Source organism: Scardinius erythrophthalmus (genome assembly GCF_964197995.2).
Source record: "Scardinius erythrophthalmus genome assembly, chromosome: 12".
Taxonomy (NCBI): domain Eukaryota; kingdom Metazoa; phylum Chordata; class Actinopteri; order Cypriniformes; family Leuciscidae; genus Scardinius; species Scardinius erythrophthalmus.
Window position 1 is genome coordinate 36,599,775 of NC_138232.1, and position 143,173 is coordinate 36,742,947.

Here is a 143,173-nt window from a genome sequence, read left to right on the forward strand (position 1 = left end):
AATTGAATAACAACATAAAAAAGCAAAAAAACACCTGATGCACATTCTTTATTCATCATTTTGCAGAAGTAAAGTAAGGTTTTATTTGACTATACTTCGAAAAAATGTAATTATCACTCAGAATTACGATGTTGTGATGGCATTCATGTGCATTCATCTCATAAATATGTTATTTCCGACATGACTTGAATGTACCATTAGCCAATACGCAGCAGAAACATAAAGTCAAAACGTTAAATAGTTGCATTTTCTCATTAGTTTTTTCATCAAGTCCAGACTGCTTAAAAAATATTCCCCACCTCTCCTCAACAAGCTGCATGATTCGAGGAATCCTGTCCGTGGCTGTTACAACCCAGTGTAGTTTTCCCAGACGTTTTTGTTTTGGATGATTTGTTTTTCTCTCACTCTCGGCCTCTCCCTCTTCTGGTACTTTTTGGGATGTACAACCCATTAATGGCTAAACGATGTGGGTTTGACTAATTAGTGAGTCAGGTATTAGGTTACAGTCAACTGCTAGAGTTCTTTAGCACACATTCTACCCTACACACGACTACATTCATCTTTTAGCAGTAGCATAGATGCTATAGGATAAGGTGTAGCCTTGCCTGCTTGGCTAAATATCGGTAAATATGAGCATATATGGCAAAGCTTGCCTTAGCAATCTATAACAAAGCACAACAGACCACTCAAGACAAAACATACATGATCATTCACTAGAATAGCAGGTTTGCTAATAGTTTTTGAGCTAATCAAAACAACATCTGAGGCTAAAGACCAGCATGCAGTTCACCTGACCCCACTTCACCTTTGTCGCTTAAAGTCTTTTTCACATCAAAGCCAGCAGAAGAGAAGGAACATTAGAGATGTTAAAAGGGGAGGAACACAGCAATTGAAATTCTTTTGGAAGTAGAACAACGGCCTTTGACAAACAGTTCATGTGTAATATGTAGTGGATATTAAAGAGCTGTGCTACTAGTTCATGAACTCTTGACAGAATCCTGCTTTCCTAACCTGTATATTTCTAGGAGATAATGAAATTTTAATCCCATTAGAGGAAAGCGGTCAATAACAGACTTCCAAGACAGCCCTTTATCATAAAATGGTGCTTTGGGTTTCCATGCTTCAACTTGTGTTGCTTCATAGTTTTGATGACTTTAATATTTAAAAAGTGTAAAAAAGGGCTTTAACCATTGCAAGTCCACCCCCACCCCAAATATCGGTTTTATAGTTTTAAAAGTTATATTTTTAACTTTACATTATTAATGGCCAAATTGTCCCACCCAATAATTGATATTTGACCATATTTGACAAAAGTTTTTAACTATACATTTTTTGATGGCTTGTCGGACCCAATATTTGACAAGAAGTTAAATTTTGAACTTTATGTTTTGACATTTTTAAAATATTGAGATGGCCAATTAAAAAAAGACATTTTACCATTCTCAAAAACCATGCACAAAAACTTCAGAGCGGCGCTTCAATTTTTAATGGTGAAAGGGTGCGAAATATGATGGAAGTATAGTCAAATGATTTTTTGACTTTTGAATACTTGTTTTTTGGTCAAATTTCACCATTTTGAATTTAAAATATTATAGGCTCTTATTTGTGTGATTCATGTAATTCATAACTGAATGTGAAGAAACAAGAAGTATTTTTCCGGTTTGCATTTTCAACATATCAGGCATTCGAATAACGGGCCGTTTACATGACACCGTTTCAACAAAAAATAAGCATTTTGAACGTTTCATGTACACGACAACAGTGTTTTGGTGGCCTGAAAATGCAAGTTTCTGAAAACGGGTTTTAAAGTGCAAGTTTTTGAAAACAATACCTTTTTCATCTCTGTGTAAACTACAAAAACATGAATTTGTGAAAACTGTGACATCATGCGCATTATGTGTTCAGTATATAGGTGCATGCTAGTTTTTCTTTACAAAGTGACATTGCCAACTGCTGGCCTAACTTGCATAATACAGTGTTTTTAACAGTTTTTGCAGATCCATGTGAACGGAATCATTTTGATAATGTTGTCGTCCAGTACATCGTATTGAATAGGTGCATATTTTAAAATACAAATATTTGCAAAGAGTTCAAAATGATTACTTTACAAAAATGATTCTTGTGCTACTGTTTTTCTTTCTCTTCCCTAAATCCATTCAAATCTTTTATTTATTTAATTCCTTTAAATAAAAAGACGATTACCATTGGGGGATTTTTAAACCAAACAACCATCCAACCCATTGTTTAAGATATAGTTACAGCCTTGGAAAGAAGTATTAATAAAGAATAAGTAGGTGCGTTCTTTTGAAGTGTACATAAAACGTCACAAAAACCAAAATACGTAATCAAATGTAAACAAGTCATTACAAATTAACCAAAGCTCTGTTGGTTGATGCAGGTCAACCTTGACGTCAGTCTCACGGTTGGGTGAACAACAAACTGGACTTTAGTGAACCTGTTTCAGATCAAATTGTTCAGGAGTGGTGTAACATGTAATGATGGAGAGAGAAGGGAGTGATAGAGAGAGGTGTGTGTCATGTTAGTTCTTCTTTGAATGATGTTGTGGTCTTCCGTTTGACCCTGGGGCTGAGCCGTGCTTTGAATCAGCACTGTGTGTGAAGTATCAGACATGTTTAGACAGGGAAACTCATCCCCTAACTGCAGGGTTTCTGCTCCCGTTGATGAGATTCCAGAAGAGATGGACGCAGTCTTTCTCTTATTAATTTGAAGATGTTAATAATAAATATAAGTGTGCACAGATACTATAATGCTTGTTATGCTTACCCAGGCTGCATTTATTTGATAAAAGATAGAAATGCAAGGAACATTTCTTATTATCAATGTTGAATACACTTGTTGAATACACCCCCACTCAAAAGTTTGGGATAATTAAGATATAATAGAACTTTTTACATATTTTTATTGATCAAGGACACATTAAATTGATCAAAAGTGACAGTATATACATGTATAATGTTACAAAAGGTTTCTATTTAACTTTACTCATCCAAACTATTAATATTCAAATAAAAACACGATATTTTAAATTGTAATAACATTTCACAATATTGTTTTTACTTTATTTTTGATCTTTTGAACTTCTTTCAAAACATTAAAAACCTTAATTTCCAACATTTGACATTATATATATTTTTTGCCATTATGTTTGGTATTATTGTTCTTTTAGAGAGAAAGACTGTGAATCCACCAGCGGGAGGTGATCAGAGGCATAGCTGTTTTGTCATCATATTTGACATTCAATTACAGTAATGTGTGGGAGGCAATAGAACAGCAGCTTCTGGCCTGTCAGTAAAAGGCAACCTGCGGTCTAGTATGCAGATGGTGAAGCAGATACACACGGAAGAAACTGTCCAATAATGAGCCACATCAGCTGATATGCCATTAAAAATAACAAGAGTTAATCCAGCCTCTGATGTGGTCAGATTCTGCAAATCCTGATTGAGCTATGCCAAACCAAACAGGTTTGATATCCACCTCTAGTTCAATAGAACGTTGTTACATGACCACATGCACAGTGTGGGGTCAGTAAGTTCTTTTTTTTCTTTCATGAAGAAATTATTACTTCTATTCAGTAACAATCCATTAAATTGATTAAAATGTTACATATTTCAACAATCTCTTTTAAACTTTCTATTAATTAAAGAATCCTGAAAATATCATGTTTTCCACAAAACTATGGAGAACAGATGTTTTTAACATTAATAATATTAAGAAATGTTCCTCGAGGAGCAAGTCAGCATATTAGAATGATTTCTAAAGGATCATGTGACGCTGAAAATTCAGCTTTTCCATCACAGTAATAAGCATTAAAAACATTAAACGCTTTTGAATGGTAGTGTATTTTAAAGGAGTCTTTTGTATACAGCTGCCTATGATTTAGAGAGAAGACAACACAGGAAAAAGTGCATGTAGGAAATTCTCTGCATGGCAGGTAATGAGTTTTCTTAAACTGAACTTAAACTGTAACTAAATTACTACAGCATTTTCATCAGATTGGAAGTAAATTGGAAGCTTACCCCACTTTATCCTGCTGTTACATGACATGACTTAAGCTGCAAATGTTTCCCTACATATTTGACATATTGCCCTTTTTTCCCCATCTGTGCTGGAGCAACATCAGAAGTGTGCAGAAACCATTTTGGATTTTACACACGTAATAAAATAACAGAAGACGTTCACAAATCACAAACACTTATTGATTTTATTTGGCTATACAATCCTTGAGAACAGATGAAAGGCAAAATACCAAATAAAGAAATAAAACATTTCTTAATTGAAGTGATGATGGTGTAAATCAATCATTTTGGTCTGTCTTTCTGCTGAAGGCTGGACAATTCCAGCTTGCTGCTGCAGAATCTTAAAACCATCAATAAATGCAAAAAGTGAAATTTGACAAAAACACTGACTTATCTTTGCATTACCAAATTTCAACATTACATGTAATCAAATGTTTGTAATTAAAATATTTAGTAAATCTCCATCAATAGACATGATCTTTTCCCACATTCCTAAAAGATCAGTAATACAATCTGTTCATAAACAAATAAGTGGATGTGATAGTCACTGCGTCGTATGATTTCCTCACAATGCATTTTATTAGGAGGCATTAAAGCATGCATCAGCACACTGTCCTCAAACCAATGGTGATTCCACTGGTTATCTCATGGGTAAAGACATGTAACAGGCATGACAGACAAACCGGCAGCCCAAAATGGCTGTGAAAAACGTTTCAGAGACTGATGCTCGACTCTCTATTAAACACTGTCCGGTGAACGCATGACATTTTGCCTTATTCAACAAAAGCCATTTGTCTACACATCCACCCAATCACAGGAGAGGGGAAGACTGGGACGAGAGTATGAAAGCCTGGATGGGAATAAAGTGCTCACACTGGTGGAGGTAGGGGGCACACTACAACACTCACTCTTCTGCTGGGAGTTCGTATCCTCACAAACGTCAATCCTCACTGTCCGGGAGTGTGAGAGTGTGTCTGTGCACAGGAGAGTCAGAGACCCAGAGATTTGCGCACAATCTGCTTAGCTAGTCGATTGAACTGCTCTCTGTCCTCACGCCACATCTTAGAGGCGTCCACGTTTGCGCCGCTCTCATCATTGGGCTCTGTAGGAGCAAATAGATCATTATTTACAATTAATTAAGGATAGGCACTGATGAGATGTAAATTATAAAAGGTATTAAAACATTAAAAATCCATTATTTACATTGATGCATAAAAAAGTATATATATGCACAATACATATAATACAACACAACCTTTAAAACTTGCAGCGTTTATATATATATCTGATCTCACCATCATTGAGATATATCGTTGATCTCTCAGGAACCACTTTTAGTCCAGTTATTTTAAGCCAAAATGGGGGTCAACCTTGAACAAATTGCAACAGAAGCAAACTCAACTGATTTTGTATCCTCAATATGTCCTGAGTAAGTTAAAAAAAGCCCAGAAGAACCCATTTAGGCTACCCATGAGCATTAATACATAGAGGCAGGAAGAAATACTTTAGAAACCAGCCTTTATTAATTTTTAAGAGATGGGGTTTGGGGTTGGGTCCGTGGGACTGTTTCTGGGGGACAAGTCTGAGGGAAGAACAGGAGACAATGGTAAAGAGAATGCAGAAAACAAAAGGTAGGCAAAATAAAAAGTGAATCCCCAGAAACAGTCCCACGGACCCAGCCCCAAACCCCATCTCTACAATAATAATTAATAAAGGCTGGTTTCTAAAGTACTTCTTCCTGCCTCTATGTATTAATTCTCATGGGTAGCCTAAATGGGTTCCATTCAGACCTTAACATTAAGTATTTTACTCTTATGTGTCAACAAGATTCAACAAGACATTTTCACCTGCTATACCCAATGTTTAGATCTGTTGTGATATTTATGCAAATTAACACATAAGTAATTAGATTATGCACCGTTTGTCCATGTTAACAAAAAATTTAAAAAACTTGTAATACATTTTTTGTTTGTCTTGATGCAAGTAATCAACACAGTCATTTTCATGGTGATATCTAAAGGTTAAAATTTTCACCCTATTCACGTAAGAAAAAGAATGAATAGGCGTATGAATAGGCTATATTTGTAGCCTGACGTCGTCATACTCAGATTCTAGTCAGAATGTGAGTCTGAAACTGCTCCACTGGGCTGTGATTATGGGGCGTGTTTCTACCCAACCGGAAAGAAAATGCCTCTACACTCAATTGGATAGACCTACAACCAACAGAGCAAGTGACGTATGTTTTTCATTCATGTTTCCGATCGACAAATGCCTTGATCGCGGTCGATATCTTCTATAACAGACGCGATGGCGGAATCTACACATGATGTTTTATAAACAAAGTTCGGGAGGAGCACGTTCAAATAATCAATCCAATCAACTTGTTATCAAACAATTACCATGTCTACCCTATCAGCATGAGAGGAAGCATATATTAATTCGCTCTGTCAACTCACCTAACATTCCTTGACAGATTTCAGCATCCCTCCACTCACTCTTGGCCTGTTCTTTCACAGCCAGGAATAGGGGGGAGTACTTTGGGTTCGGGCCGAATACCGAGCCCGGAGCCTCTCCTCGGACAGCACGCCAAATATGCATTTATTCTATCTGACTTATTTGTAAGTGTGAACTCGTGAAATCTCAATTCTCCAGCGGCAGTCATCTTTGTTGTAAACGAATTCAACCCAAGCGCTCTTTGGTGACATGGATGATTACGTTACTGTTGATCATCTGTCCATCATCGTATAAAGCCCGCCCTGACAATTTGATTGGTCCGCACAACTTTTGTTCGGGCATAATAGCTCCTCAATGGATCAAGTCCAGACCGAACTTCCCGACCTAAAAAATTTGTGGGCGGGGCTAAGTTCGGCTGGCATCCAGGCTACTATATTTGGGTCTTTTTCGAAACTTTCCCCTAATGGGATTCTTCTGGGCTTTTTTTTTCTTACTCAGGACATATTGAGGATACAAAATCAGTTGAGTTTGCTTCTGTTGCAATTTGTTCAACCTTTTTTCATAAAATGACTAGACTATTTAAGGCAAGAAGGATCAAGACAACTCAATTGTGAAAAAGTTTCTTCATCATTAAGTGAATGGTGACTGACCAGCAAGCATGCTGACCACAGACAGCAGGATCTTCTCCACGCTCTGCACGGGACTCCACCTCTCAGCACTGCTCTCATAGCCCATGGGGTCATCACCGGGTGCATGCAGGATTGAGATACACACACGTCCATCTGGATAGACTACAAAAAACACACCACAACCAAGTTATGAAGTTCTGTTATGAGTTTTCTGTTGCCCTTTGTCCTCTAGACATCTTTGCTGTCTTCATTGCCGGTTGAATGAATACATTTGAATAAACTTTCGACTTGATTATATCAGCATTTTTGTCTGTGACTCTCTTTTGTGCAGCAGCTGAAACAAACTGACTCTAAATGGTGGATCAATTCACAGCATTTCATCCCACATAATGAACTACTCTCACAATTCATTATAAAAAGGTCATGAAAAGAGTTGAAATGGCAATTACGAACAGATGTCAGGGCCCTCAAAGGATCAAAAGAACATCGATTTCTGCTAAAATTGTCAAGCACACAAATAAAGTTGAGATTTTTAACCCCTGGATCAGGCCTGAATGAAGCCACCCCCGCACTGCACGGTATCAGCCACTCAACAGCACAGCTGATGTTATCTCCTCTTTCTCTCCACAGATGAGGACAGTGATCAGAATCTGAGCCGTCCAGCTCTGATAACCGCCTCCAGAGCCCCGGCTCCATCAGAGGACAGCAGGCTGGTCTGCTGCTATCTGTGGCCTGCAGGAAGACCTTTATCTGGGCCCACTTCCCTGTCCACACATCCACCAGCAGGACCAGAGGAAATGGCCTAATCTTATCAATCGGTCGTCTTCTTCGATTAATCTATCGATCATTTTCTGAATAATTAATTCCTCCTTTGGTTAATTTACCAATAAATAATAACCAATAATTTAGCAATAAATAATAACAGTAATTAATCTATGTATGAACTTTTACCTAATGATATTAATCATCACAAAAGATAGTGGAGGCCTAATTAGGAAAGGTGTTTACTATGGCTGTGTTCACAGACACTTTTTGGGATTTACATCAGCAATTGCCTGCAAGTGCAAAATCTGAAATGTTTAGTTCATTCAGGAGATTAAATTAGCTACTTGAATATGTTCATTCAGCTGATTAATCAAACGGCTGAAGTCACAACCACATTCTAACTAACTAACTAACTGAAGCTGTAATAGTGATAGTATCAAACATGGCAGTGTCAATTAAACCATGAACTTTTAAATAAATGAGCGCGTAATTAAATAAATGAGTCCAATCAAGGTGTGAGTTCATCCATTAGACATTTTAAATAACCAACAACAGCGTTTAATGCTTTGTAAGCGGTTGCAGAGCGGTTGTTTGAGCCGCGCGTCTCTCAGCCTCGCACCTACGGCAGCTCGTAAAAAAAACAGAGTGCTGTATGAACGCAGTCGTATTAAGCGCAAAATACGGGACTGACAACCATATTCTAGAGCTATGTTTAAATAGTCCAAATTATAGTCCAAATACTTGCGCTGCAGTCTCATAATTTTGAGGTAGAAAAGCCCCAGGATGTTTTCTTTTCAGATGCTCCTGGATAGAAGTTGTGTTGCTGTGGGTGAACTATCACGGCAGGCCATTTCAGTTTCACAGAGCGTGCAGAGCACCATTTTATTCAGTCTCTGTTTAAAAAATGTCCATACTTTAGATCAGGCTCGATATTTTTGTAATAACAGCTGATTTCCAGTATGCCCGGGAACCACCATCATTGGTGAACATAAACAGCGAGACGAATCGACGCATTGCACGCAAATCAACTCATTTACACGCAACGTTTCAGCCCTAGCCCTAACCATAAAGAAACTTTAGGACAGTCTACACTCTTCTATGTCTATGGACTGTAACTGCATTAAGTGTTTCTCAAACCTGCTCCTGGAGGCTCCCCAACACTGTAAATCCTAAAATGGATAGTTTTGACTGTTGAAGGGATAGTTCACCCAAAAATGTAATTACTTAGTCACCCTCAAGTTGTTGCAAACCTGATTGAGTTTCTTTCTTCTACTGAACAAAAAAGAAGATATTTTGAAGAATGTTGGTAACCAGACAGTTGACGGCCACCATTGACATTGAACTATCACGGCAGGCCATTTCTCAAACCTGCTCCTGGAGGCTCCCCAACACTGTAAATCCTAAAATGGATAGTTTTGACTGTTGAAGGGATAGTTCACCCAAAAATGTAATTACTTAGTCACCCTCAAGTTGTTGCAAACCTGATTGAGTTTCTTTCTTCTACTGAACAAAAAAGAAGATATTTTGAAGAATGTTGGTAACCAGACAGTTGACGGCCACCATTGACTTCCATTCAAGGAACACAAATACTATGGAAGTCAATGGATGTCGTCAACTGTCTGGTTACCAACATTCTTCAAAATACTTTGTTGTTCAATAGAAGAAAGAAACTCAAAAAGGTTTGGATTGGAACACCATAAGGACGAGTAAATGATTTTCATTTTTGGGTGAACTTAGACATCCCTAGCCTAAAAATTCAGTTTCAGCATCATTACTCCAGTCTTCAGTGTCACATGATCCTTCAGAAATCATTCTGATATTCTGATTTGAAATGAAAGTATTATTTTCTTAAAATAAAATCATACTGACCCCAAACTTTTAAACTTTTGAATGGTAGTATATATAATGTATAATATATTTTTTTTATAATTTCCATAATTTAAGTTTAAAGATTCAAGACTTTATTTTAGAATTTAGACACAGAACTTTAAAATTCTGTAATTTCCTTTTCTGTGTCACGTTATTTAATTTATATAATAACTTAAAGCGGTTAGAAATTATTTTAATTCAATGTGAAAATATAGTGAACCTGTGTGTTTTTAATACGTTAGATGTGAAACACGCTCCAGATTTAAATCAAGGCTAATGAAAACATTATGTTGTGAACATTGTATATCCACCAATTATTTTAATAATTAATTATATAACAATATTAAAAAAAAAATTCTAATGTGAATATTTTGTTATAAATAACTGTAACGTGAAACTTAATAGAATAGAAGCAATCTGACATTCATGAATATTTGAGTCACCAAACCCCACGTACACTGTCCAACACTGTCTGAGTGCTGAATGTGTAGTCCAGAATAAAGACCACTCACTGTTTGGATGGAACATGTCACAGGTGAACCTCATCTTGGGGGGGCTGAGGGGGTAGTCTGAGGGGAAACTAAGGATGGCCGGGAACACACCGCCCTCAAAACATGTGTCCTCTGGTCCCCTAAAATAAGAAAACAAGAAAAGATTTTAGAAAGTGCTGCAATATATCCAGACAAGCAGGACCGCCATTTATTCATTTTTATCATTTAATGCTTTGTTATAAAAGCTCAGCGTTGCAACAGAGCTAATAAAGAAACAATGAACTGAAGCATTCCAGTAGTGACCCCTCGACCCCCCTAAGCAGCAGCTATAATGTCTGGATAAGCTATTACTGTATTGCCTGCAAATCCCTAGCATTCAGTAGTTTAATTAGACATTTTAAAGCACATTTACACAGATTTACACAGGCAACTTTTCAGAATGATTCACTCTGAAATTCATTTTTCAGAATATAATAAAAATCATTAACATCAGGAGTTAGATCGTCTCTCAAAAACAAAAAAAAAGACAACGCAAATGAATAATCCAGTCTAACGGCATCTTACGGTTGAGGACAAACAACATTCCAAATGTATTCCAAATATTTATTTGCGAGAATCACTTAAAATATGAGGCAAGTGAAACCATTTACAATCTTCCGCATAAAATACATATACTTAAAGGGGGGGTGCATGCATACTGAGTTTTTTACACTGGTAAAGAGTTGGATTCCCATGCTAAACATGGACAAAGTTTCAAAAACTAAGTTGTACGTTTGAAGGAGTATTTTTGTTCCAAAAATACTCCTTCCGGTTTGTCACAAGTTTCGGAAAGTTTTTTTCGAGTATGGCTCTGTCTTACATAAGATAGAGCGGAATTTCCTTATATGGGTCCTAAGGGCACTTCTCCGGTAAGATCGCGGGCGCGCGCGCACTCGTAGACCAGAGCAAGAGAGTGAAAGCAGTTCGCCATCAAAGCGCCCTGCCCGGCTTTTGGGAAGTCAATGTCACCAAAGAAGTGTGTTTTTGGTTGCCAGGGCAAGACAACCCTGCACAGATTCCCAAAGAACCCAGCGTTAAGGAACCCGTGGATGGAGTTTGTTTTCCTGAGCATAAACGGAGTTGTGTAAGACTGTTGTTCCCTGCATTTCGACGATGATTGTTTTATAAACAAAGCCCAGATCGACGGATTTGCAGATAAGCATTTGTCTAATGCTTAAGGATCGAGCAGTCACAATGATAAAGGTTCGCGGTCGTGCGTTGGAACGGTGAGTAAAACTGTTGAACAAATGTCTCTGTGTGTTGTCACTAGCTCGGCGCGTTAGCACAGCTAAGCTTCACCCACACGGCCCGCCCCCAGCCGCTCGTTTTTTTTTTTCGGAAAGACTCGGTACAGCCTATCTTTCTTTTATAAATATAATAAAACAAAAGTCTTTTTGGAGATATGAAGGATGCAATATTACTCTATAGGTACTCAAGATTAACAGGAGATTGAGTGAAAATTAGCATTTCACCCCCCCTTTAAACATGAAAAATAAACCTATAAAAAAAACTTCACAATCATAAAATCACACAACTTCATAAATCTGAATGATCTACTGACAGCATTGGCAGAACTTCATAGAATCATTCTCAAAGGCCCATTTAACATGCAAATCTCTTTCTGTTTACTTATCCAGCTGTCTATCAAATACTGTTTCTATGGGCAGATATTGATCGGTAATCATGATGAGGAGCGCATCAAACGAACACAGTTCCGTATCTGTGGAACAGCTGTCGGGGAGTTGCTAGGGACAGTGTTCCTTATTATGCTTGGCAATTAGTTTCACTTAAAAACTTATCAGTCAAAACCACTGATCTAACCACCAGTTTGGTTTACCGGAGGACACATTGTTTGGCCTTATCCAAAATCTAAATCAGTTATCATCACTTTTTCCATGTGTTATGATTCTGCGAATAACTTGTCTCGTGCTTAATCTACAAACGGACATAAACGACACCTTCAGCTGCTGAGGACAGGTGTGCTATTACTTTTCTTAATAATAGGACATTTTTATCAGTTCATTATAAGCAGGTATGTCGTCTGCTGCTTTAAATGCTTGAGCTCAGGATGGATTCTGATTGGATTGGCTCTGTGGCAATATCGTTATAGCTGTGGTCTATTGTTTTGGGAGCATTCATAATAATTAAGAAAAATTTAACAATTTATTTTTATCATATATTTTTATTTTCTTTAACATTTTATTGTCTGTGTTTTGTCAGTACACTGCAAACTAAATGGATTAATAAGAATAAAAAAAAGATTTACTATACTGAACGAGCGAAATCAAGCTATGGTGGGTCACACTAGACATGGCAGAGAAAATCTGTTTGAATAGAGAGCCTAAGTCCCTCTCCTCCGCTTCCGGCTCATGGGACCTTATTTCGAAAAAAATATGTATGGTAGTCAATGGCGAGAGACAACTTATCTTTTTATTCTGTCTGAACTGTGCCCTCAATTACACATATGATGTTTGTCAATTTAAAAGATAATTATGAAAGTCAAGAAAGTCGCAGTTTGTCATAAAACAGAAGAGTAACATTTAGTTTTATGTGAAAATCGCTCAATGAACAACATCTCTCGTCTCGCACTATTTACGTCACCAACATGCATCGTATGTGTACAGTCTGGTACAAAACACTCAGGCATGACGGCGTAACGTTACGATTATAACGTAAGACTGTAGAAAAAATGACAGATGTTAGCTTCAGTAAAGTTAGCTTCATCATTGAGAGAAAAGGTATGACGTCACATGTGCGCCTTTTGGGTTTGTAGTCTTTGTAATTATGTATTTTCACAGTCTTATATTACATCAGTTTTACATCAAACTGTGACTTTCTTGACTTTAAAATGTATCTTTTAAATTGACAAACATCATATGTGTAATTCAGGGCACAATTCAAACGAGATCAAAATATTTGTTGTCTCTCGCCATTGACTACCATACAATATTTTTCCAAAATAAGGTCCCATGGTGGTCCACCGGAAGGGGAGGGCTCTCTATTGAAACATCAAGAAACATTTTCTCACCCACACTGAGCAAATCAACCAAAAATAAATCAATAATAATAGTGAAAACAAAACAAAATAATACTTACATAATCAGAGCCTCCCACTCAAAGAAATTCTCCTCATTTACAGGCCCTGTAGGGATGAAATGAGTCTCAATCAATATTCTTATAATATAGATAAATCATTAGATAAGTTACTCTACAGTAAAACCAGGTTAATGGAGCAGTTTATGTAACTGCCCTATTTCATACCTGCCACAATCCCCTCTGGAGGGTTGAGAGTTAGTTCTGAAGAAAAAAAAGATCAATTAGCTGTATTCATGTAAATATGCTGAACAGTAAATAGCCTACATGTAATAAAAATCATCATCATCACAGTTTATTTCAGTGACAACACTAGACTAAAGAAAATAGTTTCGGTTTGTTCAGTGCGACTTCTGTTGCCTTATATCCTATTAATAATTCATACTGTCATCATATGTCAGCGAAGTTCTGGAAGTAACGTTATCTGTGTCTGCTTGAGGGGACAACCGCAGCCAAACTGTTGCTACCAAAACAGTGTAAAATCCACAAGTCACAAGAACTAGCATTGCGCTGCCTTTTAAATGTAATTGCCAATAAGTGACTTACGTTTGTATTCGGCCATGAGTCTTTTTAAAGCTGTTCCAGCCATTTTACAGCCTGGTCTAGAAATAAGTTGTTTTGGCACGAAGGGTGACGACAACTGACACGATGAAAAGGCTTGTCCTTCCGGGACAAAAGCGAGCAAAGAGTTTCGCATGCGAAAGATTTGCCACTCCACCTTCACTTCCGCATGACGTCAGGTGGCTGTCCACGTCATCTTTCCACTGACATAACAGATCAAATTTGACTTTAGGTTGGAAAAAAGGACAAAATGAACACCCTGAAACTCTCTTAATTACTTGCAATATATGTTGATTAACCTCATAGAGTTTATTTATGTATCTCCTTCGACGATGTGATGCTTGGATTAATGGTGTTTGTGTTAAACAATGATAATGCTTTTTTTGTTGCTTAAAGAGGCATACTAAAGGTTAAAAATCGACTTTATTTTTAGAAATGTGTTATTTGATTTTATTTAATGTCCCTGGCCAGAGTGGAATGGCTAAGTATTGGTCCAACTGTGTACGTAGTGAGCGCAAACTGACCTCTAGCGGAAGCGTCTGAGAAGTGCAGAAGGGTTTCAATGGCAACCATCACAGAGTTGAAAAGCGGTGAGCTGATACTCAAAAATTGCAATAATGCCTCATATAATGGTGGTTATGATTATTTTGACAGTTTTTTATGTCAAGTCTACCGTCGTCACGTTTCATATTAATGTTGTTATATGTTTTCCAAAGCACCACATTTCTCCACAGTTGTTGTGTAACGTTAGGTTAAGTTAGCCCAGCTGAGTGCAGTTTCTCTCTCTCTCTGTTTCTCACATTAATAATCTACTGCTGTCTCTCTCTGTTCTCACATGAATCGTCTCTATAGCCTTAAAGGAGACGCTGGAGGCCCGTGGGGTGCTCGGGCAGCTGAAGGCGAGGATCCGGGCGGAGGTGTTCAGCGCGCTGGATGACCAGAACACGCCGCGCCCGCCGCTGTCGCACGAGAACCTGCTGATCAATGAACTGATCCGAGAATACCTGGAGTTCAACAAGTATAGACACACTGCATCAGTGCTGACCGCAGGTGAGCAGATGAGCCCTGCAGGAAGACCATGTGCACGGTCACTCATTATACACATATCAAAGGGTTAACTTTGTTCACCCAAAAATAAAAAATATCCCATAATTTACTCACCCTCAAGCCATCCTAGGTGTATATGACTTTGTTCTTTCAGCCAAACAGGATCGGAGTTATATCAAAAATATCCTGGCTCTTCCAAGCTTTGTAATGGGAGTGACTAGTAGGCTACATGAGTTTTTGAACCCTGAAAAAAGTGTATACATCCATCATAAAAGTAATCCATACGGCTCCAGGGGGTTAATTAAGCCATTCTGAAGCAAATCGAAGCGATGCGTTTTTCTAAGAAAAATATCCATATTTATAACTTTATCAATTATAATCACTGGCTTCCCGTAATGGCCATACGCGAGTCTAGTTCTGGCAGAAGAGTGACCTCTGACCTGACGCATGATATTCGAAGTCTCCTAAGCTTATGCTACTCCAACATCCAACATCATGCGTCAGGTCAGAGGTCACTCTTCCGCCATAACTCGACTCCTGTACAGCCATTACCTGGAAACTAGTGATTATAGTTCATAAAGTGATAAATATGGATGTTTTTCTTACAAAAACTCATCGCTTAACCACCTGGAGCCAAATGGATTACTTTTATGATGGATGGATGCGCTTTTTTGGGATTCAAAATCTCATGTACTATTCATTCCCATTATAAAGCTGGGAAGAGCCAGGATATTTTTTTTATATTTCTCTGATTGTGTTTGGCAAGAAGAAAGTCATATACACCTGGGATGGCTTGAGGGTGAGTAAATTATGGGATCATTTTAATTTTTTGTGTGAACTAACCCTTTAAAGGTGGTATCAGTGATTTCAGGCCCAAAAATAAATTATCACATTCATCTAATCTTTCCTAACGATCCGCTAGCTGCCCGCCCCATAGGCATGCCGTCAAAAAAACGCGTCTCTGTAGGCAGCCTAGGCTCTGAGATCTGCACACAAAAACAAATGGTTTAGCCAAACACTCAAAACCAAAACAAATAGTGTTCCAACCAATCACCGACAGGGGTGGGTGTTGTAAGGTTTTGAGCCAGCTTTTTTTCAGCTCTGACTTCGCGTGCAGCCGTGCACGAGCACAAAACCTCACAACACCCTCCCCCTGTCGGTGATTGGTTGGAACACTATTTGTTTTGGTTTTGAGTGTTTGGCTAAACCATTTGTTTTTGTGTGCAGATCTCAGAGCCTAGGCTGCCTACAGAGACGCGTTTTTTTGACGGCATGCTTATGGGGCGGGCAGCTAGCGGATCGTTAGGAAAGATTAGATGAATGTGATAAAAATATTTTTGGGCCTGAAATCACTGATACCAGGGGGCTGTTCCATAAACCAAGATTAGAGTATAAGCCAGGCTTATTTCGGTTAGTCAGGCTTATTTTTGGTAGATTCGGTTTCATAAATCAAACTTAAAAAAGTTCAAACTCAGTTACCCCGGCAACTTATGCTGGGAAACTAGCCTGGTCCAGGGCAGGCTAACTGTCAGGCTAAGCCTCAGTTGTTACACAGATCCTCTAACACTGACCAATAGGAACACAATGATATTACCACTGACACTCTCTCATACCATTATTGGACTTTATTAACCACTATTAGTCCAAAAATAAATACACAGTATACAGAAAATCAACTTAAATAAGGCTACAATGATAAATTAGTCAATATAGACCTATATATATATATATAGATAGATAGATAGGCCTAAATACTATATATATATATATATATATATATATATATATATATATATATATATATATATATATATATATATATATATATACAGTGCTATGCATAAGTTTAGGCACCCATGCTAAAGTTGACTAAAAAGAGGAATAAAAAATCATCTTTTGGAAATTGAACTTAATGCCTTAATTTAAAAAATTAGGAAAAATCCAACCTTTAAGGACACCAATTTTCTTTGTGAATGAATAATGTATCGTAAATAAATAAATGTTCTTCCTTAAAATACAGGGTGCATAAGTTTGGACACCCCTATGTTAAATTCCCATAGAGGCAGGCAGATTTTTATTTTTAAGTATTTAAAAAAAATTTTTTTTAGGATATTATGCATCCTGATAAAGCAATGCAAATCAAACTAGCTATTAGGCTAACTGAAATAAAACCATGCCAATCTCAAGGTATGGTGAAGGCTATGTGATGATGTGGGGCTATTTTAATTCCAGAGGCCAAGGGAACTTTATCAGGATGCATAGTATCCTAAAAAAAATTTTTTTTTAAATACTTAAAAATAAAAATCTGCCTGCCTCTATGGGAATTTAACATAGGGGTGTCCAAACTTATGCACCCTGTATTTTAAGGAAGAACATTTATTTATTTACGATACATTATTCATTCACAAAGAAAATTGGTGTTCTTAAAGGTTGGATTTTTCCTAATTTTTTAAATTAAGGCATTAAGTTCAATTTCCAAAAGATGGTTTTTTATTCCTCTTTTTAGTCAACTTTAGCATGGGTGCCTAAACTTATGCATAGCACTGTATATATATATACTACAGGTTTTCTTTTTTTACTGGCTGAATGTTTTGTGCCCAAGATTTAATTAGATTGTTTTAAAGATTTATGAATACATTTCTCTCTGGTTTTGTTTGGCAGCTGTAGTACATGTTTATGATTAGAAGAACATTAGAACACAATCTAAAAAAAGCTTTGTAAAGCATAAGTTAAAATCACAAAATTAAAAATAAATAATTACAAAAGCAAATTTTAAATTTTAAATTTTAACTGGTAAGATGAATCTGAGCTTAGTAATTGACAGTATATTAGCCTACATTTGATTTACCCCATTACAATAGTCCCTTTACAGTTATTGCTATCATAAAAATATACACACAGGTTTAAAATTCTAAATAAGGCACATCTAATGTCCAAATAACAAATATTTTAGTGTATATATATATATATATATATATATATATATATATATATATATATATATATATATATATATATATATATGTACTTTATTATGTCTTTCAATTCAAACACATTTAACACAATTATACAAATTTACAGTTCCTTTAAAGACATCATATTTTCCCCCAATAAATATTCCTTATTTTTCCTTCTACTTTTTTTCTTTTGTGATAATACCCACCAACACATAGCCTAAAAACACACATGAATAGAAAAATAACCAAAAAGTTCATAGACACTTTTACATATGATTTAAGGGGGATAAGACAAAAAACAATAAATAAATAGTAATAAAAATTTAACATTAACATATTTATATCAAACTCTTATAATGACACATAATTCCTAATAGTTATTCAAGTAATATTATTTGAATATAAAATATGCAATATTAAATAAGTAAAATAAATAAAAGAACAAATTACTAGAAATAAAAGGGAGGGAGTGTTATATAAAAATGTAGTTAATAATATATATTCCTTTATTTTATGGAATATTCTTTGATTTTAGAGTTGCACATATCTTTTCAAAATGTATACATTTGCTCTTAATTTAATGTTATCCTCTCCATAATGTACTTTAGAAACTAAATCTACTCATTTAAAACTGGGGATTCTTGCTTTCCAAAAAAATATTGCATTAAAAGCTGTAATTCTCAGCATTCTAAATAAGTATACATCATCTTTATTAAGTAGCATAGGTCCTATACCCAAAACTATATTTTGTATATTTATATAGGCATTTAGTTTCTTAAAATAAACTTCCCTGAATTATAGGCTACTTCACTGAAGTACTTCTGTTTGCTTGAAGTTCAGTGCAACTTATCCAACATCCTAAAGATAAATTATTATAATTAGAAGATATTTCTAGTGTTATAAAATATCGCATATTAATTTTCCGAATTTTCCGATTTTAAGAATTATTGCGCTCCTATTTGGCGCGCATGCGCGCAGCAGCGCTCGTTCAATATGAAAATTAGCAGCAAAATGGATACATTTGCATGGCTTTCGAACATTTACAGATGGAGAATATAACTGTAAAATGTAAGTTTTGAACTGAGGGGGGGAAAAAACATGTCACAAACGCATAAAACAGCACAAAATATGTACGCTGTTTGATGGTGGATCGATTTGATCCACGATCGACCTCTAGGGCTGCTTAAGAAACGCGTGCACACGCAATTATCTAGACTAGATAAACCTGGATCAAATTAGTGAGATTGCGTGAGCTTCAATTACCTTTTATGGAACCACTTTAGCCCCAACTCATTTGTTAGGCTCATTCAAGTCCGGTTTTGGAGTTTAATCCCCGCTTTTCTAAGCGTCTTTTATGGAACAACCCTCAGCTTTAATATAAAATGCATTATAAAAACAAACCTTTGAAGTTTGATTTGTTTAAAATGATGTGTCAGAATCAGGTCAGCCTGAAGTTCCCTTGGACCGTCAGTTCATGGCCAATGAGCTCAATGTCGCAGAAGATTCAAGTGCCAAAGCAGTGTAAGTATGATTGTGAAAAATAAGTAAAACTTTATTCATAGAGCACTTTTTAAATTAGCATTTACAAAGTGAATTACAGTGTACTGTACAGGCCTCCACAATAAGGAGGCCCAGGGTCAGTGTGATGGACTGTTACTTTACCTATTGTAGTGCATTCAGATACAAAATACAAAATAAAAACATGCTATCAAAACAATTCAAGAAGTAAGTAAACCGAATAGAATAAAACAATTACATGGGAAGTGATTAAAATGTGACTTGACACTTTCAGCCATGTTTTAAATACGACCAGCAGGGAATGTTGGCGCAACACCATGAAGACATTTAAAAATGTAATAAGAGGGTTGTTGTAATCAGTTCTGCGAGACACAAGCAGAGTGTGATGTGATTTAAGCGCTGGATGTGATTCTTGTCTAGTACGAGGAAGCTTTCTTGTTGCTGCATTCGGAACTCATTATAAGTGTTTGATAGAGATTTTTGGTAAGTCAGCCAAAACACTACTCCAGTAGTCAAGTCTAGATGTAACTAACACATGAATGAGTTTCTTGCTCAGACCAACATATATGGTGTTACTCGAATACTCACTCTTACCACCAGAAACACTTTATCTAAACTTGTATTCATTGCATATTTAATAAATAGACCACCCCAAAATAAGACTTTGAACTTTTTTCTTCTGTGAAACCTGAAAGTAGACATTTTGGAAGAATGTCCATGCTGCTCTTTTCCGCACAATTAAAAGTGAAAGATTTCACCCAAAAATTACTCGCCCTCACTTCGTTCCAAACCCATAAGTCTTTAAATGAATAAAAGCATAAATTCAATCTGTTCATCATATAAAACGATCGAGTCTCTTCAGAAAATTTGGAACAAACCTCTTAATTCATATGAATTAGTTTTACAATCTCTTTATGAACTTTTTGAAGCATCAAAGTGGTAGTTACGTGGACTGTCAATGTAGGGACAGAAATTCCTCATATTTAATTTAAAATATCTTTATTAGTGTTTTAAAGATGAACGAAATTAGGCTTACGTGTTTGGAACGACGTGAGGGTGAGTAATTGATGACAAGTTTTTAATGTTTGGGTGAACTTTCCCTTGAATGGTCACCAGGGGCTTCAAGCTCTAAAAACTACATTTTCATTTTTGGGTGAACCATTCCTTTATGCTTTTTGTATCGCTCTTTCTTGCTGTTTTTAGGCCATTGATGTATGGATTGCTCCATCATTTCCTCAGCAGTAAAGAAGAGCACAAAGGAAAACTCTTCCTAAAAGGCTCGGCAACAGTGCGTTCACAAGACCCACATGGCCATCTCAATGCAGAGTCATAACCCTGGGTTATGAGATAAGAGGGTAAGAGAGGGCTTGAGTTTGACTTTGCTTGTACATATTGTTTTGTGTAAATGTAATTTTTAGTTTCATAAGTCTGAAAAGCTTTCATCCCATTCAGCTGCTTTTTTTATTGTTTTTCCAGCTCTGCAGTCATCAAGAACCAACATACAAGAGGACGTCATGTGATCACAGATATAGTGAGGGCACAGTTTCCATTAAAGAGGCCAAAATATTCTGTCACTTTGGTTTTAGATACTGAATATATCGACATTTAATTTTTAATGTTGTTTTTTTATATTCATACCGTAGTATTAGTTTTTCAGTTTAGGTTCTTAAGAAAAATACAGTCCGTTACAAAAAAGTCATATTCCTCATGAATTAAATGTAAATAGTCTTGAGATCTCTGATTTTGAATTTGATGTGTATGTTTGTATCCTTTTCTTTTAAATTCTGCACATGCAATATTAAATTTACATTTGCAGTAAAATAACAGCCTTATTTTTAGTACACATATTTGTTACTAATTTTAGCTACATTTGCTATGACAATTATGCACATTTTGGTCATTTCTTCTGCAGCCTGGGTTGAAAATGTTAGCTTATCTTAAGATAAGTGCTTTGAGTGCTCATCTTAAATGGCAGTACATTAAAGAACTGTCAAAACAAGCCCAGATTGTGAGATAGCCTCATGAGTCTTTCTGGTAAAGCCCCAGGTCCTTGAACTTTGAACATTCTTTCTTTTGATTGGTTTTCATCCTTCACTCTCTTTTTTGCCAAAGCCAACATATCTAGAAATGACATTTGAACTACAGCTTCTTGTTTAAGCTACTCTCTTTTCGAACCTTTGACTGTCTAATGAATTGTCACCAGAAAGTACTTGTACTTCAAAAGAAACAAAATAATCTCATTCTTTAATTTGAGTGCTTCTATTGAGAAACTTTTAAGACTCTCAGTTGTGTTGTGCTATGTTTGGTTTTCTTTCACCTCAAAACAGCACAGCTCACAAACATTGTAAACATCATCTGTTGCCAAGTTCTTCAAGTTTACACTTATTCCTTAAAAGGTAAGTCACTTTATACTCACTCAATACTTCACTTGATAGCTTTTTGCACTGATTGTTAGATTTGCGCAGATAAGGGGTAATAAAGCAGTTTGTTGGAAGCTTGATGAAATTTTCCCAGTGCATTGTCCCAGTACATTTTCTTTCTGTAAAAGGTTATCATCAACAGATAGATCATGTGAAATATTTAGAATAAATACGAGCAGCCAAATCAGCCAAATATTTGCTTGCTCTCCCGCTGTTAACTGCATTCCAACATGGACAAATATATCCAAACATGCATGACTATCTAAAATGGTGTTTACATCAACATACTCAGGATTTCTTTGGGAAATGACCATGTATATATAGAGGTTGTAGATAACACATATTTGTTCTTTATTTAAAAGAAGTTGGGTTTACTGGTAAGTAGTCGGGTTTAACTTTTTAATTCACTATATGTAATTTCCTGAATTAGTGTCTTTGGGTTCACACCTTGTAAGATTTTGTCTAGGGTGTTGACATTCTATTTTACTAATGTAGGCAAATCTAAATGCTCCAGTTACTGGGAACGGCTTCACTCCAAGTGAGTTTTTGGATGAGTCTCAGGAGACGAACAACATGTGCCTCACTTAGCTTTAATCTAGCACATATTTCCCGTTCCCTCCTCTCCTTTAGACACACTGTCAGGACAAATTCCTGATATAGTGTTCTTCCACTAAGGGTACAGCTAAATAGGAAATCAGCATAGGCTTTGAAGCCGAAGCAGGTATAAGTCTGCATATTGTAATTTCTTTCCTACATTTTATTGGTTTTCACTTATTAAAAATAAGGAATTGTTTAGCAAAACTATAAATTCGGTAAGCATTTACTATACCCCCATGAGTCATGACTTTCTTTTTGAAAGGGAAGTTTAGCAAAATATTGTTGCTGCACTCCCAATTGTACAATACAGTACAATGAAAAAATAGACCTTACAAGTTCTCCATAAGACTTGTGCACTGTATTTCATGTCTTTCAAAGATCTTTGTGAGCATTGTTATTCACTAATAATCTTCCCTTCTGCCTCTAGTTTTCCAATCTCTTTTGTGTTCAAGAATATTCAAATACAGCGCACTCAAGACCAATCATTGTTTCTTCATAATCACCAAATCTAAAAAATGAGCATATTTGAAAGCTTTGATGAAAATATTTTCAGTATGGCTTCATAACGCTTGGAATATAGTGCACAGTTAGTCACACAGACTATTTTGTCATTTTTTGCCTTTTACTTTCACTCTATGGAAAAGAGCAGCTTGGACATATCTCAAAATATCTCATTTTAATATCTGAGGTTAAATGATACTATAATTTGCTTTGGTTTTTTTAATAAATAAAAAGTTCATAATGCACACTGTAAAAACATCCTTATTTACATAAAATATATGCATATGTGATGTCAGACAAGGACTTTGATGTCACAAGGGACTGGGAAAATCTTTTTACCTTTTTCACTGTGAATATTATAAGTCCGTTTTTATTTGCAAAAAAACAGAAATGTTATTGTATTTTTCAGCAAAAAAACATTTACAGATTTCACTGTATATATAAAATAACTTACCAATTAACAGATTTTTACAGTAGTTTTAGTGACTATGTCATATCATGTGTTTTGTGAACACATGCTCAAACAAGTTATTTGGGTTGCACTTTATTTTACAGTACACAGAAAGTACTGGTTAATATAAGGTAACTACATTAGTTAAGTTATAGGTTTAGGGGTAGGTTCAGGGTTAGTACCTAATTATTACCCAGCTATAATAAGTGCAACGGAACAGCAATGTGAAATAAAATTGCAACTGGTATTTTATATGTACTGTGTTCATTATTTAGTGTCTCTGACTACACAAACTAACTGCATGATTCTCCACAGAACAAATAACAAACTATTTAAATAACATCTATATGTTCCTGTTTCTGCATGCGCAGGTGCAATACCTCACATTCCTTAATTGGTATTAGTCTTTGCCGGAATGAGAGTCTGCAGCTACCCCTGAAGTTTATTGTTGGTGAGTAAACAGTCAAAAGACATCCCAGTGAAAGCCTATTTGTCTTAACAATGACACTGCTGTTGCACCATATTTAGTCACTCAATTCAAGTCTTTCGGTGTTCCCTTCTAAACACAGAATACAGTCGAGATTCTAGGCAGACCCCATTGTCCTTATATGGCACAACACAGACCTAGTAGAGTTGTGCATCTCCCTCTCTCACTTTCATTATACCCCCCCTTCTCCATCTGTCTCCATGACACTCTCTCTACCTCCCTTCCTTCCCTTCGCTCATCCAGGAGAGCTTGATGCTGACCAGTGACAGAGGCGCTTCTTTCTCTGCAGGCTTTGTTTCTCCTCCATCTCTCTTTTGGACCGCAGCAAGGCCTCGGAGCATACCAGCCATGGTCCTGTTCCCTGAAACATCACAGATGTGATTTACTGGACGCAATAGGAGGTTGTCCTTATATAGGAACTTCCATTAGATAGCAAGAAGCCTGTTGTGGGAATGGAGGGGACGGAATGTGATGTGCGTAGCGATAAGGGTCCCAAAAAGGATCTCAGGGGATTCGCCTCGTCCAGATGTGGCGTATAGCATGTAGTCTAGCCTGGGGAATCTCTGCTTTCTTGTTTCACTCCTTCTGTTACTTTCCTCTATTCTATTTTAGTTATTCCTTGACAGCTCCTCACTTTCATTGAATGGAAGAAGAGAGCAGTTTGAAGATACTGCAAAACATCTTCTGTGTTTCATACAAGAAAGTCATATGGTTTTGGAATAAGATTGGCATACAAAAAATAATGACAGAATAAAAAAAATAAAAAAAATCTTTTAAATCTTTAATTTTTCAATACTACTGATTCTGCCACAAATGTTTGTGTACTGCAACTAAATTAACATTAAAATCCATCATATAATATGACTAGGCTATAGTATAAAATCCATCATATTTTTAAAATATAAACAAAGAATTGGATAATTCTAATCAATTTAAACATTATGTGAAAATCAGTTAAATAATTATTTCAAAAATGTCAACTGTCCTTCCATTGCCTCATTTCAACCACAAGCAACTTTGTCAACTTTGGCGTGTCAAATGTGCGCAATTTTATTCCAAAAATAACATTCATTACCATCATAGAATGATATTAATATATTAAGTAATTTAAGATGTGTGTGAAAGTGATTTAGCCTACAGCAAATTAATTCAAGGCGTTTCTGCCTAAGCAAAAATGTGAGTGGATCATCAGACCGTGCACTAGGCTAATACATTCCTGTTAACTTTCATTTCTCTCTTTTCATCATTACTGCCTTCTGAAAAAGTAGCACTTACTCTAATGGGACTTCTGTTACATTCAAGTGTTTCACATTGTGTTGAAAAAGGACATTTAAATGGATGCGACCGAAAAGACTATCGTTCACCTGAAATGTCAAAACGCACTGACCAATAACAGCGCGGATCGATTGTGAGGCCCCGCCCACTCCATCCGCATCTCCGTTTAAATGATGTTCTCATGGTTTTCTGTCTAATTTGGACTGTTCGTCTTTGGAGTACCTCACTGTCGCAGGACTCTCCAAACCCTAACTTTCCAAATCGCGGCATTTCTTCATCAGCCTTGTGAGTATGCAGCGATATTACTCATACTTTATTATATATTTCATTGTACTCTTTTAGTTGTGAATGCATTGCTAACAGAGGGTTTCAAAAAGGCTATGTAAATCATCTGACTGAATGCCAGTAGGCTAAGTTGATACAGTGTCAAGTGTGCGAAAAAATTGCTGTGTGAGAAAAACAGTATTATTTCACTGAATCTCGAAACTGTCAACATTTAATTACTTTGAAAGATGTGTTTGACAGTTGTTCATTCAGATATTTTATGCCACCATTAAACTGATATTTTACTCAAAATTAAAATTGTCAACATTTACTCACCCTCATATTATTCTAAACTTGACTGTATGACTAATTTGTTTTCATTGAAACATATAAATACATGAATGTCAGGATGTTAGTTCCTGACAGCCTCAGTCACCATTCACTTTCATTGCATCTGTTTTCCATACAATGAAAGTGAATGGTGACTGTCATTCTGCCAAACATCATCTGTGCTCTACTTAAGACAGAACTTCTAGTGGGTCTGAAACAGTATGAAGATGAGTAAATGATGACAGAATCGTATTTTATTGCACAAAAAGTGTTTCAACAACTCGTGCATCTCTGACTTTCTATTCAAAACATCATCATAAAGTATCTTGTGAGCTTTTAAGTGAGAAAGCATGTCTATCCATCCATTCTTTAATGCATAAGTTTGACTTCAGCTGAGTCTGTCATAGGAAATGGTTGAAAAAAGTGGGTAGAATGAGAGAAGCAGTGAGCTTGACAAACCAAAGAGTTTCCTGTTCTCCAAATATGGTTGTCAAATGTAGCTTTCTGCTGAAGGTTGTGGTGAACAGCAGACAGAGTCAACTGACTGTCCTCTCGTTTCCCATTGACGTTATGACATGCATAGACAGCAGCTAACCATAGACAATAGTGTGATGAAGTCTACGAAGAAGAATTGTGATCTTGTAACAAAGTGCAGGGGAAGTAGTCATTGACGGTGTCATCATTTATCCATTAATGTCTTGATCAGTAACATAAACATTCTTAAGAGGCATTCTTAAAGAGTAATTTAAAGAGATAATCACCTAAACATTATTACCATATAGAATAAAAGATAATTACTCCGGCATGTCTTTCAAAAAAAATGCTCGGTTATTTTCATGTTTGGGTCAAATATAGACAAACCCAACCGTTGGTTTAAATGAACCTAGGTTTAAACTGTTTTGTCCATTATGGACCCAAACATTGAAACAACCCAGCATTTTTTATTTTTTATTTTTTTTAGAGTGGATAGTTTTCTTTCTTTTATGGAAATTTTAAAGAATAATTTGTTCACTTTTCTCAATAACATTAAAGTAACTGAGCTGTAAATGGATACAAAAGCATATGTATCATACATGATGTGACCCATACAACTCATGCAGTGAAATTCACTTTTTGTGTTCCACAGAAAAAGCAAGTCGTAAAGGTTTAGAACTGCAGTTTTCATTTCCTTTATGTGTGCCTTTTATAAATCTATATAAATCAAACCATTGTATTACATTAGATGCATTTCTGACAGATTTTTTTGGAATATCTTTTATAATAATGATAAAAGGTGTGTGCATGTAGCAGAAGTGAGTTTTAATCTGGCTTATCAGAAAAAGGAAGTTTTACAGATATATTGGTTAGATCGTTAGACCTAGCGAGTTTTTACCAGTTTACTTGCAGCTACCCTTCAATAGTGAATCAGTTTAGCTGTGTTTTTGACTTTAGCACATTTGTGGTCTATCTTTAGGCTGCTTACCTGATTGTCATTTTAAAGATTTAACACATTTCTGCATCACCTGACAGACTCCTTTAACTCTTGTTTATTTCTTAAAACCAGTAGCTGGACTATTGTCTTAACAGTTTAATCCACTCTTATCAAACAGTCAATGTGGGTTTTGAAGAAAAAAGGCCTTTATGGTCATTAATGGTAACATGTTGTTTAAATGTGCCTGAACTAGGAAGCATTATATTCAGTATATATTGTCATTGCAACAGCTTTAAAGCTGGTGCCGTTGACCTGGTCTGCACATCCATCTCAATATAAATGTTAAAAAAAGAGACTGAAATGACACAGCTGCTCATGAGAAAAAGAAAACCATATGGGTGGAATGAAAAAAAAAAGATGAGGAGGAGTAGAGAAAAAAGGAGGAAACTTTTCACAGGACCGGGGGATCACAAAAATCCATCTGCACAACATGGTCACATGATTTTCTGGGCTTTAGGCCCACTTGGACACAGGCCAAGGACCCTGATTTGTGCTACCTTTTATTTCTGTCATGTAAAAAAAAAAAAAATGTCAGAATTTCTTTGAATTAAAACACAGATTTAATTTATTTAGGCAGGTTTTGCAGTATGTTTGCAGTGGAGCTCCTGATCCATAAAAACCTCATTGAAAACTTGATGAATCTCAAGTGCAGAAATGAAGGAGCTTCCCCCCTAAAAAAAGGGTCTGTGAATCTATTCACAGGACACAGGAAATTCCAACTTTTAATTAAATCAGCTTATCATAGAGAAACTTTGTTTGTTTGTCTCGCTCCCAAACGATTACAGGGCCTTTAAATGACCCTTTTCCCTCCGTAGTTTTTTCCAAGGGACGATTTTGTCATCATTCGGACAAAAGAATATGGATTGAAAAACTGGTGGTAAAAAAAAGGGAGCAGTTAAGAGAGTCACATTTCAGAAACTCTCAATATTGTATCTTTTAAGCATGTCAATGTCGTATAGTCTTTTTTCTACAGCACAGACTCCGAAGAAACTTCAGTCATTCTCCATGTTTTAATTGAGCAAGTGCAACACTGGTTTTAGATATTATGCAAATTTCTTACAATTTAGAATTGAACTAAAATTTAATTCTGCAGTTTTTTTTTTTTTTAAGTTAACTTTTGTTAGAAAGTCAGTAAGTGGGAACAATATTTTCCTGTTTTTGCTGAGCTATTAGACCATACAATGTAAATGTACAAACAATTGGTTATAAATGGAGGAGGAAATCGGTTCATATCTAAGGCGTAGCTCGGATATTGTTTCCCAAAATTGCTTTTAAAGCTCTGTGCTTGCATGAACTCCAAAGCTGCACCTGCTGTTTGCCAACTGTACTGTACTCGAAAATACTTGTGTAAACTTCCCTATATCAGCCACCCAGAGGAAAAGAAGGGTGGGGGAAAGTGGCAGGAAAATTAGACCCCCACCAGCCTCTGACTGTCCCTGCCTAATGTTATCATTTTGGAGTAAACTGTGAGTCCGACTGGAGGCATACTATTCCCTATAAGGGCTTTGTTTGGGAGTTCACTTGCTTCTGCTGTTTAGGTGGACAGAGCGTCCACTGACTCAAAGGCAGCCTTATATGGTCATCGCAGCACGGGACCACAGCTGAGCACCAAAAGAAACAAGAAAAACAGCATTTGCTGTAGAGATTATCACATAATCATATATATTTATTTTCCCAGTAGGATATGTTTTGTACAGTTTTTGGTCAGACTGGGGGATTGTTTGATCGATACTGACAACATTTTTTATATTTCCCAGGCATTTTTCTCATCCTTTCATCTAAATAGTGGTTTCCCCTGTGACCTATGCAATGTTTGTTTAGGAAGAGGGTTTGTTTGATTGGTGAACTTGGCAACTTGGTACACTGTGGCAATAGTGAATTGCAACCACATCCAAAAATCATCCATAAAGTGTTGGATATTATATATTCCATTACACTGTCTAATGACATTAGATGACTCTCTAATCAGATTCTGTTTTGAGTTACATTGATCACTTGAATGACAACCTATATTTTCAATTTAAAATGGTGACTTACTGTATGATTTAACAAAAAGTTTGTTGTTTAGTTGCTCATATCTTACCTCACACTCTTACACCAAAGCGTCATGCTGGAATTTGTGTATGGTTACTGTGAACAGTAAAGCCTGATTTCTTTTATTTGATTTGCCATTTCAACCAATTTGATTTTGACAAGCGCTAAAAGATCAAATATTGGAGGTGACAATTTGCCCATCAAAAATATAAAAATGTCTAATATTTTCAAATATCAGATATTGGGGATAGGCAATGGGTGGGGGTGGGGGGGGGGTCTGTGGTGGTTACAGCCTTGCCTTTTGCAACTTGTATTTAATTAAAGTCTATTGCACAGATCCAATATTGTTGCCAATATTGTTAACATTTAGAAAGAAAACATTGTGTTTAAAAATCTGTTTTCCTCTCAAATTTGTAGTTGTCTTAACCCAGAACCAAAATGACGAAAAAGGGCTTGAGTGAGGACGAGAAATTCCTTTTCACGGACAAAGACTTCATTAACAGCCCCGTCGCACAGGCAGATTGGACAGCCAAAAAGCTGGTGTGGGTCCCCTCTGAGAAGCATGGTTTTGAGTCGGCCTGCATCAAAGAGGAACATGGTGATGAGGTCCTGGTGGAGCTGGCGGACAACGGAAAGAAAATCACAGTCAACAAGGATGACATCCAGAAGATGAACCCACCCAAGTTCAGCAAGGTGGAGGATATGGCGGAGCTCACCTGCCTGAATGAAGCGTCTGTTCTGCACAACCTGAGGGAGAGATACTACTCTGGGCTCATCTATGTAAGTATGCCACAGTGCTTTTAAATAATATTAAAAATAATAATAATTGCTTAGTAAATTATAATAAACATGCTCTCTAATTTATAAAGTTGACTTAGGGTCAGTGACTGACGTGACTTTTTTTGGTATCTGTTAATTAATTAAAAAATACATTGAAATGTAATTCATACATACAGTGATTTCAATACACCTCTTATATGATAAGCTTATTTTTAATTTCTAAACTAAAAATATCAGAGTGATACAACTGACAAGATATCATAAAAGCCTGATTGAAAGGATGAAATGCTTGAAAAGAAACCCTGAAGTACCTCAGCACAATTTTATTTTTGATACAAGCAGTGAAGCAGTATTGTTAAAATATTAGTAATATATATATCACACTTTACACTCTCGTGTATTCAAGGTGCAAGAAAAAAATTATTTTTGGTTACACCACATTAAATTTTTAGAGTCATTAAAATGTTGAAAATGTTATAAATGTTTCAAGCTCAAATGAAACCAACATATATTGGAGTATATTTTATATTAATATTCTTATTCATTGTCACGAACTGCTCGGAGACACGAAAGTTGAGGATCCAAATGCAGTATTTATTTAAAGGGTTATCCACAATCGTAATCCAGATCCAGGCAAGGGTCGTACACAAACAAACAATCAAAACAATAACAGATAAGGGCTGAGGCAAAGAGAGAATCACGAAAACCAGGAGACGAGAGAAACAGGATACAGGGTAGACTTTGCAGGGAATTAATGAGTGTACATGGTTTAAATAGGCTGAGACTGACAAGGTAATGAGACGCAGGTGGGTGCAATCAGGGATGATGAGTCCGGGCAGTGAGTTATGGGAAATGTAGTTTGTGAGGGAATGACAATAGTCTGATGTGGAGTGTCCTCTGGTGGCTCTCAAGGGCACTCTGGCTGTTAACCGTTACAATTATCTTCGACACTTATATTTGTCATTGACCCCCTGCTGACATTACTATTCCATTACATTGCATAACATTTTATTATCAGCCAATGCATAACATTTAAAAATAAATGTATTGTGGCCGAACCAATCCAAAATAATTTTTGCACTGACAACCATGTAGCTTAAAATGGCAGCGATGATTTGCAGTATCTAATGCACTAAAGTGTAAGAAAGAGGAAGTATACATTCCCCAAGAGTGAGAGGTTATATAACTTCCACAGGCCTCCAAACTATGTTTGCACTCTGTTTTAGTAACAAACCATTAGTTAACGACATTTTGCTCTGAGGAAATCTTGGGAAAAGGAGTCTTCCATATGTATTATGCATCGCCTACGCTTTCAAATGTTATGAGTAAAATATACAGACTTAATCCTAACTTCCTTATATTTATATTTTAAGACACATTGTATGACTCGGTACTCTGCTGCCATGTTTCCTTGTTGTCCTTTACCTGATGGATTCATAACCCCTTCATATACAGTGGAAAATTGAGACGTTATCTTTCTTCAGACATACTCTGGGCTGTTTTGTGTGGTGGTGAACCCCTATAAAATGCTGCCAATCTACTCTGAGAAGATCATTGATATGTACAAAGGCAAAAAGCGCCACGAGGTCCCTCCCCATATCTACTCCATCACGGACAACGCCTATAGGAACATGATGCAAGGTAAGGCCCGCACTGCTGGACGTTCGCATATTAAATCATAGCTTGCTTCTCTTTAGATCTGAATGTTTGGATTTCACAACAGCCGTTGTCTTGGAAACTTCCAACGCAAGTGAATCCGAAAGGCATTTTTATTTCACTAATTGGCAACAGAACAGTGTAGAATCTTTTTATAACAACGAATGTCATTTGTGTTTGTTGAAATGGAGTGTGACAGCTGGTGTTAACAGGTCCTTCAGTGGTGTGAGGGGTGGATGCACACATGTGCCAGCAGGTCACACATCTAATGCCATTTTAAACACCTTCCTAATAATTAAAACAGCTGTTGTTAGCCACAGAAATTTGAAGCTATATTATTGAGTGAAATTAGGTGCTAAAAGAAAAGAAGAAGAACCACAAGATATTTTACACCCCAGTCTTACAGCTTTTAGCATGGTCAAAAGTGTTGCTAATGAAGTTGTTGATGCATCAATTCTTCGAGTAAAGATAAGTGGTTAAGATAAAACAAAAACTTTGTGCAAAGTTTGCAATGGAAAATTTCAGAAACTGTTATCTCATGAGAAACAGTTAAACTTGCAAAACAAATTGCTTTCAAAAAGCAGAAGTAGGAAGGTGTGCTGTCACGCTGTTCCTCAAGAGTAATTTGCTCAGTCCACTCATGCTTACATTAGACATGGGTTGAGAAATCATGCTTAAACCCTGTAAATGTCCTTATTCATGCAGATCATACCTATATGTTGTTCACAGTGAGACTCATTTCCTGCTATATGAAGAGAGATGATCGTTTATAGTTATAGCACCTAAAAATAATGACAACACATTTTTTGATGAAAAATTTGAATTCTGTCATTAATTACTCACCCTAATGACGTTCCAAACCCATAAGACTTTCGTTCATCTTTAGAACACAAATGAAGATCTTTTTGATGAAATCTGAGATATTTCTGTCCCTCCACTGACAGATACTTAAATTTGGACTAAACCGCTAAATTCATATGGATTAAATTTACAATCTCTTTTTGAAGCTTCAAAGTGGTAGTTGTGTTGCTGTCAATGGAGGGACTGAAAGCTCTCAGATTTCATCAAAAAGATCTTCATTTGTGTTCTGTAGATGAACGAAAGTCTTACGGGTTTAACATGTTTTGAAGGCTTCCTGTAGTAGCAATATCTTGAACTGTTACACTTGATGACATGAGTAAAAATCCAGCATGATCAAGCATGAGTGCCAGTGTTCACATTCTTGCACAGGGGCTTAAACTGATCTTTCTTTGAAGTCCAGCAGGGTTTCAATGCTCAACCAAGTGTGAAATGGTGTAGCCTTGTCGTAAATCAAAACTTTAGGAGCCCATATTGGATGGAATGGAAAAGAATAGAAATGATTTGAAGAATGGTATATTTATGACATTAAATCTATTGGATTTGAATGCATAACTTTCTACTAGCTTGGATAAAACAATACCTGTGCATCTTGCTTTTTGTCAAACAGTCTGGCTGAGGTGCAGATTCCGCATCGGTGTGTTTAGATTTGGTTTTCTGCGTCCCGAATGCCTCGATTTGTGCCTTAATTAGGAAGAAACAAGGGAACAGGCTTCATGTTGTATGTGGAAACCTGCCCAGCTTAGGTCATATCCAAAATGAGCAATAGTCATTCATTGTGTTTACAACAGAAGAAGGTTCTATAGTACATGAGCAGAACAGGCGAGCTCACATTCAGCTGATTATCTGGTTGGGCGTCAGTCCAGTCTCCAGGATCATAGATAAGAACCAAACTCTGTTTGAATTTAATCGACAAATTCATTGGCTTAGAATTGGTTAAAGAAGTTCGTATTTTGTTTGACTTGATCAAAATACTTATTTGATAAATGATCTAATAACAGATGGCGTTTTATTTCATTCGGTGGTGTACGGTTAGGATTAGAAAACCTTAAATGGAGCCAAGATCATCTGAGAAGGTTTTCAGGTTCTAATTTTAGCAGCATGAATCAATGATTGTCCCATTGCTGAACTCAGTAAGAATAGTGTTGCAGCTCCCAAAAGGATGGTGGAGTCAGTTTTTGTTCCTCAGCAAATCAAATTGCTGCGCTAAAACATCAAAGATTATTAGATTATGTGCATTATTCGATGTTGTAATGACAATGGTATTTGATCATACACCATTTCACATGGAAGGAGCTGGACTTAAAGTGACCGTGAAATCAAAATCGACAAGTCTGTTTTTTTTATGGAATATTGTATTATTTATTATAAATAATATAAATAAATTATTTATCCATGCACATAATTATGTGCTCTCATAACCTTTAATCAAAATAACTTCCCCTCCCTCTTGCAGTGACATCTCTGCTCTTCTCTGATGATGTGTTTACTGGCGTGAGGGCGGGGCAACCTGTCACTCACATGAGATCGACCAATAGCAAACCACAACGATCCAATCAATTCCTGATGGACAAAATCAAGTCCCGTCCTACTTTCTTTTTTAAAGAAGCCATTTCATTTAAATAATAGGGAAGAAAATACTATCGCAACTTCCGTTTCATGCCGACTTTAAGAAAAAAGTATTTTTTCTAGGCTTAAAAGCAGTCCATATGTATTTCATAATGTTCAAAAATGATATGGTATATTCTCTTGCAGTTTCCATGAGCACCAGCCTGACAGTTACCTTGGGCCGCTGTAATGTCTGTCTTTTCTTTCTACAGATCGAGAGGACCAGTCTATTCTTTGCACGTGAGTTTTTTCATAGTTTTCTTTACATCACTGCAGTAACTGCTTTTAGTCTAACTGGCTCTTAAGCAATGCTTCTCGGCCAGGACTTCCATAAGGGGGCTGCAGGATGTTTAAATGGATACATTTTTAATTTATTCAAGCAATTAAACTCGAATCTAAATAAAATGCTAAAAAACACATAAAATCATGTAAACCATAATCATACTTTACTCTCTCTCCTAAGCTCAATAATTTATAATGTTGTTCTAATTGAAGAAATGCAGTTCTTGAAATTTGGAATCGCAAAATGAATAATTCTTAATTAATTTAATAGATAGAACTTTATTTAAATAGTCCACTTGAAACATTCTACTAACTATAAGTTGCAACTACATTTCAACTAGCAGTCATTAGAGTAATTGTAGACTGTCTGCTTAAGATCTGCTAACACTTTATTTGTATATTCCCCAACAGACATTCTACTGACTAAAAGTACGTTAACTTATTCTACAAACCCAAAACCTAACCTAACAGTCTACTAATACTCTAATGAGAGTTAGTTGACATATTGCAAAGTTACTTATCATTGCAGAATGTCTAAAGTGGACCATCGAAATAAAGTGTAACCCATTCAATATATCAGTATTCCCATTTTCTGTTAATAAAAAAGTTTGAAAACAAGCAGCTTTGTCACAATTACAGCAGAAACACCAGAAATATCTTATATGAGGAAAAACATCCTTACAAATAGAGTTAGATATGGTAAAGTTGAAGTCTGTTTTGAAGTGTGCTGAGAATCCAGTGTTTGCGTAACACCAGCGTCTTGTAGGATGCTTTAATTTTGAAGGTGCCTTGCATGTATCCTCTGCTCCCTTTGATATCCTACATTCCTGTGCAGGCACTTAATATAAATAATAAAAATGGTGATTGAAATGGATTTTATGAAGTTAATGAAGTTATAGCATTGTAGTCCCTTTCTGTCCCAGAAGGCAAATGTTTTAGCTTTCAGACACAGCTAAAGGTTATCTAATGTCATCTGACAGTGGTTAATACTGTTTACATCCCTAAATAAAGGGGGCAGTCGTGGCTTAATGGATAGAGACTCTAACCCGAAAGTTGCAGGTTCGATTCTCAATAATGTAGGTGGGGGAGTGAATGAACAGCGCTCTTTTTCCCCTTAATATCCACGACTGAGGTGCCCTTGAGCAAGGCATCTAACACCCAGTCGCTCTTCGGGCGCCGCAGCACATGGCTGACCACGGTTTGTAGTGTGTGTTCACTACTCACTGCTCCTAATGTGTGTGCACTAACTCGGATGGGTTAAATGCAAAGGACAAATTCCAAGTATGGGTTAACATTCTTGAACTTCACGTCACGTTAACAGTTAACAGTTTTGACAAATTCAGATTAATGTTAAATCTGGAACTCACTCTTATAAGCTCCTTCTAGTATAATATACAACAATTAAAAAGACGACATCTATCATATATAAACATTATGATTAATAGAGATAATTTAAACTAAGAGTCCTTCTACTGTGACCTTTTTTTCCAAAATGTCCTCAGCACTGAGAACAAGGCAGATGAACCCAAGAGTCATGTCTCTTCAGAGTCGACCTACTCGCAGGAAATGTGCCCCCTGCCCTGATTCTAAATCCAGATCATCTTGCATGTTGACTTCATTTGTGTTTGTTTTCTTGAGTCATTATTGGACATTTGGTCTGCGCCTGTAGAGGCCCCACAACAAAACCTGAAATAGAAATAGCTGTTATAGTATTGAAAAGACATGAGGTGATCTTTACAGGCGATATCATTGTTTCACATCTGTGTGATAATAAAACAGCTGTGAAATATGAGGATGTTAAAATAAAATGGTGTTGATGCAATGTGTCAGTGTGGGAGGCACCCTCAGATACTGTCTGCAAACTTCCTCTGAGTGTGGAATAGGAAATTGAAGCCATTTAAACTGCTCTTGGGCAACTGTTCCTAAGGCACAGAATTCTCTAATGACATCAGGATGTTTCCGCATGGCCCAACTTTCCCATGAAGGACACTTTTTTAAACCGTCTCAAAGCAAAGTTTTTTTTATTATCAAATGATTCATTTGGGAATAACCACCCAAAGTTAAAACACATGGACTGTTTAACTGTTAAAACCACACTGATTGTTAAAAAAACACCGATCTGAACCAAAAATCTACATGTGTTTTCCCGTACCTCTTATCTAATATAGTGTGTGGGAATTGTCCAATACATCAATCACCATTTGGTTACATTGTTGGCAACAGTGACTGTGATCATCATGAATTTTACTATACCTTATCATAAATGGTAAAAAAATGTGGATCTACAAACATTGCTGTATAAAGTTCTTCATTAAATGACTTTACTGATCTGAGGGCTTCCTGCTCCTGCCAGAGAATCAGCCCCTCGGCTGCACAGGGCCTGTGGATCCCAGACTCAGTTTTCCTAATATGGAAATGTTAGCGTGTCAGCATGAAGGCTCAGTAATATCTCTCTCGTATCATAGAAGGCGATAGTGCACTATAAGCTCTTGTAACAAATTAAATTATAGATAATGATAAAAAATATACTTTGATATAAAATTTAGTTTAATTTCTGTTTTTTGTTGCATGCATACATATTTTTTAAACACTATTAATTTTGTTTACACTACCATTTAAAAGTTTCATTTTTTTTCTTTTGAAAGACAGCGATACATTAAATTGATCAAAAGTGACATTAAATACTTTTAAATTGTTAAAATTAACACTTTTTAAATAAAAGCTGTTCTTTTGAACTTTTTCTATTCATGGGAGTCCTACAAAAAAAGATCCCCATTTCCACAAAAATATTAAGAGCAAATGTTGTATTTTTGGAGCACCAAATCAACTGAATTCTTAAGTATCATGTGACACTGAAGACTGTAACGATGCTGAAAATTCAGCTTTACATCACATGAATAAATTACACTTTAAAATATAGAAAAAGTTCATTTAAATTTGAAATATTATTTTACAATATTATTGTTTTTACTGTATTTTTATTCAATAAATGCATGCTTTGTGAGTATTAGAGACTTCTTTCAAAAGCATTCAAAAAAATCTTACTGACCCCCAACTTTTGAATGGTAGTGTTGTCAGTCATAGAGTTGTTTTAAACAAATTTTCTCCTACTAAAATCTTCTGCAAATACTGTACATAGACATACTATCCAAAACATACATTTTCTTGATTCATGTGTTTTGTATTCACAGCCATTACTTTCCCTGGCAGGTGGTCATAAATATGGTGGATGAGGAGAAAAGTCATGTGACTAAAGTATTTACACAGCAAATTTAGTGCCAAGACATGGACTTATTTTTCATGATTATGGCTCTGATGTGCCATTTCATTTACATAGAACCAAATCCTAAAACCTGTACTTACCTGTAACGCTGGTGTTTTGATGCCTTGCAAATACTGGTGTTTCCATTATTAGTATTATTCAATGTAAGAAAACACAGTTTTGTCATTCAGTGATGTTTTTTTCCTAGTGGTGAATCAGGTGCTGGGAAGACAGAAAACACCAAGAAAGTCATCCAGTATTTGGCTGTAGTGGCCTCGTCCCACAAAGGCAAGAAAGACACAAGTGCAGCTGTAAGTATGAACACTCTAGAAATACTCTTTCTCTCTTTGATAACCTCTGTCTTCTCCTCAAGCCGGTTCTTATGGGTTCAGTCATCATTTTTATGCTTTGCTTTTGCTTTGATCCTGTTCCTTCATATCAGAGTCTGACATTTTGAATCGTCTAATAATGACTTGAGTAATTATTTGCAAAGGTCATATTGTGAACAGATAAGAACACTTTTTCGATATCATATCCCATTTATCACAAGATTATGCTGGCTCTGATTTTGCCTAATACCAAAAAATTATTTGCTGTTGAGCCTTTAGTATCTCAAGGAAATCAAGACTTCTACAGATGCTAAAGGAGAACCAGTGAATGCAACAGAATGCCCTTAGTTCGCATTCATCTAATGACAATTTCCCTTAATTAATTTCCTCAAATAGCAACAAACAGGACAACAGTTTGCCTATGTGAGTAAAAAGGATTGTGAAAAATTTCTTCTTGTGTGGGTTTGAGAGTTTGCATGCTTGAGTTTCTCACTGAGAGTGACATTAGACTAGTCTTACATGGAGGGACCATCTAAATAAACCACCTGTACGGCTACTGTTCAAATGATTGTAGACAAACAGTGTGCCAAAAGCCTGAGTGTTCGCATGATGTTTAAAAAAAAAAAAAGATTATACTAAAATAATAATATCAAGATTATGTCGTTAGAGCACGTGTGAGCCATTCCCCCATCTGAGATGTGGTTAACTTTTTCTTTGCCAGAGCGGATGCCTGGCATTGAAACGGTCTGTCTGAGCACAGTGTGTGTGCATGCCAGTTTATAGCCTTTTGAATTGACGATCTCATATCCTTTCCCGTTTCTCCTTGATCACCTATTAATCTACCACAGGTTCATGTGCATCATCTGTCAAGCTCATATGCGTGTGCATTAATATAAATCCCACCTCAATGTAGAACTGCGTTTAATGTGTACTTATGAGGAACGACACAGGAAACAAAAATATATGCGCACATTATAGCTGTTTTTATGACATTTTATGCATAACAGCCATGCATATGAGCTTAAAAGGGATGCCCATAATAGTTATGTTCTTGGTTCCTAAAAAAGTAGTTTCGTTACTCTTGAATGCACTACTTTGAAAATTACTAAACACTTCTTCTACATACTAGTCCTCTGTAAAGTTCAAGGTTGAAATAATTAGTTCTTCTTTCAATTAAACGTAAATAAGGTTAATTGCATGCGAGCGAGAGAGAACACCAGAGTATGTGAGTGGAGTGATTCGACAGCTATTTCCAGTCAAACTCCACATTGGGTTTTCCATTTCCCACTTGTCGTTCATTCTCCCGTCACTGATGAGAGAAACCCGCTCTGAGTTTACATTATTGTTCTATTGTACGTTTTTTTAGCATCTTGAAGATTGAAAATGATTTCACAAGTGTTTGAATTCTGAGTAGACTACTCATCTGGAAGAAGATTAGATTTTTAGTTTAATGTAAAAGGAACACTTGGTCGACAACTTTAAATTTCCCCACACTTTGCCATTAATTTTTACTAAACATTTTTTATTTTTGTCTGATAATATTTCACAAATCCCATCTTTCTTTCCTTTTGAGTGCATAATAGTCTATTAAAATAGTTTAAAATGTGTTGAATACTTATTATGTATTTGCATTGTGGGTTATTAACGTGTTATGTTCACAATGTCAGCAAGGTCAGAATGATCTTGGCACAAGAGAAAACACGGATGCCCTGACTTTCAAAAATATCGCAGCTACACTCCGCCCCACTCACATACTCTGAACGGCACTCTATGGACCAATAAAACTGTCATCTGTTAGTTAATATGCCTCTCTCTGCCCTGAGACCAATGAAAGAAGCTGTCGAACTTAGCTAAGTGCTTTAAGAATGTTTATACAGTCTTCACTCTGTCCTCTTTCTTCCCAGCAATCTCTCTGTCAACAGTCTCTCTGTCTCCATCATTCTAAAAGTCCCTCTTTCTACTTCTTTTCTAGTTTACTTTATTTTCTTTGTCAGTGTCTGATGCTATCAGCGATCTTCTTTCCTTCTCAGCGACAAGCTGCCTCTGGTAGATATCTTCTTTTTCTTTTTTTCTTTTTTTTGATGCTCAGTAAGAAAGTAATTGAGAGTCTGTGTCACGGTTAAAACATTTTTCTGCTTCATTTAAGTCTAAAAATGAGAATCTAAGGCCCTGTTTACACCTGGAATTAAGATGCGTTTTGGGCGATCGGATCACAAGGAGGTCTAAAACACTTTGAGCTTGTCCACTTTCGACCACTTCCATAGGTATAGTAGAACACGCATTTGACCGGATTGCTTTCGTAGTGACGCTCAAGTGGTCGAATGTGTTCGACCAAGCCACAAAAGACCGTCTATTGACCTAATGCGTAAACATTATGTGAAGCTAGCCAGATAAGATTTAAACTTTGTCGGCTGGAGACCCAAGTTTGGTTGGAAGAGGAAAAACGAACCAAGCACAATGTTCTCTCACCATTCCTGATTTCTAACACGCGTTTCGGCGTCAGAGCAGAAACGAAACCTGCTGCTCTCCATATGTTTTCCATTGTCTCTGGTCGTGTTCATATGTAAATTGCTTATTTCGTCCATTAGAGCGAAATATCTGAAAAAGCCCATACATTTACCCTCTCCTCGAAGAAATCAGGACAAAAGTGGTCAAAAGTGGACAAAAGAGACAGATTAAAACACCAGGTGTAAACCTGTATGTGTCTCCCTCGTCTACTTGTGATCCGATTGACCAAAACGTATCTTAATACCAGGTGGAAACAGGGCCTAATTATGAGGATAAATGACACCAATAGCTTTGTGAACCACAGGCAGCACTATTCTCTCTAGGAATTTGGTGTTTCATCTCACAGATTAACTTTTATCTTGTTAAGTGAACTCTTAAATATCTATAGGCCTAATTGAGATCCATTTCATGAACCCTATTAAAATGTCCTCTCTCCCCAAGCTTAGTATTCCAGACTGACCTCAACTGCTCCTCTTGATATGAGGTGGACATGCTTGGCAGGCTTGAGATTTGGCAGCTAATAGAATATCACTCTTTTGATCTAAGGGGATTATGCCCATCTAAATTGACATGACCTAATTTGTTTTGCACTGTTGAAGGTACTTGCATTTTAAGTATTGCTTCAGGCCTTTTAAGAAATAATTTCCACCTAAATGTATTCAGCTTCAAAATTTTTACCTGCCAAACATTATAGTTAAATGTTGTATTGTGTACTCTTAAGGAGAGCCTTTTCATCTGAGTTCTTTTGTTTTATTCCAATCTTCTGGCATGTCCCCTTCTCATTTTTACCTCCTTGACTTGTTTTCTATGGAATGGTTCTCATTACGTTTTAACCCTGGTATTGTAGGGTGAGCTGGAAAAGCAACTTCTGCAGGCCAATCCAATTCTAGAGGCCTTCGGTAATGCCAAGACCATTAAGAATGACAACTCTTCCCGATTCGTAAGTTTGCAAATGATATATGATAGCAGATGTAACTAGAAAGACCAAGACTGTAACTAATGTATGGATTCAAAATCTTTTCTTCACAGGGCAAATTCATCCGCATTAACTTTGATGTGACAGGTTTCATAGTTGGAGCCAACATAGAGACCTGTATCCTTTAAGACTTAATATATAGGCCATGTACAGATGCAGATTAATCGTACATCCTGAATTATTAAACAATTAAATGATTTATTATTTGTAACATTTTAATGCTGCAGAGTTTAACCTTAATGTCCAAACCACTTCAGATCTGTTGGAGAAATCTCGCTGTATCAGACAAGCAAAAACAGAAAGAGCCTTCCACATCTTCTACTACATGGTAGCAGGAACAAAGGACAAATTACGCGGTAGGTGGAGACACCTCAATTTTATTTTTAATATTATATTTAAACATATAATTTTTCAGCTTGACTCATTGGATCTTTACCTAATGACTGACAGACTAAGATTTCTAAATGCAGAACTGTTTTGAAATGTTCTTGCATCAATGGCATTCTTGCTGGGATGTGTCATATGATTTTTATTCTCTATTGGCAGAGGAGCTTTTGCTCGAAAACTTCAACAAGTACCGTTTCCTCTCATCTGGCCATGTTCAGATTCCAGGCAACCAGGATGATGAGATGTATGATGAAACCATGGAGGCCATGGATATCATGGGCTTCACTGTTGAAGAAAGAACAGGTATCAAATGCAATAAAATATACACATGGTATACACATTTTCTGCTTATTTTTACCAACATATCAGCTAAAAATGAAGAGTTTTGGAGTCTTTGAAAAGACAATCAATTCTGAGAAATGTTATTTCTTTTTGTCAGATGTCCTCAAAGTAGTCTCAACTGTGCTGCAGTTGGGTAACATTGAGTTCAAGAAAGAGAGGAACCAGGAACAGGCTACAATGCCGGACAACACAGGTCAGACACCTTTGGGAAAATGGCAAATGAAAGACATCTCAGGCTAATGTAAATCATTATTACAAACCTAAATGACTGTTGAAATGTGTCTCATTCTCAGCTGCCCAGAAAGTTTGCCATCTCCAAGGCATTAATGTGACGGACTTCACAAGAGCCATTCTGACGCCACGTATTAAAGTGGGTCGTGAGGTTGTGCAAAAGGCCCAAACTAAAGAACAGGTGAGGAGAGAGTTTATAGTTGTGCTGCGATGTTGTGGAATTTGGGTAATGTTGCTCAGGTCTGTAATGAAACTGGAAAACTGCACGATTATCATTATGGAAGGATGTACAGTATTACCAATAAGATGTTTTTTCCTTTCCAGGCTGATTTTGCCACTGAAGCCTTAGCTAAAGCTATGTATGAACGTTTGTTCCGTTGGATCCTTCTAAGAGTTAATAAGGCACTAGACAAGACGAAGCGTCAGGGTGCCTCTTTCCTGGGGATCTTGGACATTGCTGGCTTTGAGATCTTCGAGGTTTGGAAAAATTAAAAGGAAAGAATAAAATTTTGTAAACAGCATCTGAAAAGTGTTAGTGGCATCTACTGTATTTCTCCTTTAGGACAATTCCTTTGAGCAACTCTGCATCAACTACACCAACGAGAAGCTTCAACAGCTGTTCAACCACACCATGTTCATCCTGGAGCAGGAGGAGTACCAACGTGAAGGCATTGAATGGAACTTCATTGACTTCGGGCTAGATTTGCAACCTTGCATTGAGCTTATTGAAAGGCCGGTAAGTTTTTGTGTGTGTTGATGTGCAGGAACAAAATGATTCTTATTCTCTGCTGTTTTGAATTGAACCAACTGCTTCCTGCAGAAATTTGTATGGTGACTATTAATGTCTTTTCATTTAATCCATTTGGCTTGATGGCTGTAACAGGCAATCTTTTGGTGGAAGTCTTTTTGAAATGATGATGTCTTATCTTTACAGTACGTAATGTCACTCACTTTTACTGAAACTCCTCCACAGAACAATCCTCCAGGCATCCTGGCTCTGTTGGATGAAGAGTGTTGGTTTCCAAAGGCAACAGATGTTTCCTTTGTGGAGAAACTTTGCAACACTCATGCTAATCATACTAAGTTTGCTAAACCTAAGCAACTGAAGGACAAGACAGAATTCTCTGTGCTTCACTATGCTGGACGGGTGAGTTTTAAAAGATATATTTACTGATTTACATGTGGACAATATCGTGATCCAGATAATAATAACCCAAGGAATACAGACTCTGGGTCAAATACACTACACAGTTGCGCCACATTTATATGCAGCATTTCAGCACAAAGACTTATGTCTCAATCACTGAGCTGTCGCAATCGTGTTTAACTAGACTTAATGCACTGAAGTAGCACGGCAGAGTATTTACATCAGTCATTGTCTGTGCAACCACGCCTTTTTTCTATGTAAAATTTTAGATTGCAAGATAGGGAATTGTGCTGTGCAAATAATGTCAAGCTTGAATTTTGTGGTCATTTTTACCTTTATTGTAAGTAGCATAAAAAAATGCAGACAGTGCATCATTGGGCACAGTTAATTCTTAGTGAATTCATCCCTCTGTATTGAATATCATGACCCAAACCTACTCTCGCTCAATTAGGTGGATTACAATGCCACATCATGGTTGACCAAGAACATGGACCCTTTAAATGACAATGTTACATCACTGCTGAATAATTCCTCCAATCCGTTCGTGCAAGATCTGTGGAAAGATGGTCAGTATGAGCAATGCATGCTTCTTAGATCTCTTGAAATGTCTAAAAACTAAATATACAGTTGATAAAAATGGTTGCAAACCAGTCAATTCCGACCACTAAATTATTGGTGTACATGTTCTCACTTTTTTGTTTTGGTTAATCAAAGCAGAATATTGGCAAATTTAACTAAGATAAGAATAACGGCTGATATCTTCTATATTTTCTGTTTCTCAGCTGACCGTGTGGTTGGATTGGAAACCATTGCCAAGATGTCAGACAGCTTTGCACCTAGTGCCTCTAAGACCAAGAAGGGCATGTTCCGTACTGTGGGTCAGCTTTACAAAGAGTCTCTGGCTAAGCTAATGACCACACTGCACAACACGCAGCCAAACTTTGTCCGTTGCATTATCCCCAACCATGAGAAACGGGTAAGTCACTATTGCATACCATGTTAATGTTTGGGCACAGGGTACATTATCAGACTAGTTGTGTTAAAGGTACATTTTTCACCTGCAGGCAGGAAAGCTGGATGCCCACCTGGTTCTTGAACAGTTGAGATGTAATGGTGTGCTTGAAGGTATTCGTATCTGCCGCCAAGGATTCCCCAACAGAATTGTCTTCCAAGAGTTCCGGCAGCGGTGGGTAGCTCACTATTTTATATGGAGCTTTTCATTTAGTGAGACTTATTGACTTTATCTAACTGCATATCAACTGTAAAAACAGTATATAATACTCTAGAACACTGCTTCTCAAACTTGTCCTGGGGACCCCCCACCACTGCAGATTTTGGATGTCTCACTCATCTAACATGCCTGACTCCACTCACTAGCTCATAGAGTTGCACTGCGTCTGAAATCGAACACTTCCCTACTATTAGTAAGCGAAAAACAGTACCCCAAAAGAGAAGTATTTCCAAATACAGAAAAAAAAGAAGGTGCAAAGTAACCGGATGACATTACTTCCGCTGAGATTCTGAAGTGTTCATTCGATTGACACTTTACTATACCTGTGAGACCATAGGGGGAGATTTATGAATGGAAGTGAAGTAGCGCAACTGACGCTGGAAGGTCATGGAGGATGTAGTACGTCCGAATATCATTCATACTACTCATATTCATACTATATAGACCGTACTTTTTAACGGTAGCAAAGTAAATTCAAATTCCAATGTATACCTTCTCAGACACTATGCGATTTCAGACACAGCGTTGAATTGGGTGTCCAATGTGTCCAATGAAGGAGACATACAAAATGTGTTTGAAAATCACTGCTCTAGAATCACATTGAAAGATGTGAAAAAATACATCCCTACCTGGATTTAGATTTGCAGTCCAATACAAGTGTGGTATTTATGTTGTGCCACATATATTGCATGGCACAGGTAATTGTATCTTATGCAATTCTCTTTATTTTACCTTGACATACAGATATGAGATCTTGGCAGCGAATGCTATTCCAAAGGGCTTCATGGATGGCAAGCAGGCCTGCTGTCTCATGGTAAGATATTATACAATGAAATCTTGTTAAAGAGCATCATACAACAATAATAATTTAAAAGCTTTTTTCTTATACCTAACCCTTTCTGTAGATCAAGCACCTGGACCTGGACCCAAACCTTTACCGTATTGGTCAGAGCAAAATCTTCTTTCGCACAGGAGTCCTGGCCCAGCTGGAAGAAGAGCGTGATCTAAAGATTACGGTCATAATCATTGCCTTCCAGGCGCAGGCCAGGGGATTCCTAGCTAGAAAGTGAGTTAAATTTACTAATATAGTATTTTTGAAAACTGTGTTATGAAATTTGAGTTATTCTTATATAAAACCGTGTGTAGGGCCTTTGCTAAGAGGCAGCAACAGCTGACAGCTATGAAGGTGATCCAGAGGAACTGTGCTGCTTATCTAAAACTCAGGAACTGGCAGTGGTGGAGACTCTTCACCAAGGTGAGACATTTCTTAGCTTCTGAATTTCTTATATATTGCACAATGTGACTATAAACATTGTTTATATTTCCTGTGACACAAATGGTTGAACATGGTGCTAACATGCTAACAATTAGTTTCTAGTAAAAACACTTGTCTATGTTACATCTAAACACATTTCCCTCAATGCCCACAGGTAAAGCCTCTCCTGCAGGTGACACGCCAAGAGGAGGAGATGAGTCTGAAGGATGAGGAGCTCCAAAGGGCCAAAGAATCTTCACAAAAATTTGAAATTGAGCTAAAAGACATTTCACTGAAACACACGCAGGTATGCAGACATCCTGACGTTGTCCTTCTGCATTAAATGCCAATTCATTAAACACTGATTACAAACAATATTATCCTTCCATCTGCAGCTTATGGAAGAAAGGAACCAGCTCCAGGAGAAATTGCAGGCTGAGACTGAGCTCTATGCAGAGGCAGAGGAAATGAGAATACGGTTAGCTAGCAAGAAACAAGAACTTGAGGAAATCTTGCATGAGATGGAGGCGAGGTTGGAAGAAGAGGAGGATCGTGGTGCAGCCCTACAAATGGAAAAGAAGAAAATGCACGACCAGATCAGAGTAGGTTATCATCTATTGGTTTTCAATCACAGGCAACCTGTACTTTTTCGAATTCTGTCCTTAGATTAAACTCTAGTCTCTCTCTTATCTCTCAATAAACGCTCTAAGGATCTTGAGGAACATCTTGAAGAGGAAGAGGATGCTCGTCAGAAGCTGCAACTGGAGAAGGTTACATGTGATGCCAAGATCAAAAAGTTAGAGGATGATATCCTGGTGATGGAGGACCATAACAACAAATTACAGAAGGTTTGACTTCAAACAAGATGGCATATTTTGGCGGTGGTGGTGGAAATTTAGGTGTAATCAATTTTAAGTACTCTGTTTGTAGGAGAGGAAGCTTCTAGAAGAAAGGGTAGCAGATTATAGCTCAAACCTAGCTGAAGAAGAAGAAAAATCCAAAAACCTGACAAAGCTGAAGAATAAGCATGAGTCAATGATCTCAGAACTGGAGGGTTTGTCCATTATTTACTTTTGATACATAATGATAATGTTTGTCTGGAAATCAATCCAATTAATGTCTGATTACTAAATGATTCAGTTATAAGTGATAATATATGTTGTTTTAATCATAGTGCGCTTGAAAAAAGAGGAGAAGACTCGACAGGAGCTGGACAAAGCCAAGAGAAAGTTGGAGGGTGAATCAAATGACCTTCAGGAGCAGATTGCTGAACTTCAAGCTCAGATTGCTGATCTGAAAGCCCAGCTTGCTAAGAAAGAGGAGGAGCTTCAGGCTGCACTGGCACGGTATACAGATATTAAGCAATTTAAATCGTTCAAATTGCAGATTTTTCATCTATTAAGCTAATTTGGAGGTGCTTTCATGTAGTAAATATTATATTCTCTCTGCATTTACATCAGAATAGAGGACGAGACAGCTCAGAAAAACAATGCACTGAAGAAGATCAGGGAGCTGGAGGGACACATCTCAGATCTTCAGGAGGACCTAGAGTCAGAGCGGGCTGCCCGGAATAAGGCTGAAAAAACCAAGAGAGACTTAGGAGAAGAGCTTGAAGCTCTCAAATCAGAATTGGAGGACACATTAGACACCACAGCTACTCAGCAAGAGCTCAGGTGTCTGGATATGATGAACTGATTTTTAATCTGAAGTGCATTGTATTGATTTAATATATTAAAAAAATTCGCAAAAGGTTTACTAGACACCATTGACCTGATCGTCAGGATGTGTATTTTTTCAGGGCCAAACGTGAGCAGGAGGTGACTCTTTTGAAGAGAGCCATGGAGGACGAGAGCCGTGTCCACGAGGCTCAGGTGCAAGAGATGAGACAGAAACATACCCAAGCTTTGGAGGAGCTTACAGAGCAGCTGGAGCAGTCCAAGAGGGTAGGCCACCATATCTTCTGTCGACACTTCAGCTTTCTGAAGAACTCTGTGTTATGTAAAATATGTGCTTATGTAAAATATATACAAAATGCTTCTTAGGTGAAGGTAAACCTGGAGAAAGCCAAGCAAACTCTGGAGAAGGAGACATCAGAACTTCACCTGGAGATCCGTTCTCTTGCTCAGAGCAAACAGGATGGTGAACACAAGAGGAAGAAGGTGGAAGGACAGCTTGTTGACCTGCAGTCTCGCTTTAATGACAGCGAGAAGCAGAAAGCTGAGCTGGGAGATCGGGTCTCTAAAATTACTGTGAGTGATGGTGGAGGATGTATTATTAGATATGTTGCTGTTGGGAGAACCTACAACATGTTTGTAAGTTTAAAGGTTTTTGATCTTAGAGCAAACACAGTGTGTTTAACATGTGGTTCTTTGACAGGTGGAACTGGAGAGCGTTACCAACCTTCTTAATGAAGCAGAGGGGAAGAACATAAAGCTTAGCAAAGATGTGGCAAGCTTGAGTTCTCAAGTCCAAGATACACAAGTATGTGCTATGTTATTGAGTGTTTTTTAATAATAGCTTCAAACCAGAAGCTTTAAGCTAACACCATTATTTATCGATGTGGAAAGGGTTTGAGTTGTTGGCTTAATGTATTTTGGATTTTGACTCCGATGTTTTTAGGAGCTGCTGGCTGAAGAGACAAGACAAAAGCTCCAGTTCTCTACCAAACTACGACAAATGGAGGATGAGCGCAATGCCCTACAGGAGCAGCTTGAGGAGGAAGCAGAAGCAAAGAGGAACGTGGAGAGACATGTCTCCACATTGAACATTCAGGTAAGGTTAGCGATATTAAGATAAATAATCTGTGGTCTTACTCCATTCACACCCCAATATTTACCCATTGAATATTCTTTGCATCCACAGCTCTCTGACTTCAAGAAGAAGCTGGAAGAGGTGTCAGGTAATGCAGAACTTTTAGAGGAGAGTAAGAAGCGGCTGCAGAGAGACCTGGAGGCATCCAATACTCAGTTTGAGGAGAAGGCAGCAGCCTATGACAAGCTTGAGAAGACCAAGAATAGACTGCAACAGGAGCTTGAGGACACACTGATGGACTTGGACAACCAGAGACAGCTGGTGTCCAATCTTGAGAAGAAACAGAAGAAGTTTGATCAGGTTTCTGATTATCTCTTAAAATACTACGCAATATGTCTACTTAATCAGTTACATGTTTTTCGATTGGGTGTGGACATATCTTCACTTCTACTGCTTCCTTTCAGATGCTTGCTGAGGAGAAGAGCATCTCTAATAAGTATGCAGATGAGCGAGATCGTGCAGAGGCTGAGGCCAGAGAGAAGGAGACCAAGGCTCTGTCTTTAGCTAGAGCTCTCGAAGAAGCTCAAGATGCCCGTGAGGAGTTCGAGAGAGCCAATAAAGCCCTTCGTGCTGAAATGGAGGACCTGGTCAGCTCCAAAGATGATGTGGGCAAGAGCGTAAGTTCAAAGTGTAAACCATTAAACAAATCAATCATAAACAAACCTTCCATTGAAGTAAGATAAATTTCAATCAAACTCATTTTCAAATTTTAGGTGCATGAGCTTGAGAAGTCAAAACGTGGCCTGGAGGCTCAGGTAGAAGAGATGAAGACTCAGTTGGAAGAGCTGGAGGATGAATTACAGGCTGCAGAGGATGCAAAATTGCGTCTAGAAGTCAACATGCAGGCTCTAAAAGCCCAGTTTGAGCGAGATCTCCAGGGCAGAGATGAGCAAGGGGAGGAGAAGAAGAGGCAGTTGGTCAAACAGGTGCAGTACCTCTTCTTCGCTCAGACTGTGACATCCACATCCATGTGTATAAGGGTTTAAACAAAGATCTTTTCCAACAGGTGCGTGAGCTGGAAACTGAACTTGAAGATGAGCGCAAGCAAAGGACTGCAATAGCTGCTTCCAAGAAGAAACTGGAGGGAGACGTAAAGGACCTTGAAGGCCAGATTGAGACATCTAACAAGGGTCGAGACGAGGCGATCAAGCAGCTCCGCAAGCTCCAGGTGAAAACGAAATTTTATACATGGGTGAATTTTAGGGCTGCCCCCTAATAGTTGACTAAACGTTAGTTGACTAGAAGAGGCTTAGTCGACCAACTTTGTATTAGTTGGTTAGTAGCAGTCCGTGAAGGACAGATCATTAACAGCATTTTTTTGTGGTAAATACAGTATGTCAAGCAGGAAATCCAAACGGTCACTTCCATTTTTTCCTGACAATAGCGGAAACAACTTAAAATCCTTCATTTTCGGTCATACAGATAAGAGTAATATATTATTTGAAAATTGTCTACTTTACTAAACTTTATTTGTGCAAATTCACAATAACAAGAAAACGTTGTGCCTTTGTAAAATAAAGAAAACACACAGGATGCGCTCTCTGCCGTCTCTGTCTCCGTGAACTGGAGCGTGTCACAAAAATGAACCGAAATTCTTGCCTTTAGTAATTATTTAGGTGTTTTACTTTTACTTTGGTGTGTATACTTTAGGCTCAAATGAAGGACTTCCAAAGAGAACTTGATGATGCTCGAACTGCCAGGGAGGAAGTTTTGTCCAGTGCCAAGGAGAACGAGAGGAAGGCCAAGACTTTGGAGGCTGAACTTCTACAGATGCAAGAGGTGAGGCTTCAGTAAACAACACACTAAACCAACTAATATATTGTTTCCAAACTAATACAATTCTGGATTATTTGAATAGGCTAACTTAGAGTTTTCACAAAACCCCTATGGGTTCATGATGGAACTGCAGAGGGTTTGATTGTGATAGAAATGCAAATACAGAAATAGTATATTTTGAAAATAAATTTAAAAGACTGATATAGATCAGTTTAACAATAACAATGGAAAATAACTAAATAAATTAGAATACTTTGTGAAATTCATTGTATTTATTAAAATGCTTGCATTACTTAAAATCTTAAGGGGTAATTTAAACTATATAATGAAGTTTAAGGGGTTCAGCTGAAGTGATTTGCATGATCATCTCACCTTGATTACTGAGGAATTCAGTTAAATTCTTTGAATGTAGGACTTGGCTGCAGCTGAGAGGGCTAAAAAGCAAGCTGAAGCTGAGAGAGATGAACTGGCTGATGAGTTGGCCAGCAACACATCTGGAAAGTGAGTATGACAACACAAAATATCATAGCGATATTCTAATCCTGTGGAATTTATTTTGATACTCTGATATATTGACTTCCGTTGGAATATGTGGTTCACTGTTACAATTAATAGTAGACATACTTTAGTGTGTCTGTTTGTATGGGAACAGAGTGTAGTTCTAGATTTCTAGAAATATATCACTTTATAGACATACCAGCACAGATTGTGTAGCGAAACATTAAGGCAAAAATGTGCTCTAAGCACATTCTGATTTAAACTAATGTGTGGCTTGACTGAACCTCAAAGGTCTGCGCTGTCTGACGAGAAGAGACGGTTAGAAGCGAAGATTCAACAGCTGGAGGAAGAGCTGGAGGAGGAGCAGGGCAATATGGAGATGCTCAATGACAGGCTGAGGAAGAGTGTCCAGCAGGTACATGTATTATATTATGGAGCCATGACCATCTGTCGCAGATATCAAGAAAAGTATGATACATTTTGATTTCAAAATATATTATACATAAATCACATAAATTAAGGTGTACAATATGTAGGCATAAACACACTCATCAATGGAAATGCCATTACGGAGACTTTGTAATTTGTATGAAAACCGCGTCATTTGCTCAGCTGTTTTCTACATCCTTCAGGTCGACCAGCTAACCAACGAGCTCCAGGCCGAACGCACCACATCCCAAAAGAACGAGAGCGCCAAACAGTTGATGGAGAGACAGAATAAAGAGCTGAAAGCTAAACTCCTGGAGATGGAGAACCAAGTTAAATCCAAATTTAAGTCCTCAATTACTGCTCTTGAGGCCAAAGTGGCACAATTGGAGGAACAACTTGAGCAGGAGAGCAGGCAAGTAGTTCATTCTAAAGCTCCCCAATGGGGAGCAGAGAACGGTTAATAGAAATTAAAAAGATTTCACACCTTCAGTTTTTGTGAGGATGTAATTCATCTCTCCCTCATTCATAAATTGTTTGTACATGTGTTTAATGGTTGTGGCATTATTTTCTACAAATATTTATTTTGAAAAGTGCTATACAAATTTTATTTGATTTAAAATGTCTATCTAATATTCTGTTACTGGGGTTATAAAATCACATTTTTAAAGGATTTTTTACAACGCAAATGTTTTCCAGATAATCTGTTAATAATTAGTTTTGACATCAATACACAAATAAATAAACAATAAATCAATAAACAAAAATCCTTTAGTTTAAAGGCTTTATAATGGTAAACAACATTTTTCAATAATAAGTATTATATTATATACTTTAACCCTTCATATTAACATAAAATACTTAAACCACCAAGTCATATATTCATATACTACCACCAATAAGATATTTATGAAAGAAATACTCTGTTAAAAAATTGAAATAATAATAATAAATCAATAAATATAAAAATTAATACAGCAGATGAAGATATTTATAATGTTACAAAAAAATAAATAAATAAATGCTGTTCTTTTAAACATGCTATTAATCATCAATCCTAAAAAAATGATCACAGTTTCCACAAAAATATTAAGCAGCAATTTTTCTTGAGCAGCAAATCAGCATATTAGAATTATTTCTGAAGGATCGTGTGACACTGAAGACTGGAGTCATGATGCTGAAAATTCAGCTTTGCCATCACAAGAATAAATTAAAAACGGTACTGCATGAAGATCTCAGGAAGGCCAACTGAAAAAAAAAACTGATTTTGAAAACTGATTTTTTTTTTTTTTTTTTTTTTTTTTATGCAGAGAAAAGCAGAACACAGCAAAGGCAGTTCGCCAGAAGGACAAGAAACTGAAGGATATTATGACCCAAGTGGAGGATGAACGAAAACAAGCAGAACAATACAAAGACCAGGTTAGCCATACAGCAGCTATACTCTGTCCTCTTTCCCCATAAAATGTAGAGATCATACCTACAGTCAAAAGGAAAATTATCTTATAACTGTGCTAGGCCTGAAAAAGCATTTGTTTTTCACAGGCGGATAAGGCGAATGCTCGCGTCAAACAGTTGAAGAGGCAGTTGGAAGAGAGCGAGGAGGAGTCCCAGCGAATCACTGCGGCCCGCAGGAAGCTTCAGAGAGAGCTGGATGAGGCCACAGAGACCAATGATGCCATGAGCCGTGAGGTCAATACCCTCAAGAGCAAACTCAGGTACGTAGAGCACTCTAAAGACATGGCGTCTAATGTCAAAGTGGTTGAGCACAACAGGAAGTAGTGAAATGGGTAATGAATACACTTTTAGACTCAGTGCTTGTTAGCGCAGCCCAAATCCCTTCCTTTTACAAACTGCAAAACGAAGATTGTCTATCTCTGTTGCAGAGGCAATCCTGAACCCACACAGTGACTATGCAGGTACCTCTGTGCTCAAAATTTGACACAGAAGATGTACTCTTCACAAATCTTTCCTTTTACTTGTCACAAACATATTTCTTGCCTGCAAGAGTGAAATATGGTTTATTACATCTATTTTAACAATCGCAGAGAGCACACATAAGACTGTTTAAGCAATAGTGGATAAGTAGTAATGTTACTTTACTGAAAAATCTCAATTCTGTCATCATTTACTCGCCCTCATGTCGTTCTAGACCCAAAAGCCTTTCGTTCATCATTAAAACACAAATGAAGATCCCTCTTGGAATGACATCTTTTCTCTTTTCTGATGTCGTGTTTACTGGTGTGAGGGCGGGACAACCTGTCACTCACATGAGATCGACCAATAGCAAACCACAACAACCCAATCAATTCCTGATAGACTAAGTCGAATTTCGCCCGTCTTGTGCGAGAAGCTGTTATACACACATATATCACTCGGATATATGTCACTACAGGGAAGAAAAGACTATCGCAACTTCCATTTCATTCCAACAATAAGCATACTTGTGTGACATGCGAAAACAAACCTTTTTGGTTTTCTCACATCAAGCATGCACATTTGAGCGTTGATGTTTATATGTGAATAAATTAAATCTGTTCATCATATGAAGCGATCATCCCTGGATTAAACCGCTCAATTTATATAGATTACTTAAACAACGGAAACAATTTATTGACCAATCAGCATCCATGACCAGAACTATCCATTTTATAATTATAAACGTAATACTATGTATCAGGTATTAATTGTTTATAAATGCTTCCACGATTAATGGTCCCTCCTCTAAATCCTAATTTTAATGCACTTGATGGAAAGCTCATTCTTGCACAGTCTTAATTTTAATATTTATCAGACTTGCATATTACACCATATTTCCCTCTTCCGTCTCAAAGCATGGTTCAGTTTTCTGAACCAACCTCATTTAGCCTGTTTACAGGTTTACGAATGAGGTTTTAACACTGCCTTTAACCTTAACAAATCTTAACTGATATCTGATACCAATTCCCACTGTAAAGGATGCCTGTGGCTGAATTCTGGTGACTTATGGTATACATTAGGATGCTGGTATAGAAGTGACTTGTTGCTTTTTCTCACATATGAACTGTTACTGAAATTCTTAACATCTTTTAAATCAAGGCCTCTTTGATTAATATATTTTGTGCAATATTCTTTTAATAATAAAGCATTTCTCAAACCTGGGTGTGTGGCCCTCCAGGGGGCCTTGAGTAAATATTCTCAAATTGTATTTGAAATATATAGGGTGGCTCAGTGAGTTGCATTAAGGTTGCATGATTAATCAAAATAAAATTGAAATCACAATATGTCTTATTGCGATTATCAAATCGCGAAAGGATGTGATTTAATGAAATAAACATATGTTCTGCGTGTTTCATAGTGAAGCGCAGCACTGTGTTCTTACTCACAAGCAGCTCATCCGCCAGTTTTCATGTTCTCCTCATGTTGGGATGGGAGCACTTTGGGTGCTCCAGAGTTTGGATGGATGGATGGATGGATGGATGGAGAAAAATTATATATTAAGCTTCAACACTGCCAAATTGAACATGTTGGGAGTCATGTACGAATCAGGATAGTTCACTGGAAGTTCTGCAATAAAAACCTATTAAAAAAAAAAAAAGTTCAATCACATTGACTTCTTGTGGGCTTCCTGTGAACAGTTTGGGATTATGAAATTGGTTCCTTGGTTCAAAAGGGTTTGAGAAACCTAACTTGCTGCTTAAGGGCTAACCTACATTGAAAGTTTTGTGTTTTATGCTAAGATTTGCTGTAACTTTTCAGGCGAGGAAATGAACCATCATCCTTCACCACCTCAACGAGGCGCTCTGGAGGTGGTGGCAGACGGGGAATGATTGACAGCTCTGATGCTGCAGAGGATGATGCGGACATGCAGAGTGACTACAATGGAACCAAATCTACTGAATAAATTCCTCTTACCATGCTGTCCAAACATGGTATTCTTATCCTCTTATCAAAGAACCACAATTTTCTTTTGCAAAGGTCATTATTTAGATCATAATTATGTTTCGTTTGACTGCAACAAAGCACTGCTGTTCGACCAGGCATTCGCCCCATACACGATTCAATAGTATTTTTTTATTGTTATTATTATTGTTATATCATTTACCACAACCCCCAATTTTACATTGACCTCTGTGGCTGCAAATATGCCCATATTCCAGTATAGCACCATGAGACTATGTATTCTTTTTTCAGGCTCTTTAATTATTCTTAAACATCTGAATGAAACCTGGTGGTCCCAACACCTAGTTTTTACCCTCACTCAGATCTTGGGTAAAAGACCATCTGTATTTTTATGTCTCAAATTTGTATGTCTCAACTGCGGGTAAATGGCTGTTCACTGTTTTGTACTGAATAATTGTCCTTGAATATACTGCACTTTCTCATTTATTTGGTATATATTCCAGCAATGCATACAGCTCAGACAAGTTAGCAACAAAATAGAATTTTGAATGATACTTTGATTTTTTTCAAAATTAAAATGATCTGCCTTACACATCCTGGATAAAATAAATAAAGGTGTGTGTTGTGCCAGAAGTGTAATTATATATCATGTTACTATTATATTATCATACAGTCAGGTACCTCAGAAAACTGTAATTTTCTATAGCATTTTATGTTCCCTCTGAATGTTTGCTATTAGTATTATATATAAAACAAAAAAATGTTACAGACAAATATTGTGGGTTTCATTATCCTACAGATATTTCAATATTTGAAATGGCACTGAAAGCAAACAAATTCCATCCTGTTGACAGACAATGCCCGTAAAAGACCTTTGAAATTATATAAATGTATACAGTATATAAATTTTATTTGTCTAATAATTTCACTTGGCACAATCTACAGAACATTGGGAATTACATGTCAATGGATTTATTCACTTTTATCTACTTTTATCTATTCATTTGTGAAACCACATGCACATGAAATAAATTCTGGAAAACAAATCTGTTTTTTTGTTTTGTTTTGTTTTTTACATGTCAAAATGCCATAAATACTTTAACCTTAAAGGACGCCATCAAGCCCCAACCTTTAAATAAAACTTATTAAAATATGTTCAAATGCTAAGCATGTCATTTATGACATGCAACTGGGTTAAAAGCATTATTTGCAGCTCAAACAGCACTCAAGGTGTTTCTCAAAACAATGGGAGCTATTATTAACAAATTTAGAAGTGGTACATTATTGGTAGAAAACTTTGGCTAACGTAATAATATTTCTGCAGTAAATAAAACAGTATTTATACTCTGCATATTGCACATTTTCTGTATACATAGAACATACTACTGTTTAAAGTGTTTATTGAATAATGCCCAGAATTTCACTAAACAAATAGTTGGCACTCAGTATTCATAAGTTATCTAGTGTTCTAAAACAGCCTTGGGTCTTTTTGACAAAACATTTGCTGCTTCTTTAATTTCAATGCTTCTCTTGGCCACTAGAGGGAAGATCTCTTAACTCAGTTTCTTTGCTGTTCTTGTAAATCAACAAATTCATTGAAAAATAGTGCCTTCATAGGCTGTTACTAAATACAGACAGTTGTTGCTCAGTCTTCAGATAAATGAATGCACATTCAACTACTTTTTTGCCATTACATTATAAAACACAACATCTAGCTATGACCTTTACCTCCCTCATTTGGTACTCCTCCTTACGCAACAAACAGAACAGCAGATCTGTCAATGCCATCCAAAAATCAATATCTGTAGCTAAATTCTAATTCTGGGGTAGACCTTTACTCACATCAGAGTACACACATACTCTGACATACCACAAAAACATGTTTATCATGGTGGAATACCACCTGACTGACGCTAAATTGCAGAATTTGGAGTGTCCTGCCTTCGGTGTTTCAGCACAAGTACTCATACACTGCATTCAGCTCAAGCACTTAGTACCAAGAAGTAATATTTAGTACTGATAATGACACCTGGAGCACTATGGATTATTACCATGTCTGGGATATGCATAGTCATTCAGAGCTCAGGTATGTAAACAATAAATGTTCTATTTAATTATATTCAAATTTTATATTTTAATTTCCTGTCCAATCTGACTAACTGACTAGATAATGTAATTGTAGTTCTGCTTTGTTCAGCATGTATCCATCTTATTTTTAACATACTATAAGAGCAGGCACGGCCATTTTAACTTGAATGTGCAAGGCTTCCCATGTCAGTCGCTTAAAGTCATTATAATTTTAGTTACAGCAGTTCATCTGAGGAACATGGAGAACTTTATTACTGCTGTTACACACTTAGAAGATTTAAACCCAAGACTAAGCCCGCTGGCTTTACTGATGAGTCTACACAAGATTGCAGACCAAATTGACAATATCACACATGAATTTTTGGGATCATCTGACAACAGAGATGAAATTCACTACAAAAACAACAGCTTCACAGAGCTGCTCAATATAAACCACAATCTCTCCAATTTCTTCAACCAAGCCATTCATCATTTCATAACAGATGGTCACGAAGAGAGGGGAGTTGTTCTGACTCCTGATGGCACAACGATTGCCCTTGCTCCTCTCCTTTTAGGTCTTGAATCTGGGCTACGAGCTAATGAATACAGTAACCAGCCTCACGGTTTCTACCTACTCCCACTGGCCAAGAACTTAGGCCTGTCATTTCTGCAGTTTCGGAACGCAACTCCACCTGAGCAACTTGGGCCGGATGGTTGTTGGGACAGTGTATCTGCTCCTAAGGTTTTTACTCTTTCAGGCGTGCCATCATTGGCCACTGATGCTCTGGTCAATGGTGGAATGGACGGAGCCATACTTGGGAAGCACCTTTCTGTTGTTAACAGCACTGAAATAAACTTAAGCAAACTACTGAGGAGCTACTACTCAGCGACAATGGAAGAGTTGGATCATGTCTCAGACACTCTTCTGAGAGGTCGCTATCGCAGACATAATTTTAAAAAGATCACAAATTCATCACTGCTTCAAGAGAAGGTAGCACATGCACTAGATACTCATCAACAACATGGGGACATTGGGATGGAAAGTCTTATAGAAAAGGGAATTAAAGAGTTTGTGCTACGTTACATGGGTAAGTGCAGGTATGTCCAGTTGACCAAATAAAATTGCCTGTTTAAATACTGGTGTTTGGTGACAATTGCCATGCTGACAAATGTGTAACCCTCCTTCAGAGTGTCCTGCCATCATTCCTAGATGTATATGGGGAGCAGCGCCACCCCAGGTTCCTCTCGCCCCTCTGTCTCCACCCCTGCAATATCTGTATATTCACCACACAGAGATTCCCAGCAAACCCTGTTTAAACCTTCAGACGTGCTCCGAAAATATGAGGGCAATGCAACATTTCCACCAGAAGGGCCGGGGTTGGTACGACTTAGGCTACAGGTAACATCTGCTTCAGCATGATTCTGTCACATGTGCTTTATTCCGAAACCTAATGTAATGTACTGCCTACAAAGAGCATCCCAGCATGAAAGCTGTTCCAAACGGTTCTTTGTGAGAAAACAATCCCAGAATACATCGCTATGACGATGAACATTACAAATCGAAATAAACATTTAAACATATTGAGAAATTATATTTTATACATAATACTATATTTAAAAAATCAGAGTATGCAAAGAAATCTATAATATATTTTAAATATTTTATTAATTGGTGTCTCTTACTGTGGCATACTATATTTAAAATAGTAGGCAGAATACAGGATGTGTTGAGCAAAAAAATCATGGAGTAAAAGTAATAAAGTATAGCAAAGTTAGCTTAGCAACATGCTAATGCTAATTGTTATTGTAAGTCGAGTCTCCTCAATGGACTCCTCAGAGGAGTGCTTTTAGAATGATGACAGAGTTGCTGGCTATGCCATTTCAAATCAGTCCCATATAAAGTTACATTTAAAGGGATAGTTCAACCAAAAATTTTAAATTCATTATTTACTCACCCTCATGTTGTTCCAAACCCATTAGGCTATTGTTCATCTTTGAAACACAAATTAAGATCTTTTTGCTGAAATCTGAGAGCTTTCTGTCCCTCCATTGCAGCTATGCAAGTACCACTTTGACGCTTCAAAAAGTTAGTAAAACTAATCCATATGAATTGAGCGGTTTAGTCCCAATTTTTCTGAAGAGACGATCGCTTTATATGATGAACAGATTGAATTTAGGTTTTTATTCACATATTAACATTCATCAACTCACGCATCAGTTGTAGTCCAGGCAAAGTAACTCATTTTGGAGCCAAAAATAGAACTAATTGTAAAATAATTTTTTTCAGCTTAGATCATTTCTATGAGGTGTCCAGAACAACATACTAAAAGTCCTAAGAAATCCTAGTTGAGGAAATATGTTAAATTCTCATCAATCCGAGATGTGTGCCAATAAGGCCAGGCAACAATACACCCCAATGGGGCTATTTTTTTCCTTTACTCCTATCAAAATGAAACTTTACACAATGAAAGTACCCATGAAAAGTAAAAAAAATTCTATTACAAGTTTCTTTGAAAATGAATTTTAATATGCAAATGAGCTATACACTAATCGAATATGCCCAAAATACACCCAAATAGGCTTAATTTTTTCCTTTATTCCTAAAAAACTTTACACAATGAAAGTCTACAAGAAAAGTACAACATTTTGTGTTAGAAATTTCTTTGAAAATGAATTTGAATATGCAAATGAGCAATATACTAATCGAGTATGCCCAAAATACCCTAATGGACTTATTTTTTCCCTACTCCTATCACAATCAAACTTCACAGAGTGAAAGTATACATGAAAAGTAACATTTTTGTTTTACAAGTTTCTTTGAAAAATCTATTTTAAATATGCAAATGAGCTCAACACTAGGCCTAATTGACTTATGGCTGAGAAACCATAAAGTCACAAGTAGAAAAAACAGGGGCCAAATAACTAACACATTCATGTCCATTCAGTAAGTTAACCTATGCATAAACAGTCACTTGCCACACTTACCTGGGTTACTTGCCACAAAAAGACTTATATTGACCTTAAAGGGGGGGTGAAATGCTCATTTTCACTCAATCTCCTGTTAATCTTGAGTACCTATAGAATAGTATTGCATCCTTCATATCTCCAAAAAGTCTTTAGTTTTATTATATTTATAAAAGAAAGATAGGCTGTACCGAGTCTTTCCGGAAAAAACAGAGCGGCTGGAGGCGGGCCGTGTGGGCGAAGCTAAAGCTGTGCTAACGTGCCGAGCTAACAACACACAGAGACATTTGAAGCAGTTTTACTCACAGCCCGGTTCCAACGCACGGCCGCGAACCTTTATCATTGTGACTGCTCGATCCTTAAGCATTAGACGATCTGCAAATCCGTCAATCTGGGCTTTGTTTATAAAACAATCATCGTCGAAATGCAGGGAACAAACAGTCTTGCACAACTCCGTTGATGCTCAGAAAAAACAAACTCCATCCACTGGTCCCACCGGTTCTTTGGGAATCTGTGCCGGGTTGTCTTGCCCTGGCAACCAAAAACCCACTTCTTTGGTGACATTGACTTCCCAAAAGCCGAGCAGAGCGCTTTGATGAGGTACTGCTTTCGCTCTCTTGCTCTGGTCTACGAGTGCGCGCGCGCGCGTGCGCCCTTCCGTGAGGAGTGCCCTTAGGACCCATATAAGGAAATTCCGCCACATCTGACGTCACACATGCCCATACTCGAAAAAAACTTTCCGAAACTTGTGACAAACCGGAAGGAGTATTTAACTTTGTCCATGTTTAGCATGGGAATCCAACTCTTTAACAGTGTAAAAAACTCAGTATGCATGAAATAGCATTTCACCCCCCCTTTAAGAATTGATTGCACAATCTTGCCTCCAGTTGCTTTCTAATTTCTTTTTCTTATATATTTTTTTTTCGAACAAGCCTTACCTAATGACATTCCTCCACAGATGAAAAACCAGATAGACACACTTTCCAGACATTCCAGCTCTTTAAAATAATTTTGCCAGACTTTGCCAAATTGTACAGTACGCTTGGGTCTGCCGAGTCTGCAAATGTCTGCTGGGAACGTTTGCCCGAGTCTCCTGTCAGAGAGATCTTCAACTCCCACCTCCGGCGGAGCTTCGACCGGATCCCGAGGGAGGCTGGAGATATTGAGTCCGACTGGACCATGTTCTCCACCTCCATTGTCAAAGCGGCCGCTCAGAGTTGTGGCTGTAAGGTCTCCGGTGCCTGTCGAGGCGGCAATCCCCGAACGCGGTGGTGGACACCGGAAGTAAATGATGCCGTCAAGCTGAAGAAGGAGTCCTATCGGGCCTGGTTGACTTGTGGGACTCCTGAGGCAGCTGACGGGTACCGGCAGGCCAAGCGAACTGCAGCCCGGGTGGTTGTGGAGGCAAAAACTCGGGCCTGGGAGGAGTTCGGTGCGGCCATGGCGAAGGACTATCAGCTGGCCCTGAAGAGATTCTGGCAAACCGTCCGGCGCCTCAGGAGAGGGAAGCAGTGTCCTACCAACGCTGTCTACAGTAGAGGTGGGCAGCTGTTGACCTCAACTTGGGATGTCATTGGACGGTGGAAGGAATACTTCCCGCCATCACGTCTTCCATTGAGGAAGCAGATGCTGAGGGCTCAGAGGTGGACTCATCCTTCACCCAAGCTGAAGTCACAGAGGTAGTCAAGAAACTCCTCGGTGGCAAGGCACCGGGGGTGGATGAGATCTGCCCTGAGTACCTCAAGTCTCTGGATGTTGTGGGGCTTTCTTGGCTGACACGCCTCTGCAGCATCGCGTGGCAGTCGGGGACAGTGCCTCTGGGATGGCAGACCGGGGTGGTGGTCCCTCTTTTCAAGAAGGGGGACCGGAGGGTGTGTTCCAACTACAGGGGGATCACACTTCTCAGCCTCACAAGTCTATGCCAGGGTACTGGAGAGGAGATTATGGCCGATAGTAGAACCTCAGATTGAGGAGGAACGGTGCGTTTTTTGTCCAGGCCGTGGAACACTGGACCAGCTCTATACCCTCTCCAGGGTGCTGGAGGGCTCAAGGGAGTTTGCCCAACCAGTCCACATGTGCTTTGTGGATTTGGAGAAGGCATGCGACTGTGTCTGTGGAGGGTGCTCCGGGATTATGGGGTCCGGGGTCCTTTGCTAAGGGCTGTCCGGTCCCTGTACGACCGGAGCAGGAGCTTGGTTCGCATTGCCGGCAGTAAGTCAGACTTCTTCCTGGTGCATGTTGGACTCCGGCAGGGCTGCCCTTTGTCGCCGGTTCTGTTCATAATTTTTATGGACAGAATTTCTAGGCGCAGCCAGGGGCCGGAGGGTGTCAGGTTTGGAGACAACACAATTTCATCTCTGCTCTTTGCGGATGATGTTGTCGTGTTGGCCTCTTCAGACCAGGAACTTCAGCATGCACTGGGACGGTTTGCAGCTGAGTGTGAAGCGGTTGGGATGAGAATCAGCACCTCCAAATTCGAGGCCATGGTCCTCAGTCGGGAAAGGCTGGGCGATCCCTTAGAGATAGGGTGAGAAGCTCGGTCACTCGGGAGGAGGTCAGAGTAGAGCCGCTGCTCCTCCACATCGAGAGGGGTCAGCTGAGGTGGCTCGGGCATCTGTTCCGGATGCCTCCTGGACGCCTTCCCGGGAAGGTGTTCCGGGCACATCCCACTGGGAGGAGACCCCGGGGAAGACCTAGGACACGCTGGAGAGACTATGTCTCCTGGCTGGCCTGGCAACGCCTCGGTGTCCCCCCGGAAGAGCTGGAGGAAGTGTCTAGGGAGAGGGAAGTCTGAGCATCTCTGCTTAGACTGCTGCCCCCGTGACCCGGCCCCGGATAAGTGGAAGAAGATGGTATGGTATGGTACCAAAACTGCTTCTCTTTTTGTAGTTAGCAAGTATTTCAGACCAGGCGGGCCACACATCAGACTTCAACTGTTTGTAAAGTAGTTTTACAACAGCAATATCTAGGTTAGTTAAAGAAAGAAAAAACTAAGCTAAAATAAAAAACACCAAAAAGAAATCTCCCCTGTTGTTGCTACCTTGTCATGGTGGAGAGGCTTGTGTGCCTCCGTGACCCTGAAGACTATACCGGCGGTGGTTATACCCTTGGCAGGTACTACCAAGCCAGGCAGTTTTCAGGTTAGAGGCCAGTCTAAAAGTAGCATTGCCATCACCCATTGGCAGTAGGATGATTGGATGAAGATTGGGCCGATGTATTTGTCATACATATGAATGGTGTTTCTGCCTATGCAAATTAGGCCTATTTGGGTGTATTTTGGGCATATTCGATTAGTGTATAGCTCATTTGCATATTAAAATTCATTTTCAAAGAAACTTGTAATACAAAAAAATTGACTTTTCATGGGTACTTTCATTGTGTAAAGTTTCATTTTGATAGGAGTAAGGGGAAAAAATAGCCCCATTGGGATGTATTGTTGCCTGGCCTTATTGGCACACATCTCGGATTGATGAGAATTTAACATATTTCCTCAACTAGGATTTCTTAGGACTTTTAGTATGTTGTTCTGGACACCTCATAGAAATGATCTAAGCTGCAAAAAAATTTTTACAATTAGTCTGTCGTAAAACGCTATTTTGCCTGGACTATTGTGGTAAACGAAAGCTCGAACTTGTTCGTTTAACGCACAAGAACCAATGAGGTTCAATCTTGTGTTCTATTTATGTACGCTGATCAATGTTTACATTTGAATAAAAGCCTAAATTAAATCTGTTAATCATATAAAGTGATCTTGTCTCTTCAGAAAATTTTGACTAAACCCCTCAATTAGCCTAATGTGGATTAATTTTTTCGATCTCTTTATGAACTTTTTGAAGCGTCAAAGTGGTAGTTGAGTAGCTGTTTATAGAGGGACAGAAAGTTCTCAGATTTAATCAAAAAGATATTAATTTGTGTTCCGAAGATGAACGAAGGTTTTACGGATTTGGAACGTTAATTTTTGTGTGAACTCCCTTTAAGATCGGATGCTACCTTAGAAGCCAGCAACTGGTCTTGGAACAGTTATAGGCTAATGTTTATAAGCATAAAAATGTAAAATGCTTAAAAGTGGTAAAAGGTCACATTCTGGGTCATTTGTCTGTATGATGTGTATCTGGCTGTCTCTCCAAGCTTTGTGGTTGGGTCTGATGGCTACATCTACGAAGGTCGAGGTTGGATGTGGTCAGGGGCTCATACTAAAGGACGTAATACTGCTGGGTATGGTGTTGCTTTCATTGGGAAATACAGCACTCATTTACCCTACCATTATGACATGGAGCTTGTGCGCCATCATCTGGTCAAATGTGGAGTGAGCAACGGATTCCTCCAGGAGAATTACACCATTCTGGGACATAGACAAGTAGTAGCCACTGACTGCCCAGGAGATTCCCTGTATTCTGAGATAACCACCTGGGAACACTATAAAGTATGTAGGATTCTGTACTCAAAAATGTTTAATTAACTTCAACATGTAGCCGGAAATATTTGTCATGCTAACACATCAATCCGTGTCTGTTCTATATTTTTCACAGGATACGGATCCTTTAAAGTAACAGTGTGGACACTGACATGAAATGACTTGAAGCCCACTCATTTTTAGTATGAAAAATACATATAATTTAAAATATAATTGTCAAAGTTAAAAGGACACTGACATGTAAGGTTATCTGCATAAAACATGTTTGTACATTGGTTGGGAGCCTGTTAATCAAAAACCTTAAAATGTTATGTAAGTGAGAATGACGTGTGCAAAAATAAAGAGCGTGATCTCTTACATGTTAAATTTTGTATGTGGCAGTTTAAATTCAAGAAAAAGTTGAGCAGATTACTTAGTCTTTACCACGACAGGAAGTGGTTTTCATAGCAGGCCCCAGAGTGAGACAGGAAGTGCTGCTGTTGTGACAGGAAATTTAACCGTCACTGAACAAAACAAGCAGGTATTTTGGTTAAACTGCCAATCTTGTTCATATGTAATCAATAAAATCTAATCTTGATTATGTTCCCCATGGATCATTTTAAGTATTTTTAGCAGTCACAATCATACCATTTCAAAATTAAACACTATGTATAGGCCTACAATAAAAACAAAACAAGATCACATGACAGATTATGCTTTCTTAGAATTTTCATAAATAAGAAGGACATAGAATAGAACTTATCAGAAATGTTGCACTTGTTAGGTCAGCTTCGGACACATCCTAATCTCTTAGTCTTTCTTTAACCTGTGAACCTAACCTGATTTCCCCACCCACAATCTGACTGGCTTCCTGAATGCTGGACGACAAGTACGCACTGAAAAAAAAGACTTATACCTACAAGAGCTGGGGACCACAAAGGACTGCATCATTTAAAACAACGAGCACCAATTTATCCAAGCCAAAAAAATTATATATGGACCATATACTGTGAGTTTAAGAGTACAAGACCTTAGTCAACAGACAGAATTTTGAAATTGATGATGCACAAAACAATCTGAGGAAGTGGCCAATAGGTGAAGTGAGTGGATGATGAGATCCGGAGCACTCGAATTTGAGGAAGATACAAACCGTTTAAAAAACAAATCTAAAACTGGTAAGTGCTGAGGAAGCCATACGCTTGGAGGTACGACAAGAAAATTCCACACAAAACATAAGAGTTCGCAAAACTGGGTCACAGAAAAGAAGTCTAGATGGGTACGAACAAAGAACCGAGAGCTGAGCAGTCAGAACCTCAGATTGAGGAGGACATGGAAGTGTCTTCTGAACAAAACAGCCCGGTTGATCAAGACCCACAGCAACCAGAGGATGGCAAGCTACTCAACACTTACAAGTGGCACACGGGAGCCAAGACTGAGACGCCGGCACAGGGGGCTATCGAGAGGCTGGAGAAAGGGGCTTCAAATAAATGGAATAAAATGCAGAGTTGGCGCAAAGCTCTGAGTGAAGATGCGGGGGAAAAGTGCTCGACTGCAGCTCGAGGATCCGAAAGCCCCTCCAAACCAGACAAGCCGGCAACTTCAAGGAAAAACCCTTTCCGCAGAGCTCTTTCAGAGCCACCAGGGTCCCTTCTATCTTCGGTCCTGTCCTCCTCTTCAGCATCTGGGTCCTCCACCGCACAGGCAGCAGGGACTGCTGTCCAGGACACGACACAGAGGGGTAAAATAAGAAAGTACCTGCAAACGGTCTCACAGAAGTTCAAGAGACCGCGTACACAGAGTACTCATATTGCAGAGCATGGTAAGAGCTTTATATTCAATGCTAAATGTCCTAAAAACCTAAGCTTAAATAAAGTTGAATCCGTTAAATGATATGAAGGTTTTTGTAGAGTTCTTAGAAAGACAACTTCTGTTGGACAGTGTAAACTCATTTTCTAACCATGTAAAGGATTGTACATGCAGATGCCACTAAATGGCGCTAAAGAATGAGGGTACAACAACAGGATGTGCAAGATGGAGATGGAACAATAGACTACAAATTAACTAACACAGAAGCGCTTAACAAGAAACTGTTTTTCTCCTTTGTACCAAAGGACAATGACCTAATTGGACGTTAATGGGATTACTTATGATGGCTATCATTATTTTAACAAATTAGGCCCTGGTGATGTTGGAACTGGATTACAATTTCATAGCATGTTTTGTCTTTGACGCTTTTAGGCCATTTAAATTGAAATGTTTCATGTTTACATTTTATGAAAAAACAAAGAAAAGGGTGAGCCTGAGAATGTGGTCCAAGAGCCTGTTCGGCTCTCCTGGGCCCCCCCACAAGACGTTCCAGTTTGGGACATAAGCAACTGTTTTCTTCAAGATGGACAAATCCTTATCCCACGCGAGGAGGAGGTAATGGACAACAGACACATTCAATGATGCCAACTGATGAGACATTATTTAGCAGATTAAGATATTGGATGTACTGTATATGCCCTTAAACTGACTTTGATGTGCCAGTCCAGTTAGTTTGGAAACATTATTCGACTTAATATATCACTATCTTTTGAATTTATTTCAGCCTTTGATGAGGGTACGGAACCGGGCCAGCAGTTGTCTCTCCAGCGTCAGTCTCCAGAACATCAGTGGAAGTCACACTGGTCAGTATCACAGAGTTACACTTAAATCAAATTTTAAAAAAATGTATGAATGTCATTGCATTAGATACAACATAGCATCTGCAAAAAATGACACTTAACCTTTTCTCAGAACCTCACTTTTCTGATCAAATTTTAATTTTAACCAACTGGTCTCAAGGTCATTTTAGAGGTTCCCCTCAAGTTCACACAGGTGTCCTAAAATATCCTACACCTTGTCGTCTTAATTTATAACAATTTATATTTTTAAATGTATCTATTGATATGATTTCAATCACTGTATCTTTCATATAACATACATACCTTTCATATAACAAACTTCATTTTGTGAAATGTTTTGCTAAAAAAAACTTAAGAAAAATGTGCAGTGTCATATTTAAGGGCTTGGCTTAAGGGTTCAAATACCACTATTTAAGCAACAACAACAACAACAACAACAACAACAACAAAAGAGTGCACAAAAAGTTGTATTACTGTATCTTGTGAAGATCATTGTTGGGATTGCAGTACACTTAATTGAAGTAACAGTCTAAAGTTCTCCGTGTCCATGACCATTTAAAAGCTGGAGATGACTTCAAAAGATGAGGTATCATCTGATCCTATCTAGCCAATGGCTGCCTGTCAGTGACTAAAGTAAAGCAAGATAACATACTCACAGAGGAAATGGTTGACGTGGTTATGTTTGCGTGTGCTTGTAAAATTGCTTCCTTTGAGTTTCTGAAGATAGCATCACAACTGGGTGTTCCATACCAGAGGATGACTGAGACTGATGGGGTGTGCTATCTAGCACTCAACATAAGCATGCAGGACCCTCATTTTAATTGTAAAAAAAAAAAAAACATAAAAGGGCATTTATGAGTATTGCGTTCTGAAAGGAAAACTGATTCTAAGCTACTCCAAAGCATGGGTTTCAGGCGTTGGATTGTATGTGGAGGGGCACTAGGTAAGAAAAAAAAATTAACTTTGCCTTCTTAAATGAATAAATCAAATTATTTTGCTGGAGAGTATAATGCATGTGAAATACAATCAGCATTAAAACAAATTTAAGGAGACGGCAGAATACAATTGAGTTTAAATTGGTCTTCGTTTTCATTTAATTCAGTTGTTAAGCAAAGCACAAGGATATATTATGTGTACTGCTTTCAAATAGAATAGTTTATTAAATGTAATGTCTTAAGCTGTTACTCATGAAGAGAGTAGACAAGATTACCTATTAAGCAGGGCCTGACCTTTAGTGCAGAACTTGATTTTTTTAACATATAAATCTTGATCTGTATTTAGTAGGAAGAAGAAAAGCCTCCAGTGGAGACATTTTTTGAGCTAATATGGTCATTTAGAGGAACATAATACATCTACCTTCTAAATTTTGACACTGTGTATATTGTGATGGAACATTTAGAAGCATAAGCCAAATCTGGTTCTGTTAAACTTTTATATTCCATGGCTTCAGAGACGTCATACTACCTAAAGACTCCTAAAAGCCCGTTGAAGGCATCCTTCCACCGAATTTAATACCGACTGTATGTGGGAAATATGCTGAGAGGTTTTGTGCTTTTAATACCCACAATTGGTTGTGGCAGATTAGCCATCAATTTAACGAAACCTAAAGCTTAATTTCTTTTGGGAGTGGTTGCTAATTCAGTTCAATTTGTTGTAATTTTAAACGTTTTTTTTCTTTTTCTCTTCGTAAGTTACTTAGTGTTGCTTTGAAAATTCATGTCAACGTGCAAACTGTCAGACTTATTTTATATAGCAGACACAAACCGTTAATAGGCTCATTCATTTACACAGCTGCTGCTTTTGTAATTGTGATTTATTTAAGCACCCCTAAGGCCAACTCCCATACTCGTCTATGTCCAAAAATTGGGACCACATCCTGTGCATTATACTGCTCGTCTGGTCCCCAGCTTTCATAAAGGCACATGGATGATCAAGTAATAGCAAATTTTTTACATAAAAAATTAAATAAGCCCTAGATTTCCGTTCTGTTCCGTATTAACAGAATTCAACTAACGAAGTTACATTTTCTGTTAAACTGGAAATTATTGATCTGATGCACATAAGAAGGAAGGAAATGATATGCTTCCTGTCATGGTTTCAGAATCTGCGATTGCACTGATATTATCTGTCTTTCTGCATTTTATCCCACTAGACTGAAATAAACTAAGACATACGGTACATGCACATGCAAATGTTCATTTCAATAATTGTATTATGGAACTTTTCAAAAGAAAAGGGACAGACCTTCATCTTCAATGCTCATATTACAAACAAAAGAGGAATACAGTGGCATTAAAGTGATGATCTAATATAGAACGTGTTCTCTTTCTCTCTTTAGAGCTTAATCCAGATCCTGTGGTTCCCCAAAGTGGTACCAAAATAAAAGGGCAAGATGGAGGCGTCAAAGTGAGTATGAATAAGTATGTCTAAGAAATGTATGCCATCTGAAACTGTTGCTGAACAAAATGCATGCATAAATATATTGATTTTTTCCATGCCGCTCTTTTTTCTTTCATTCTCATGCTAGAACTTAATCAAGCGCCGCTTGCAGGGTGATGATAAACGGAAAAGCAGCACACAGATCAATACTGCAGGACTAAGTGGTGCTGGAAGGTGGAGGATAATTTAAATAATACAGAAAAACAATGATTTTACCAAAATTCACTCTGTAGTAATGTCTAATATCAGTGGGAACAAACATATTATCTAATTTGATTTGATATGCTATGCCATTTACCAGTCTTTCACACTTTCTATCAAGGTATGGTTCCAAAGAATCTTTATCCATTCCAGTCAGTGCTGCAAAAAGCCTGGATCTGAGTGCAGACCAGACCACCGTCATCAGGCCAGTCCACAGCTCTATTCTAGGGGAAAAGTACTGTTTTCAGGTAGGCCTTGCTGTTGCATATTGATGTGTAAACCATGTTTACATTTTCCGATCATTATGTCTAAACACAATCCAAACAAATTACTTATTTTCTGGGTATTTCCTTGTCCAACTCACAAAAGGTCATAAACTCAGAGAATAACCACTGCTTTGGGTGCAGTTCAGCTGCAGAAAGAGACCGCTGGATTGAAGACTTGCGTCGTACTGCACATCCAAATAAGGTACCACATATTCTTCAACTTAAATGTCCATCCAAATTTGTCATTATTTGTTATTCTAACAGTATTTGTTAGAAATAATGAAAATGGTTTTACCGTCTTAAACTGTCTTGTTCTTTCAGGACAACTGTGAGCGTACTGAGAACTCCCTGAGCCTTTGGGTTAATGAAGCAAAAGACCTTCCCCCAAAGAAGCGATATTATTGTGAGGTCCACCTTGACGGTACACTGTTTGCTCGTACCAGTAGCCGGGCCGTGGGGAAGTCCGTCCAACGCTCCAGTCAAGCAGTTGATGGAGGATCTGGTGCAGCTGGCACAGGCCATGGTGGTGGTGCTGCAGGAGGTTGCCAGATATTCTGGGGCGAATTTTTTGAACTTGACAACTTGCCCCCTGTCACCCAGATCACCCTGCACCTCTTTAGAGAAGAAGACTCCAAGAAGAAGCGCCATTCCAAGGATGACTCTATGCTGCATCCTCTAGGAAGTGTGGCTCTTGCTCTAGCAGACATAAAAGGACGGGCCTTTCAAGAGAAGTGGTATCCCATCGTTCCCTACAAGCCCCCAGGAACAAGTACAGCAAAGGACCAAATTGGACTTCAGGCTTCACTTCGAGTCAAGGCCAAATTTAAGAACCTGAAAATTCTGCCTATTGAGAGGTACAAGGAATTTGCAGAGTATGTCACAGTGGATTATGTGGGTATGTGCAGCAGCCTGGAACCTCTTCTTAATGTCCGGGAGAAAGAAGAACTGGCAGGAGCACTTGTTCATGTGCTCCAGAGCATTGGGAAAGCTAAGGTGAGTTGCAACAGCAGTAATTGTAGGACAAGACAGATAAGCTTTTCAAATTTCTGAATGGGTTTTGTTTGTGTAGGAGTTCTTGATTGATCTTGGAAGTGCAGAAGTTCAGCGCTTGGGAGAAAATGAGGCTTTGATTTTCAGGGAGAATACACTGGCCACAAAGGCTATTGATGAATATATGAAATTGGTGGGCCAGAAGTATCTCATAGACACACTTGGTAAGGAATATTCTACTGCATTCCTTCTTATAAAACTCCATGTGTAATTTTATTTCCCTCTAATCTCCTATGTAACAATCTTCACCCACAGGCGACTTTATATCCAGACTGTATAGTGGAGGGGAGAACTGCGAGGTAGACCCGCAAAAATGCTCTTCCTCTGATCTACCAATCAACCAGAGACATCTAAAGAAGACATGTGGGGATGTTGTAAAGAGAATCACTGACATGCATGAGTAAGATAAACCTAAACGAACACACTCTAAAAAATATATTTGAAAGCGTATTTATTAGCGCAAGTATTTTCTGTAGAGAACATATAAGATGACCGAACTGCTGTAATAAACTGTGCATAACAGTAAATAGATTTACCTTGTCCACTTAATCTAAATAGGTGTCAGAAATCTTCAAATGGATGATTATTTTTAAATGATCGATTTTTTCCTTTCTATAAACAGCTCATTCCCTGCAGAGCTGAATGATATTTTTTCCAGTTGGGTATCAGATTGTGAGGATCGAGGTCTAACGGACATCGGACACCGTCTCATATCAGCATCTTTGTTTCTTCGATTCTTATGCCCAGCAATCCTCAGTCCATCACTCTTCGGCCTCACCCAACCCTATCCAGAGACAAACACCCTTCGCACTCTCACTTTGACAGCCAAGGTCATTCAAAACCTTGCAAACTTCACCTTGTGAGTCCCATCTCTACTGCAAAATGTGTGGCATATTGCAAATGTATTACAATCTTCCAGCTAACTTGCATCAGGTCTTGGATTATATATCCAAAAGGAAATAAAAATTTTGAAAGATTTGTTTCATATATGATCAGCAAGAACCATTTTATCTCAATATCCACCAGGTTTGGCGAAAAGGAAGAGTACATGTTTTTTATGAATGAGTTTCTAGAACAACACTGGGAGCCTATGCGAGGATTCTTACAGAAAGTAGCTGATCCAGACAGTGAAATCGCCATGGCTCGATTTGATGGCTATGTAGACCTGCCCCTTCGTCTAGCTGTCCTTCACAACCTCCTGGTGGATATTATCTCTGTAATGAAACAGGTAACAAAACATCAGGTCTGATCTAAGCCTTTGCTGTAATCCTTGTTTAAAAGACTATGGGATTACTGACTTTAAGTTTTACATCTCATTAAACAATGTGCTCATGCTCAAAAATGTATATATATATATATATATATATATATATTTGTAGGACCAAATAGACAACCTACAACCCTTGCCTTCAATCCTGAACCAGATCACAGAATTCCATGATCATGATGCTCAACGGATCCCCGTTAGCAGGTACGATTATTTTACAATGGGTGTGTCAATCAGTATCAGGGCACTGATCAGGGAGTTGGCCATTTGAAGGGCTGTCGCAAAATCCTTCCAGTGCACTGAAACGTTCACACTGCACCACAAATCACTATGTTCCCTTAACAAAAATTCTGAAGCGCAAAACATAAATCACGCAAGACAAATCACCTACCATAAAGACACGGCATAGAGGTTTTGAAGAAACAAACTGTCAATTAATTATATTTCAGTGAAATTGGTACTCTACCCGCTCTGAGCGGGATTCGAACCAGGGTCTCTGGCATGGGAGGCGGAAGCGCTAACAAAGTACTAACAAGGTAAAGACAGCAGAAGTGAACATAATCTAGCTAACATTTGCGGCTGAAATGTTAGAAGTATATGTAACAATCAAACTATTTATCATAATGTACTTCAAATAACATTTAAAAAAAAAATCAGTAAAATATCAGCTCTGATGTTGCTCATAAATACCAGTAGTGATGTTGTACAACAAGGACGTTATATATGTCACTAGTGTCCCAATGTGTAGTGAGCCAGGGGCCTTACTGTCCTTACCAGTGCCGAATTTGTGTACTTGATTCACAGCCTAGGGAGCTGATTGAGACATACCCAAAATAAACAAAATTCGCCTAGGGCAGGGGTGTCCAACTCTGTTCCAGCTGAGTTTAATTACCCTGAACCAGCTAATCAATGCCTTCAAATTCATCACAAACTTCCAGGCAAGTGTGTTAGAGCTGGTTGGAGCTAAACTCTGTAGGACATTGGCGCTCCAAGAGCAGGATTGGACACCCGCAAGGCTTAATAGAAGCTGTATCAAGCTTTAAAATCAATGTTTGTTCAAAATACTTTTACTTACAGCAGTCATGGAACACCAAAGCCTATATACTTACCTCCAAGGGATCTCCCCAAGTACAGTCCATTGCAAACCTCCATGCAGCAGCTTCCTGTAGACTCAAAATCCAACCAAGGCAAAGAACGTCAGCGGAAGCAGGTGCAGCGGGCTTTCAGTGTCCCCAACAGACCATCCCGGCAGCAGCGGCAACCAGTTAAGCGGCAAGCAAGCAATGAAGAGCTACCTACGCAGTGCCCGGACCAAGCTCCCAGTTTGGAAATTACATCACCCAGCAATGTAAGTAAGATTTGTTAAAATTTACCAGACATTTTGCCAATGATTTGCTTTCGAATATATATATATATATATATATTATTTGATGTGTATTTTCTGTTTGTGTTCAGTCCACGAAACCCAATAACAGACCAGCAAGAGTATTCTGGGAAATCAAAAATGGCAATGAGCCCCATCAAATAACAGGGCAACAGCAAGAGGACACAAGCACATTAGATAGGGTGGGTCTACTCTGAATACTCTAGAAGCAACAGGTTTGGACCATCAAGTGTATTTGAATGCATGAACAAAAATGTTTTACCTCTACTCTGATGTTCATCAGAAATAATTTAGAGGAAATTGTGTAATAAAAAGCCACAGAATGTTGACAAAGTTGTGGTGTGCCATAGCATGCGCAAGAGTTGGCTGAGCTGCGTTTAGGAGTGGAGCAGGTGACAGAGCGCGAGCTGGAGATGGCCAAGCGATTAGAAGACTTCATAGTTCTGAGCCAAGACCAGAATACACAGCTACAGGCAGAGGTTCAGGACCTTCGTAATCTGTTAGCCATCCGTGAGGAACAGCTGGCCAGTGCAACTTTCAGGTAATTTTGGCTTAAAAGAAGTAAAAATTTGTTCATTTGCAAATGCAAATAGGACAACTGAGATCGTGTACTTATGTTTGTGTAGACTGGGCGTAATAGAAGAGGAAAGGGAGGAAGACGAAAGAAAGCTGAATGTCGCTGTGGCTGCAGTTGAACGCATGAATGTTTTGGTAAGTAATGTGGTTTTCTCCTCTTTCTAGTTTTACAAATGCACATTATTAATTCAGGCTTGTACTTACGTTATGGCTAAGTTAACACTTGCATTTGTGTGTCTGATAACAGGAGGAGCAGTTTGCTGGGTTGTTGAAAGATGTGCACCAACTCTATGCAGTTAACGCTGATGGCATAAGAAAGACGTACATCAATGCCTGATGTAACACAGAAAGTACTGGTGTGGTGCGTTAAATGATGCCCCTTTGCATAGCTAGTAGCTTTTGTCAGATTTCTTTTATTCATTGGTAACAATGCGCTTACATAGCTACCTACCTGTAACAAATAAACCAAATCTTATTGCAATAATGGATTATAGTAAGAACAAAAACAATTAGCAAATTAAAAATGGGACACCTATTTTTTACACTGCATTTATTCTTGTGTCCTGATCTTCTAGTTTAACATTAAAGGAGAACTCCGGTCAATTTTAACATTGAGCTCATTTTTTTGTAAATTTGGAGTACTGTCAATACAGAGAACAACGACAAAAATCGGTGTTGTCTACACCGTGTTATCCTCTTTTTAAAATTTGCACCCTGTTGACTTCAATGGGGCAAGTACTAAACCTGCTTTTAGCCTCTTAACATCCTTGATGTGTCATTACAAGTGCACAGAAAATGTGAGGGATTCCTTCAGAGTGATCACGGGTGAATCTGACTGCAGTTCTCCTTTAAGTATAGACCTGCAAAAGACTTTTCTTACACTCTAAAAAATACTGGGTTATGTGAACGGCTGTGTTTGTCTGTATTTGACCCAAAGTTTTTAGTGTACCAACTGTTTTGTAGACTTTTCACAAATAAAATGTGTATTAACCAAACCAAGCTGAATCATCACTGTTTTTCTTTTGACTGTAATTGTTGTAAAAAGTAACTGTAATTAGGCCAACTCAAAGCACTGGATACCCTAACATTTTTAAGTGACGCCTTTCTTGTTAAAGCAATATTCTGGGTTCTGCACAAGATACACTTTTTTTTTTGGAGTTTGTAGCATAATGTCAATAATCAATGAAACATCCCTTCATTAAGCAATACTTTTCACTACTCATTAACGCCTGCTAACACTGTGGTACGCAGTGAAGGAGAGAAGAGGGCTTTTTTTGTTTTTTTAAATGGATGCAAATGGAAGAGAGGCTTTTGTGAGGAAATAGCTTAGAATTTAATGAATCAACAGCCCATCGGCTAATATTCAGCATGTTTGCTCTTAAACATTAATTTTGTTTTTATCTATTTTTAGAGGCTACAATGAAACAAATGCTGTTCAATAAGAGAAGTCACAGACATTTGCGTGACTTCAGTTTACAGCACTTCTCATTAATTTCTATGGTATCCCCAAACAGTGATTGACTGTTGCACAACTCTGAACAAAATTCCGAGACATCAAGGCTGTAATGTGTTTGGTTATTAAGTAACCAAAGGCACAAGTAACTAAGTTAGCCGTTATGCTTTTTTCAATGATAGTGCCATCCTGAATAATTCAACTTGTGCATCAGACGTTCAGCCTTACATCCGTAGGCGTGACATCTGAGGCTGAGATATAAGTATTTTTAATGCTATTTGAGCATAAAAAAACAGGCAGTTCATCAGATTTTGATGCTGATTTGAAATATGTTAGTTCATGATGAGTTTGGCAAGCAGTTTTTTTTTTAAAGATTTCATGATTCCCCCATTCAAGTAGATAGGACTTGGTATTGGATGCCAAAAATTCCCCAAGTTCCCTCTCTCTAGCAGCAGCAACATGTTTCCTTTAATTTATGTTTTGAGCCTTTAGCAGAAGCAAGTCACACTTGCTCTGCAGCAGCTGCGTTGCAGATTTAGTCCGCCAAGACCAAACCAATGTACAGGGTGGGCCATTTATATGGATACACCGTAATAACATGGGAATGGTTGGTGATATTAAAGTCCTGTTTGTGGCACATTAGTATATGTGAGGGGGCAAACTCCTCAAGATGGGTGGTGACCATGACATATACTAATGTGCCACAAACAGGACTTTAATATCACCAACCATTCCCATGTTATTACGGTGTATCCATATAAATGGCCCACCCTGTACATTCATTTACATTAATAAAATGTCTTACAAATTATCCCAAGAGTTGTCATGACTGAACTTTGCTTCAAAGCAAGGGTTTTCAAAATGTTCCTGAGGTCTCTCCAACACGGTATGTTATTGACCTTATTTAATACATCTAAATTAACTCTTCGCCTGATTTAGTAGACTACTCCATGATCTGAGCTGGGTGTGTCCAATAAGGGAGACTTTCAAAAAGTAAAGTGCACATTGTGAAACAAAGCGTTCAAATTGAACAGCAGCGTACTTGTGGTATATGTGGTTCATACAACACGTGCCTACTCTGATTATCTTTGTTGTTATGTTTAATTATAATAAAATGAAATATGATTTAAAACACAACCCTGCCATTTTATTAAAATTGTACTTTTAATGAACACTTATAGATATTATAAAAGTATAAATATAAAAGAAATTTGTACAAACTTAACTCCGTCCTCAGTCAAAACTATTTGCCCAGGAACACATTATAGATTTATGAAACCAAAGACTGCCCCTTAGATATACTCAAAACGATTTATATGTCATGTTTAACCACTACACAGACATCAAAGTCAGAGGCCTGGTTGGTGTGAAATGCATTCATGGACACTTGGCAGTCTAAACTACACACAAGTCACCTCAAGATGCATCCTAGATAAAAGGGATGGAGAAAGAACACATCTGTGGATTTTAACTGTACTGGGGCGGGGCTAAATGTGAACTTTGAATTGGAACAGTACTTGGGCCGTGAGTGACTGATGACGTTTCACAAGTCCACAAGAACAAAAGTAGGCTACAGACAAAAATGCATATTGAGAAAGGGCTACAGTATGAGAACCCCTGTTTTAAAGTGATAACAAGTGTGGCTAGCAATAAGCTTGTCTGAGATTAGTAAGTTCTATGCAAAACGTAGAGGTGTGCCAAGATAGACCTACTCTCGCAACAGCAAAGCGATCACAATTTTCAGAACAAAGCACCACAGTTGCCCTCATCCAACTATGCAAACTATAAGCATGATGCTAAATAGAATACAACAAGTGAAAAAAAAAACCAGATGCTGGCAACAATCAGCCACAAAGTCACTGACGATAGGAATTGAACAACACACAACTTATTTTCTTGCAGCAGCACTATCCATACATTTTGTACTTTATTTAAATACAAATTTATTTAAATAAATTGTATAAAGATGGTGCTACTGTGAATAAGGTCTATAGGCCTACATTTTATCACTTCTAAAGGCTACTTTTATTTACATACTTCTAATTAATTTATATAGACTAATATTTTGGCGTCACGTCATCACGCATCACACACATGACCTGCTTCGGCCAATTGTGAGCCTACGTGGTGACGTGCAACACAGACGCGCTACGCAAAAACACTACGAGGCCCAGAGAGAAGGAATTGAATAGTGGAATAAAGTCGGTATTTTTGTTTGTTTTTGCGCACAAAAAGTATTCTCGTCGCTTGATATACTTAAGATTGAGCCACTGGAGTCACTTGGACTATTTTAACGATGTTTTTAATAACTATTCTGGGTCGGCGAGTTTCGGTCACTCTGGAAGCCTATGGAAGAGTCAGAATTCTGTCAGATTTCATCAAAAATATCTTAATTTGTGTTCCGAAGATGAACGAAAGACTTACATGGTTGGAACAACATGAGGGTGAGTAATTACTGACAGAATTTTCATTTTTGGGTGAACTAACCCTTTAAAGGTGGTATCAGTGATTTCAGGCCCAAAAATATTTTTATCACATTCATCTAATCTTTCCTAACGATCCGCCGTCAAAAAAAAACGCGTCTCTGTAGGCAGCCTAGGCTCTGAGATCTGCACACAAAAACAAATGGTTTAGCCAAACACTCAAAACCAAAACAAATAGTGTTCCAACCAATCACAGACAGGGGGAGGGTGTTGTGAGGTTTTGAGCCAGCTTTTTCTTCAGCTCTGACTTGTGTGCAGCCGTGCACAAGCACAAAACCTCACAACACCCTCCCCCTGTCGGTGATTGGTTGAAACACTATTTGTTTTGGTTTTGAGTGTTTGGCTAAACCATTTGTTTTTGTGTGCAGATCTCAGAGCCTAGGCTGCCTACAGAGACGCGTTTTTTTTGACGGGATGCTTATGGGGCGGGCAGCTAGCGGGTCGTTAGTAAAGATTAGATGAATGTGATAAAAATATTTTTGGGCCTGAAATCACTGATACCACCTTTAATCAAATTCATTATATCCTGACAGCTGCAATTAATTGCGTTTAACAATATTTGCTAAGAAAAATTAAACACACTAAGTTGTTTTCCACCCAAAATATCACTAAACGTGGTCACATAACGTTACGTTACATCTATGACAGATGTATGACAGTATGTTCACATACCTCAGTAGTGTGTATGAGCTCACCTGCAGCTTAACTGTAGGCTACCTTCACGTTTTTTACCTCTTTGTGTGACATTTCATGTTTACATTTAAAGATATAAAGATAAATATCAGTCTACAGTACATTCGTTCTGGTCTCCCAGATATTTTATGGAAAACGCATAATATTTAGTTCTGATAGCATCAACCACGCCTCTGTGGCTCGTCCATGTAACGTTTTCTAAATGAGGGATCGATTGATTTTGCCTGCCTAGCTCGACTGTGCTGTAGTGATTAAAGTGCCTGCTGTCCCTTGTTCCTGTTAGAGAAACCTCGCCACTTTAAGGTAATTTTGACCATTATGTGCTTCAACATTTTGTTTTCAATGTGGTTGGCTACGTGTAGCCGAACAAGCCAGAAACTGTGGCTTTGCACACTATCAAAATTTGTTTCGACTTGCAGTGCCTGGTCAATAATCAGCTCGTGCTAGCTGCATGTGCGCGTGTATTGTGTTAAATGGTTGGAACTGATGCATGAAATTATTATAGATGGAAAGTTTGTTTTTGGCTTATCGTAAGCACACAGCAATAATGACTCCAGTCGTGATTAAAATAAATGATTCTGAGCAAATTTAGCCAGTTAATCTGAAAACATGACTATGAAAACGAGAGAAGGTATGGTGCCTTGTCAGTGTCATGGTATGTAAACATTACGAAAAAAAAGAAAAGAAAATCAACATGGTAGTCATAGTTCCCGCTTAAATGCAATAGTTGGTAATGTTAAACCATAATAAATAAAAGTAAATGCTTTTCAAACAACGTTTGGAAAATCCAGAATATGTTTGTCTTTTTGGTTTATTAGGTAGGCTATTTTTGTTACATTGATGGTAAATGCCAATATACAAAATATATTTACTGATGTAATGTTATTAATGTAATACTTTTTATTGTTGTAATAGCTGTAGTTATTATTGCATTTTGGTAGGAATTGTTACCAGTTTTTCTAACGTGTATTTTTTTCAGTCATTTCTACATTTTGAATTTTGCAGCTATGAAAATTATTAGTTTTTTTTTTTCTTGTCAATGAATAGATAAGTTGCATTCTTAGAAAAGATTGGTCTAAATGTATTGCTGCTTTTCTCTGCAAGTGCCAGGGAGAGATTCCAGCCATGGAGAAGACCGCATCAGACACGGCAAAGAAGACAACCACTGCTACCTTTTCCAAAGAGTGTCTGGAACCAGTCTTGAATAAAGACTTGGATGACTCTGATTGTAAGTAACACCAAAGATACATGCCTTTTGACCAGATTTTTGCCACATTGCTAAAAGACATAGCCAGTCTGTAGATATTGGGCAGAAGTTACACTTATTTTTTTTTAATGTTCAGATTATGATTCCACATTTTATTCTGTAACCATTTACAAAAGTTGTCAAGTGTAAGATGCCTAGTATTTTAAAATCTGTTCAGATTTGAAAAGTCATCTAATGTATTTCAGCCTTACTGCTAATAAACAGACAGTTTAGGATGTATTCTTTCAAGAGATTGGTTAGTTCTGTTCACCCAAAATTTACACTCATGTCATTCTAAAACTGTGAGGAACTTTTTTTGTTGTTGGGTGAACTATTCCTTTAAAGATCACTGACACTTTTGATCAGCATTGATTGTTTTATCAGTCCCACCAGGATTATTTTCAGATTTTTGCAACCTAAATTGACAGAATTGGCAGCTTTTCTCAAATTTTGGTGATTTCAGCATTTTTGTGCAGTGAAAACTCAATAATCATGGTGCACTTATATAATTGGTGTTAGTGACTTCAAGAGTACATTTACATGTAAATATACGTGTGTATAATTACTGAAATTGTGGTTCTGGTCCCCTTGCACAATGCAATGGTGACACTAGCATAGACATGTTCATAATTCTGCTTTGCTGAAAATACACAGACACAGTAGCTTGCACATTGTCACTGAATCAGTAAGTAACCAGTGACAGTGTTATAAAATTCATTTTATTATTTATAAACAATACCATTTAACAACTAAATCATTGTTTATTGTTTTAATACTGTACATATTTAAAAAGTGCATAATGCATATTCAGTAAAATAAATGTACATATTTATTGCTGAAATCAGCCATTATGGGACTACCAAATACTCACCCCAATATACATTATATTCCTTATTGCAAATAGTAGTTTAATAGTCTCATTAACTTCTTGAAACTTTCACTAATTTCATTTATAGGGAGCTTTTTATTTAATTCTGAGTTGGCTTGATTTTGCATTACATTCTGTGATCGCAGAATCTTCAAATCCTGGAGGGACTGTTGCATTTATGTCGCAGTCAAAGAAACAAAATAGATTCTTCAGGAAAACTGGACAAAACATGCTGTCAAATATTAGTTCATATTCCATACAGGTGTCATGACATTGTTTATTCTATCTCACTTTTTTACAGTAGGCATCCATAGTTGTGAGTTTTGTGGGACCAATTTTGAATCCAGACGAGGTCTCTCCAGTCACGCCCGGTATCATCTCAGGCAGCTGGGAGTGGCTGTGTCCGACAGCAGTGGAGCTCCTATAGACCTTCTGTGCCAGCTGATGAAAGAAAGAGGCGGAACTCTACCCAAGCTCAAAAAACAGGCCAGCCCTGTTAAAAAATACAAACCCCAGTCCCACAAACTCAAAAAGGACGCTGGGCCCAAATTAAAGATTAAAATATCCAACCTTGTAAAGAAAAAATATGCTCTTTCCTCGTCTTCCCCCTCTGCTGTCAAAGGATCAGCAGCGTCTGGTCACTCTTCTTCGCCTTTTGCTGTAGGGAAGCCTCATAAAGCATCTTCAAAGAAGATTTTGGTGTCCACTCCGTCTTCAGCCTTGTCTCCTCTCAAGGCTGTTGAACCCAGGCTCATTGATGGCATTCCATCTACCTCCCTCTCACTGGCCTCAGCCAAGCCCCTCTGGGCCCCTCAGGAAACAGACGCTCCTCTCAATTTAAGTAAGTAACAGTATTAAAAATGTATTGGTATGTGCTTGGAAGTGGGATCCATTTAAAAAAAAACTTGGCCTAGTAAATTTTACCACTCACTGAAGCAAGCTAGTCAATCTGATGAAGCAATCCTTGCATACAAAATAAATTTTTAAATGTTCTGTGCTTTTTCGCCAGCAACTATGATAAAAAATTCCGCTGCGAGGGATGACGTCCATGTGTGTGAATTATGTGGAGCCTGGTACGAGACCCGTAAAGGCCTCTCCAGTCACGCACGGGCCCACCTGCGGCAGTTTGGTGTGAATTTGGAGTCTAAAGGTGCTCCCATTGAGATGCTCCATAAAATTATTCAGAGCGAGGAATTCCAGGAAAAGGCCAGTGCTGGGCAGCTGGAAGGGTCGGACTTTGAGGATCACACTTCACCCTCCTCCGCTCCTTCCACCTCATCATCCATCAGCAAAATGCCCTCTCTTACCCCTCTATCGTTTAAAGGACTGACATCCATTCGTCTAACACCTCTCCCAATCAAAAAGCAGATTTCTCCAGATGTTTCAGGGAACATGCCCCTCAGCAGCCAAACAGAATTGAAATCCCCTCCTTTAGCTAAAAAGAAGATGATTTCATTAGATGTTTCAGGGAACATGCCCCTCAGCAGCCAAACAGAATTGAAATCACCTCCCTCAAAGAAAAAGAAGAAAATTTCTTCAAATGTTCCAGGGATCTTGCTCCTCATTGGTAAAGGAGAATTGAAATCTCCGCCAACCAAAAAACATAAGATTTCTGCAGATGTTTCAGAGGCTTTACCTGTCATTGAGAAAACAGAATTGATATCACCTTCCTCAGCGAAGAAGCAGAAGATTTCTCCAGATGTTTCGGCGGGTTTGCCGCTCAACAAAAAAACTGTATTTAAATCACCCTCTCGAGGTAAGAATATAAATTATGTATTCATTTATTTTATTTAGTATATTTTTAAACCAAGTAACTTTTATTTATGTAGTGCTTTCGACAATACAGATTGTTTCAAAGCAGCTTTACAGTGATAACAGGAAAATGATTCAATGATGCAAACAGCTGTACAGCAGCCCTAAAAGAAAATAGCTGAAGTCAGTTCAATGTTGATTCGGGTCCGTTGTAAAGATCGTCAATTGTTAAATTGATTAATTTCATTTCTAAAGCAGGTCTATAGAAAAACAAATGTCGTCCAGCTCAGAGTTTTTTTTTTTTTGAGGAATGTTTGAATATCTTGACTATGTTTGGACTGATAATTGGGTGATAATTTATAGCAAAATATGGTAATGGAAAACCCGGATTTTTAAGAGTGTCTGACACCCATGCCTGGAAAACTCATGGAAATTAATAAAATACTAAAGTCATATAAAGTCCTGTGTAGATATTAAAAGACCAGAGTCAAGTCAAGTCAGTCAAGAACAACTGGAAAGTCATTGAAATGTTATTTTGGTCAGTAACAATATACATATACAGTACTATTTGCTTTTACATTGTTACAACAAATTGCAAATAAATGCTGTTCTTTTGACATTTCTATTCATCCTAGAATAAAAAAAAAAAAAACATGGTTTCCAAAAAAAATATGAAGCAGCACAATTATTTTAAACATTGATATTAAGTGTTTCTGGAATGAGCACCAAATCTGCATCTTTGAATGATTGCTGAAGGACCCTGTTAAATTCAGCTTGCCATCACAAAAATACATTTTTATATTTGATCAAATAAATGCAGCCTTGGTGAGCATAAAGAGACCTTTTTCAAAAACATTAAAAAGTCTTACCAACCCTAAACCTTTAAACAGTAATATAGTTGATGTACAGTTAACCTTAAGCTTCTTCACAGGGGGCATTACAGCATGATTTTACATCCAATAACCAACAAACCATTTTTTTTTTTATGTTTGTGACCTCTGTCTTTAACTATCAAATATACATATACAGTTATGTTACAAAAAAAGTGTCCTTACATACTTTGCTCTGATCATTTATGAGATGCCCTCTTTCTTACCCTCAAGGCGAGTCATCTAGAGGTGTCACCTGTGAATTCTGTCATGAGAAATTTAAGAAGAGTCAGAGCTTGGCCAGTCACGCCCGCTATCACCTGCGCCAGCTGGGCATCACCGAGTGGTCTGTAAACGGGTCTCCCATGGCCACTCTGCGAGAGGTGATGGCCCAACGTGGTAGTTCTGCTGGATCTCTCAGTTCCCCTGGGCCGCCCTCGCTGACCCCACCGGTATCCCCCTCTGTACCTCCCTCTGCACCCCCCTCTGTACCCCCTCTCCTCTCATCCCCAAAACCCATTACCCAGTCTTCCTCTCCTCCTCCTGTTCCTCACAAAGTTCCAAAGGCCAAGAAAGGCTCCAGGACTGTGTTCCCAAAACCAAAGGACGAACCTGTGGAAGTTGACATCTCTATCATAGAGTCTCCAAAGCCACAAAGCGCACCCACCACCCCTTTAACACCTCCATCTGATTCCAACACCGTTAGATCACCCATGATCGGTGCGTAAAAATTACAGTGCATCCAGTTACTTCTTTTATTCTTTTCTTTCTATTTATTTAAACTTTCTGTAGATTTTTCATCCTTAAGACTTAGTCACGCTAGACTAAAACTATACAATCAATTCCCTTTTACTACAAACCTGCAGCTTTAAAGTTTGAATTCTTGTAATTCAGTTAAGAGAGATTCATGCCATGACGAATCGTTCTTCTGTTGGTCACGTCTTTACCTGATACGAATTTGCAAGTCAGAGTTCACCAAACCTGAACTTTCAAATGCAGTGAAATTCACATGATTTTTGCATTTCATGTTTCCTGTATTCGCATGTGTATAAATGGAAGTGAACAAACGATGTAGTGTGACCACCCCTTTAGGTGTGCTATTCATTTTAGGATTAAAAGTATAAATTTAGGAAATTAATAAATAATTACGTAATTGTACAATTTGCATTTGTCTGGTTAATTTTATAGCTTAATGTGATGTTTTAGCATAAAAACATTTTAAAAAAACATAAATCACTATCAACAGCCACTAGAAATCTCATGTTTTATTATGAATCCCTTGTTTTGTTGAGTTTATAATGACTTGTGTCTGCTTTCCTCAGCTCCTAAGCATGAAAAGCAGGAGCCCAAACAGTTTGTATGCTGCGACTACTGTGGCGAGATGTTTGATACTCGTAAAGCCCTGTCCTGTCACGCACGTGGTCACTTACGACAGATGGGAGCAAGGTGGTCGCTGAAAGTCCCGCCCATAGAGGCCCTGTATGAGCTCATGAAGAGGAAGGACTCTGAACGGGCATCCCAAATCAAACCGGAACCTGATTCAGGGGCTGCAGTGCAGTTGAAAAACACTGAATCCTCACCTCGCACTTTTACTCTATCACCTGTGGAAAAAGAGAAACCTGCCTCTGACGACATAACTACAGGTACGTTGAACCTAGAATTATTTGTCTCTTAGTAACTAACATTAAAACCTCCCAAAAACTGCTCCGAAACCTATGCACCTTGTAAACCTAATCAGAGGGTATGTTCAAAATAGCATTCTTCTGGTGAAATCAAGGTGGCATTATTATTTATTATTTGATCAGGCTGTGAAAACAAAGATATTTCTACACACAATTAGATAAAATTGCAAAATAACTTAAATTCCACGTTGATAACTGGATGTGACTTGCTGAATGAAACATGCCACAATGTCTTCGTAATGTTTGTTGCATTTTCTGATACCAAAAATTATTAAGAAATGGCAAATATTATGAGTCTATTCTACTTTATTAACATGATTGATGTGCACTCTTAAAGGTGCATTGCGCAACATTTCATGTTAAAAATACCCGTTTTTCTAACCCATACATGCTTAAACAATTGCCTGATGGGCTGAATGAGCCCTTCTCTGACACTGCGATTGCCTCTATAATCCTGTACAGTAAAATAAATAAGAGGGATTCGGGTCGGAATTTGAGACTGGGCGTGACGTCATGCGCGTTCAGTTGCAGTGTTGCAGTTTCGCTTGTCGCCAGAGGGGGCATAGTTCTGCAAAAACTCAGAGACTTGCACAATGCACCTTTAAATGGGAAGTGTTATTCAAAAAAGTAACCCTTGGGTTATATTTTTGCCATGATCTTTCGCCATTTCTAGTGCTGGCCGATAAATACATATGCCGATAATAAAGCATTTTTAATCGTTTTTGCGGATAAGAGTTTACAGATAAGATCTTTTGACAATGTTAAATTATTCTGGATGTTAATGCAATATGTCTACTTTCATGTCTTGTGTTCTCCACTCTCTTCCCTTTCTGCTGTAGGCTGTGATGCCACCTGTGAACTCTGTGGTTTTGATTTTGAGAATCGCAAGGCACTGGCCAGCCACGCAAGAGCCCACTTAAGGCAGCAGGGAGTGGATTGGAAGGTCATCGGCTCTCCTATTGAGACCCTGAAGGCCTGGATGAAGAGTGAGCCGGGGAAAGTAGCAGAGCTCCACAAAAGCTACATGAGGGGGGACTTGCCTTTTGTTAAGAAGGTATGTCCAGGTTGAATTGTTGCCTAACTCAAATGATATTTCTTATCTCTTAAGAATAAACTCACTAAAGTTTGTTAGATTTACACTTAAAACGTAAAAAAGGAGTAAGATATATTCCCCCCAAAAAACAAATCTTAACATCTTATGCAGTTTTTCTTTTCAAGTAAAATTAAACTTAATTTTTAATACAAATATTTGAATGGAAAACAAGACAATAATACTGATTTATTTGTCTTTTGCAGTATTTTTGTTCCTTCTTAATATTTGCATGAACACAAAGTTGTCAGCATCTTGGAGTATCTTTGCTATTAACAAATTTCTCTCTGTCTTCCTCTGGTGTAGAGCTCCAAAAGATCCTCCACTCTGTACTCTTCCTCAGACTCTGAGTCTGTCCGTCTTGCTTCTCACAAGGGTTCATCAGCAGTCCGAGACTCTGCTGGTCAGCCGCAGGTATACCAGCTTTTCAAAGCAGTGGCAACAGCTAGAGAGGGCAAAGCAGGAATGAGCCACTCCTCCTCCACATACAAGAAACAGCCTTCATCAGATGAACTTTCCTCAGACAGCCTGTTCCAGACTCCCACGGCTCGCAGGGAGCTGAATGTTCGTTTTCCTCGAGGTAGGGGAAATGTGTATTTCTTGCTCATACTAGAGCTCCAAATGATGTATTAGTTCAGTTTTAGCCAATAAGGAAAATGATTATGCATTGTGATGATCACTGTGCTTGTCTTAGGCTGTGAACGGCGTCCTCCAAAGCATTTATCCCACTCTGAGAGTGGATCCAGGGAAACAGAATCTTCAAAGCCCTCTCGGGCTGGAAACATTCCATCCTTGGTGCCTAGACCACCAGAGACCAGCCTAGTAAAGCTGGTTGGGAAGGTGTACTCCCTCAAGTGCAGGTGAGTTGAAAACACAAATCAGTTTGTTCTGTAAACCTGGTGGTTTTGCTGTCTGGGAGTGGAGAAGAGCTGTGCGCTTACAAACAAGCAGGTTTGAGTGGTTCATCATGACCTGATCCCATTCTCCCTGTGTCTCTCTCCACTTTCTGGTCTACACTACTATTAAAATGCCCCATATTATGCTGTTTATAAAATGATATGGAGGTCTCCGACAATAGGTTTATATGCATCCGAGGTAAAAAATAAAACACTTGAATTTAGTCATAATATACATTTAAGCATCACCCCTTTTCTCGCAGTGTCTGAAACGATTCAATCAAGACTGCAGTCTATCTAAACTAGGGGTTGCACGACTACTGATTTCTGCTAGTCGATTTCTTATCAAAACAATACTCGAGTTACTCGACTACTCGTGGTTCATGCTACTGTAAATGAAAAGACATGAAATAGCTAGATCTTATCAATAAACATTATTAATTCATAGCCTAATGCAACAATTACATAAGTAAACTCTCAAAACATTATAATTATGACATTTCATTTTAAAATTGTCATGTAACAGTCTAAAGCCAAATAAATAGCCGTTCTTGCCTTTCATTTCAGACGGGGCCGTTCACATATCGCGTCTTTTTCGCGCTCAAGGTCGACATTTCAAATGTAGGCGCGCGGCGAGCGCGCTCATAATGGAAGCAACGTGGTGCGCTAGTTTTTCCAGGCGGGTTTTTCCTTCTCATCTCCAGAAATATATATAGTAGTAAAGCTAATGCAAGGGCTAGAAATCAATTAATCCTTTGCTGATACTTCTTCGTCGTCATCATGGAGAGAGCAGTTCATGGTTGGTTGCATAGCAACGACAGACGCCATGGGAGCGCAAGCGCTTGTAGGAGACAGCGGCACGGCCGCGCTTTCCACACGTTTTTAGACGCAATATGTGAACGGCCTCTTGCAGAGTTGGCCAATTACTATATTTTTGTCATGCTTGATGAAATACTTCCACACATCTGACGTGTGTTGTCTGTTGGTGACGTTCGCCATTTTTAATTCATTTATGGTTAATGGACGCTCGAGTAGTCGATTGTTTCCGACAACGTCGACTAGTGGTTGAAGTAGTCGATCTATCGACTACTCGACTAGTCTATGCAAGCCCTAATCTAAACCCTTCCTCTCCGAGAGCCTACTCTGCTGTGATTGGTCAGATTTGTACATTGCTTACAGCGTGTGTCAGAAACGAAACATCCATTACCATATCTTAATTTCAGCTCCGGAGGCTTCCTCAGCACTTGATACATATTAGCCGCGTTTCCACTGTCGGGCCAGGGCCGGGCCGTGCTAGTGCGTGCCAGGGCCAGTCGCGTTTCCACTGTCACTTCCGGGGCTTGATCGGGGCTTACTCGGGGCCAACGGCCAGGATTTCTGGCCCGTCGAATACCTTGGGCCAAAGCGGGCCAGCTCGGGCTAGAGGAGTGGTTACCAACAGAGGAGGAGTTTACCGTTGGGAGACGGCAGCGCCGGATGATTCTGTCAGCATTAAACCCTTAAACCCTAAGCGTCCCGCCGGCGGGACGGCACCCCATGAAAAAAATTCATAATCAAATTACTAAGCAACCACTGAATGATATGATACAAAATAGGTATCATTTTAAAGCTTAGAATCTCAGCTTTTCAATGCACCTATACATTTTATTCAACTCCTAAAAGGTGCTGAGTTATTCCTTTAGAACGGATTATACCGCCGGAGGGCGCCCCCTAGCTATGGAAAAAATTAATTGTCATATTTTTCAAAACTACTGCATTGATCAACACAAAATAGGCATCATTTGAAAGCTTAGAGTCTAAACTTTACAATGAATGTAGCCATTATGATTATCTCCAAAGTAGTGCTGAGTTATTTGCTGATAAAATGATTTTTTTTTAATACATAATTTGAGGAAGAGGAAATTATTATGTACTGCAATGTGTCAAAAACATCATACTGCTCAGATAGTCATGTGTCATATGTCATTTGAAAGGTCTCAATGAGTAGAATACAAGCATAATTGTTTCAGGCTTTTACTAAACTTGAGCAAGGTTTTTGTAAAATAAGCCCCTCAAGAGACCCATGGGTAAACCATATATGGATGCTGAATTTTAGACACATTTCCGCTTGTAACTTCATGAAACATGCTCCGATTGTGGAAAATGACACATCATTATTTACAGCAGATGCTTACAGGGATTAAAGTGAAAAAAAATCTTCTGACTGAAATTTTTTTTTTAGGCCAAGTCATATTCCTTTAACTTTTTAAATAGTCGAGACCAATAGCGTTTTAAGGGGAGACGTTTTAAACCGCTTTAATATTGCCAGTAGGTGTATTTTAAAAGCTATATTTTAATCTATGAAAACCAGGCATGGAACATACTAATATAATTAATAATTTGCATATATATATATATATATATATATATATATATATATATATATATGCAAATTATAACACGTTTACACAAAATTTGTTAACACACAAGTAAGTTACTTTTCCCCTTTACTTAACATAAATTGTAAGAATATGACTAATAGTAAAGACTAGTACTAATAAATACAGTGCTATGCATAAGTTTAGACACCCATGCTAAAGTTGACTAAAAAGAGGAATAAAAAAATCATCTTTTGGAAACTGAACTTAAAGGTATAGCGGAGGATCTTTCCGAATTTTAGATAAGTCTCGCCCTCTCCACTTTTTGAAAGGTTTGATTGATTCACCAGAATGATTGACAATTAGGAGGACCAATAGTATAGGGTATCCACCCGGAAGTAAAAAGATCCTCCGCTATAATGCCTTAATTTAAAAAATTAGGAAAAATCCAACCTTTAAGGACACCAATTTTCTTTGTGAATGAATAATGTATCGTAAATAAATAAATGTTCTTCCTTAAAATACAGGGTGCATAAGTTTGGACACCCCTATGTTAAATTCCCATAGAGGCAGGCAGATTTTTATTTTTAAGTTTTTATTTTTAAGTATTTTTTTATTTATTTTTTAGGATACTATGAATCCTGATAAAATTCCCTTGGCCTTTGGAATTAAAATAGCCCCACATCATCACATAGCCTTCACCATACCTAGAGATACTTTCCATAAGATCATCTCTCAATGCAAATCAAACTAGCTATTAGGCTAACTGAAATACAACCATGCCAATCTCTAGGTATGGTGAAGGCTATGTGATGATGTGGAGCTATTTTAATTCCAAAGGCCAAGATAACTTTATCAGGATGCATAGTATCCTGGATCCATGAAGTAACTGGCCTTTAAAAATAAAAATCTGCCTGTCTCTATGGGAATTTAACATAGGGGTGTCCAAACTTATGCACCCTGTATTTTAAGGAAGAACATTTATTTATTTACGATACATTATTTATTCACAAAGAAAATTGGTGTCCTTTAAGGTTGGATTTTTCCTAATTTTTCAAATTAAGGCATTAAGTTCAGTTTCCAAAAGATGATTTTTTATTGCTCTTTTTAGTCAACTTTAGTATGGGTGTCTAAACCTATGCATAGCACTGTAAACATTAGGCCTAGGCTAAAGCTATTAAATAGCAGTCCCAAACTAGTTTTTGTTAATACAATGTTGGTATGAGCCACTACAGTCATTTAAAAATATAAAAAATAACAAAGAAAAATAGTGGCATTTTGGGGTTATATGAAAACGACAGTTACCATGGTGAATACACAATATTAACAATAACTGTTAATGAAACATGGAAACTGGTGAATAGAATGAGAATCATACCTGCATTACTTTTATTTCGTGTAATTTACAACGTAACGGCGTTGCATGCTCGTAGTTTCTTTTGCACTTGATCAGTGAGGCGATACAGCGCGCGCCGCTGAATTTGCGCGTGCAATTGAGTGTGCGCTACGAGAACAGGATAACGACTGACAGGACAAGAAAGTCCGTTTTTCTGAGGTGAAAAGCTTTATTTCAGCGTACACTTATGTCACTGCCTGCCTGGTAGTTCCTATTGTGCTGGGTTTTCTGAAGTAGTCATGATTTGCCTCTCTTAACATAACATGCTCTAAACACGCACGCAGTGTGGAAAAGGAGGAGCGGAGGCGCGGGGAGCAAGGATCACAGCGCAAATTTGAACTATATCGATGTGATATGGTCTAATTCCATATCGCATTTAAAAAATATATCGATATATTTTTTATATCGATATCGCCCAGCTCTACCTGCATTATAAGTGTGTCACTGAAATATAGTTCTACCTCAGCGCTCAGCTGTAGCCTGACATGCACTTTCCGTGAGCGGTAATTGAAAACCCGGAGTGGACTATGAGCGGAGTGATTACAGAGTGCTTAGAGTGGAGAGAGGAACGTGCTTTTGCTCCACGCCAGGCTTTGATCACATCCCCCTCAGCAGGGTGAATACACCTCGTCTTTCCTTAATTTAAGACCTATTCAAACTAAAATTAAGATATTTATTACATTATTTGAGAAATGAAAGCCTATTTACGGCCTTAAAATTATGAAAAGTGAATTTAAGACTTTAAGGACAGACTGGAACCCGCAATGACGGAAATCCGTCATAGACTTGCTGCAATTAACGGAAATCCGTCGTAGCGACGGAGAACTTTAATCCCTGTGCTTACAATTAAAATGAGTCCAAACTCAACGTAATCCATCACTCAGAACTAAAGATATTCCTCATGGAGTTCTAATTCACAAAAAATACACAAATGCACGTAGCCAAGCGAGGTAGCTTAGACTTGGCCTTTTTACTCGTATCTTCATGAAACATACATCGATCATGAAAAATGACACATCGTTATTTACAACAGGAGCTCATGATTAAGACGAGCCCAAACTCATCAGTCAGATCTAAAGATATTCTTCATGGCGTTCTAACACAGAAAATACCAAAGACGCACCTAGCCAAATATATACTCATGAAGCACTCGCGTTTGGTCTTTACTTATAACTTCACGAAGCATGCACATATCGTAGAAAAATGTACATCATTATTTTCAGCAGACTCTCACGATTAAAAAGAGCCCAAACTCAGCATAATCCATCACTCATATCTAAAGTTATGCCTCGTGGAGTTGTAACACAAATGCGCACATAGATCTTTATTATAGATGTAGCACTTATGTCGCGTTCTAACTCATAACTCAATTAAGCATGCATCAATTGTGGAAAATGGCACATCATTATTTACAGCAGAATGTTACGATTAAAAAGAGCCCAAACACACCATAATCCATCACTCAGGTCTAAAGATATTCCTTATAGCGTTCTGACACAAAAAAATACCAGAGGCGCACCTATGAAGTAGCAATAGCAGTGATGCTATGTTGTTTTGATGTGACGTTTCAGCTCATAACTCAATGAAACATGCATAGATTGTGAAAAATCGAACATCTTTATTGACAACCGATTCTCACGATTACAAAGAGCCCACACACAACAGAATCCATTGCTTTGATCACGAGATATTCCTCACGAAGTAATGCATACTTGGCTAAAAAACAAGTCTCTCATCCTTCTGGGGAGCAAAGTGTTTTCCAATTTTCCCGGAACCGTCCGCGCTCGTTTTCAAACGTGGAATAACACAAAATATGTATCATTTTAAAGCTTAGAATCTCAGCTTTTTAAAGAATCTAACCACTTCGATCAACTCTGAACGAGTGCTGACTAGTCTCTCTAAACCGGAGTGTACCGCCCGTGTGCGCCACCCATGGCGCCCCCTAGCTGCGAAAATATTCATTATCATATTTTTCAAAAATATTGCCTTGATTCAAACAAAATTGGTGTCATTTGAAACCTTAGAGTCTGAACTTTACAGTGAATGTAGCCTATTTGAAAAACTCCAAAGTATTGCTGAGTTATTTGCTGATAAAAATATAAAAAAAATTCATAATCTATAAAATACTTTTTTGTACTATGTACTGCAATGTGTCAAAAACATCATACATCTCACGAAACATTCAAAAATCGTTGAAAATGGCACTTCATTTTTTACAGCATATTCATACAATTAAAATGAGCCCAAAATTAACTTTATCTATTGCTTTTATGACAAGATATTTTTCATGGTGAAACACTATAAAAAATGCTCATGAGGGGGCGTCAAGGTCTCAACAAAAATGCTATCTTGGTTCCAAAGGCTGTAACGTTTGATTACTTTATCCAATTACCACAAAATTTTATCCAGATGCAGCTCAAATGTAGAGGGACTTCCCCAAAAAAGAATTTTCCTCCTACCTTATTTCCTTCCTGAGTTATTCCATGTCAAATAAGAAAGATATGCATTATCATTATAAAAATTATATTTATTTTTTGTCTTTTATCAGCAGTTTCTCGGCAGAAGAATGTCCAAATGTAATTTAATTTATATTTTCAAAAAATGTGAAAAGTGTTCTTTCAAACGATACCTACCTTTTGACTCTCCTTGCTATAGTTTTGAAGTTATGAGTCTTTAGTTTTGTGTATGTCACTCAGAAAACTCTTTTTTTTTATTGCTTTCCAAATGTGTGAGGACTAAACAAAAAGGCTACCTTTGTTCCAAATGCTGTAACTTTTGAGTACTTTATGCGATCACCACAAAATTTGATTCAGATGCAGCTCACATTTAGGGGTACTTCCCCAAAAAAGAAAATTTGTGCTACCATATTTCCTCCCCGAGTTATTGCATGTCAAACAAGAGAGATATGCAAAATCATAAAAAAATTATGGTTTTTTTTTGTATTTATCAGCAGTTTCTCGGCAGGAGAATATCCAAATGTAATGTAATTTATATTTTCAAAAAATTTGAAAAGAGTTCTATCAAACGATACCTACCTTTTGACTCTCCTTGTTATAGTTTTGAAGTTATGAGTCTTTACTTTTTTGTGTGTCACTCAGACAAAAAAAACTCCAAAAATGGCTCAGGGTTTAAGGGGTTAAAGACTTAAAAATAAAATAATTTAAATCACGTTCATGTTTGAATGCCTTCTGTTTGTGATGCAAAAGACTATGCGCGCTAGCCGTTACCATAGTAAACATAGTAAACGCTTGAAGATACGCATAGTAAAAAAAACAACAGCGAACGCTTGAAGAAATCAGACCAATGTTAAAGGCTATCACAGTCATGTTTTTATTTTATCTGTCATAGCCTACGTCTCGTCTCTTTAAACCGGACTATCAAAAAATAAAGTAACTTTTTTTTTCGGGAGCTTCCTCTGTTTCTCTGACTGAAAATATCTGTATGGGAGTCGAGAGAGTGCTAATCCTCAGGTCGTATGGCGTATATTTGTAGAAATTATCATTTTTTCTAAATGTGATGTAAATATGTCCTGTAACTAAGTTACCAGATAGGCTAAAGAAACAGACGCGACTGAAAAAGTAAGTGTGTCCTCTTTCTTTTGTGAAATAGACCTAACGGTAATTTATTTCTGAGTGACTAATGTGCAATTTTTACATAAATTAATTCATTATGATCAATGAATCACTTTTTATTGTAAAACTGTGGTAAAACATCGATGCTTGGGTTTTAAATATTCAAGTAGCTGCTAAACAAACAAACAAAAAAAAAGCTAGCAAACGGCCGCTTTTATCGTGTTTTCAACGCTGTTTCCAGTGATTTCTGATTAGTTTTCTGATAAAACTTCCATTTGTTGGTGAAGTGTGACGCAGGCCCGGCGTCAAGGGGGGGCTTGGGGGGGCTTAGCCCCCCCTAAGATGATCTCAAGCCCCCCTTGCGGTGATCTGAATGATGATTATGTGACTGAGCGTTCGTGCAGGGTTCGCCTAAACACTTTATGAATAAGATAACAATAAACGAGAACTGCCTGAACTGTTCTTTTCTTTAGGCTATTAAACGTCTTTTCACACACATGTGAGAGGAAAATCCGAAGACCGTGACACCCCAAGTACGCAATGCATGACCTTAATTGCCTATCTACTAGCCCCGAGGTTAAAATGCATTGCACACATAGAACGAGCTCCAGCACATCCAGAATTAATGTGCATATACACAATCAAACATAAGGTCTGTTACAATTATTAGGCTACTTTTATTATCAAATCAATATTAGGCTACAATTAATTAGCCCCGCAATAATCTCATAGCGCATCACTGCATAACCGACGCGCAGCGATGAAGATGTTATATTAGTCCTCATTTAAAAAACATGTTTAACATGAAATAATTCAAATTTTTTTCACCATGGGCCACAAGAGAAATATTAAGAAAATAAATTAAGGTTAGGCCTATACGTTATCAGCACATGTTAAGTAGATTCAGCTCTCATCGGTCAGTTTTTAGTTTCACTTTCTATAGTGAAAAATTGAATGGGATTTGATAGTACTTCTCCACCGACATAACTCACCTTCGATCAAAGTGCTCGCCTTCATAGTTTAAAACGCAAATACGTCAAATGTTGCGACGTGACGTTTTTCTTTTTCAACAATTGCGCAGAATGATGGACAACAATCACATTTCGCCGCGATATCCCCACGAAATATTTCCAATCACATTTCGCGGACGTCTTATTAACTAAATTTAAACCTTTAAAACCTTTAAACTAAATTAAAAAACAAATCTTCGTCTTTAAACAAAGTTTAAAGCAGTGGTTGTACTTATGGTGCATGAAGATTTTGAATTTGACCTGCATTATGTCCCACCAATAGTTGTCTCTCTCCTTGTCATTAAATGCATTGATTGTAGTTAAATGCCTATACATACACGATTAGAACAATAAGTCCTCTTCTATAAATTCTTTTATAGGTTCTGTGAAGAGGTTTTCCAAGGACCGCTGTCCATACAGGAGGATTGGGTCATGCACCTACAGCAACACATCCTGAAGCTTAAGAAGGATTCGGCCTCAACCTCGTCCCCTCAGCCTCCTCTCGGTCATACCGAAACGCCGCTTCTTATCGGCCCTCAGGCTGTCTAGATGCCCTTTCTGCTGTGGTCTTTATTTTCATCATTTTGAAATTCTACAATCATGCTACACTGACTCTTTTATTACAAAGATTGCTCTATTACCTGGACCTTAACTGCCAACTGTGATTTTAATTTTTAGATGATCATTTTTGCAAGACACTACTGAAAAAGATTATGACCACAGCGTTTCTTACATGTCAAAGTGTTTTCCAGATGGCATGTTTTGAATGTATTGTACTTTTTATTGCATTTCACTGTTTTTATTGTATTTTGATAATGTGTTACCACATGTTAACTGTTCTCTTGACTAACAAGATTTCAAACCTGTTTTATACTGTACTTAAAGTTTCCAATAGTACTTAATGTGTTAAGTTTTAAATAATGTTTTGTGAAAAAAATAGTGTAGACCAGCTTTTGGTCATTGAAATGAAGGTGTTGTTCTTACCTTTTAAGATAGTATTTTGAAAACTGCTTCTCACATGTGTGAACAATCAGATTTTTCGATGCCAAAAAAATCAAATAAAAGGGACAGATTTCTACAGATTTTCATTCATATGTATTAATGAAAATGTTCAGGTGTTTTTTGTTTTATTTTATTTTTGTCAAATTTAAGCAGAAACCAGCACTACAGAAAAGCCAGGCCATGTCTAGTTATTTCAGCATTAAATGAGACTTTAATATGTCTTTGTTCATATGTTTTTACTACTGTATTTTTGACACCTTTATGATCTTTTTTTGTTTTGTTTCCTATATCTTCCATATTACCAGATAAATTAGTCAACAGTGTGATTCTATTACATGTACTTGTGTATTTGTCTTTGTAAAGCACTGTGTCAGTGTCTGGTTGGAGTAAAGGGTGTTTTTTACTCCAACAGCAGCTATTAAATATCTTTCCAGAATGTGTGTGGAAATTGCATATTTCCATGTACATTATTTCTTGTGGGATACATGAGGTTTTGTTTCACCATTTTCTTAGTCAGGCTTTGCAAGATTTTAAGTCAAATCTATGACAAGCTGTAGTCCTTGCAAAATAATTTGGTAAAATACAGTATTGAAGCTTTTAATACCTGCGTTTGATTAATAAAGACACTTTGAATCCATTTACTGCTTTGTGGGTCATATACAGTATATTGCATGTTCCTCATCAACTACTGAATCCACTGCATAAACAATTCAGCATCTTTACTGTAGTAGCCTATATCTTGTATCTGAGACATAACAGATGGTGATATTCCCAGAGCTACTCTTCCTTTCCAATTTTTCATGGCTGTTTTTCACTCATGAGGTCTGCTAATGCTATATGTAAATGAAACCCTCCTGTTTCAAGAGTATCGTCTGCTTCCTGCAGTGAGGAGTCTGTGTAAACCAGCAATGCTGAAAGATGTTAATTACAGGGCCGACACCTTTATGAAGCTGTTATTTGGTTAAAAGGTCTTTTCAGAGAGGAAAAGAGGAAGGTGAAATCGAGCACTGGACTGTTCTATTTGGAAAAAACTAATTATTATGTGCTTTATACATGCTATATCTCTGAGAGTATCTCCTTACCAGTTAAAAAAAGCTTAGTCTGTAATATTGTATTTACATGCCTATATAAAATGCAAATAATTACATCGCTTAGAGCAGCGTTTCCCAACTGGGGTGCCTTCTGGCGAGAGCAGGGGTGCCGTATAAAAACTCCATCAAATTGCTAAAATGTGTAAAAAAAATAAAAAAATTTAACATCAATCTCGGATCGTCGGAAGTCTCTAATAATGACAAATAATGCGCACAAATGTATAATAAAAAAGCAAATCGTAAGTTTTCGGCGTTGAATTGCGGAGTTTACGCTTGCGCGTGATTTTTTCCCGTGCCTTAAGCCCAATTTATACTTCTGCGTCGAACTTACGCCGTAGCTACGTCGTAGGCTGTGTGTAGCGCGCGTACCTTTCGGCGTACCCTGACGTGCACCTCTCCAAAAATGTAACAACGCGTCAACTCTACGCGGACACAAGCGCGGTAATTGGTCTGACAGAACCCCTCCCTCGGGGTTTCACATGCTCCCTAGGTGCGCGTCAACGCGGACAACGACACAGAAGTATAAATTAAAACCAACACGTTGCCTACGGCGTATAGGCTCCGGCATAGGTCCGACGCAGAAGTATAATGAGGCCTTTATTCCCAGTGCGTCCACATAAAGCTTCCTATTTTTCATTGTTGCGCTTACGGTCAAATACACACAAAAACATTGTCACAACGTCCGTCTTGCCGCGTATTCACATAAACACATCGGTTATGTCCGTGCTGCAGTCAACGGTAAAGGCTGATTTATACTTCTGCGTCGGACCTACGCCGGAGCCTATACGCCGTAGGCAACGCGTTGGTCTTCATTTATACTTCTGCGTCGTTGTCCGCGTTGACGCGTGCAGAGGGAGCATGTGAAACCTGAGGGAGCGGTCCTAGCAGACCAATCACAGCGCTTGCGTCCGCGTAGAGTTGACGCATTGTTAAATTTTTGAAGAGGTGCACGTCAGGGTACGCCGAAGGGTACACACGCTACACACAGCCTACGACGTAGCTACGGCGTAAGTTCGCCGCAGAAGTATAAATTGGGCTTAAAGGCCTATTCAATTCTACGCGGACACAAGCGCTGTGATTGGTCTGCCAGAACCCCTCCCTCGGGGTTTCACATGCTCCCTAGGTGCGCGTCAACGCGGACAACGACACAGAAGTATAAATTAAAACCAACACGTTGCCTACGGCGTATAGGCTCCGGCGTAGGTCCGACGCAGAAGTATAATGCGGCCTTAAGTTACACCAAACACTGATCCCTAAACATACCCGTCATTGTAACCTTTACCAATGCAATTAGCTGTAGGGCGGGATTTCTGCAACTGGTTTGCGCCCAGTGGGATTTTTTATTTTTATTTTTTATATAGACAGATTAAAAATACGAGAGAAATACGGGAAAATATTTAAACGCGATGATAGCGGGATAGCAAGGTAAAATACGGGAAAATCCCGGGAAAAACGGGAGGGTTGACAGGTATGCATTAGTGCTAAATTATTTGGCAGCAGGAAAATATAGCCCAAACTGTCATCCCGAATTAGCCCTGCTTCTTCGATCGCCAGACAGCCTCCATGTATTTAGTAATATCCGTGTTCTGACGGGGAAAATGTAATCTTCTGTCACTGCGATCTGAGGCAAGTAGAGGAGTGGATATCCATCCTATCTCTTGTGCTTCAGTCTGAGGGTGATAGTACTTCTTCACTGGCCCCAGACGGGCCCTTTGTATGGCCTGGAGGACAGCAGGGTCTTCCTCTTCCTTTCTGGGGATGATGTTGGGTTTGTCAGTCAAAATGTGCAGTTTCTTGGCGGGGTTGATGTGAAACTCCGTGTAAAGCTTCTGGGTTCTCTGCTCCTTCATAACTGTCTCGAGATGCAGAGCATTCTGCTGAATCATGTCCACGGGCTCTCTGTTTTTACTTTCTGTCATATTGACTAAGGTGTTACCAAATATTGTTCAGTTGCTAATGTTTGTTGATATGATCACCCAATCACTTCCAGCAGCTTCCCTCTTCTCTACCTCTCGCGCGTTATGATGTCATAAAGCTCACTTACTGCTTAAAGGTGCTCTAAGCCAGTGTTTCCCTTTTTTCAGTCAAGGCACCCTTTGGAAATTAAAAAAAAATGTGTGGCTCCCTACACTAGTGTTGTCACAATACTACTTTGATAGGCTATACCTTGAAATGTACAAATTTTCAATACCACAGGGAAGAACTGCCGTTTAGGCCTACTGTCATATAGATATTTTTAATATTATCTATTTTTTTGGTCCATCCATGTAAAGTCTAGGAAGTCATTAATTTCTTCTGAAGAGATCACTTTACATGATGACATATTTAATTAAGGCTTTTATTCATATATAAATATTGCTCAATTACCATTGCAAATCTCACCTAAAAGTTTGCTCACTCAGTGTATTTGTGTTTTTATATTGGGATTTTTTTGTTATAATTGCACAAGATAGCTTGTTTTTTTAATATATTTTATCTTTTGGCATCTTTTTATGAATGAAGTGTTATTTGATTCTGATGTCACTGCTGCACATGTGGATCCCACACACGTCCCATTTTCTCACAACTCTTAACGTTCAATTAAGACTTTATTTAACTAATTTAAGACTGCTCTCATGAGGATACTCAAAGCGAAATCACGAAAGAGAAGTCGATTCTGGCACGCATCGTTCTGTGTGTGTCGTGTGTGTCAGCATCACAGACAGCGCATTCTCGTTTGTATTTTCTCGCTTGCATGGTTTAAAAGCATTTGCATGAAGAAGAACGTGAATATATAATGTAACGCTAGCCAAAGGATGACAGAAAAAAAACGGATGCTGCTTTCATTGCGTTAAATATTTTTAACGCGTTAAACTGAAAAACATTAAATCGCACGCGTTAAGCCCAATTTATACTTCTGCGTCGAACTTACGCCGTAGCTACGTGGTAGGCTGTGTTTTTGTTTATTATTTTTGTTATGGTTTATAATTCACTCCAAAGTGCACCTCCAACATCCAGCACTAATATGGCGGTGAACCACTTTCAGCCCGTTGGTGTTGGTGAGGGAATCGAGAGCAGGCGAGAAAGAGGAGGAGGATGGACTTGCCCTATCGTTACTTCGTTATTTCTCTGAACCGGCTCAGGTCAGAGAGTAAAAGTGGAGGACCAGGGTACTGAAGGTGAATCTCATGAATGCCAATGTGGTTTACTGGAACTCTGTACATCAAAAGCCTCTTCATAGTCTTCATATTCAGCTAAGTCCAAGTTTAACAATTATAAAAAATGTTGTTTATGTTGTCAGCTCCAATGATTTATTTTTTTGTAGGTGACATTTTGAGCCGCTATGAAATCGGCAGGGATTCGCTTGAAGGATGGCCTTAAGTTTTTATATTTTACTCTCAGTATCTAGTTAGCCAATTGTTTTGTCTCATTGTATCCTTTCCAGTCCATTCTTAATGTATATTTTGTCCACAATTTAGGGAAAATGATGACTGTAAGGGCACTTGAGTTGTTGAATAATGACATGACCTCTGTAAAAATTTTAATAGTTGACGTGTGCAAAGTTTTGTTTTGTTGATCAGGTGGCACTGAAATTTGCCTTGAAGACAGACACCACGGAATATATCAGAATTGTAAGTAGGCTCCTGTGCCCATGTTTTTTCACATTTTTCAATTTAAAACATCTTATTAATAATAATCAGACTACAAATGCTTTTTAAAACTCCCATTGACAAAAAATTGTTCAAGACTGGACTTAATGCTTCTTTTGGGAAAGCATCTCAAGTTTTTTCACGTAGTAAATCTGCGCAGCGCGTCTGTGTTGCACGTCACACGCACCACACACGACCAGCGTCGGCCAATAGTGAGCCTACGTGTGACGTACAACACAGACGCGCTGCGCTAAAACACTACATGAAAAAAACTCGAGGCCCAGAGAGAAGGAAATGAAAAAATAAAGTCGTTATTTTTGTTTGTTTTTGCGCACAAAAAGTATTCTCGTCGCTTTATAAACTTAAGATTGAGCCACTGTAGTCACTTGGACTATATTAACGATGTCTTTAATACATTTTCTGGGCCAGCAAGTTATAATGCCTTAGAAGCCTATGGAGGATTGATCCAGCTCTCAGATTTAATCAAAAATATCTTAATTTGTGTTCCGAAGATGAACGAAGGTCTAACGGGGTTGGAACAACATGAGGGTGAGTAATTACTGACAGAATTTTAATTTTTGGGTGAACTAACCTTTTAATGTCTGGCGGCCTAAAATTAGTGTCTGGCATTCCAGAGGTTTAATGTCAGCCGTTTGGATGTATAATGATACAATACAGGACAAACTGCCCTGTAGAGATTTAATATGGGGCACATTGTTTGCTTAAATACCTGATGTTTCTGTGTAATAAGAGATGGTAGGAAGAACCCTAGTGGAAATGTAGTCTTAAGACCAAAGAAAAAAAAAAAATACAAGAAATGTAATATTCACTGCTGTTTCACATAATAATTTAATAAAAATAAAGAGACATGTAAAGATATCCATTAATTACATGTAATCCAATTAAAAACAACACACTCAGCATTCAAAAATACTAAATTACTTGTTTCGATCAACTCTCAGGGTCTTCTGCAGACTTTCTATGCTGGCGTCTAGTGCTGCAAGCCCATCCCTAAAATTCTGTTCATCCTGTGTGTTAAACGTGGACCAGGAGTTTATGCTCCAATCAGAGGCTAAAGATTTAATATCACAAGAGGAAAAGGTGTTCTCCATCACTGAAGGGTGTCCAAAGTATGCTGACTGAACACCCATCCTTCGGGCACACAGAGATTGCACCGATTGATTATTCAGGCTCTTATTTTTCTGATTTAACTGCAAGGCCACACCTTGATGTTCTGAAAGGAAATCTCTGCCATCATTCTTTGCATCCTGAATGTGGAGCCCATCTGAGATGTCCAGCTTTTCAAAAGCACGGCCCATATATTTTTTAAGCCCTACATCCGCATCCACTTCTTCTCTTTGATTCTTGGCTGTTTTCAGCTCATTACACTGAGTTAGCAGTTTACTACGAGCAACTCCTGAGGGAAGTTGCACTACTGGAGTCTCTTTTAAAGGAGCAAACATTGTTCTTTTCTGCTCTTCTGACTGAGGAATATTCTCAGCTATAGTTTCCAGGGTTTGTTTGTGTATATCCCTATCCGTTGGTGAGCAGACTTTAACAGCTGATGGCATAAAGTTGTCTTTTCCACCATTAATCTGACCAGGGGAGACTGGTTGTAATGTCTGGGACTTACAGTGAACTCGATGGAGAGGAGAGGCCCGTCCGATGCCCTCCAGGGTCTGAAGGTAGGTCTTTACAGAGTTTGAAAGTTGATCTGACACAGTGGACTCCCTCTGTGCATTTTCATGCAATTCCAGAACACTCTTAGTAAGCTGAGAGTTTGATTGGCACAAGTCCTGCTGAGGAGAATATTTGCTAGTGTCTTTTGTTTGACTTCTCTCCAGATTTCTGTGCATGAAAAAACAAAAGTTACAATGACCGGTTTCTCACATACATCTTCGGTTACATGCTAGATTCTCAAGATTTCATTTGAAGATGTAATTTCTTTATAGTTTAGATGAGTGATTCATGAGTGAACATCAAAAAATAACATAATGGTATCAAAATGGCTTGTCCCACACTCAAAAAGATGAGGGCTTGTCACACAACTTGTCCATGTTGGCATGTTTAACATAGCTTAATGGATAGTTCACCCAAAAATGAATATTCTGTCATCATCAAACAGTTGACAGTAGCTATTGACTATTGGAAGGCAATGGCTACCGTCAATTGTCTGGTAACCAACATTCTTTAAAATATCTTCTTTTACGGTGTTTTCACGATGAGAGTCTGCTTGGCTCCGATGAAGATATATAGATCATAGATCCTTTGCCAGTGCCACTTGTTGTCGGTTCAGAAGGAAAGTGAGGTTGTTGCTGCTTGCCATTCTCGCTCTGTCTTCACAGCTTACCTGAGCGTGCTGATGAATTATCAGGGAACACATTGACAGGGAACACATGCTATAGGACGGTTCGGGCCGAACGCAACAATTGAACAAACATTTTATGGTCCTACACCTTCCACAGATTACAGATTTATAAAAATAAATTTAGACCGCTTAACAGAGTGATTGCTATCAGGATGTGAGGAGACTTTCAACTAGCATAACAAAGAGATGTTTCTGCAGAGAATCACCTACGGCACCTTTAAGTACTAACAATTATATGATCATTTGCATTTAGCATCGTATTTCACTGTGTTCCGTGACTCTATCAGAACATACAGTACCCAACTCATCAGTAAGAACCACTTGTTAAATTACCTGATGACTTCCTGCAGTCTGCTGATCTCTGCCTCACTCTGCTGGAGACTTAGAGACAGTACAGTCTTCTCAATCTCTTCCTTTTTGAGTTTACTCTGGTATCTCTGCATTTCAGCTAATGCTTCATTCATCTCTGCGTGGGTAAAATAGCATGACAATCACTTACAGCAAAAAGAAAAGGGCTTGAAATGTCAATTTAACAGTAATATAGTAAATATAGTGATTATAAAGTCAATGATAACACCTTACAATCAAGTCTAATTTGTAAACATTAATATTTGTAAATGTTGGGCAGTTATGGCCTAATGGTTAGAGAGTCAGATTCGATTCTCAATACCGGCAGGAAAATGTAGGTGGGGGAGTGAATGAACAGTGCTCTCTTCCACCCTCAATACCCTCGACTGCAGTGCCTTTCAGCAAGGCACCTAACACCCATTCGCTCCTCGGGCGTTGTCCACGGTTTGCCGGGTGTGTGTATGTTCACTACTCGCTGCTCCTAATGTTTGTGCACTAACTTGGATAGGTTAAATGCAGAGGAGAAATTCCAAGTCTGGGTTACCATACTTGGCCTTCACGTCACTTTTTTTCACTTTCATTAGTTAGCAGATTATTCCAATGACATTAATGCATTAACTTGAACAAACAACAAGCAATATTTTTTTTTTTACAGCACTTATTAACTTTTTAATGTTAGTTGTTCATGTTAGTTCACAGTGCATTAACTCTTTCTGGACGTAGTCTTTGACAAAAATGTGATTTCCTCAGCTTTTTGTTGATAAAAAAAGAATGCATGCTAGAATAAAATTGATTGATTTTTTTCTGCTTAAAAGCTGAGGGTCTGTTCTTTCTTTTGATACAGTATATTGCATATTCAGATATTCACAACAAAATACTATGGCGGTATCAATACCATGAACCTTTTGAGCAAAAACGAATGAACTAATGAAATAAAAAACAACCAAACTAATATAATATAAATTTCCTTTCCAAATGGAAACATGATTTAAAGCTACAACACAATAAGACAGGGTTCCCACACCTTGGTTGACTTCAAATTCAAGGACCTTTCAAGGACTTTCCAGGTCCAATACCCTCAAATTCAAGGACTTAATGCGGGGACACATTAGTTTTGTCCAACAACAAACGATGAGGTACCATCATAGTTTCATGCACACGTGACCTTAATGGCAAGTACCTCATGCGGGAAACACTTAACATAACTCAGGGTTTTTCCTTGCTCAAAATGAGGCGGAGGTGGTACAATCCTATTAATGTATTTTAATAATAAGATAATAAAAATTGTATTTTTTGTAGATCATCACATAGCCTATTGTGTTTCCCACATTGTTTGAGCTTGTTACCTCTAGGGGGGTACGGGGGCATGCCCCCCCGTAAGAAAATTTTGTACATTTTAAAGATAAATTCATTAATCTGGTGCACTTTGAGTCACCCAAATCCACTGTTAAAAATAGATAATCCACCCGCAAACCGCCTATATTCTTTGATTTAGATATCTGCATCTGATCATCACATTACAATTATTCAGATTCTCAGTGTTAAGCATGATAATATGGTAACATATCACACTGAAGTAGGCTGATTTAAAATGAACATTTATTTAAAATAAAAGTTCTTCTTTTGGCAAAATTACATAATTCCTTAATAGCCTAAACAGAGGCTTTACCATACTCCCTTCAAACTTAAATTGTTTAATTTCATTGTTGTTTCAATCTTTCATTACATTACTGTTTGAATACACTACTTTTTTGTACCTTTTATAAAGGGCATTTTCCCCTAATTTTATTAAATGTATGCTCCATCTTTCATTTCAAATTCTTAAATTTGATCAAATAATATAATAAGACACTAGGCTGTTACCAATTCAATTAAATAATTTACATTGAAAAATAATAACTGTATTAATTTAGATTCTTTTAAATATTTTTGAATATACAAATAAGGAATGTTGAAAAAGAATGATACTTTATAAAACTAAACCGCCAGTAGGAGGCGGCAGGCGACCGTCTTAATGAGCGAGTCAGTGAGTCATTCATTCAAACGATTCGTTCAAAAGGCTGATTTATTCAGAATGAGGCAGTTTATGAATGGGTAATTGAATCTTTGACTCAACCGATTCTTTCAAAACGCTGAATCATTCAGTAATGAAACAACTGTTGCATGCCATGCGCACTGGTTCTGCGGTGATCTTTGTTTGGGACTATTTTCGCTGCTGAAACAGAACAAAAACAGTCATTGCGTCTAAAATGTAAGTGACTTAATTTTAACTATTTGTTTATTGAACTGTTATGAAATCAGTCTCGGTTTCAATCTTGATGGCATTCAGGCAAACAGCTCTCTGGTCGCGTGTAGCCTAGGCTATATATTGTTTCTTAACTATAATATGTTATAAATAACTGCGCGAGCCTCAACAGCGCTACATTATTACCGTCAGTACATTAGGTAGGACTATATTATTATCAACCATAGGCTATCAATCACCATTTACTTTAAATGAAATAAAACAGAATCATCCTCACGTTTTCGGTGATTCCCTAGTTATTTTTTATTGTCGAGAGACGAAGGCGGCCGCCTCATAATTCTCTATGCAGGAAAAACCCTGGTAACGTATCGCGTATATACGCGTAACTAGTGCAAATCAAGCAAGCTAGTATGCAAAGGCCATTAAGTTTTGGCAAAATAACACATTAGGGGACTGGAGTGAATATGGAATTATTTCCAGAAAACTTCTTGCACAAAATAAATTCAAGCACTTTCAAGCACCTGTCTCTATTTATGTTTATTTTCAAAATCTTTCCAGGGCCTTGAAAACATTTTTTCAGATTCAAAAACTTTCAAGGATTTCAAGGACCCGTGGGAACCCTGATAAGAGAACACTCTTACCCAGCCTTAGCCGACTGTTCTCTAACTCGCACAACTCTTTGTGCTGATTCAGGTCACTGTCTTTGTCCTCCATGGCTTTCCGTAGTCTCATGTTCTCCTGTTGCAGATCATCAAGCTCTCTACGGCTCTCATTTAACTGAGTTTGTAGAGTGAAGTTTAGAGACTGCAACACAACCACTGTAACAGAACCATGCCAATGGTTCACAAAGGTTGTTTTCATGCATCCACTCGGCTAGACAGAAAATAAAAGGCTAAATTCTAAAAATATATTTACTTAAGTCAAGCCCTTTACAGACAGAACAGAGAGAAGACAGCATGGCTCCACTCACCCTCCATGTCACAGGCCTCCGGTCTGGCTCGCCGTTCTGCTCTCTCTCGCTCCAATAACTGCTGATTGAGTATTCGCAAACGCCTGGGAGACATGCAAATAAACACAAATTAGGGTTATCAATTTAAGTGTGATTAATTTAAAAAAAAAAAAAAAAAAAAAAACATGATTGAAAATTAACACATTCTTCACAAGCTTATGTCCAATGCCATGCAAATAAAACAAACAACATATTTTTGTGTGCTATAAACCATTGGGTAGTAAACATCACAATTACGTCACTGCAGTTGTGTGCGCATTATGGTGGCAGAAAAACAGTGGTAACAAATGGAGGAAAATGGGGCGAGATCCACAAAATAATGGAAAAAATGTCTTGTGCCTTTAGATGTCAGAATCGGATTGGAAAAAAGATGGTCTTCATTTTCATACAATACCATCGTCTTAAGACATTTAGTGAAAACCATTTAGACAGAGTGGGTTGATACAGTGAGGAAAATAAGTATTTGAACACCCTGCTATTTTGCAAGTTCTCCCACTTGGAAATCATGGAAGGGGTCTGAAATTGTCATCGTAGGTGCATGTCCACTGTGAGAGACATAATCTAAAAAAAAAAAAAAATCCAGAAATCACAATATATGATTTTTTTTAACTATTTATTTGTATGATACAGCTGCAAATAAGTATTTGAACACCTGTCTATCAGCTAGAATTCTGACCCTCAAAGACCTGTTATTCTGCCTTTAAAATGTCCACCTCCACTCCATTTATTATCCTAAATTAGATGCACCTGTTTGAGGTCGTTAGCTGCATAAAGACACCTGTCCACCCCATACAATCAGTAAGAATCCAACTACTAACATGGCCAAGACCAAAGAGCTGTCCAAAGACACTAGAGACAAAATTGTACACCTCCACAAGGCTGGAAAGGGCTATGGGGAAATTGCCAAGCAGCTTGGTGAAAAAAGGTCCACTGTTGCAGCAATCATTAGAAAATGGAAGAAGCTAAACATGACTGTTAATCTCCCTCGAACTGGGGCTCCATGCAAGATCTCACCTCGTGGGGTCTCAATGATCCTAAGAAAGGTGAGAAATCAGCCCAGAACTACACGGGAGGAGCTGGTCAATGACCTGAAAAAAGCTGGGACCACCGTTTCCAAGGTTACTGTTGGTAATACACTAAGACGTCATGGTTTGAAATCATGCATGGCACGGAAGGTTCCCCTGCTTAAACCAGCACATGTCAAGGCCCGTCTTAAGTTTGCCAATGACCATTTGGATGATCCAGAGGAGTCATGGGAGAAAGTCATGTGGTCAGATGAGACCAAAATAGAACTTTTTGGTCATAATTCCACTAAACGTGTTTGTAAGAAGCATATCAAGGTTCTGGCGTGGCCTAGCCAGTCTCCAGACCTAAACCCAATAGAGCATCTTTGGAGGGAGCTCAAACTCAGTGTTTCTCAGCGACAGCCCAGAAACCTGACTGATCTAGAGAAGATCTGTGTGGAGGAGTGGGCCAAAATCCCTCCTGCAGTGTGTGCAAACCTGGTGAAAAACTACAGGAAACGTTTGACCTCTGTAATTGCAAACAAAGGCTACTGTACCAAATATTAACACTGATTTTCTCAGGTGTTCAAATACTTATTTGCAGCTGTATCATACAAATAAATCGTACATTGTGATTTCTGGATTTTTTTTTTTTAAGATTATGTCTCTCACACTGGACATGCACCTACGATGACAATTTCAGACCCCACCATGATTTCTAAGTGGGAGAACTTGCAAAATAGCAGGGTGTTCAAATACTTATTTTCCTCACTGTAAATAAAGCATACATTTGATGTAAACAATAGATTTACATAAATTACAAAAACAGCTGATAGAGGGAATAATGTATTCGCCCTACAGTTACAGCATGAAATAAACAAATTAAACCTATAACATTTTACATAGACTAGATAGTAGTAGAAGTAGTAATTAGTGTTTTATAATTAAAACTAGTGTTTTATCATAAAAAAAGTTCTAGCCTACTGTCCTGACCCAGACATTGCAAGTGCAGTTTTCCACAAGGAATACGAAGATGTCCAGCCACTGTAATTTTGGTCATTTAGTTGGTTTCTTGACCCAAATATGACCGTGAGTACGGGTCAGGAAAACTTATCCTATTGCTAAGGGTTAGCTTAATTAGTGTATGACAACATGTCTTCTGCTGGCAAACCATTCAAAGAAATGGAGAAGGCGTCATGTTGTAAATTTATATATATGTAATTATATATACTATCCATATACTATACTACTTTCTGCCACCAGGTAGGCTCCGCCCACAAAATACATCAACACCCAAAATCTATTCAATGCCTTAATGCCAATGACTTAACTTGATGTGGGAGCTTTTCCCAACACATTGATATATGTGGTTAATCTGATTAATTGGCATATCTTAATTCATTCACTTAGACTTTAATCATTTACTAGCCTTTATACAAATTCACACACATCCTTGCAACACACTGACATCCATGTCTGTAAACACTCTTCGAGCTGCTGACCTTCGCAGCTGTACATTCTCACTCCTGAGTGGCTGTAAAGCGAGCGCAATCTCAGCCTGGATGTTGGTGCTGCCCACCATGACAGGAAGTAGTGAGATACTCTGCTCCACCTCAGAGATCAGGCGCACAGCTTCACTGTCTGCACAGAAGAGAAAACGTGTAATAAAACTCGAAAATAACACCCAGAGGGGAAAAATCTGCTTAAATGCCAATGTCCAATTTTTTGATTGTTAAAGAAAGTTAATTAGTTAACCATCTCAAGTTTGAAACAGGATATCAACTTTTATAAACGATAACTTCCAGATGATTGGAAGACAGCCCTATAATAAGACCCTGACAACAACAACAACAGAGAAAAATATCAAATTTAAAAAAAGATATGCTGACAAATGTCTCGTCTATATAATTAAAGTCAGTGACGTTTTGAACCCCATTTCGGGCTCATTGAATGGAAAAAACATTCTGCAAAATATATTTTAAATCGAGTTTCACAGAAGAAAGAATGTCATACAGGTTTGGAACAACATGAAGACTTTTCATTTTCTGGTTAAATACCACTTTAAAGTCACCATGAAATCAAAATTCTTATTTATTGAATATTGCAGTATTTATCATAACTGGTTTATCCATGCACATCCTTGTTTTGTTTTTTTAAATTCATGTGCCCTCATAATCTCAACTTCTCCCACTTGCAGTAACATCTCTTCTCTTCTCTGATGATGTATTTATTGGAGCGAGGGCGGGACAACCTGTCACTCACATGACATCACAGCCATAGCAAACCACAACCATCCAATCAATTCCACATGGACAAAATCCAGTCCCGCCCAACATTTTTCTTGTTTGAAAAGTGTAGAATTTCACTCTACGTCACAACAGGGAAGAAAATACTTTTGCAAAGTTTCATGCTGACTTTGAGGTTTTTTTTCCTAAATTCAAGTACTTAAGATGGATGTAAAGTCAAAGATTTAAAAAAATAAATCTGAAAATAAATCAAATATTCTCACCCTGATTAGCAACTAAAGTCTTCAGCTCTCCCAGCAGATATTTAACAGTCACCACTTTCTGTGCGGTTTTCTCTGGACTGGTGGGTTTGACTTTGTGACTCAGAACTGTTAATTTCTCATAGCTGGTCTGACAGCTGATGTCTCTGACAGCTGTATTGTCCATCCCATGTTTCTCATCTCCATCCTCTGCACTCTCCTCAGAGCAGATCTCCTGTACTGGTCCATTTGGATCAGGTTGAGTCTGGCTGACCAGGAGCTGGTTGGGCGTCTGTGTTGCTGAGGGGCAGATCAAGGACCCAGTGGATGATGTCAATTTAACCTGAGGAACACTGCAGACAGGGCTGGGGATTATAGGTAGCCCATGCCCTACTGGAGTGCAGGACCCATTTTGGACAGGAGATACAGTAACTGGAGACTGTCGTTGGACTGCGGGTGGCATTGAGAAAGAAGCCACATATTGATTTGGAGTGGCAGACATTTCTTCAGAAGCATGAGGGCAGGAGGGGATGGCAGCACTCATGGCCCTTGACTGATGAAACTCCCCAGATGAGCCACCACTGCTCAGTACACACTCTGAAGTACACTAAAAACAACAGAGAAAGACGAAAGCAAGGTGAATGACACTTTTACTCATTAGATCTGTTTCCCTACTTGTCTCACCGAGTGTAAAAGTAACCAGAAAATAGACATCAACATTGGCAATAATAAGAAATGTTTGTTGATTAGCACCAAAGTAGCATATTATTTTAAACATTAAGTGCTGTTTGTATAAATTTGAAGGATAACGGGACACTGAAGACTGGATTAATGGCTGATAAAATTCAGCAATGACATCACAGAAATAAACTACATTTCTAAATATATTCAAATAGAAAAAGTTTGTTTTAAGTTGTAATAATATTTCACAATATTACCGTTTTTACTGTACTTTTTAATTTAACAAATGCAGCCTTGGTAAGCATAAGAGACTACTTTCAAAAACATTACCAAATTCTCAACAATCCCAAACGTTTCAATGGCAGTGTAATTCCGACACATATGTACAGTACATAGACCAAAAAGTTAATAATTTACATAGACTATGCAAAAGTATTCAAATGATAGGCTTATGTTTAGTTATAATAATAAAACAAATAGACGCTTTACTTGTCTGCCAAAGAAATGTTGATGAATTATCTTAATTTGGTTTATTTTATCATCAATAACTGATATATATTGAAAATCATTTGATTAATCACCATATCATGTATTTAATTATTGACAACCCTTTGATTGTCAATTTAATTGATTGACAACCCTCACTGTTCTATTTTAGTTTGCAAAGTAGTGCAGTAAATTTACAGGTTCAACGTGAGCTGATCCAGGTCTCTGGGGGCTCAATGCAGGAGTGGATGTAGTCAGCCGACTGTTAAATACAGTGGATGTGTGAACCTGACCTGCAAACAGAGGGAGAAACCATTTGGATATGATATCAGCAGGGCTTGACATTTACACCCGCCAAATGTGGGTGGATTTCAGCAGTGTCGTGTAACGCAGTCACTACTACTAGCCATATTGGCGGGTTGAATTTTATATATATATATATAATACATTTTTCAAGTCTTTTAAAAAGGAATCTTAAATAATAAACTAAGTGCAATGTAGTGTTGTCAAAAATATTGATTTTTCAAACCATATTGATTCTGAAACGCTTCCAATACTCATTTTCCCCAGAATAGATGCACGATTTCCGATAAGAAAAATTGACCAGCTGCGCTTTCCCACTCTCCCATCTCTTCGACAGCGAGTTGACACACAAACCCACCTCCCCTCACACACTCGTTTCATTTGCTACGGATGAATATTGTTAGCGTTACAGGGCTTGAATTTCGATGTGGGATTGAGCATATTTAACTTCATTTTGTGCTCACTTACAAAGTGAGCGCACATAAAGCCACTATAATATTATTATTATTATAATATATAATATTATTAAGCCACAGATAATATTAAAAAGATCTATATGGCAGTTTTTCCCCATGGTATCGATGTCAAAACTGTGGCCAGTGAAAATGCTGAGTGGCTAGGAACTTTGGAAAACCACTAGCCACAGCAGCTGGTGAGTAAAAAAGTTAAAGCCCATGGTGCAGGTTTTTTTTTTTTTTTTTTTTTTTATTAATATAACCTTATATGAAAATACCATATGAAAAGTAAATGCAGGATTAAAAATTGTTTTGCAAGACATAAGGGCGCAAATTCAATAGAAAACGTGACCGTTTCCTTGACCGTGCTGAAAAAGCGCTTTTTTTCACCATCGCGTCATATGACGTCACATGAGGTAGTCGTTTGGCTCTGCGTTCGCGCTCAGTGCAGATATAGGTTGATGTTCAGTTGGATCGGTCATGATTCACTGTGTTTTCGGTGCTTATTGTATTTCAATTAATCATCGTCGTGGTAAATGATTGTGAATTATGGCCTGTCAGGACATCGAGTCCACAGGTTTCCGAATAAGAAAAAAGACGGTGCGATCTTCCGTGCCAGTGTGCGTTTTGTGCCGGGTAAGAGACGGGACTTCACTTCTGCTTCTGCTTTGAAAAACGCGGTAGTGTGTAGCGTTCACTATAGACCGAATGATTATAATCCCGGCGATATGTGCACACTGTCCCGGCTCATTCATCGGGTCGCCCGGTGACGGCCCGTCGTCAGCATGTGGTTCCGGCAGGAAACATGACGGTCACGGATCCGTCAGATCACTTATTGTACATCTGTTTTACAAAATGTGCCTGGTCTTAATTTAATTCATTAACATATCCTACATAAACTTGTAATGTAATGCATTTATGTGTTTGCTATTAGTCTGCAGCCGAAACTTTTTATTATTATAAATATTATTTAATTTTTATAAATATTATGTTCTATAATTCATTTTCAATCTGTACAAACCGACTTTAATGTTTGTGTTGGCTGTTTCTAGATATAAAGTTTTTATACAGTAAGACAGTTGTGATTGTGATCATTTTTTTATTCATCGTCACCAAATAGGTTAATTCAAAGCCTTTATTAAGTCCCTCTTCCTCTGGAAACTGTCTCCTAATGGCTGACACACACAACACATGCAGGTAAGGGTCTAAATACTAGCTTTGCTATTGCCTGATACATGATGATAATAATCTGTACAATTTAGGGCTGGGTATCGTTCAAAATCTTTCGATCCGGTGCCAATTTCGATACCTCAGTTTCGATACCGGTTCCTAACGATACTTTTTTCGATACCAATTTTATTAAATCCTTTTTAACAAGATTACATAACACATTACCTCAGAAAAACTTTGGTTTTATTTTTTCAGTTTGACTCATGCTCCTTAGCCAGTGCACAAAGGAACAAAAAAAGCACAAAGGAACAAAAAATGTTTTGTAAAGAACTCATGCTCACCAAAGCTGATTTTTTTTTAAATACAGTAAAACTTGTAATATTGTGAAATACAGTAGTATTACAATTTAAAATCTTATTTGGATATATTTCAAAATGTAATTTATTCCTGTGATGTCAAAGCTGAATTTTCAAAATCATTACTTCAGTGTCACATGATCCTTCAGAAATATGAAAACAGTTTGCTGCTTAATATTTTGGAAACTATGATCAATTTTTTCATGATTCTTTGATGAATAGAAATGTCAAAAGAACAGCATTTATTTAAAAACGAAATATTTAGTAACATTAGGCTACACGTTTTAATGTCACCTTTGATCACTTTAATGCATCCTTACTGGAAAAAAAAAGTTCTGACTAACCAACACATTTTTGAACGGCAGTGTAGGCTACATTCAGTAGGTTATTATTTATTGCAATATTAACACTGTCAGAGTGATCAACAAGGTATCTCTTCATTTACCAGTCAAAGACGGAGCAACTTTCTGCTCTTATGTTTACTCCGTGCACTGTCAAGGTCTTCATCATATCTGTCGCGGTACCGGTCATGCAGCAATTATTTTACCCCAAATACTGCATCGCGCGCTGTTGGCATCGAGCTGGAGAAATGTACCCACACTTTTGATCGACTTTTCCCCATCTTTAAGGTATTATGTGTGTGTGCTCGCGTCTCATATGAATATGTGCGCGGAGAGTTTGTGTGTGTGCTCGCGTCTCATTGAGTATGTGCGCGAGTTTGTGTGTGTGCTCGCGCGCCTCTCATATGAGTATGTGCGCAAAGAGTTCCGCGCGTCTCGTGTGTGTAGAGTTTGCGTGTATGTGCGTGAGCAGCTTTATGTGTGTCGTTGTGCATTTCATATGTATTTGTTTGAGCACTGACGTTGACGAGTTAACTCCTTAGGTATCGAAATCTGGAACCGAACAACATGTCATTTTTTCGATACTCGATAGTATCGAGGCAATTCGGTCGGTACCTAAAAGTATCGAACTCGGTACCCAGCCCTAGTACAATTCTGATCTGATCATAGTGTTGTAGGCTACATATCGTCGGCTAAAGCTAACACTGTTCTCTCGCCCTGTTCTCCTCACACCACAACCAGGGCTCGCAAAATCGCCTGCCCGACGTCCCGGGGCTATTGTGTTTTCCAGTCGGGCTACCAAAATTCATAACCGGCCTGCCCGACGGGCTATCTAAAATAGTGTTCGCGTCAGTCTTGTTATAATCAGATTCAGCGCGTTCTTCATCTTCAATCCGCAGCGGCTCAGAGCAGAGCGCACGTCAGAAAGGTGTGTGTGTGTGTGTGTGTGTGTGTGTGTGTTTATCTGAGTCTCATTGGTCTGTCAATGTCAGAATATTTTAGATGACCAATCAAATCGAAGTAGGCGGGCTTTATGTTCACAAGAAGCTGCAGAGCGCGAATTTGAGCAGAGCAACTAACTGACGCTTCAGTTTACGGTCAAGTGCGAGATAAGATGCAAGTAGCTAAACTAAACATTTCATATTTGACAGCTTTTTTAGGTCATAAATATGAAACGATAGACAAAAATAATCAGACAAACGAATATACTTTTGTCGAATTTCGCCATTTTGAACTGAAAATAGGCCTATGTAACGTGACTAATAATTAGTTTACTGTCATTGTGAGGGGACATTAGAGCATTAACAAAGCCGTTTTCATGTTAGGCACAAGATTAATAATGAATGTGTGTGTACATGTTGAGAATTAATATACAATTTGTATCCTTCAGTAAATTAAAAAAGTTCAGCTTTAGGAGGGGAAGAGACAGGGCAAGATGAGGAGACTGAGAGAAAAAGAAAGAGTGATGGATAAGAGGAGAGAGCAGGTATTGACACATAATCTACTGCCCACTGACATTGTTTTAAAGCTATTTCTTATCCTTTTTTGGCATTCAAACGTCTTGAAATGGACATATCAGAGAAATAAAAAATGTTAACCCCCTAATAACCTTAAATGTAGGACCTAGGCCTATATGATTATAAAGCCCTGTGTTAGGAATAAGATCAATAATGAATGTGTACATACTGTGAATAAATTTAATAAACTTAGTTAGGCTACCTAGCTTTCCTAGTAGCTTTCAGTAAATTAATGCGTCTCAGAAAATGATTTATAAATCAACCTATCAGTTGACCCTATGTTTACTTCACTGACAGACAAAAATGAAAAGCCTATATCAGTCAAAGCTCAGCTTTAGGAGGGGAAGAGACAGAGCAAGAGAAAAACAAAGAGAATAGGAGTGTGATGCTGATGAGGAGAGAAAAATAATCAGCTGCCCACTTACATGGTTTTAAAGCTATTGTTATCCAATTTTTTTGGCCCTCAAAACATCTTAAAATGCACATATGTAGATCAGAGAAATCAAAATTTTCTCAGGGGTGCCCCCGAACCCCCCTAACTAGTCTACCTCACATTCGGGACCTCAGTGATGATAAAACCCTGCCATCTGCAGGTTAATGAAACTTAATAGTGAGCATTAGACCCTAAACTAAAGTGTTACTTTTTTTTTTATTATCATACCCTCATTGGGGGCTGAGCCACAGACACAGACTGATTCATTTTACATACTGGTCACACACCTTTCAGTTCAGTTAGAACCAGATGCATATTTATTGATATTTTGTGTTTTGACTACATTAATAAAATTGTCTTTTTATCTGGGCTAGTAAAATTCATTTCGGGCTACCAAAATCTGGAGAGTGGCTGCCCGAAGGGCTACCAGCGATTTTGAAATTTTGCGAGCCCTGACAACTCACCGTTGTTCTGTCTAAACCTGGCCTGTCCTGCTCACTTGGCTTCATATCAGGCTCATAATTATAGGATATCATCATATATATCAATTAAATATGAATTATATATATCATACGAGTAAATATTTAGGCTACAATTCCCCCAGCTTTCCGAGCTGTCATTGCGATCCATTGTTTACTTTGACCGCTCTACCTCATGTGACGTCACTTCTGGTTTGGCGGTTTTCAAATGCGGAAGTAAAATTTTCCTCAAAAAAACGACTCCAGAAGCCTAAATAACGTTTTATAAGTATATGTTTATATTTAAATCTAGTTCCTACATTATTTTTCTATACATTGGCTCACTGGGTACTCTAACCTGCAACATGCCCTTTAACTAAGACAGAAGTACAGTAAAACATTATTATAAATAATCATCATTTAAGCAGGCCCTTTACAGAACCCACAGAATTAAATATATAATGTGTTAGTGAGCGTGCCTGTTTACCATAAGTTGGCAGATTACAGCTAGCAGCAGGCTGAGAGGAGGCCAGTGGAACTGAGACTTGCTGAGCATGTTCTGCTTGCGTTACACGGGTCAGTGCTGAAGGTTGATCCTGTGATCCTTGCGTCCGTTTGACCCCAGGGTTCTGAACACCACGACAACTCGGCTGCCCTGCTGAACTCAGGTGACATCTGGAGGATGGAATCGTCTTCTGCACTGCAGCTACAGTAAGAAAAATACAATAGGCTGTGAAGCCGTATTTTTGTGCTTCTGCAAATGGTTGTTAAAAAGAATCCCTCGCTGTGGCATTCACACATATCCAATAAGGATTTTACAACAAAGGAGGAAAATGAACGAAAAGATTGACAAAGATGTCATTTCAAAAACAAGGAAGCTTGTTAAGAAAATAAAAGTAATTGTGACTTTTTATCTCACAAGTCTGACTTTTTTTCTTGCAATTCACAATTCAGACTTTATAACTCACAATTGCGAGTTTATATCTCACAATTCTGAGAAAAAGTCAGAATGGTGAGATATACTATAAACTCGCAATTCTGACTTTATCCTTGTAATTGTGAGTTTTGATATAAAGGATTGTGAGGGTTTTTTTTTTGTCTCAGATTTCTCTTTTTCTCAGATTTGTGAGATATAAAGTGGCATTTACCTTTTTTATTCCATGGTGGAAACCAGCTTCCATAAAAAACAGATATTCCACAAGTATGTCTAAGATGAAAAAATGATGTACACTATATTAGAGTACATTACCTGCCCTTTTTTTCACATGTATTGCCATGGTTGTCTTCTTCCCATGCTTTTTTTTGTCAGTCTCGATTTTTCTTGATAAATTCTTGGGTTTGGACTTGAAGGTGCAGGTTTTTGTTCCCTGTTGTTTGGGCTTAGATTCTGTTGATTCTGTTGTGTGAAGCTTATTAATCTCATTACTACTTAATTGCTAAACACAGAAAATGAGGTCTGATTTTGTAAATACAATACCTGCTTGTTCGGCTTGTAGTATTCCATTGAGTAAAGCAGCACATCGGTCCAGTCCCATGTGTATTGTTGTCACCTGGAAGCAATTTTCAATGTGAAAGAATGTCACATGAGTTTAAAAATCATTTTTATACACAACCTCATGTATGTGGCTTCTTTACCTGATCTTCAGAGTCTGTAGAATATAGAGAATACGCTGGTTCAAGAGGAGGCACACATCTTCCAGCAAAACTAAACCAGACAACATTTATGTTTGTTAAATCTGTGAAACAAATAGCATCTAAAATTCATTCTATTATATCTTTTATCTAGGATATCTTTTTATGTTACCGTTTTTTGTGTATTTGTCCCCGTCCGGACCCCGTCAGTCTGCCTGATGAGACCACCTGCAAGACAAATGGCTTTAATGCTAAACAAAACACAGCATAATAACGTACATAGTATCATATATAAAATAATTAAAACATATATAATCGTTTATAACCGCTAACGTTACCTTTGGTCTTGATACTCCCTGTCTTGCCATGCGTGATGTATAGTCGATAAAACCTTCAGAAATCACCGTTCACCTAACAGTTACAGTAATTGTTTACCATTGTTTCTTATATTTATTTCGCGAATTAACGGCAAAAACGTAAAGACCAAAATACATATCAAACTGTAGTAATCTAAAAGCTAATGGATGAAAAGCAAAACAAACTGCCTCTGTTACAACAATCACCACGCAATCGTTACGTTCAAAACGGAAGCCGAGTGCCGTAGTCCAATAGAAAAACAGTTCGTTTTAATCTCTGGATTTGATTGGTGAATTACGGTAAAATCATTACAAACCTTTCGTCTATTGGTCTCAGACTATGTCAGTCGTATGAACACTAGCCAATCATTTCCTCAGACTTGGCTAACGCCCATTAAGACTTTCAGCTCAGACGCCAAAAAGGTGTTTCTATGGAGATGGAGTGGCAGAATTATAAGAACTGATACTTCGCGGTTTTGTGAAATGATAATCCCCATAGACCTATATAAAATGCAAAAAACAATGTTCACTTTGAGTGACGGTTAAAATGAATGATAGAATCACTTTTTCGTTACATGTATGCTATTATTACATTAATCATTCACGAAAATGGTTAACTTTTGTAATGCATATCCCCATGACTTGCTACTAATAAAGTAACAGTACTGATAGTCATATACCTGACAGACTTTTGCATAGTGTGTGATATTTGTGTAGGCCTATATTTAAAAAAGTAAATTTTTAGGCAAGTTACCAAAATAAAGGCCCTTTTCAGCGCTGCGCTTGTTTTGTTCTGTCTTCCGGGTTTGAATTTAATTTTCCACAGAAAGAAGGTAAGATCTTACGGATTTATGAATGAAACGCTCATTTTGAAATCTTATACTGACATTTATTATTTCAAACACATTATAAAGATGCCTGTGCACAGTGGCGGATTTAGCAAATCGGGGGCCCAAGGCGAAGGTAGGTAGGCCCCTCCCCATCCAATCTTTAAAAGAAAACGAAAAAAATATGTACCGACTAAATGGTGGATAGGCAGGTAAAGCTAATCTATGGGGAAGTAAAGGTTAGAGAGGAGAAAAAAACGTCCCCTTTAAACCCTACATACACTTCTTTACTCCTAAACAGAAACATGTTACAATGTTTACATGGTACAATTTCTGCTAAGCTATGTTTTTTTTTTTTGCTTGACAAATTTCACCATTTCGATTCAATTTTTATGTGATTTGATTCAATATTGACTCATTTGGATAAATATTAGGTAACATTTCACAAAATAGGCGTTACTTTTTCTCAAGAAAAAAAAAGCCCTATCAGCTGGTATAATTTAAGGTTAAAATAAGCAATATATATTTAGCCAAATACTCTCTATAGCCCTTTTTTTCTAGCCAATTAAATGGCTTTCCTGAGGTAACTGTTATGTGACGATTGTTCTCCAGCTGTTTTACCTCTTTTCCGCGGTTGAAAAACACTTATTGATCGATATTATGAGTAGGAGGAATATACATTTCGGTAAGTTATACTGTATCTTTCAACATTGTTAATTCGTGTTTACTATTATAGCTAGAGATGATCAGTTCACGTGCCGCTATAGGAATCTGTCACGTCACATTAAAACGGCAAAACGGTATTTATGGTTTGAATTTCGTAATAGAATTGACAAAATCTGAGAGCTGAGATTTTTTTAAATATCATGATTCATAAGTAAACTGCTCAGTTTTGTCTGTCGATCTCCGTGTCTTCTTTGCTTCACGATTTTTCTGTGCGTTGGACGTTGTTGTTGTTGTTCCTGATCTGTATCCCCAACAGTAGCCGCAAAAAAGTTTGTCATCTTTGGCAGCGTTCCCAAATACTTATCAGCATCTTTTCACTTTTTTCTTTTATTTGAGCCGCTTGGGTAACATCGAAACTTTAAATTTTCGCGTTTAGACTCGTCTTGCTCTGTTTGTGTATTTCCCAGTCCTCCTGTTAATGCGTGTTGTTTATCTTTCGCGCCGCGCACCTTTACAGACTTTTTGCTTTCCTCCCGCTTCCTCCTTTTTTCAGCACCACTTGGATAGCTAGCTTCGCTTCATTTTTACTCTGTCTACTACTCTACACTCTGTCTGTCACTCTTTACACTCTGTCTGTCAATCACTTCTTTTTCTCCGTCAGTTTTTTGGCACAGCTTTGTCACTTTCGCAGATGCGCAGTAAATTGTGAGATAATGGAATAGTTCAGTGAAGTGAGGCGGGGGGGCCCCCTCCTGTCTGCGACACTAATGATTTGATGCCATTTTGCGCAAATGGAGTTTTAGAAATATATAATTTGAAAAAAAAAAAAAAAAACTTAAGCATAAGTTAATAGGGCATTTTGGGGGCCCCTAGGTAGCTCGGGGCCCAAGGCAATTGCCGACCTTTGCCTAATGGTAAAGTCCGCCCCTGCCTGTGCATTTGTTTCTCTGGTGCATCAGGTTTAGTCTGTAGTTTTTGTCCATGTCCCTTCACTTTCAGTTAAGTCCCATTATGCTGTGACATTTCACTAATTAAAATTGCGGTTTCATTTTTCTGACATCATAGTTAATGATACTTTGGAGCTGAAGTGGGAAAATGTGATTTCTGGAAAGTTCAGCAGTAACCTTTTCAAATGAAGTTATTTTTAAAAATCCTAAAAATTATCCAGCACAATTATATCAGAATGACCCAGGTGCTCACTGCTCACCAAAGAATGCAGTGTTTTTCTAGTTCAGCATGAGCCCCTCCTGTAGACTAGAGATCAATGGACATCTTAATGGAAAACTTAAGGTAGTGAGGCACCGGACCCTTGAAATATTTTTGGAGACCTCAGCAGAGCATTTCCTGCAGATTACAGGCAATTCAAACAACACCATTTAAATGGATGTATTCATGGAGAAATATGGAGGCCAACAAAGGAGGTAGAGTAGTCGAGCTGTGTGGAAAAAAATGGTAACTGGTTTTATTCAAGCCAAAAATATAATTTAACATCACTGTTTCAACTTAAATTTAGCAATTTATACCAACAAAACTTTTTTTATGGATTAAATTAGGTAGAAATACTTGTTCATTGTAACAATTGCAGTTACCACTTTTTACAGTGTACTTTGAAAGTCATGAATAAAATAGACCTGACCTTACATTTTCAACTTTCTTGTGCATGTGAAATGTGCTGTTTGCACATGAAAAAGATCTGCAAAGTTACAAAGCAAAAAGTTCACTCCAAAGGGAGTTATTCTCTATATCAGTAACGTATTTCGGTTACTAACGTAACCTCGGTTCCCTGAGAGATAAGGGAACGAGTATTGCGTTGCAAACACATTGGGAAAACTCCTTTTCTCGAGAATATTGAAGCCTTTATTTTTAAAACGCAGTGCAGCCGCACAGCGAGCTCAGTGCAGGCTGTCTAAGCTCGCTGATTGGCTGTGCTGCGGCAACTGCACAAACCTATGGCGAAGCTGCGAGGACGCACAATCCTATCAGAGCGCTTCCCGCCTCGCTCGCACCGAAGCGCGTCAGAATGGGCGTGGTTGCAGACTATAAATAGCCCATTCTTCGCCATAGAGAGGTTAAATGGACTGAAGCGAAAGCACCTGACATAAGCATAATAGCACGGCCGGCAACGCAATAATCGTTCCCTTATCTCTCAGGGAACCGAGGTTACGTTAGTAACTCTGAACGGAGTTGAGAGCACCTTGGGTACATAGCCATGTCTTGGTCGACTCTGGAGTCATTGGGCCCAAACTCAAGGCAAGACTCGGGAGCGCTCTTGCTCCTTACCGATGTGTTGACTATTGCGCGAAAACGCGGGGGTCTGCGAGCGAACTGAAGCGAGTAGCCTTGCTTTATAGTATTCATTACCCAAGCTGACACTCCGGGTAGAGCTTGCCAGGCCTCTGCCCAAGTGGCTAGGGGTTGAATGAAGTCTGGGGGCGGGCCGCCAATACTCGGGGACCCGACCTCCCAGGTGTTTGGGAGAAATTTGCTCGTTTTGTGCTTTATGTGGGTCGCTGTTAAAACAGCGTTTGATTGCAGGGGTGCGTGAAGAGAGACGGGCCCGTGTTCTGCAGTTAATACATCTCCAGCCACCTGAACTGAAGAGGGAGCTGTGAGAAGCACTTGAGCGATCTTCAGGGGTTGTCTGGCCATGGCGAGACATGGCCCCCTTCTTTTTCTGGCTAGGACGACTTCCTAGGCTCTGGGTCCAGCGTGAGCTTTGGCCGTGGGCCCTGGTGTTTGGGGAACGGGAAGCGTTTAGCTGGCCTGAGGCGCTGGCTGGTTTCAGCCGCTGGGCGGGGCTGAGAGACCTGCGACGCTGGTTTGGCTGGCTGCATGGGCGGCACGCTTTTGGGGCATTGTGAGGCAGAACTAGAGCGCTTACGGAGGAAATGTCTCATGGCATGCGATGCCTTCTGTGCCTCCGTGAAGCACTCAGCAAACCCTTTCACTGAAGGGCTGAAGAGACCGGAAGTGGAGACTGGTAAGTCGAGGAAGGCAGTTCTGTCGGCGTCCCTGATCTCCGTCAAATTCAGCCACAAGTGGCGCTCCAACACCACAAGGCTGGCCATGTTAAGAACGATGGCCTGAGCAGTGGTCTTTGTGGCTCGCAGGGCCAGGTCGGTGGCGCTGCGCAGGTCTCTGAAGGCGGCTGGGTCAGGTCCCGACTCGTCCATAGCATGGAGGAGCTTCGCCTGGAACACTTGAAGGACCACCATAGTGTGTAATGCAGACTCTGCCTGTCCAGCGGCAGTGTAGGCTCAGTCTGCGAGTGCAGAAGACATCTGCACGGCTTAGAAGGTTGTGCAGCCTTTGTTCTCCAACCGCCAGCAGTGGGAGGGCACAGATGAGCAGCCACCACTTCCTCTACAGGGGGCAGTTTCACATACCCCTTCTCCTCCGCGCCGTCGACTGACGAGAGCGGCATAGGGGCAGAAGTATGCAGGCGGGCTGAGTAGGGGGCGCGCCATGACTTTTTGACTTTGTGAGCTCCTCGTGGACCTCAGGAAAAAAGGGGGCTGAGCATTGGCGAAAGGCCTGCTGTTGGCCCGGCAGGAACCACTCATCCAGGCGGCTTCTAGTAGGCTCTTCTGGCGAAGACCAGTCAAGGCCTAACTCATCGACAGCGCGGGTGATGATGCGGAGAAACTCGCTATAGTGTCACTTTTGTTTGGCTGAGAAGAAAGGGCGGGGTCCGCAGAGCCCGACCAATCCTCGCCCTCAGACGCCGCCACTGACAAGCTGTCATCCAGTTCCTCCACCAATCCGCTGAATGAGACGAGGCCAGCCGCTTCGCGAGAGGGGAGTTGGTCAGTCTTTGTAAACAGCACTGGTGAAGGCTCGCTCTATGGTGTGAGCGAGGCACACAGGGAAAGACCCGGCATGCGCTCGTTGGTCTTCTGAGCGCGCCTTTTCTTCCTCCGGGGCTCGGGGAGGGCCGGGAATGGAAAAGGGGCGGGCTCGCTCTCCGACGTAAAGAGAGCCAGCCGTGATCGTAGTAGCGCTGGAAGAGGCATGCTCATGCTGTCGCAGAAGGAACAGCCACCTTTTAAAATCGATTAAATCTGTCTCTATGGCGAAGAATTGGCTATTTTTAGTCTGCAACCACGTCCATTCTGGCTCTCTTCGGCGCAAGCGAGGCGGGAAGCGTTCTGATAGGATTGTGCGTCCTCGCAGCTTCGCCATAAGTTTGTACAGTTGCCGCAGCGCAGCCAATCAGCAAGCTTAGACAGCCTGCACTGAGCTCGCTGTGCAGCTGCACTGTGTTTTAAAATAAAGGCTTCAATATTCTTGAGAAAAGGAGTTTTCCCAATGCATTTGCAACACAATACGAGTGAAACGTTCTCGAAAGGGAAGCACTGTTTTTGAACTCCCTGAAACAGCTCGTTGTAGTCTTGAGTTTTCTTCCGGAGCACGGGAAGTGTCACGATATTCCTCATTTAAATAATTCCCGCTCAAGGCATATGCAAAACAAAGGGGAGAGGTCTGGTTGAGTTGCATTAATAGTGGGTTGAAACTCACAGGCTGCGTCCAAAATTAGACTCATAATCCTATAATGTACCAACTGATATTCACTCAACGGCTAGAATACCCATAATGTACTGTGATTTGTGCCGAATGAATGGCGCATGCAGCTGAATAATCCATCCATCCAATTTCCCAACTGCTGGTCCAACGTGGGTACAGTGTAATATCATACAGGTATAAATTCCTTTTTAATTGATTATTAAATTGTTTAATTAAGGTTTATGCATGCTAGTTTCCATAACAGACCTCAAGATAAATCGCTCTGGTTGGTTGTAGCACTATCCTATAAGACAACCGTTTATCCCGCCCCTCGGATTGAGCCCTGTCAATGGTGAGTTCCCAGACCCAACATCTTGATATGGGTCTGGCTTGCCAGGCTACTATTTCAGTGAATCCAAAAATAAAATCAAAACTTTGAAAAAGGGAATAATATGTCCCATTCAAGTAGGTCTTGATTTACGATCTGCAATTTTAATAAAACAATTTAAAATAAATCATTTGGAGTCTTCAAAATTTTCTTATTCTTGTCTAGTCAAAAGTTAAAACATTGGATAAATGTATTTCAGCAGCATTTTCAAGGGTTGAAAAAGGTTTTTGTCCTTTTTGAAGTCCATTATCATTGCAAAGTACAAGAGACCATGTATCAGAGCTGAGCCAAACACAAAGTCTGGGAGTCTGGTTAAAACTGTGAGATGACAATATTGAGTTACAGTATAGCATCCAAGCCGTCTTCTCAATTTAAACAAGGCCTGTAATCTTTGATAGATGATTTATACGCTTCAAGATTTGGCAACTGAGAACATTTTCTTACACGACTTGTGGCTTTGCAATCGGAGCTCTCCGAGGAGCCGTTTCTCAGTGCAGATGTACTTGTGCTAGAGGATACTTGGAGTTTTTTGTATTCCATCTTGAGCTGCTTCACAATGTTCTACAAAAATAATCCCCATCTATAATTCACGTTGTTTATTCTTTAAAACCTTATTGAATGGATGTGCTTCACATCCTATATTTCTTTCTGTTTTTTGTCATGATAAAAGAATAAACTGCAATGATGATTATATCAGCTTTGGCAGTCAACTCAAACCCACAGTGAAAAAATTACATTAAGCGAACTACAATAAGAAAATCTTAGCATTATTTATATAATTTAGATCTTCACAAGAGAAAATATCTTTCATGCTATTCTAATGCTCGTCCTTCTATTAGGTAATAGAAGGACAAGATGAAAAATCCATGTTTTTCATCATGCTGCTCGTAGCATCTTAGGTTTCCTCCACTGATGACACATTGATTCTGCGACTGTCATATGACACGACTGACCCGACTGCATCTATCTAAAGCAAAGCTCAGGTAAGATGATCTCAAACTAAAGGATGTTTGAACTTAAATGAATGGCATAGCTCTGCTTAAAATGACGTGTATCTTGTTTTCATCACTGACGGGTTGTGAATATTGTAAACATATTCAGTTGTTCTTCTCTCATCATGTAACTGAAGATAACATGTTTATCAAGGATATTTTCAGGGATATTGTCAAGGTTACTCTGAGGGTTTTTCACTGAAGGTTCACAAGATTTGCATCTCAACATCAGTATCAGAAGTTAATTGTTTATTAATTACATTTCATTAAGGTGCAATATTTGGTCCATGAATTGACTGACTGATTGATCGATTGAATGATTGATTTATTTGATCATAATCATCATAATCATTAAATTGTTTATAATGATATAATAATATTAACACATAAACTGTAGTATCAATTCAATAAAATAAATGTATAATGTATAATGTGGCTGTTATACATACAGTAGATTCAAATAGATTTGTGTCACTTTGCAGGAGATTTCAGCAACAAGCGCTGGTTCATTTTTTACACTTTGTACACATTATGCAGCTCACTAGAGAAAAGTACAAAAAGGCACAGTAGATGCAAGATGATAGTTGATAACATATCCCATGAGATGACAGGATGAGTGGAAGGAAAGGTGAAATTAAGGGAGGAAGGAAGAAGAGGAAGTGTTAATGATGGGCTGTAGTGAAATCGTACTCGGTTACTAACGTAACCTCGGTTCTCTCTAGAAGAGGGAACGAGTACTGCGTTTTATCAAAACGCTACGGGAAAAGTCTCTTTTCACGAAACACTGAAGCAAAAAATTATCCTTTAATTTTCATATATGTAAAACGCGTTGCGGCAGCAGCAGACAGCTATGGCGAGACGGCTTGCTCGTTCATTGGCTGCTCTGCGGCAACTGCTTAAGCCTATCGAGCGAGGCCTGGGATGACATCAGGCCAATGAGGGCGCTTCGCGCCCTCCTCGCCACTTCCGGCCGAAACGGGCGTGGCTTACCTCTATAAAAGGAGCTCGAGAAGGCTGACTCACTTGATTTTGATCGCCGAAGCGAACCAGAGTGAACCGTACGCACGGCAGAGAACGCAGTACTCTTTCCTCTTCTAGAGAGAACCGAGGTTACGTTAGTAACCGAGTACGTTCTCTTACGAGAGTCCTCTCGTACTGCGTTTTATCAAAACGCTACGGGAACCCCTTGCAAAACGCCGTGCGTGCTGGGATAAAAAAACACTGATCACCGGAAGCTTTTTCAGGCATACAGTGCATAATCACCAGATTGACTCACACAGAGTCAGGGAATAAGGGTGAGAGCCTTAATTCCCTAAACTTTAGCGTCGTAGAAAAAACATGTCCACAGACGCAAGTATAATCATCACATAGACAGGGTAGGGAACCTGAACTAATGCGGAAAATGTGGGTCTTACACAGTTCTGCCCAAGATAGTCAGTAGCGCATAGCGCATGAGTTTCAGCGGTCTGACTAGACGGCCGAACAGATTACACCGACAAAAGCTTAGCCTGCAAGGCGGGAACCTCTAGGTTATAAAACCTGATAAATGTAAACGGCGAGGCCCAACCTGCCGCCGTACATATATCCTGTAGGGAAATCCCGCTAGACCAAGCCCACGAAGAAGCAACGCTTCTCGTAGAGTGCGCTCTGACTCCCAACGGGCATGGAATGCCCTTGGCAGTATAAGCCAGCGCTATGGCGTCAACTATCCATCTGGATAGACTTTGTTTCGAAACAGCCATTCCTTTGGAACGTCCACTGAACGAGACAAAGAGCTGCTCTGTCTGTCTGAAGACAGCAGAGCGGGACATATAAGCTCTTAAAGCCCTAACAGGGCAAAGAAAACTCGAGTCCCCTTCCTCACTCGATGCCAGCAGGGCAGCCAGGGATATGACCTGAGCCCGAAAAGGCGTGTTGAGGGATTTCGGCACATAGCCATGCTTAGGTTTGAGTATGACTTTAGAGTCATTAGGACCAAACTCCAAGCACGCCGGGCTCACAGAGAGCGCGTGCAGGTCGCCTATGCGCTTCACTGAAGCGAGAGCCATCAAAAACACTGTTTTGAAAGACAAATGTTTGAGGCTAATAGACTGGATAGGCTCGAAAGGGGCACCTTTCATGGCCGCTAGGACCATAGAAAGGTCCCACAAAGGAACTGAAGGAGGTCTGGGCGGATTCAGTCTCCTAGCTCCCCTGAGGAAGCGGATGACTAAATCATTCCTTCCCAGCGACTGACCCAGCGTTGAACCAAAGAACGCTGAAATAGCCGCCACATACACTTTGAGCGTGGAAGGGGATCTGCCCTTATCCAACAGCTCTTGTAGGAAGGAGAGAACCTCCGTTACCTCACATTCGAGGGGTGAAATGCTCCGAGCTGTACACCAGCCGGAGAAAACCGACCACTTCGAAGCATAAAGCCGCCGTGTCGACGGTGCTCTAGCCTGAGTGATGGTATTCACGACTCCCTCTGTGAGACCAACGGGTATCCGTTGAGCACCCACACATGAAGGGACCACAGTTCCGGGTGTGGGTGCCAAATCGAGCCCCCGGCCTGCGAGAGGAGATCTCTCCTCAACGGCAGTGGCCATGGAGCGATATCTGCCAACTGCATCAGAACTGGGAACCATATCTGGTTCTCCCAGAACGGAGCTACAAGCAGGACTGGGCATTTCGTTTCCCTGACCCGTTCCAGCACCTGTGGCAGGAGGGAGACGGGGGGAAAAGCGTATAACGGGCAGCGCGGCCACCTCCGGGACAGCGCGCTGTCGGTCTTTGAAAAGAACGCAGGGCAGTGCGCGTTTTCGCGGGACGCGAAAAGGTCCATCTCCGCTCTGCCGAATCTCTCCCACAACAGCCGGACTGTTTGTGGGTGTAGAGACCATTCGCCCGGGGGAACATTGTTCCTGGACAGTCTGTCTGGGCCCACATTCTGAAGCCCAGGTACATGCACTGCTCTCAGCGAGCGTAAGTTGTGCTGAGCCCATAATAGGAGGCGTTTCGCCAGCCTGTACAGGGATATGGATTTCAGACCGCCCTGGCGATTTATGTAGGACACCACAGCCATGTTGTCCGAACGGACTATGACGTGTTCGTCCTTGATGCGGGGACAAAAACGCGTCATCGCGTTGTGCACTGCCAGCATTTCTAGGCAGTTTATGTGTAGGAGCTTTTCTCGTTCCGACCACAGGCCGAAGAACGGTCTGCCCTCGAGCAGAGCTCCCCATCCCGAGGTGGATGCGTCTGTCGGCACCATCCTCACTCTCGAGGAAGTCCCCAGGCTTACATCTGATTGGTACCAGTCGTCCGCCGTCCAAGGCGCCAGGGCTGAAACACAGCTCTGATCGACCTTGAGGCGTAATCGACCGGTCGCCCACGCTCTGCGCGGTACCCGCGTTTTCAACCAGAACTGCAGCGGGCGCATGCGGAGCAAGCCCAGCCGGAGAACTGACGATGCTGAAGCCATGAGACCCAGCATCTTTTGAAACTTCCTGAGCGGGGTGACAGCGCCGCGGCGGAAAGACCTCGCCGTGGTGACAGCCGCGCTGTCATAGACTGTGAGTCCAGAACGACGCCCAGAAACAAAATCGTTTGACTGGGGTTCAATGAACTCTTTGTCCAGTTGACTGTGATACCAAGATTCTCGAGGTGATCGAGTAAAATGGTTCTGTGCTCCACGAGCTGTGATCGTGATTGAGCTAGGATCAACCAGTCGTCCAAATAGTTCAGCACTCGCATGCCTCTGAGTCTGAGAGGAGCGAGCGCTGCGTCCATGCATTTCGTAAATGTACGGGGTGCTAGGGACAAGCCGAATGGCAGGACTGTATACTGGTATGTCTGACCCTCGAAGGCGAATCTCAAGTATCGCCTGTGGTGTGACGCTATTTGTATTTGAAAATACGCGTCCTTCAGATCTATTGACATGAACCAGTCTTCTCGGCGAACATGCGCGAGAATTTTGCTGGTTGTGAGCATTTTGAAACTGCGTTTCACCAATACTCTGTTCAACCGTCTTAGATCCAGTATGGGTCTGATACCGCCGTCCTTTTTGGGGACTAGAAAGTATCTGCTGTACAGTCCCCCTTCGCTTAGAGCTGGGGGAACGCGCTCTATCGCCCCTTTGCTTATCAGTTTTGATATTTCGGCTCGAAGTAGGTGAGCTACTTCCAACGAGACCGTAGTTTCGACGCGCGCTATGAAGCGGGGAGGGCGTCGACAAAACTGTAGCGAGAAGCCTCTCTTTATAATGCCTAGCACCCAGTCCGAAACCCCTGGGAGCGCTGCCCATGCTTCTGCATGGCTGGCTAGGGGCTGGATACGGAGCGCGCTCTGATCGCCGTGCGACAGAGGTGCTTCGGGGGATACAAACATAGGCGTTATGCCTGTGGCATTTGAGGCGGGGCGCGCGCTTAATACAGCGGGCGAGACGCTCGTCCTCGACCTTACTACAGTGCTTAGCTGAGTGAGGGAGGACTGAGAAAGTCTCATAGGACCCATGTGAGCGAGTAGATGTGGGCTGGGAGCGGGCACATTTACTGCTTTGGGCGCGGCGTCTGCCTGAGCAGAGCGCACGCTCACAGTTCTCGTTTTTACAGAGAGCCTGTGATGTGTTAGACATAGTGTTCGTGGGCACTGGGAAGTGGGCACTCTCACTATGCTGGAAGCGCAACCGACCTGAGTCGATTTTATGTGCGCGGGCCCTACGTGTAGGGCTGTGCTTATGTGTAGTGATGGGCACTGAGGAGTGGGCATCGAGACTACATTTATAGCACCATCGGCCGTGGCCGGGACACCAGAAAATACACTCTTTTTGAGATTTATCTGGGTAGCCGTGAGAACGGCTTTTGTGTGCAGGCAAGCGGGCGGCAGTGCAGGCTTGCTCTCTGCAGAAAACACTGGAACAGTCGCAAACCTTGGGACTGAAACAGCGGGGCGCTTGGGTGGGAGGCCGGCCGCAACGGGACTCACACACCTGCGCTTTCCCAGGCTTGCTAGGACTTCTTCGGCACTTCCGGTTTTACCACAACCCTCGATCGCGGCCCGCGCGAAGAGGGGCGCCGGGCGCTGGACCGAGAGCGGGGCCTCGAGCTGCGCTGTTGTGGCTGCTGCGAAGAGGCGGCCGAAGGCGGGGGCTGAGGCTGAGAGCTCCGCGGGGTCCGTTTGTCACGAACCGCTGCAGAACCGGAGCGCTTCGGCAGGAAGTGCTTGAAGGCTTGAGACGCTTTCTGGGCCTCGGTAAATCTCTCCACGAACTCGGAGAGAGAAGAACCAAAAAGGCCGGTGGAAGACAGCGGGGCATCGAGAAACGCAGTGCGCTCGGAATCGGCCATCTCCGTGAGCGTCAGCCATAAGTGCCTCTCAGCGACAGTGGCGGAAGCCATACACCGTCCCATGGCTTGTGCGGCGGCTTTAGTAGCTCGGAGCGTGAGATCTGAAGCGCTCCTTAAATCCGCGATGCAGATAGCGTCAGGTCCCATCTCGTCCAGCTTACGGAGGAGATCACCCTGGTAAATCTGCAGCGTAGCCATGGTGTGTAGCGATGACGCGGCCTGCCCAGCGGCGGAGAAGATTCGCGCGAGCAGCGTCGACGTCATGCGGCAGGCTTTGGAAGGCAACACCGGTTTAGTCCGCCGTCCAGCAGAGGGCGGGCAAAGGTGGGTCGCTATCGCCTGTTCCACCGGCGGAAGAGAGAGGTAGCCTCGGTCACTGGCATTATCCAGAGAGGAAAATGCGGGTGACACAGATGAGCGCGTCCGCGCAGAGTAGGGCGCGTTCCAAGCCTTCGCAACTTCTTCATGTAACTCAGGAAGAAAAGGAGCGGGCTTAGATTCCGGAGAAGTGCGCTCACCAGGGAGGAAGCTACCATCCAGCCGGGTTCGAGAGGGGGGCTCCGGTGCAGACCACTCGAGGCCGAGGCTCGCCGCGGCCAGCGCGAGTACCCGCATGAGCTCCGTCTCTATGTTGGCTCTCGTTGAGGGCTTGCGGGCAGGAGGCGCGAGATCCTCAAAGCTCGCCCAATCCTCGCTGCCTGAAGCTAGCAGAGAGCAGGAATCCTTCTCCCCCGACGCGGCCTCTGAACCGACTTCCTCTGATGAAGCGGCGGCAGACTGCGGGCGCTGGGCATCAGGAAGTGATTCGAGAGAGGCCGGTGAAGCTGGCGGGCGAACCGGCGAGCTTGGTCGGGCTGGAGCGGGTTCCGGGACCCGCTGCGAGCGGCGCTTCTTACGGCGCGGCATCGCGGCGGTGAATGCAGGCTTGGAAAAGGATGCCAGGCGAGTCCTCAGAGTCACCATCGGCAAAAGCTCGCAGTGAGGGCATCCGCCGTCAGCGAGCGCGAGCGCTGCATGGTCCTCACCCAGGCAGGAAACACAGATGACGTGCTTGTCTCCCTCGGTGAGTGGGGCTCGGCACGAGCCGCAGGAAGGCATCTTTAAAAAGACGCAGCTCTTTTAGGGGTGAGTGTTGCGGAGAACACACACACACACACAGAAAAGCAATAGTATGAAAGGATATAGGCGTCGGAAAGCGCAGCAGGTACGGCTGTAGAAGGCGGCGTTGGCCAGCGGCTTCGAGGGCTCGTCCCGCTGATGTGCTTGCTTCAACGACGCTGCTTCCGTGATCCAGCGATGCGTGCGCTTCGCTGAAGAGATTAAAATCAAGTGAGTCAGCCTTCTCGAGCTCCTTTTATAGAGGTAAGCCACGCCCGTTTCGGCGGGAAGTGGCGAGGAGGGCGCGAAGCGCCCTCATTGGCCTGATGTCATCCCAGGCCTCGCTCGATAGGCTTAAGCAGTTGCCGCAGAGCAGCCAATGAGCGAGCAAGCCGTCTCGCCATAGCTGTCTGCTGCTGCCGCAACGCGTTTTACATATATGAAAATTAAAGGATAATTTTTTGCTTCAGTGTTTCGTGAAAAGAGACTTTTCCCGTAGCGTTTTGATAAAACGCAGTACGAGAGGACTCTCGTAAGAGAACCACTGATGTGTTATCAGTCCTTATTTACAGGCCAACGCTAGCTAAATTGACCAGCTGACTAGCACTGTATGTTAAACAATAAAACAAATTTTTTTACTTGTAAGATGAAATAAACATTAACTGAAATAATAAAATTTAAAACGTATTTTATTTCAGCTATAGTTGCCAGAGCAATGTAATGAATGGTATCCATTCATTCAACAGCCAGAGGGAGCCCTATCCTGAAAACTTTCCCAGATTCTATTTCGCCTTCATGTCATGTCGAGTCCTAGCCTGACTACGTCAGACTTCGTACTTCTGCTCAATTTCAGTTCGCTTCTACTCAGTCTGAGATAGCGACCTTTCTTCCTCCGGCCTCAAAACAGCCGGCCAATCAACGAGCAGAGGGCGGGCTGAGAGCCGTGAGATAGACGCTGATTGTACCGTGGATGTGTAGATTTAATTCACATAATCTGCAAAAGTTGTTCACAGCCATGTTCACTCCGGTATTACGATCGATGGTTTTGTTTTCGCATCATACATGTGTTTACAGTGGAAGTTCGATGCGGTTGAGCCTGCGCATAACACACGTCATAACCAAACACATTATGTGATTGGCTTAGGGGTAACCAATGATTTTAAACTTCAGACAAGCGCCCCCCCCCCCCCCCCCCCGCGCGAGAAAGAAAGCGCTTTTCAATTATGACCCTCGAGACTCTGTCTACGAAGCAAAGCGAAGTAGCAGAGTTTGGTATTACCAGGCTAGTCGAGTCCCTCACTGGCAAAATTTTGCATATTCATTAAGGTTAAATTGAGGTACTAAAATGAAATAAAATAGAAATAGACATTTTTAAAAACTAATAAAATTGACAAAAACACAACAAAATTACTAACAACTTAACTAAAATTAAAATGAAAACACAAAATATCTAATTCAAAATGATAAAAAATTATAATAGTATATCAATGATATTAAAATAACACTGATCTAAGTATTTGGACATTTGGTTAAATACTAAGGTTCAGGGAAAAGGAGGTGGGAACCAGCGAACATTCAACATAATTTGAATCACCAAAATAAACAAACAACAAAACAAAAGCCCCTCACGGACGACTGCTGTGGGACTCGAGACCAGTGTGGCGCGCAGGTGACGCTCATTAGCACTCGTGCCACTGGCTTCGCTCCGTTCCCACGGCTCTCGGCCCCGCCCTGCTTCTCGCCACACTTCAGTTATATTTAACAAATATTACACCAATACAAAATGATCTTGACATTTGAAAGACTAGACACTGCAGTCTGCAATTCCAGTGAATTTCAATGGTTCCTCAATATCTCCATCGGATGCGGGAACTGATGGATGATGGATGATGCATAAACAATAATGTTTATTCAGTGTGACATATGATTTACTAAAGGTAATCAATATATTCAGGCAAGTATTCAAAATATTCCGATTAGCTAAATATTGATGCAGGAGAAAATTAAAACTAAACAAAGGTGAGAAGTAAACATCAGTGTGTGAAATCAAGTGAGTAATTTTTACCAGTGAGTGCACATCATTTGAAACATTTCATATTTGTAACATTTGTTTAGGTGTAGGTGTTTATTTTTTATTTCATATTTATTTATAAGTATATATATATTAAATATATTATAATTACTTAAATAATTTTTTGATCCTTCAAACATTTTTTGACTGAACGCATTAACTTACAGAACTCAAAAAGGCTATTGGTTTAAAACGTAAAAAAAAAAAAAAGAATTTATGATCTGTGTGAAACCCTAGTTTTTTTATAGATAAATCATTATTGGGGAAAAAAGAACAAAAAATGCCTTATTAAAGTTATAGTTATAGTCTTATAGTCTTAAAAAAGATATTTTGAATTTGTCCTGAGGCATGTTCTATATACCGTCGCACTTTCACGAAAGATGATCTGAGTTTCAAAAACATTCTTTCACATTTTTTAAATGAATGTTTCAGCACATAATTCATGTGAGCACACGTAACAATATGAGGCTGAATATTAATAATAATATCCTGGACAGCGAGTACACTGTCTGAATACATTTCCAGATGATTCCTTGTTTGATATTTGGCCTCTCTGACGGTCCAGCCACCGCATTGACTTACAGATGGGCTATTTTTAAAGCAGACTGATTAAATGACAAATCCAGGCAGAGGGTCTCAACAATTTATGCATGAGAAAGAAAGAGAGAGTCTGATTACTAGTAGTAGCTACAGTTCAAGTTAAAGTGTGTTACAAAAGTCACGTATGCTCTCCATCTGTTCACCAGTCCAATCATAGTCAGAAACAGCATCTCTGTATAAAAGCACACACCTCAGAGCCACTCTTTTGGTGCGTTTACACGACAACGATGTACTAAAAACTGAAAAGTTTTTCCTTTTGTGTACAGACAACAATGTTGTCAAAACGATCCCCGTTCACACGGATCCACAAAAATTACTGAAAACGCTGTGTTATGCTGCCAGACCAGTAGTAGCTGATGACACTTAGTGTAACCGAGCGGGATTCAAACCAGGGTCTTTGGCGTGGGAGGCGAGCGTGGCGTGCTAACAAGGTAAGAACGCAGCCGCTAGCGCGCCTCTTGAGGAGAGGGGAGTGAAGTTTACACACACACAGCTCTTTCTGGCCTACGTCCGTTACACTCACCCCCTAAACCTCACTCCTATCCGGGTCATGTCACCAAACTTGACCCAATCCGAGTGGGATTTCTCTGGCACGCTAACAAGGACGCTAAAGACCGCAGCCACTAGCATCAGTCACTAGCATCAGTCACTAGCGCGCCTCTTGAGGCCAGGGGAATGAGGTTTACATGCACAGCTCTTACTGGCCAACGTCCATTAAATTTGTAAAGAAACACTAAGCACCTATAGACTGAACACGTAATCCGCATGCGCATGACGTCACTATTTTCACAAATTCGCGCTTTGCAGGCCCCCAAAGCGTTGTTGTGTGAATGAACAGCCAAAACACATTGTTTTCCTTTTTTAGTTGAAAACAGTTGTGTGAATAGCCCCTTAGTCTGGTCTCTCTAGTACAGATTACAGACAATTTACCTGCTCTACTTACCTGTGAAATCTCCTTGTGATACTCCAGCGATCTCCTGTAAGCTATTGTTTCCTTCCATTTAGGCTGTCAGTCACACTGATTTCTGTCATCTTTGCTCTCTATTTCTATTTAGTTTTAAAGCTGCTGCTCAATTTTCTTCATCAATATGTTCGAACTGTTCAAAAAGTACAATGAACTCATCACTGTAGGTTGTAACTTTGATTTTACTTAAAGGAGAACTCCGGTCAATTTTAACATTGAGCTCATTTTTTTTGTAAATTTGGAGTGCTGTCAGTACAGAGAACAACGACAAAAATCGGTGTTGCCTACACCGTGTTATCCTCTTTTTAAAATTTGCACCCTGTTGACTTCAATGGGGCAAGTTTTAAACTGCTTTTAGCCTCTTAACATCCTTGATGTGTCATTTCAAGTGCCCAGGCATGTGAGTGATTCCTTTAGAGTTAACACGGGTGAATCTGACTGCAGTAGATGTGAAAGATATTAATAAAAATGATGTTAATTCAGACTGTCGAGTTCACGCGCGTGATTATAGGTACTAAACCTATGCGCGTGAACTCGACAATCGATTACTGTGGACTTCGACCGAAAACAGGATGTAAAAATACAGGTATGTGCGCTGCCTGAAATAACATCACTTTTATTCATATCTTTCACACGCGGCGACTGACAGCCGCACATTCTCCTCAGAACATTGGATTCATCCGCACTGTGTCGTGCCGAGGCACAACCCACGGAAAGTTGATAATTCCGCGAGTAACTGCAATTGCAGATTAGGGCAAAATTAGGGTAGCAATTAAACTTGCATTTTAATTTAACTTAAACTTTTACCATTTTTGTGTGTTCATTTTTTGTGTAAATGGAAGTAATTTTGTTATAACTCTGTATGAGTATGAAAAATGACAAAAGTATGACCCCTTTAACTTGTCATGCTTGGCAATCCTATAACTTCTCAGTTTAAATTATTATACTACTTCAAAATACTTTAAAACTCATTCACACAAGAAAGCTAGATCTAATTCTCTTTGGCATTCAGTGCATGATTATGTTCAATGACAAACAGCTATTTATAGAAAAATATGTATCTTTATCTATCCCCAGTGTCTGAATCATTCATTGGCTGGTTCTTTAGTCTGTATTTACATTCCCTTGCACTTACATTTAAAGGGACTCGGGGAAATATAAGTGCATTTGAATTGCAGGTGCATCTTAGTTGGTATTTTGAGTTTATTTAACAGCAATAAAAAATATCAAATAGCTTTTTACGTTGTTGTGATGAACAAATGGAATCCATGAGTGTTTGTGTAATGAATCATGAATCTCTAGACACCGTTGAAAGACAAAACAGTCCAGAGACGAGGGTCTGGAGACTTGTTTTGTTGTGTTCCTCTCATTGCCTAACCTTCTCTCATTCTCCAGTTCTTTTTTTTTTTCCTCACTGATTCTCACACTGCTCTTTTTCTTTCGGCAAATCAAATGTAGTGGGCTACAAAGTTCTGAAACTCATCTTAATTTTGTTTTTTAATCAAATGCTCTGTGAAAGAAGGTTAGCCTCCTGAAAATTTTAAAAAGGGGTGAACCTGCTCTGTAACAATGTTTAGGTAGGTGGCACATGTCAAATTTAAGTCTATATGAATGGCCGGACCCAGGGTTTTCATTGAACATTGGGAACATTGCCCAGAGGGTCACACTTTTGCACTGTAAAAGAAAACGAGACTCATCGGACCAGACGACCTTCTTCCACTGCTCCAAGGTCCAGTTCTAACACTTGTGTGCCCATTGTAGCTGTTTTCAACAGTAGACAGGGGTCATAGGCTCTCTGTTTGGTCTAAGGCTACACAACAGAGTGCAATGCAATGTGTGTAAAATTTTAAATGACTTGTGGCACAGTAGACCTTCTGTTGGCTCGGACCAAACGGGATAGATAGCCTTTGTTGTTCAGAATCTGACCTAGTTGCCTTGCCATAATTTGATCCTGTCAGAGTCTCTCAGATCTTTATTCCTGCCCATTTCTCCTGCATCCAACATATTGATTACAAGAACTGATTGTTTGCTTACGGTCAGGATTACAGGCACGGAGACAGAGGTAAGTGAATCCAAACACAGCTTTATTCAAGTTGACAATAGTGCAAGGTGAGTATTCAGTGAGATCAAATGCAGATTCAGTGAAGATCACTCGGTGCAGGGCAGACAGCAGGTAAGCATGTTCACTTCAGGTTTGTAGATACCAAACAGTCACAGTTCATAAATACTTGTCTTTTCTCTTTCAGATTCAATCGATAGCAAGCAAGCTCGGAGGAAACACTGGAAACTCGGGAGAACAACGGATCACAGGCAATAGGAAATCGAACAGGATTCCTGGAGACAGCAGAACATTGACACAGAGGTTCGTGTTTCACAGGTGAGTATACGTTACATCTTGGAAGCATCAGACGTTCAGGAGACAATGGATCATGGTCTGTTCCTGTTGGAGGTTTGACAAAGAACTGGGGCTATGGTGAGTGTTTTATAGAGCTTGCTGATGAGGCTGTTGATTGTGAACAGGTGCAGGTGATTATACTCAGGGGAGAGTAATTGCAGGTGCGCCAAAGAGGATTCTGGGGAATGTAGTGCAGAGACGGACGGTGAACGTGACACTTACTGTCTAATCTACCCAGACCTTAAAGGGATAGTTCAGGATTTTAGACATGAATCTCTATAGCTTCCCCATAAGCAGTGTGGTGCATTGACCATGACTTACCCCCGACAGCGTCCTGTGAGCCGAGCTCCGGTCCAGTTTTGGTCAAGATGAAATTAGTCCGGCAAGTTTGCTGGGGTCACGGCAATAAAGCTTTTTTCTTCTCAAATCAATATGTGTTCAAAAGAGTGATATATTTGCGTCACAAAACCGCTGTCTATGGAGAGGTCAGACCTCGTAATGGCTTGGCACTATTTTCTCCCCCGTCATATCACTGCGCGCTGCCGCTACCTACAGCCAGCTGGGAGCCGCGCACGTGTCACTTTGTTTACAGCTCGTAAAGAGAACGATAACATGTCTGACTACAGCAGCGACGATGGCAACATTGACTTCGACACACAGCCAAAATGATATCTTTTGGGATATCAAAAGGATAGCTTCTTTATCTTCGCCAGTTTGGAGTTCACATTGAAGCCCAGAGCAATGAGCCAAAGTCGCCTCAGAGCAACATCTGCCACAGGAAATCTTTGAAATGTGTGAGGAGAAAGCGCCACATCTTTGTTTGTACAGTCCGGATAGTCACAATTCCGCACCATTTTCTACAAAGCTTGTACAAACTGATCGCTCTTAGTGAGTAGCTATGTTAGCTCGTTCGTGTAGCTGTTCTGAGCACGTAAACACTGCTGTAAACACTGCCGAACAACTGAAAAAGTGGTGTGCGCCTGCGCAGCTCGCAGCTGGCTGTAGGTAGCGGCAGCGCGCAGTGATATGACAGGGGAGAAAATAGTGCCAAGCCATTACGAGGTCTGACCTCTCCATAGACAACGTTTTAGAGACGCAAATATATCACTCTTTTGAACACATATTGATTTGAGAAGAAAAAAGCTTTATTGCCGTGACCCCAGCAAACTTGCCGGACTAATTTCATCTTGACCAAAACTGGACCGGAGCTCGGCTCACAGGACGCTGTCGGGGGTAAGTCATGGTCAATGCACCACACTGCTTATGGGGAAGCTATAGAGATGCATGTCTAAAATCCTGAACTATCCCTTTAATATGTGGCCTTGTTAGGAGATGATCAATGATATTCTCATTGTTACATTGTAACATTAATAACATAATGTTATTTTTTGTATTGTATTCATTTATTTGTAATCTTCTAGCTATAAACATCAAAATTAAATAAACTCTTTGTAAATCAATTTATTTGATTAAAAAAACATGCATTATGAAAAGTATATTGTATGCATTAAAAAAATAGCCAGATATTTAATGTTTAAAATAAGCTATTTTCCATATTAAATTTGTTTTGTTAATTTCTAATCATGTAATTGTACAAAAAAAAATTACAAACATTATTCTTGCACCAAAGCCAGATAACTGCTATAGTCCATGTTAATCAGCCATTTGCACAATTTTCTGCACATTTATTGTAATTTCAATAGACCTCAATCCCAGAAGAGACAAACCATTTGTGTTTTATTCAAGGAGAACAGACTGACCGTAACTGCAAATCAAACAAAGAACACCAGTGTGTGCTTATTCTATGAAGTAAATGAGTTATGAGACAATTTTTCATCATCTGCACTTTTTATTCAACATCTCACATTGGAGATGTATGTCCACTGACTCATGATTAATAGCTCTGGACATACTTTTCATTTCTCAGGAGTCTTCAAAGAGCACAGAGCCTCCGGAAAGATCATATCCATTGAGAAATACATTGTGTTTGCCAGAGACATTAACTAATGGTGTTTTGGTCACAACATCAACCTTTTCCAGATGCAAAAGAGTGTAATCCTTCCGATTTTATTGGCACATGCATTTATTTCATCTGTTCTCAATATATTATCTATTAAATCTTAAATTTGAAAATTTGTACATTTATATTAAAATATGTTCTCCCAGTTCTTATCCAACAGAATTAACACCAAAGATTTGGCCACTTGTCATTCACAAAGCTCTACAAATGCTCAAACTTGTGTTTTTGTTCAATTATAGTACACTCTTAACCCGAATTAGTTGACTTTACTCGCAAATCGCGAGGAAACCCGTTGCCTTATACCACTTTAGTTTTTACACAAGCAGAAACTAAACATGTTGAGTTGTATTAACATGGAACCCTAACCTTTTACATAGCTGAAACTAAACATGTTGAGTTGTATTAGCATATAACCCTAACCTTTTACACAAGCTGAAACTAAACATGTTATGTTGTATTTACATGGTTTAGGATAATAGGTTTACTATTCGGTACCCAGCATGCATTGCAAGCATTACCATTGTTGAAATTCATATACAATTCTGTTGGATTTCTTGCTCTAAAATCACAGAAAAAGTCAAGTGCTACTGACTTTCATGATTTACAAACTCTATTGATGTCAACATCAATAGGCAGTTAAAATCAGGCTTTTTGCTATAACTATTGTGCCAATTAAAACCACAGTTAAAGCAGCCAGAGAAAATATAATGTTTAATTAAAGCTGCAAGCAGCGATGAAAGGGCCCTCGCACCCGTGCCATCAACACTCGGTGGCTTTAGGAAGACAGAGCATGGTTGGGAAATGTACATTTAAGGAGGTATATATAGTAAGAGTATGTCAAAGTCAGTTACAAAATGTTTTGTATAATGGTGATAATAGCATGCTTCATGACTCAGCTAAGTGTTGCTAGCATGTTTAGTGTGTTTCTAGCATGCTTAGTACACAATAATTATGTGGTTAGTACTGCATTACTGTGTTAACCATGTCAGTTTCTGTTGCCAGTAGGTGGCGTTATGACTATAACTGAATATGAGCTTGGATGTGTGTTCAGGACAGAACTCTTATCAAACGTGTGAAGTTTGGTGCAAATTGGACATTGCCTTCTTGAGTAACAACAAAGTCATGTTTCATTGAATTAGCATGCTTTAGCACTTAGCTAAGCATTGTTAGCATGTTTTAACATGTTTCTAGCATGTTTAGAACTCAATGGCATTTTTAACATGTTGCTAGAACGGCATCAACGTGTTAAACATGTCACTTCCTGTTGCCAGTTGGTGGCGCTATTACTATAATTGAACATTCTCATGTAGATGTGTTCAGGCCATGACTCTTATCAAAAGTGTGAAGTTTGGGGCAGATTGGACATTCCATGCCTGAGTTACAGCAAATTCCTATTTAATTGCAATAATAGCATGCTTTAGCACTTGGCTAAGAGTTTGCTAGCATGTTTTAGCATGTTTCTAGTATGTTGTTAGCATGTTTAACACTTGCTGGCACTCTTTTATATGTTATTAGGAGTCCATAACAGTGTTAAACATGTCACTTCCTGTTGCCAGCAGGTGGCGCTATGACTGTAACTGAATATAAGCATGGTCATGTGTTCAGGACAGAACGCTTATCAAAAGTGTGAAGTTTGGGGCAGATTGGACATTCCATGCCTGAGTTACAGCAAATTCATATTTAATTGCAGTAATATCATTCTTTAGCACTTAGCTAAGTGTTTGCTAGTATGTTTTAGCATGTCTATAGTATGTTGGTAGGATGTTTAGCACCTACTGGCA

General features: G+C 39.1%; 8 protein-coding genes across 17 annotated transcripts; 5 read left to right on the forward strand and 3 right to left on the reverse strand.

The window, feature by feature from the left end:
• Positions 1–4,203: 4,203 nt before the first annotated feature.
• ube2g2 (ubiquitin-conjugating enzyme E2G 2) lies at positions 4,204–15,194 on the reverse strand. Of its 2 annotated transcripts, none has more exons than XM_081380731.1 (8): positions 15,100–15,194; positions 14,774–15,003; positions 13,924–14,141; positions 13,546–13,581; positions 13,381–13,426; positions 10,267–10,385; positions 7,142–7,282; positions 4,204–5,139 (listed from the first exon to the last, which is right to left on the reverse strand). In XM_081380731.1, exons 3-8 carry the CDS (start codon positions 14,072–14,074, stop codon positions 5,027–5,029), a joined length of 606 nt encoding a protein of 201 aa, XP_081236857.1. In that variant the 5' UTR covers positions 14,075–14,141; positions 14,774–15,003; positions 15,100–15,194; the 3' UTR covers positions 4,204–5,026. The 2 variants fall into 2 exon arrangements, with proteins under 2 accessions (XP_081236857.1, XP_081236856.1); XM_081380730.1 differs by having other exon boundaries at positions 14,463–15,003.
• cep20 (centrosomal protein 20) lies at positions 14,110–24,650 on the forward strand. Of its 2 annotated transcripts, XM_081380734.1 has the most exons (8): positions 14,110–14,528; positions 14,791–14,988; positions 19,379–19,463; positions 20,664–20,815; positions 20,937–20,991; positions 21,788–21,856; positions 23,801–23,880; positions 24,206–24,650. In XM_081380734.1, exons 1-4 carry the CDS (start codon positions 14,501–14,503, stop codon positions 20,791–20,793), a joined length of 441 nt encoding a protein of 146 aa, XP_081236860.1. In that variant the 5' UTR covers positions 14,110–14,500; the 3' UTR covers positions 20,794–20,815; positions 20,937–20,991; positions 21,788–21,856; positions 23,801–23,880; positions 24,206–24,650. The 2 variants fall into 2 exon arrangements, with proteins under 2 accessions (XP_081236860.1, XP_081236859.1); XM_081380733.1 differs by having other exon boundaries at positions 20,937–21,856.
• On the forward strand, positions 24,206–56,881 carry myh11a (myosin, heavy chain 11a, smooth muscle). 3 transcript variants are annotated; one of them, XM_081380681.1, is made up of 43 exons: positions 25,348–25,476; positions 29,708–30,070; positions 31,555–31,711; positions 34,405–34,432; positions 37,945–38,047; positions 38,462–38,488; positions 41,421–41,513; positions 41,603–41,666; positions 41,807–41,905; positions 42,096–42,239; positions 42,376–42,471; positions 42,572–42,690; positions 42,834–42,986; positions 43,072–43,245; positions 43,483–43,656; positions 44,108–44,222; positions 44,439–44,632; positions 44,721–44,842; positions 45,632–45,701; positions 45,793–45,953; positions 46,034–46,142; positions 46,318–46,449; positions 46,538–46,744; positions 46,853–46,990; positions 47,073–47,196; positions 47,317–47,488; positions 47,603–47,815; positions 47,941–48,085; positions 48,185–48,391; positions 48,519–48,623; positions 48,762–48,914; positions 49,005–49,253; positions 49,358–49,570; positions 49,667–49,879; positions 49,960–50,121; positions 50,604–50,732; positions 51,142–51,230; positions 51,519–51,642; positions 51,860–52,068; positions 52,964–53,072; positions 53,196–53,368; positions 53,537–53,569; positions 55,389–56,881. In XM_081380681.1, exons 2-42 carry the CDS (start codon positions 29,729–29,731, stop codon positions 53,559–53,561), a joined length of 5,835 nt encoding a protein of 1,944 aa, XP_081236807.1. In that variant the 5' UTR covers positions 25,348–25,476; positions 29,708–29,728; the 3' UTR covers positions 53,562–53,569; positions 55,389–56,881. The 3 variants fall into 3 exon arrangements, with proteins under 3 accessions (XP_081236806.1, XP_081236807.1, XP_081236805.1); XM_081380679.1 differs by lacking the exon at positions 53,537–53,569; XM_081380680.1 differs by lacking the exons at positions 38,462–38,488; positions 53,537–53,569 and having other exon boundaries at positions 24,206–25,476.
• Positions 56,882–57,368: 487 nt separating this feature from the next.
• Positions 57,369–65,554, forward strand: pglyrp2 (peptidoglycan recognition protein 2). Its single transcript, XM_081380705.1, has 5 exons — positions 57,369–57,618; positions 57,836–58,687; positions 58,788–58,998; positions 64,692–64,986; positions 65,093–65,554. Exons 1-5 carry the CDS (start codon positions 57,555–57,557, stop codon positions 65,111–65,113), a joined length of 1,443 nt encoding a protein of 480 aa, XP_081236831.1. The 5' UTR covers positions 57,369–57,554; the 3' UTR covers positions 65,114–65,554.
• Positions 65,555–65,806: 252 nt separating this feature from the next.
• On the forward strand, positions 65,807–75,802 carry rasal3 (RAS protein activator like 3). 6 transcript variants are annotated; one of them, XM_081380683.1, is made up of 19 exons: positions 65,818–66,775; positions 67,244–67,377; positions 67,547–67,625; positions 69,961–70,028; positions 70,150–70,235; positions 70,384–70,510; positions 70,632–70,730; positions 70,850–71,521; positions 71,598–71,742; positions 71,834–71,978; positions 72,201–72,437; positions 72,605–72,806; positions 72,958–73,049; positions 73,295–73,381; positions 73,923–74,193; positions 74,301–74,411; positions 74,580–74,770; positions 74,856–74,940; positions 75,053–75,802. In XM_081380683.1, exons 1-19 carry the CDS (start codon positions 66,229–66,231, stop codon positions 75,140–75,142), a joined length of 3,468 nt encoding a protein of 1,155 aa, XP_081236809.1. In that variant the 5' UTR covers positions 65,818–66,228; the 3' UTR covers positions 75,143–75,802. The 6 variants fall into 6 exon arrangements, with proteins under 6 accessions (XP_081236811.1, XP_081236809.1, XP_081236810.1 ...); XM_081380684.1 differs by having other exon boundaries at positions 73,926–74,193; XM_081380685.1 differs by lacking the exon at positions 73,295–73,381 and having other exon boundaries at positions 65,807–66,775.
• A 3,467-nt stretch (positions 75,803–79,269) lies between these two features.
• Positions 79,270–97,811, forward strand: wiza (WIZ zinc finger a). The gene is made up of 10 exons (XM_081380689.1): positions 79,270–79,737; positions 80,539–80,662; positions 81,850–82,389; positions 82,558–83,304; positions 84,404–84,889; positions 85,492–85,812; positions 86,691–86,905; positions 87,248–87,521; positions 87,636–87,801; positions 96,553–97,811. Exons 2-10 carry the CDS (start codon positions 80,560–80,562, stop codon positions 96,719–96,721), a joined length of 3,021 nt encoding a protein of 1,006 aa, XP_081236815.1. The 5' UTR covers positions 79,270–79,737; positions 80,539–80,559; the 3' UTR covers positions 96,722–97,811.
• A 1,983-nt stretch (positions 97,812–99,794) lies between these two features.
• On the reverse strand, positions 99,795–100,184 carry LOC308699633 (cilia- and flagella-associated protein 144-like; the record flags this gene model as incomplete). Its single annotated transcript, XM_081380529.1, has 1 exon — positions 99,795–100,184. The coding sequence occupies one exon, from the start codon at positions 100,182–100,184 to the stop codon at positions 99,795–99,797; it is 390 nt and encodes a 129-aa protein (XP_081236655.1).
• A 2,531-nt stretch (positions 100,185–102,715) lies between these two features.
• Positions 102,716–119,787, reverse strand: LOC308699746 (coiled-coil domain-containing protein 14-like). The gene is made up of 13 exons (XM_081380690.1): positions 119,524–119,787; positions 119,358–119,413; positions 119,189–119,258; positions 119,031–119,103; positions 118,803–118,949; positions 118,041–118,259; positions 112,719–112,813; positions 111,378–111,960; positions 110,371–110,509; positions 107,826–107,908; positions 107,497–107,673; positions 104,596–104,728; positions 102,716–103,742 (listed from the first exon to the last, which is right to left on the reverse strand). The coding sequence occupies exons 1-13, from the start codon at positions 119,551–119,553 to the stop codon at positions 102,833–102,835; spliced, it is 2,715 nt and encodes a 904-aa protein (XP_081236816.1). The 5' UTR covers positions 119,554–119,787; the 3' UTR covers positions 102,716–102,832.
• Positions 119,788–143,173: the final 23,386 nt, after the last annotated feature.

What these genes read in the sequence shown, in the direction of transcription:
- ube2g2 (XM_081380731.1), bottom strand. Translation starts at nt 14,074, where the DNA reads ATGCGAAACTCTTTGCTCGCTTTTGTCCCGGAAGGACAAGCCTTTTCA. An exon ending in TGACATGTTCCATCCAAACA is followed by an intron (nt 7,283 to 10,266) that starts GTGAGTGGTCTT and finishes TGTTTTTTGTAG; the next exon opens with TCTATCCAGATGGACGTGTG. An exon ending in TGTGGTCAGCATGCTTGCTG is followed by an intron (nt 5,140 to 7,141) that starts GTCAGTCACCAT and finishes TTGCTCCTACAG; the next exon opens with AGCCCAATGATGAGAGCGGC.
- LOC308699746 (XM_081380690.1), bottom strand. Translation starts at nt 119,553, where the DNA reads ATGGCAAGACAGGGAGTATCAAGACCAAAG. An exon ending in ACTACAAGCCGAACAAGCAG is followed by an intron (nt 118,950 to 119,030) that starts GTATTGTATTTA and finishes TTCACACAACAG; the next exon opens with AATCAACAGAATCTAAGCCC. An exon ending in GAGAATGTACAGCTGCGAAG is followed by an intron (nt 107,909 to 110,370) that starts GTCAGCAGCTCG and finishes CATGTCTCCCAG; the next exon opens with GCGTTTGCGAATACTCAATC.
- pglyrp2 (XM_081380705.1), top strand. Translation starts at nt 57,555, where the DNA reads ATGACACCTGGAGCACTATGGATTATTACCATGTCTGGGATATGCATA. An exon ending in TGGTACGACTTAGGCTACAG is followed by an intron (nt 58,999 to 64,691) that starts GTAACATCTGCT and finishes TGTCTCTCCAAG; the next exon opens with CTTTGTGGTTGGGTCTGATG. An exon ending in CCACCTGGGAACACTATAAA is followed by an intron (nt 64,987 to 65,092) that starts GTATGTAGGATT and finishes TATTTTTCACAG; the next exon opens with GATACGGATCCTTTAAAGTA.
- rasal3 (XM_081380683.1), top strand. Translation starts at nt 66,229, where the DNA reads ATGGGTACGAACAAAGAACCGAGAGCTGAGCAGTCAGAACCTCAGATT. An exon ending in GTATCTCATAGACACACTTG is followed by an intron (nt 71,743 to 71,833) that starts GTAAGGAATATT and finishes CTTCACCCACAG; the next exon opens with GCGACTTTATATCCAGACTG. An exon ending in CAACGGATCCCCGTTAGCAG is followed by an intron (nt 73,050 to 73,294) that starts GTACGATTATTT and finishes ATTATATTTCAG; the next exon opens with TGAAATTGGTACTCTACCCG.
- wiza (XM_081380689.1), top strand. Translation starts at nt 80,560, where the DNA reads ATGGAGAAGACCGCATCAGACACGGCAAAGAAGACAACCACTGCTACC. An exon ending in ATTTAAATCACCCTCTCGAG is followed by an intron (nt 83,305 to 84,403) that starts GTAAGAATATAA and finishes CTTACCCTCAAG; the next exon opens with GCGAGTCATCTAGAGGTGTC. An exon ending in GAATGTTCGTTTTCCTCGAG is followed by an intron (nt 87,522 to 87,635) that starts GTAGGGGAAATG and finishes TGCTTGTCTTAG; the next exon opens with GCTGTGAACGGCGTCCTCCA.
- myh11a (XM_081380679.1), top strand. Translation starts at nt 29,729, where the DNA reads ATGACGAAAAAGGGCTTGAGTGAGGACGAGAAATTCCTTTTCACGGAC. An exon ending in TACAATGCCGGACAACACAG is followed by an intron (nt 42,472 to 42,571) that starts GTCAGACACCTT and finishes TCTCATTCTCAG; the next exon opens with CTGCCCAGAAAGTTTGCCAT. An exon ending in AGAGGCAGTTGGTCAAACAG is followed by an intron (nt 49,880 to 49,959) that starts GTGCAGTACCTC and finishes CTTTTCCAACAG; the next exon opens with GTGCGTGAGCTGGAAACTGA.
- cep20 (XM_081380733.1), top strand. Translation starts at nt 14,501, where the DNA reads ATGGCAACCATCACAGAGTTGAAAAGCG. An exon ending in TGCATCAGTGCTGACCGCAG is followed by an intron (nt 14,989 to 19,378) that starts GTGAGCAGATGA and finishes ATGATGTGTCAG; the next exon opens with AATCAGGTCAGCCTGAAGTT. An exon ending in GATTCAAGTGCCAAAGCAGT is followed by an intron (nt 19,464 to 20,663) that starts GTAAGTATGATT and finishes TGCTGTTTTTAG; the next exon opens with GCCATTGATGTATGGATTGC.